This window comes from Gymnodraco acuticeps, unplaced genomic scaffold (genome assembly GCF_902827175.1).
Source record: "Gymnodraco acuticeps unplaced genomic scaffold, fGymAcu1.1, whole genome shotgun sequence".
Lineage (NCBI taxonomy): Eukaryota > Metazoa > Chordata > Actinopteri > Perciformes > Bathydraconidae > Gymnodraco > Gymnodraco acuticeps.
In genome coordinates, this window is record NW_022990872.1 from 1,372 (window position 1) to 145,550 (window position 144,179).

The following is a 144,179-nucleotide window of genomic DNA, read 5'->3' on the forward strand; positions in this document are numbered from 1 at the left end:
CTGCTCTGTGATGCTAGCTCAGATACTTGGCGTCTCACCTTGGGTGCAAGGTCATCAATGTTTGGGCTCAGGCTCTGAGCGGAGGAGACCCTCAGGATGGAGTGAAGGTGTGCGTGCAATATACCGGAGGGCCAGGTCTAATAGGAATTAGAAATTATCCTGCGGGCCGAAATTAAATCCACCAAGGGCCTGATTTGGCCCCCGGGCCTTGAGTTTGACACGTGCTATAGTGTAATATATAGGTTTTAGTGCATGTAAATGGTCTGCAGAGGCTAACATTCCTGTGTTCCCTCCGAGGTTTCTCTCCCACATGATGAAAGACGTAGAAAAGTCTAGAAAGTCAAATGGTGGAAGCAGGAAATATGAGAAAGTTAAACGCTATATTCTTCTGTTTGGTTCGACACAATGTGCCCCTTTTCTGACGCAAGCTGAAGGATGATGGCGGCGTCGGTGTAGGAGGAAGAAGAGGAAGGAAAGGGGAGGAAGGGGGGGAGGAGGTTGAGGGTTTTGGGACTCGGTGAAGTGTCATCATTACAGAGAGACGAGACCCAGAACAGCCTTGAAAGTCAAACGGTGGAGGTGGAAAAATAGAAAAAAGACACAGAAAAAGACAAACGAGGAGAATGAAAGGAGCTGAGGCTCGGCGGCGTCTCTTCCCTAACCGTCGCCCGTCTCACAGAAGCCTGTCTCGCCTTTCACTAAAAGCGTTCAGACCAAAGCTCGATGAATCAACACGATGTGTGTGTAACAGTGCGGGTTGATGTGGAGCGCACACACACACACACACACACACACACACAGCAGAGAAAGAAAAGTTTGTGCCGCTGTTGCTAAAAATACTCTGCCCACATCTTCCGCTCCACTGCCGCTCTCAAGGTGGAGTGTGTGGTTCTTCCTCGAGTGAGTGTGTGTGCGCGTGTGTGTGTGTGTGTGTGTGTGTGTGTGTGTGTGTGTGTGTGTGTGTGTGTGTGTGTGTGTGTGTTTCCATTTGATCTCCTATCAGCAAAGTTTTCACCTCATGGGAATGGGTGCAAATTGTGAGGTGTTCAATAAATGACCTACTTTCTGCTGGATAACGATGTGGTGCAAGAGGGAAGACTGTATTTACTGTATGTTTGAAATCATTTGAACACTTTATTATAAAAGGTCATATCTCTTCTTTTAATCCATGTTCCTGTACCACTTGTGGTCCAAATCTCTCACCTCTAAACAACTGAACCAGAGGTGTCCAAACTGTTTGCACTGAGGGCCACATGCAGACAAATATAGACCTCACTAGAGGTACAGTGCCTTATAGGTTAAGTTAGAAGTTAGCCAAATCAAATGTAGGTAAATGATTCTTTAAGGAACAAACAACCTTCATCCCAGCTCTCCAGAGGGTTTCATTTATTTAGTTGGCAGCTCATTCCTTAAAACAGAAGCCTCAGATTGCTTATCATAAGGCGACATATGAACGGTATATTTCAAGCTTGTTATGTAAATAAAAGTAATTTTTTAAAACTCAGATTTGTTAGAAAATGTTTTTAACTTCAAGTGACGGAACTTATTTGAAAATGAACTGATTAATCAGTCATATAAATGTACTTTATGTACTGTGTGTGTGTGTGTGTGTGTGTGTGTGTGTGTGTGTGTGTGTGTGTGTGTGTGTGTGTGTGTGTGTGTGTGTGTTTGTGTGTGTGTGTTTGCAGCAGGGACTGTGAAGACGGGGTGTAATGTGTAACGTTTTGTTTCTACCACGCTGCACTGTGTGTCTCCGGCACAGCGGGAATCTGTCGTTCGCCTTTATCACAACATGGCGGGGGGGTCAGCGGGCATTGTTTAAGCTTCTGCTAAGACATGAATGCTGGCAATTATCGTTTCTGCAGAATGACAGGAGTTGATATTGAAAAATACTTATGCACGGCTGCATATATTATAATAAACATATTTTACACATATTTACTTTGATTCTGATGTGAAAATAAATCATTTTTTGTTCATTACATGTTTTCTCTTATTGCCCTTTTTTTATATTAATATAATTTGTTATTTTACTCTAAATTGAGGGAACAATTAACAAACCCCTTTCCCCCCCGGGAATAAATAAAGAAATATTCAAATGTTTTATTCCGATAGTGCCAAGTAAACAATTCACACCACTAACTGTGTCCCATTGGGAACCCTGGGCCGACTTCAACACATGGATTTGGGGTTTTGTGTGTGTGTGTGTGTGTGTGTGTGTGTGTGTGTGTGTGTGTGTGTGTGTGTGTGTGTGTGTGTGTGTGTGTGTGTGTGTGTGTGTGTGTGTGTGTGAGGGGGTTCCCTTAGAGGTCCCATGGCTTTTACAGTGTCTCAATAAACCATCTGCACTCAGTGCTTTAGAAATGAGGAGCTCTTTGCTGCCTATAAAAGACGACCATGCCATTAAAAACAGTGCTGCGCTAAGTAGGGACTGCTGGTGTGTGTGTGTGTGTGTGTGTGTGTGTGTGTGTGTGTGTGTGTGTGTGTGTGTGTGTGTGTGTGTGTGTGTGTGTGTGTGTGTGTATGTGTGTGTTCAGACCTCTAATGTTACCGAGGTGTTGGCTGACAGCATGACGATGTGCAGGCACCTCTTTGGTGAAGTTTCTCAGAGCAGTTTTTAATCCAGAAATCACAGAAACGGGGTGTTTCACACCCTTAAAACTATTATGTTTACAGCAGGATGTGTGAAAGCAAGTTGTCCATTAATTTAAAGTAATACTTGAGTACATTCACTTTCCACCACTGCCTACAATCAGCAGGAAACCAAACAGGCGTAGCTCGACAGTGATCGTAGTGTGGTTTTAGGGTTTTGGGTGCGTTTGATTTCCTCACCTGAATGAGACAGCAAATGCATCCGGAGACGGAGGCTGTCCAGGAAACTCTTTCCACACAACTCACAGCCGTAGGTCTTCATTCCACTGTGCATCTTCCTGTAGACAGAGAGCAGGGAAACATGTTACCGTCTGTTTTCAGCAGGTACAATAGTGTGCATAACCTTATTATATGAATGACCTCGTTTCTATCAGACACTCAGATAACAGTGGTGTAAGATAAAGCAAGATCCTCCTGGAAGACGTTTTAAATCATTTTCACACTTCATTAAATAAGTAATCGTGATCTATCTCTTCTTTAAATCCCAAAACACTCATGTACCCTTCAAGCTTCACTTTCTCTTTTACCTTAATGGGAAACCAAACCATAAGCATTACCTTGACATAACCCTTGACAAAACAAACAACAATATGAAAGAGGTTTTTTTCCTTCAATGTCGCAGAAAAGCTTTTAGTCCATGACCTTTTTTAAATAAACATGTTACTTTCTTGACTGAAATAATGCATGATGCTTGTGTTCCTAACAAATTGACTTTCTTTGAGGTTAATATGAGTTCTTCATAAAGACACAAAGCAATTTTAATAAAACGGGCCATATTCTGTTGATGTTCAGGTGTATATCAGTATGTAGTGTCTCTACTTTAAAGAGTCCTCTCCTGCTGTTGTTCAGGTGTATATCAGTATGTAGTGTCTCTACTTTAAAGAGTCCTCTCCTGCAGATGTTCAGGTGTATATCAGTATGTAGTGTCTCTACTTTAAAGAGTCCTCTCCTGCTGTTGTTCAGGTGTATATCAGTATGTAGTGTCTCTACTTTAAAGAGTCCTCTCCTGCAGATGTTCAGGTGTATATCAGTATGTAGTGTCTCTACTTTAAAGAGTCCTCTCCTGCTGATGTTCAGGTGTATATCAGTATGTAGTGTCTCTACTTTAAATAGTCCTCTCCTGCAGATGTTCAGGTGTATATCAGTATGTAGTGTCTCTACTTTAAAGAGTCCTCTCCTGCAGATGTTCAGGTGGATATCAGTATGTATTGTCTCTACTTTAAAGAGTCCTCTCCTGCTGATGTTCAGGTGTATATCAGTATGTAGTGTCTCTACTTTAAAGAGTCCTCTCCTGCTGATGTTCAGGTGTATATCAGTATGTAGTGTCTCTACTTTAAAGAGTCCTCTCCTGCAGATGTTCAGGTGTACATCAGTATGTAGTGTCTCTACTTTAAAGAGTCCTCTCCTGCAGATGTTCAGGTGTATATCAGTATGTAGTGTCTCTACTTTAAAGAGTCCTCTCCTGCTGATGTTCAGGTGTATATCAGTATGTAGTGTCTCTACTTTAAAGAGTCCTCTCCTGCAGATGTTCAGGTGTATATCAGTATGTAGTGTCTCTACTTTAAAGAGTCCTCTCCTGCTGATGTTCAGGTGTATATCAGTATGTAGTGTCTCTACTTTAAAGAGTCCTCTCCTGCTGATGTTCAGGTGTATATCAGTATGTAGTGTCTCTACTTTAAAGAGTCCTCTCCTGCTGATGTTCAGGTGTATATCAGTATGTAGTGTCTCTACTTTAAAGAGTCCTCTCCTGCAGATGTTCAGGTGTATATCAGTATGTAGTGTCTCTACTTTAAAGAGTCCTCTCCTGCTGATGTTCAGGTGTATATCAGTATGCAGTGTCTCTACTTTAAAGAGTCCTCTCCTGCTGATGTTCAGGTGTATATCAGTATGTAGTGTCTCTACTTTAAAGAGTCCTCTCCTGCTGATGTTCAGGTGTATATCAGTATGTAGTGTCTCTACTTTAAAGAGTCCTCTCCTGCTGATGTTCAGGTGTATATCAGTATGTAGTGTCTCTACTTTAAAGAGTCCTCTCCTGCTGATGTTCAGGTGTATATCAGTATGTAGTGTCTCTACTTTAAAGAGTCCTCTCCTGCTGATGTTCAGGTGTATATCAGTAGGTAGTGTCTCTACTTTAGAGAGTCCTTCCTGCTGAGTGTTCAGGTTCATATCAGTATGTAGTGTCCTCTACTTTAAAGAGTCCTCTCCTGCTAGTGTTCAGGTGTATATCAGTATGTAGTGTCTCTACTTTAAAGAGTCCTCTCCTGCTGATGTTCAGGTGTATATCAGTATGTAGTGTCTCTACTTTAAAGAGTCCTCTCCTGCTGATGTTCAGGTGTATATCAGTATGTAGTGTCTCTACTTTAAAGAGTCCTCTCCTGCTGATGTTCAGGGTATATCAGTATGTAGTGTCTCTACTTTAAAGAGTCCTCTCCTGCTGATGTTCAGGTGTATATCAGTATGTAGTGTCTCTACTTTAAAGAGTCCTCTCCTGCTGATGTTCAGGTGTATATCAGTATATAGTGTCTCTACTTTAAAGAGTCCTCTCCTGCTGATGTTCAGGTGTATATCAGTATGTAGTGTCTCTACTTTAAAGAGTCCTCTCCTGCTGATGTTCAGGTGTATATCAGTATGTAGTGTCTCTACTTTAAAGAGTCCTCTCCTGCTGTTGTTCAGGTGTATATCAGTATGTAGTGTCTCTACTTTAAAGAGTCCTCTCCTGCTGATGTTCAGGTGTATATCAGTATGTAGTGTCTCTACTTTAAAGAGTCCTCTCCTGCTGATGTTCAGGTGTATATCAGTATGTAGTGTCTCTACTTTAAAGAGTCCTCTCCTGCTGATGTTCAGGTGTATATCAGTATGTAGTGTCTCTACTTTAAAGAGTCCTCTCCTGCTGATGTTCAGGTGTATATCAGTATGTAGTGTCTCTACTTTAAAGAGTCCTCTCCTGCTGATGTTCAGGTGTATATCAGTATGTAGTGTCTCTACTTTAAAGAGTCCTCTCCTGCTGATGTTCAGGTGTATATCAGTATGTAGTGTCTCTACTTTAAAGAGTCCTCTCCTGCTGATGTTCAGGTGTATATCAGTATATAGTGTCTCTACTTTAAAGAGTCCTCTCCTGCTGATGTTCAGGTGTATATCAGTATGTAGTGTCTCTACTTTAAAGAGTCCTCTCCTGCTGATGTTCAGGTGTATATCAGTATGTAGTGTCTCTACTTTAAAGAGTCCTCTCCTGCTGTTGTTCAGGTGTATATCAGTATGTAGTGTCTCTACTTTAAAGAGTCCTCTCCTGCTGATGTTCAGGTGTATATCAGTATGTAGTGTCTCTACTTTAAAGAGTCCTCTCCTGCTGATGTTCAGGTGTATATCAGTATGTAGTGTCTCTACTTTAAAGAGTCCTCTCCTGCTGATGTTCAGGTGTATATCAGTATGTAGTGTCTCTACTTTAAAGAGTCCTCTCCTGCTGATGTTCAGGTGTATATCAGTATGTAGTGTCTCTACTTTAAAGAGTCCTCTCCTGCTGATGTTCAGGTGTATATCAGTATGTAGTGTCTCTACTTTAAAGAGTCCTCTCCTGCTGATGTTCAGGTGTATATCAGTATGTAGTGTCTCTACTTTAAAGAGTCCTCTCCTGCTGATGTTCAGGTGTATATCAGTATGTAGTGTATCTCCTTTAAAGAGTCCTCTCCTGCTGATGTTCAGGTGTATATCAGTATGTAGTGTCTCTACTTTAAAGAGTCCTCTCCTGCTGATGTTCAGGTGTATATCAGTATGTAGTGTCTCTACTTTAAAGAGTCCTCTCCTGCTGTTGTGCAGGTGTATATCAGTATGTAGTGTCTCTACTTTAAAGAGTCCTCTCCTGCTGATGTTCAGGTGTATATCAGTATGTAGTGTCTCTACTTTAAAGAGTCCTCTCCTGCTGATGTTCAGGTGTATATCAGTATGTAGTGTCTCTACTTTAAAGAGTCCTCTCCTGCTGTTGTTCAGGTGTATATCAGTATGTAGTGTCTCTACTTTAAAGAGTCCTCTCCTGCTGATGTTCAGGTGTATATCAGTATGTAGTGTCTCTACTTTAAAGAGTCCTCTCCTGCTGATGTTCAGGTGTATATCAGTATGTAGTGTCTCTACTTTAAAGAGTCCTCTCCTGCTGATGTTCAGGTGTATATCAGTATGTAGTGTCTCTATTTTAAAGAGTCCTCTCCTGCTGATGTTCAGGTGTATATCAGTATGTAGTGTCTCTACTTTAAAGAGTCCTCTCCTGCTGATGTTCAGGTGTATATCAGTATGTAGTGTCTCTACTTTAAAGAGTCCTCTCCTGCTGGTGTTCAGGTGTATATCAGTATGTGGTGTCTCTACTTTAAAGAGTCCTCTCCTGCTGATGTTCAGGTGTATATCAGTATGTAGTGTCTCTACTTTAAAGAGTCCTCTCCTGCTAGTGTTCAGGTGTATATCAGTATGTGGTGTCTCTACTTTAAAGAGTCCTCTCCTGCTGATGTTCAGGTGTATATCAGTATGTAGTGTCTCTACTTTAAAGAGTCCTCTCCTGCTAGTGTTCAGGTGTATATCAGTATGTAGTGTCTCTACTTTAAAGAGTCCTCTCCTGCTGATGTTCAGGTGTATATCAGTATGTAGTGTCTCTACTTTAAAGAGTCCTCTCCTGCTGTTGTTCAGGTGTATATCAGTATGTAGTGTCTCTACTTTAAAGAGTCCTCTCCTGCTGATGTTCAGGTGTATATCAGTATGTAGTGTCTCTACTTTAAAGAGTCCTCTCCTGCTAGTGTTCAGGTGTATATCAGTATGTAGTGTCTCTACAGTGACATGTCTCCATGCTTTAATGTTCAAAAAGCTTTACATGCACACAAACTGATATAAACCCCCACCAACAATAATAGGGCCTCTTTAAGGTGGTGTGTGGCTTGAAGCTAAATCTGACCTGCAATGAATTGTCTTTTCCTCAAACAGACAGTCATTAGGCCGTAACGTGGTTTCAGAGCACAAGGTCAGACGGGACTAAAGGTTCAATATTTGATTATGTGGGAAAGGCCTCGCAGGTTAGTAACTAAATAACGTCTGACAACAGAAGACTCTCTCTGTGTTACCAAATCCTCAAAGACCCCTCGGCTCGGAGCAAAGCATATTATTCTTGAGAGATATCTGAAAGTGCTCCGAAGCAATTAAGGTGACACGATTTGACAAACAACTGCCACAGAGCCTCTGGAGAAACTTCATATACTTCGCCTCGAGAGAGGTTCACACAGCCTCCATTGCAACGTGTGTCCAGCTGGGGCTGTTTTTCCACATTTTTATCGTCACACAATTGTTGCTCTCTCTCACAGTGAAGCAAAATAACCAATCAGTAATACAAATGAAAAGAAGACCTTCTACGTAATGCCGGCAGAATACAATATATTTAAGACATTTGGACATTTTTACTTTACAAAACTTATATTTGAATATCTTATTCCATTATATTTTTTATAAATTGTATAATATATTAAATGTTATTGTTATATTTGTATTTATTTATAGAAGGACCATGCATACAAAAACATTAATCTCAGCAAAGACAAGAGATGCAATATGCCAGATTATAGCTAATAGCTAATTTCCATCTGTGGAATTAAATGTATATTTTATTTATTTAAAATGTACGACATTTCTTATGTTTAATTTACTTTATTTTTTCTTCATAAAACATATTTTATCAATTTTCCCTGAGATCAATGAACTATTCAGATTGTAAGGATCTCTTCAAACTGTAATGTCTTCACTTTATGTTCACCTTAATGCAAAGCTGCAAAACGTGCCTTAAATGTTCCCAGGACACGTGCACAGATCTATACTCAGTTGGTAACGCATGGTAACGGCAAACAGAGGGATTTTTAAAGTCTCCCTCGACGAATCAGCCGAGTGTGTTCTTGGGGAAACAATGCCCTTGATAAGAGATCTGCACGACTTGGGCGAGATGACAGCCATCCATCTTAGCGTCTCTCAACAGAGCCTCAGAGGAGGAGGTGCTGCCACTCTCTCAAAACATGACTGATTGATGTCAGATGTCGAATGCAAATTGATTTACGGCTCTCTCGAGAGAGGGGCAGCGAGAGCGAGTATTGGAGGCAGACAGAGAGAGATTATAGCGGGGTCTTGTGGCGATGTTAATGAAGTCTGGTTTGACTAATAATTGCTTGCAAAACATCCTTGAAAAACCTGTCAGGGAGAGTTGTAGAGATGAAGAAGTCATGAAAGGCGTTGCGATGGGTCGAATTTGTGGAGAGACGCCGGGAAGTGAAAAGGCAGAATGACATCCCTTTGGCAAGCAGTGAGTGATTAAAAGGCCCTATAAATGCCAAATGCCCAGAAGGAAGAGGACGGGAGGCGAAAAGACAACAAAAAGTAACGAAGGAGACACAAAGAGACAGAAATGAGAAAAGTGAGACAGGAAACAATACTGTCACACTATCTGGAATGCTAGATTCAGTCCAGGAGTTCTATAAGGATGTACTTTAAAAGAGAGATTTACACTCCCTACTACAGTGTTTCACAAGAACAACTTTCCTTCACCAGAACAGAAATCAGGTTCAACACATATAGAAAATCAATCATCTCAAGATTATTGTCCAAATACCTCTATATGTTGACGATATTGCAGGGTTGACTGATTATGCTTTTACAAAATATTGAGAAATTGGATATATAATCATCGGTAATATGGATTTACTGACTTACATACATTACATTAATGCACACAAGGCCATACTCCTTTCTGCACATATTCTGATTTCACAATATGCAAAAATACATTCATAGCATTCTATTTCCATGTAAATTACTGCTTTATTTAATTTTATTGTATTGCTATTTAACTGTATTTTATTACGGTGTAAAAGATTTTGTGTTTTATATTAGATTTCTTGTTTTTTATATTTTATGTATGCACCATGACATCAAGTCAAATTCCTAGTATGTGCGAACCTACCTGGTAATAAACCTGTTTCTGATTCAGATTCTGATTAGAGGGTACACTCAAAGATTACTACCATTCAGATCCGTAAAAACCAGCAAAGACGATATTCAAGATGAAAACGATGCCTTATTTCACAACGCCAAATGTTGCTTTTGGGTATCAAGCGAACCAGGAAGGGGTTTCCTTAATGGCCCACGATACCTTTGTTCTTAAGACGAGTCCGGTTGTTTTGGCTTCAAGCACCACTAAGCATCCTTCATACGAACGAATGGGGTTTCCCAACACTATAACCAGTTCTCTTTATACATCCATGTTGGTTATACTCAATATATCATATTAATACAAGAGCTTTGCATTCTGGTGCTCCATTACTTGTATATTTGACCATTTATTCCCATGAATGACAGGAATTCCCACAACAAACAACAGATTGGACAAAGGAATGGAGCCAGGTTTTTCCTTTAAGGTTCACAGGTGATGTACACACACTTTTCCAATCCGATGAGGGGAAAACACACACACACACGAGCGGTAAACCACGACACACACAGAGCACAAAGCCCTTCAAAGGCCTTTTGTGTCCCTCCTCAATCTGACCATTGTGGCCCCCAGACAGAGCGCTGATAAGGTATGGATGGACTTATTAAGGCCAATACAAGTGGAAGCACCGCCATGTATTCTCACCGTAAATGTAGTGTTGATGAGCAAAGTGCGGTGTGTTTGTGTGTGTGTTTGTGTGTGTTTGTGTGTCCCTTGCTGACAGTGTGTTGATTCTAAGGGCAATAGCTAGCACTAGTGAAACAGCGCATTACTTGATGTTCAACAGAATGGTTACAGCACCTGTTCCAGCAATTCAGTCTGTTAGAGGGAGGCTTTAGGACTGAGCTTCTCCTATTGAAACGCTAATGACGCCTTTCTTTTTGGCATTCAACTGTATTTAGGCAAGAGTGTGTGGAGCTTCTTTTCTAAAGTAGGTTTCAAGTACAGTTTCTTTATGAAAAACATGTCTAAATTGTATTGCAGTGGTACAAAGCCCTTCTAAGACGGTTCTGAGTGGCTTATATTTGGCATACTTGGCTTCCAGATTCATGCCAAACTTGTGATGAATAAAGCAGCAAAATGGTCCAATTCCTTCTGGTGACAATGGCTAAAAGCAGCAACAAAGACAAAGCAGATTCTGAGCTGCAATCAGCCAAGGTCAACGCCCCAAAAAAGCTATCCAAATTCACTTATTTGGGTTGATGGCAATCGATAAAAGCACCATAAACAGACGAATCTCCGCCTACAATAACCTGAAGGCCCAACTCAAATTCAAAATGTATGCAATTGTAGAAAGTACAAAAAAGTGAGGGATATTCTGTACACCTAAGAATGATTTGTGTGCCTTTAGCAGTGCTAATAATAATATTAATATATCTACTGTTATCAGATCCAATAAAATGTAATGATATGCCAAAGGATACCTAAACATATTATCCTACCTCTCCTCACACACACACAAATCATAACTGTCTGCTTTCATGCTATGCTTCTGAAATAAATGATGAGATGTGTGTGTGTGTGTGTGTGTGTGTGTGTGTGTGTGTGTGTGTGTGTGTGTGTGTGTGTGTGTGTATGTGTGTGTGGGAGGGTGATTTGAAACAGACTGACTGCAGCCATTAAGGAAGTTCACATAAAACTCTCTCAGGCCATTTACTCAGTTAATAATCGACTTTGTCCAACAGTCACTTTTGACAACTGCAATAAATGTTAAATTTATGTCAACAAAACATATGCTGATCACCTCGTGCGGTGTGTTTCCTCGTTAAAGCCCAACCGAGGGGTGTGTGTGTGCCCGTGTGTGTTTGAAATGTGAGCCGATTACATTGAGCCATAACAGCTTGCCTCGTGCAGTTCTGAACTTTTTTTTTTATTACAATTTGCCGCTGGACCTTTGTGGCCGTATATCATAACTAGCGCTGCATTCGGAGAAATAAAGTCCCAGGCTTCTCACCTGCTCTACTACTCAGGTAAAAAAGTCAAAAGAAAGTGATATAGTGATACGGAAAGCTACAATAGAAGAATAACTCAAGGTCTGTGTGGTGCTTTTATGGCTTTGACTCATACAGATTCCTACTACTCATCAAATGACTCCTTTAGCTCACACATCTCCGTTTCATACTTGACAAACAAGCAAACAGCCGTGCAGAGCCATGCTTTGATGACTTGCACTTAATTCTCATTGCCTGCCTACATTCTATTTATCCCTCAGCAGCCTTGAGTGCCCTGCTCTCTCCTCGTCTATCCTCTCATCTTTTTCATTTTCCCCTTCTCCATGCTCTCTGTTTGTGAGGGGAGCCATAAAACAACCCGAAACGATGTTCGTAAATAAAAGCTTTGCAGAGAGAGAGAGGTTAAGATGGAGAGAAGAAAACACTAACAGATAAAGGGAGACAATTGATAAGAGGTGGTAAATTGAAGTTAAGATGTCTGTGATTGTGTGTGTGTGTGTGTGTGTGTGTGTGTGTGTGTGTGTGTGTCTGTGTCTGTATGTGTGTGTGTGTGTGTGTGTGTGTGTGTGTGTGTGTGTGTGTGTGTGTGTGTCTGTGTCTGTATGTGTGTGTGTGTCTGTATATGTGTGTGTCTGTATGTGTGTGTGTCTGTGTCTGTATGTGTGTGTGTGTGTCTGTATGTGTGTGTGTCTGTATGTGTGTGTGTCTGTATGTGTGTGTGTGTGTGTGTGTGTGTGTGTGTATGTATGTGTGTGTGTCTGTATGTGTGTGTGTCTGTATGTGTGTGTGTGTGTGTGTGTGTGTATGTGTGTGTGTGTGTGTCTGTATGTGTGTGTGTCTGTATGTGTGTGTGTGTGTGTGTGTGTGTCTCTGTCTGTATGTGTGTGTGTGTGTGTCTGTGTGTGTGTGTCTCTGTGTGTGTGTATGTGTGTATTTGTGCGTGTGTGTGTGTGTGTCTGTGTGTGTGTGTGTGTGTGTCTGTGTGTGTGTGTCTGTTTGTGCGTGTGTGTGTCTGTGTGTGTGTGTCTATGTGTGTGTCAGTGTGTATTTGTGCGTGTGTGTGTGTCTGTGTGTGTTTGTGTGTGTGTGTGTCTGTGTGTCTGTTTGTGCGTGTGTGTGTCTGTGTGTGTGTGTGTGTCTGTGTGTCTGTCTGTGTGTGTGTGTCTCTGTGTGTGTGTGTGTCTGTGTGTCTGTTTGTGCGTGTGTATCTGTGTGTCTGTGTGTGTGTATCTGTGTATCTGTGTGTGCGTGTGTGTGTGTATCTGTGTGTGTGTGTGTGTCTGTCTGTGTGTGTGTGTGTGTCTGTTTGTGCGTGTGTGTGTCTGTGTGTGTGTGTGTGTCTGTGTGTGTGTGTGCGTGTGTATGTGTGTGTGTGTGTGTGTGTATGTGTGTGTGTCTGTTTGTGCGTGTGTGTGTATGTGTGTGTCTGTTTGTGCGTGTGTGTGTGTGTGCGTGTGTATCTGTGTATCTGTGTGTGTGTGTGTGTGTGTGTGTGTGTCTGTTTGTGCGTGTGTGTGTGTGTGTGTGTGCGTGTGTATGTGTGTGTGTGTGCGTGTGTATGTGTGTGTGTGTGTGTGTGTCTGTTTGTGCGTGTGTGTGTCTGTGTATCTGTGTGTGTGTGTGTGTGTCTGTTTGTGCGTGTGTGTGTCTGTGTGTGTGTGTGTGCGTGTGCATGTGTGTGTCTGTGTGTGTGTGTGTGTGTGTGTGTGTGTCTGTTTGTGCGTGTGTCTGTGTGTGTGTGTGTATCTGTGTGTGTGTGTGTGTGTGTGTGTGTGGTGTGTGTGTGTGTGTGTGTGTGTGTGTGTGTGTGTGTGTGTCTGTGTGTGTGTCTGTCTGTCTGTGTGTTTGTGTCTGTTTGTGTGTGTGTGTGTGTGTGTTCATTAGTTCTGTTGGTCAGAAGAAACAGAGCTGATAATTGGGGATTGCTGAATAGAGATTGGACCTAAGTAGCGGAGGGATTGGAAGCATCTAAGAGATTTGGTGAGGATCAAAAGACATGTTAAAGCAATCCTGTTTATATCTGTCCTGCGCTATAAGCTTAGCATAATAGACCAACACATGTGAAGCTATTCTGACCCTAACTGCAATTTATGTTAGATTTCTTTAAATAGCCCCAAGTTGAAGCTCGGTGGACTTTAGGAGGACATATGTTACATTTCAGTTTAATACGTGTATTTTGTGCGTCCACTGTGACATGTTTCCTTGCTCTAATGTTCAAAAATATGATATTATTTTACTCATCGTCAGATTGTGGGTCTTATTTGGCCAAAATACTAACGCAGTTATAAATTATGAGGTCACCGACACACAAAACACAGACCTGATCATTAACAAACCGTCCTTTTTAATTTGTGTTTAGTTAAGTATGCATACTCCTTCCAATACACATGCAGGGTACAGATGGGAAACAATGTGAATAAGACAGGAGCTGGCAACAATCAGCCGGCATTTAATTGCACAGAGGCAGTAATAGAGCATGTAACGTGATAGCGAACAGATCAATATGCATTGCACTGAAAACACAAGTCAATAAAAAAAAGAGTTTTAAAAATGGGATAATGCACGCTAGAGGTAAGAGCCCAACTGATGGTGCATCCATTTAGGGATAAAAGCACCTGTGGGGGGTAAAAAATGACACAAAACTCCATGTGATGGTGAATAAAAGCAAAATGATGCTGGAGGTGATTCAGTGACACTTTCGGTGTAATTAAATATACCCGGAAATGACATTTAAGCACTTCCTGTTCCCTGAACTGAAAGTCAATCGTTTTCGAATGTGTTTTTGGATAAAAGCCTGAATTAAGGTCTTCACAAGCTGAAGATATTTTAACGTTTTGTTCTACGACATGAAACACGTCAGTAAATACCATTCCGGTGAATACAAAAATGGCGGTTTCTAACAAGTGTCTAAATGACACCCAACATTAGCCACCTTTAGCTTAGCGGTGGTGACGTGAAGTCATGTGACTGAGCTGTAGTTCCTTTATAGCCCAACATTAGCCACCTTTAGCTTAGCGGTGGAGACGTGAAGTCATGTGACCGAGCTGTAGTTCCTTTATAGCCCAACATTAGCCACCTTTAGCTTAGCGGTGGAGACGTGAAGTCATGTGACCGTGCTGTAGTTCCTTTATAGCCCAACATTAGCCACCTTTAGCTTAGCGATGGAGACGTGAAGTCATGTGACCGTGCTGTAGTTCCTTTATAGCCCAACATTAGCCACCTTTAGCTTAGCGGTGGAGACGTGAAGTCATGTGACCGAGCTGTAGTTCCTTTATAGCCCAACATTAGCCGCCTTTAGCTTAGCGGTGGTGACGTGAAGTCATGTGACCGAGCTGTAGTTCCTTTATAGCCCAACATTAGCCACCTTTAGCTCAGCGGTGGTGACGTGAAGTCATGTGACCGAGCTGTAGTTCCTTTATAGATTAGAGATTATCCTCCTGAATAAATCGTAAACGTTTGTTTGCAAAAAGATCCTAACCATATTGTCCATACACTACAAAAATACATCCTCCCTGTGCCACTCTACACCAGCCCATGTCAAGAGGTACAAAACCCCCACAATAAATGTCAGAAATCCTGGCACCTCATTTGTTTGTTTTAGCTCAGTGACACACACACACATACTGTATTATCCGTGTGTGGTTCTCACCGTTTACATGGGTCCATTTTGTGGCAGCCCAGAGAGAAAAAATGCTCCCTTTCTGTCATTTTATCCCTGCTTTTAAGCCTCCCCCCAATTCCATTTCGCCCTCCCTCGCCCCTCTGCCTTTGCTCAATCAAAATGTATCAGGCAGGCTGGCGAAACACCGGTCTGCGTGGGCTGTTTATCCCAAGTCCTCCTGCACATATCAATGACTCGGTCCCCGCTGGCCCCCGGCAGGGAGACGTTCATATAAATTCAAGCCACACACACGAACGCCGAGGCACTCGTGTTGAGCATAGATGAGTAGCAGGGCGAGAGGGAAAGAGACAGAAGGATGGAGAGAGAGAGAGAGAGAGAGAGAGACAGACTGCCTTTCATTCTCACTGTGTTATTTATTATATCACCGACACCGCCACCCTGAAATTTGCCCTGAGGGTGTCTCGACAGACAGAATAAAAAAAAGAAGAAGCTATATTACATTGAATAATAACAGTAAACATGTTTTACTTGCTTGCCAATCAGGAGCATAGACACGAGCGAAATGCTATTGAGTGGAGCCGGGCCGGGGAGGACGGATTTTTGAAGGCTAACCCAGAAGATAGCATCGCAAGGGCTGTATAGACTAAAAGCCAATGGGATTTTTTTCATTTGATTTCCGAACAATGCAGAAAATAATCTTTGTGGCAAACACACCTTCCTGATACTCGAATGTTCTGTTAAGCAGGTTAATCTCCACATTATTAACACCACTGAGGCTATAAAGGAACTACAGCACGGTCACATGACTTCACGTCACCACCGCTAAGCTAAAGGTGGCTAATGTTGGGCTATAAAGGAACTATAGCACGGTCACATGACTTCACGTCACCACCGCTAAGCTAAAGGTGGCTAATGTTGGGCTATAAAGGAACTACAGCACGGTCACATGACTTCACATCACCACTGCTAAGCTAACGGCGGCTAATGTTGGGCTATAAAGGAACTACAGCACGGTCACATGACTTCACGTCACCACCGCTAAGCTAAAGGTGGCTAATGTTGGGCTATAAAGGAACTACAGCACGGTCACATGACTTCACGTCACCACCGCTAAGCTAAAGATGGCTAATGTTGGGCTATAAAGGAACTACAGCACGGTCACATGACTTCACGTCAGCACCGCTAAGCTAAAGGCGGCTAATGTTGGGGTGATGACGTTTAGTTGTCTCATTTAGACACTTGTTTTTACAAAAATATGTTAAACTTTATTTCAAGCATATAACCCAAAACATATTCGGAAAACCGTTGACTTCCAGACGAGGGAACAGGAGGGGCTAGGACTCATTTCTGGACCATTCTTTTGTTAAATCTAGAGTATTTTTCTCTTTGTATATCATCTTTTAACTGTGCCCTCTTTGTACACTGTTAAATGTGTTATTTTAGGTTTGATGGACTTACTTCAGGTGAGCCACACTCATTTACAGTTGCTGCAAGCTATTATTAAGCTGTGCTAATGAGCAGATATACAGTATGTCACCTGTAATTGATGCCAACCTTTCGTAGTAGTGAGATACATCATTTCTCTCTCATAAATCTGATCAGTGCAAACATGATAATGAGCCGTTCTGACAGCAGGCAGGTGGTTAGATTAATGATATCTGCAACTTTCATTAAAATCCAATCAGTCATGTCTCAGTTAGCCCAAGAGAAGTGTCCTAACCTACAGAGCTAATTAATGTATTGCAAGGGAAGCTAATGGCGTTACGTGTAGCTTACAGGTGCTTCAAATAGTATTGTGTGTCTCGAAAGAGAACATTTATAATACATCCTGATACAATGCAGTTCTAATGCCATACTGTGTGCTGAATAAAGTTAACGTTTAAATGTAATTAGGTGGTGATAATATCCTCTTTCCATGTTTTAATTAACTAGTCTGCTCTGATTGGTTAGCTGGCCAGCTCTGTTGTGATTGGTCAACTGCTTAGAGATGTCCCGCCCCTTAGCCAATCACGTACAATGTGTTGGAGCACTAGCCAATCGGAGCACAAGTGGTATGTAATGATGTCACTATGTTGGTGAATTTTTGGATTTGATCCTTTGCAGATCATTTACAAGCACCAAAAAATTACCCCAAAAAAGCATAAGAGGGCCTCTTTAAAAATACATATTCATTCTCAGAACCAAACAGCTGTTGGATCTATTTCCTTTGAGATCAAACACTTTTTTCTCAGCTTTGCTTATGTGCTGCTTAATTTAGTCTTCATATGAATCAAAGATTTACATTCGCACCAATTATCACCCCCGAAGCGTGATGCCATACCTACGGTTAGAAGATCCTCAGGTAATAGGAGGGGGGAATAATCTGAGGAACTTCTTAATTGTGCTTCCTGGGCAGTAAAACACTACTTCAAGATAATCCCAGTTAGAAACCCGGATTCCCCCGAAGCTTAGAAGGTAGGATTCACTCTGTAATACCCTCAGCGTTACTCAGGAAGCCATTTCAACCTCTCTGCTCCAGCTCCACACACTCTGAAGTGCTCTCCCCCCTTTCACAAATTCCTTTTTATTCAGTAAGAGGTGACAATGAAGGGAGAATATGACCCGGAGCTCACGGTTCAAAATCTGGCAGCAGAAAAACTGTAGTGGAGGAGAAACATCAAAGAAACCCGCAGTGGCAAAACACTGAGATTTCTTCTTCTGCATTTAAACTTTTCATCTAAAGGGAGAAGGTACTGCAAGATAAATAAATACCAAGATCGAACAAACAGCACAAACACAGTGGCTGAAAGTTAGTTATAAGACACTTAACGTGTAGAACGTGTGGCTTTAAACACAGTTAACTGAGATTTGTTCTCAGCTCAACAACGACAACGAAGCCCATTAAAAACCCAAGCTGTACCTGCTTTGGAAACGTAATTGCAAACAGATGGATATACCATAGATGTATATATTTATTATATTCATAAATCATATCTCACTAAAAGTCTAAGAAAAGTCCAAAAACCTTCATCACATGATGTCATTGTTATCGTGTAGTTGAATACTGGATTCTGATTGGTGAATTTGGACTTTCCAAAAGGTGTTGATTTCCAGACCATTGCTAAGGAGCATCAGGGGAATATGTGCAATCAGTTGACAATGGCAGTGATTAAAGACTGAAGTACTTAACCAGTACTTTATTACTTAAACTACATTTTCCTGAACATACTTCAACTTGCAGGACTCTTACCTGTCATGGAGTCTTTTTGCATTGCTTTGACTTTTCTTCCAGCACTTTCTGCACATAAAGTGACATCCCCAGCCCCCCTCTACCCCCCTCCCTCTTGTGTGATAACTTCTTTTGTCTCATTTTAACTTCGACCTAAAGACACTTTGAGTGAAGTGTTGCAGCGGTGGGATCAAAGACGGAGGGGAGCTTGTAAGATCACACGTACAAAGTATTTCTGCTAAAGCCCATCTCTGAGACGAACCCCCCCCCCCTCGCCTCTGTTTGCATCAAAAGACCCTGCCATCTGAAAATAGCACGTCAACATTTCTTGTTGTTTCTTTCTATTTTTTATTCTCGACAATGTTGCCGCTTTGCCAGACTCCTGTTTTTCCTCTGCTCCCGCTTTCTTGATCCGTGAGAGGTTACATCGAGTGAGACGTGTGTGTGTGTGTGTGTGTGTGTATGTGTGTGTGTGTGTGAGTGTGAAGCTTTGGTGAGCTATAAAAAGCCGCCAGACGAAGTCTTTCCCCTCTCTCCTCATGCATTATGCATCGGCATCACCTTCCATCAAGTGACAGAAGAACCTCAAAGATGTCTAACTTTAGCTTCCACTCTGAAAGCCAAACAGACGAGGAGATGTTATTTTGACTGCCAGTGTCGAGCTAAGCACCTGTTACATCAATAAAAGCTGCATTTCACCGCGAGAAGCAGGGGGAAAACAACCTGTGTGATGGAACAGCACTCAGAGAATAAAGCGGCTAAATGCAGATAGCAGCAGCGAGCGAGGAAGAGTTCACATGAGATTAGACGACACGGGATCTCGCTTTGACCTTGAGGAGAAGTTTTGTCTTTGTGGTGCAACGAGAGAATCCAAAATGGCTTCAAGAGTCACACATATTTCAACCGAAGGAGTGCACATTGGGATTTAGCAATACTGTATAATGGAGCCATACAACTGACTTAAATATGTTGATTTATTTGATTCAGAACTGTGCTTTTCCCCGAATTCCACAATAAAACAAATGCAGATTATGGCTTTTTTAGTCAACGACATTTCCACAAGAGAGGAAACATCTAGATCTAGCGATGCTGAAAAAAGCAGACGTTTTTAGAAGACAAAGAAATGTCTTATACTAAATAAAGGTGCATTTACCGGCACAAAGTGAGGTTAATGTTGATTTAACCCTCTCGTGTTGTTCAGTGTTAGCCGGGTCAGCTCGCTAAATCTCTGCAGGTCAGTGTGACAGGTCAGAAAACATGTTTATTTATTGTCTTTTGGAATTTTAGAGAATGATTACGAGTTATTTGGAGTGCCGTAAAAACAAAGCTGTCTGTGCCGTTCAAATAGACACGATTTTCCTATTTCTGGAGTACTTATACAGTTTTTGACGAACATAAATATTGTTTTCTGGCCTGACTTTAACATTTAATGGGTACAATCTGCTTTGTGGTGTGAGGGCGCAGCGCCTCTGTTACCCGATTAAGACAAAACCCTCATACAGTATTTCTACACTTTGGTTTTAGTTTTACGTTGAATTCTGACTTAAAATAAAAATATTGGACGACTTATACTTATATATACTGCAAATTGTCTATTTTGGCTTTACACAGATGATGAATAATCCTGATAATAATGAGGGTATGAAGTGCGTACGTGCTATTGCTCCATAACTAAAATGCCTGCTGACCAGATTTCATTTAATTTCAAACCTTTATTTAATCAGATTGGTCCCATTGAGATCATAGATCTCTTTTTCAAGGGAGACCTGCAGCATATAGGTTCCACATGAAACAATAAAGGACATCATACATTATATTTACAGGATACATTTACATAGTTATAGACATTTACAAGTGGCCATAGTATCAACGAGCATTTCATTTAGCCTAGCTTTAAAAACATGTTGACAGATGCTGCTTATCTCAGGAAACTGGCTGCCTGTCAACATTTCGTTCATGATTCTGCTCAGTGCAAACACTCCAGGTTAATGTGCGTGTGTGAGAGGGAGGGACCTTGTGATTTTTATTGTTTGTATCCAGAAAGCAGACCAGTTGATTATTTTGGTATTTGGACACAGAACGCAAATTGTTATGCAACACCTGTGGGATTGATTACTGTAAAAGCAGACAGTCCCATTTTGAGAAAGAGATAGTGGCAGGACAGTGTGTGTGTGTGTGTGTGTGTGTGTGTGTGTGTGTGTGTGTGTGTGTGTGTGTGTGTGTGTGTGTGTGTGTGTGTGTGTGTGTGTGTGTGTGTGTGTGTGTGTGTGTGTTTTATCTGTCTCCATGCAAAAAAACACTAAGCAATTCCTGATAGTTAGCAGGAAGGACTATATCAGAACAAGGGTACTTCATTTATCCTCGGGCAAAATAGGATTTTGTAACAGTTGCTCCATTTAAGAATAACAAAATAAAATAAGAATTAGGAAATAAAATATTAAAGTAAAAAGAATTTCCAATATTAACATAAAATAAAAATAGAAACAGACGTCAAAGTAAAAATGGCACATAGTACTACATTATATATAATAAATATATTATGGTGTATTATATTGTACACGTATTTACAGTCTATCCCTACTAGCGGAGTGTTTATAAGAAACAATTGCAGAGACTTTTTCGGACACCTGAGATCGCCACAGGCAGGTTGTTTTGACGTGCCTGACCTCGGGAACTGTGTGTGTGTGTGTGTGTGTGTGTGTGTGTGTGTGTGTGTGTGTGTGTGTGTGTGTGTGTGTGTGTGTGTGTGTGTGTGTGTGTGTGTGTGTGTGTGTGTGTGTGTCTGTGTGTGTGTGTGGTGGGGGGGTTCAGGTGGCGCTGGGCCATCTGCACCGTCATTCAGCGCACGTCCGCCTTCTAAGAGCTGAATAACCCACGGGCATCTAAACAGGCCCAGCCGGAGCTCTGCGGGGGGGCAGTAAACAAGAGGGTGTGTGTGTGTGTGTGTGTGTGTGTGTGTGTGTGTGTGTGTGTGTGTGTGTGTGTGTGTGTGTGTGTGTGTGTGTGTGTGTGTGTAAACTGATACTCTGTACAGATAAGACATAAAAACACACCAAAGTTGGCATGTTATGTACATACTATTTACAGTATATTGCTTTACTGTATATTATTACACAGTTTTACTTAATTTCTTATGTTTTTATATTGTATGTGATTGTTTTCGTTGTTACAGCACATTACTTCTTATTTTCTTTAAATATTTGTTTTCTATTTTAAATCATTTTTTCGTTTTTAAGTTACTTTAAAATGACTGCCACAAATATTAGTTCATGATAGATTTTGAGAGTATTTTTACATATTATACTCTCTATACAAAATACCAATTATTTATAGTTTAATTTATAGATTATACACAATGGGATATGAACTGATGGATCACTTAAAATGTTTTGGTAAAACTACTCCTAATAATACTCAATGATGTACAAAAGCTCATTCTGGGGTCCTTCCCCTTTCATAGGATGAAGTCTAATGGTTAAAGAAGTGTATTAAATATGACTTGGTGCAGGCTAGGCCAAGTCAAAGATAATGAAGCATGACAATTGCTCCTATTCCCGCTCCCCTCATAATATTCCCCTGAGCTTCCTGAACCTGATTTGGGAATCATCGGCGTGTGTGTTATGTAACCGCAGCGTGCTCCGTTACATTCTTTACCTGATGTTTCTTCATGCATCCTCATATCTGAGGTAAAATGAGTTGTTAGTGTGGGAAACATGTCGCCTCGGCTCTTATTTCTGCACCGTTTTTATTAAGAGGGGAAAACTATAGCAGTGAGTCTGACAGCTGGACTGCAGCCAGTGAGGGGGGGTGCCAAGAAATTCTGTCACCTTGAATCAGCGCAGAGAGGAGGGTCGTGTGTGTGTGTGTGTGTGTGTGTGTGTGTGTGTATGTATGTGTGTGTGTGTGTGTGTGTGTGTGTGTGTGTGTGTGTGTGTGTGTGTGTGTGTGTGTGTGTGTGTGTGAGAGAAATATAACTGGGGATTGGTGCTAGTGCTTGCGTATAACCTATGCCAAGATGGAAGAAGTACTCAGACTTCTACTTAATAATACATCGAAAAATATTACAAGAGAAAGTCATCCTTACAAAAGTACTTGTTATGCAGGCTTTGAAATAAACGTAGAGGAGTAAAAGGTACAATATGGGTCTCCAAATTGGAGTGGAGAATAAGGACAAAGTTGCATAAGATACTTAAGTAAAGTATTTAGAAATGTATCCATCACTGCTAATATATCAGGTTAACCGTGCGTCTCTGAAAAGGTTTTAATACTCTGAGGCACTTTATCAGAAGGAGCATCAGCAGAAGACAGATGGACAGATGTTGACTTTAAAAGTGTGTAAAGCTGAAGAAGTCATAATACAAATAGTATTTCAAAAGTCTGCAAAGCTACTCTTTGACACACTGACTCTTGTTCATGCACATGACATGAAAAAATGAGTATCAAGTGCTGCCATATGCAGAACACTCTCAAGTACAACAAACTCAGCAAATAATATTGTTATTGCATCGTTTTAAGACGCTGTGAGCAGCAATCAGCACTTTGCATTGTGTCAGTGTCACAGCTATGAACATGAGAGTGAGAGTTGACCATGAGACAGGAGCTCTAACAAGAAGCGAGGGAGCGAGGGAGGAAATATATACTGTGTGAGCGAGAGGATAAAATATGTGCTGACAGATTTTTGGCCGCGGGGCTCCAACACTGAAATAGTAGCGTCTGGGTGTCAGGCCGGGGTCGCTGCCTGCACTTTAGAGCAGACTTTCCCCGACCCTGGATAGAAAACCATCACAAAGCACTACAGTCAGCTGATAATGGAGGATCTGACGGAGAGGGAAGGATCTGACAGATAGTGTAGTATTTGAAATATAATGCATAACTGAAGGATAACTCATTCAATGCAACACCTTGGAATGGGTTGAAGGATCTCTTCCAGTGAAATCAAATACTTTCCTCTGTAGGACGAATAAAGGGTTAAAAGGATTCTTGACATGGACCTGAAATTCAGCATCTCTTTGGTTCCCTGGACAAAAACTCACTGGGATATTTCCATTGGATTTTGGATTATTGCAGAAAATATTCTCTGTAGCAAGCACACATTTATGATACTTTCATGTTTTGTTCAGCAGGATAATCTCCATATATCAACACCACTTTATGATTCTGGAAGTAAAACGCCAACGTTAGGCTATAAAGGAACTACAGCACGGTCACATGACTTCACAAGGCCACCGCTAAGCTAAAGGTGGCTAATGTTGGGCTATAAAGGAACTACAGCACGGTCACATGACTTCACAAGGCCACCGCTAAGCTAAAGGTGGCTAATGTTGGGCTATAAAGGAACTACAGCACGGTCACATGACTTCACGTCACCACCGCTAAGCTAAAGGCGGCTAATGTTGGGCTATAAAGGAACTACAGCACGGTCACATGACTTCCCAAGACCACCGCTAAGCTAAAGGTGGCTAATGTTGGGCTATAAAGTTACTACAGCACGGTCACATGACTTCACGTCACCACCGCTAAGCTAAAGGCGGCTAATGTTGGGCTATAAAGGAACTACAGCACGGTCACATGACTTCACGTCACCACCGCTAAGTTAAAGGCGGCTAATGTTGGGCTATAAAGGAACTACAGCACGGTCACATGACTTCACGTCACCACCGCTAAGCTAAAGGCGGCTAATGTTGGGCTATAAAGGAACTACAGCACGGTCACATGACTTCACAAGACCACCGCTAAGCTAAAGGTGGCTAATGTTGGGCTATAAAGGAACTACAGCACGGTCACATGACTTCACAAGACCACCGCTAAGCTAAAGGAGGCTAATGTTGGGCTATAAAGGAACTACAGCACGGTCACATGACTTCACGTCACCACCGCTAAACTAAAGTTGGCTAATGTTGGGCGTGATGAAGTTTAGGACGTTTTAGGACTCATTCCTGCAGCTGACATAATAATAATACTAAATTAAAGTATGACAAGTGCACTGTGTAGCTCTTACATAATGCAAATGTTCACACTACTTTGGAGGTAATGATTCTGGATTATGTAATAATGTGTTATTATTCAGTGGACTGCTGCAATGACTTTGGTTTGGTGCTAAGAGGGGGGGGGGGGGGTCACCTTTTCTTTACAACTGGTTAGAAAAAGCATAAAGGAAGAAATCGATATGACTGCTAATGCTGTGACTCACCAGACAATTGTGTGTGTGTGTGTGTGTGTGTGTGTGTGTGTGTGTGTGTGTGTGTGTGTGTGTGTGTGTGTGTGTGTGTGTGTGTGTGTGTGTGTGTGTGTGTGTGTGTGTGTGTGTGTGTGTGTGTGTGAGGGGGGGTCAGACAAGGAGGAGGAAAGGCGAGCTAAACAACAAACAAGACCTTTAACTGTTCTTTATTGCACAACTGGTGTGTGTGTTTGAGTGTATCCCTAACTGATAGCGGCAAAGGAAAGAGATAAAAATGTCCAACAGTGTAAACAATCCAATTTTATCATGAATTAGTCCTGCACATTTTTGGTAATAGTGTCCACAATGGCCTAAAGTGCTCTTTAAATCCAAAATACTGAGGAAAAAGGATAGTGACCTTTGAGTTGCAATGAAGAAACATGTGGAAGAAAAACAAAAAAACTATTGCTCTTTAGAACCACGTCAAACTGCCTTCAGGACGGATAAAAGTGTGTGCAATTGTACCAGTGGACTTCTGTTATATACGTCTAAAAATAGGTCAAATGCCACAATTTGTTAGAAACTTGGTAAAACTTAAATGCCAACTTTTGTTGTGATGATGTTATATATATATTGGTAAAAATTAGTCCGTAGTGAAACGGGAAACAGCATGTTTTAAGACATACTTGTATTTCTGTTTGAAAAAAAAACGTATATTTCGTGTTTTTCCACCACTTTAAAGTCAAACCTGCTTTACCAAAATAAATTCTGCTCAAAGATTTTAGGAGAAACTATGAATTAAAGAGGCCCTATCATGCTTTTTGGGATTTTTCCTTTGCCGTAAAGCAGGGGTGTCAAACTCAATTTCATCGCGGGCCACATTCGCATAAAGGTTACACTCAAAGGGCCGGTTGTAACTATATAATATATATATATATAATAATATATATAAAATAATGTATTATATTACATTATTGCCTCTGTATTGGATTATTATCGGATAATAACTTAGTAATTAACTACGTCTGAAAGCAGAAGTCCAGGGCAAATAATTGCAAGTCTCTTCAGTGCGCATGTCACAACACGAGATGCATTGTGGGACATGTAGTTTATGGGCAACCTGCTTCTGTAAAGTGGCATGTAACCGTATAATAAACGTATTATATTTGTTGCAAGCTCTTGCGGGGCCACATCAAATTAAGTCGCGGGCCTTGAGTTTGAGACCCCTGCCGTAATGTGTCATACAGGTTTTGTGTATAAAAATGCTAATATCTCAAAGTTCCCTCCAAAGGGAGTTTCTCTCCCACACGTTTATATCACAAATGTTACGATTCAATAGAAACGTTCATAATCAGTTGGAGAAATTGGTGGCCTGCCATCAATTAAGAAACACATTTATGATTTCCTTATGTGCTCCCTGTGGCTTTAAGAGGTACAAGAAGACTTCTTTAAGAAAACAAAACATCCCTTTCTCCTCCAAAAAACATCCAAATCAAACAGCTGCTCCGAAAATGTTCCAGCCTCCTTGAACAGAGCGGGCAATATCTTACCCGCCTCATGGTTGGTTAAATATTTGCCAGCTGGGGTGCTTTGCTCTATAAAAGCATGTGTGTGTGTGTGTGTGTGTGTGTGTGTGTGTGTGTGTGTGTGTGTGTGTGTGTGTGTGTGTGTGTGTGTGTGTTTGTCTGGCCTGCTTGTCATGAAAAGCACAGTTCAGGTGCTGAATCAATCATACATGTAGATAGAATCCAATAAGCAGCGAGCGAGACTGCAGCTGGGGTCTGCAGAGACAAAAAAAAGAGAGAGAGAGATGTGCCCGTGTTGGCAGAGCTCGCTCTCTCACCCCTCTCAGCAGATGCCATGTTACAGAGCGGGTAATTAATAGCGCAGTGGGGCCTGGGTGAGAATCGCCAAGGCGCACACACACACACACACACACAAATAAAAACGTCTCCATTTGCCCCCCGGAGCAGCTTTGCGCCAACTAGCCTTCACCTCATTATGCCAATCAAATCGGCCAAGGGGTGAGGAGGGGGAGGAGAGGGGAGGGAACAAGCTGTCTTTTCTCATTCGGCCTCCCTCACTTCCACTGTCCATGTGTTCATTATAGAGCGAGATTTGATCTTAATAAGAACACTGAGCTGAGAGGAAATGGCCAAATCCCTGTGCTTCTTATTTCCCTGTGATTGTACATTGGTTTGGTAATAAGCCACTCACCACTCCTCCTCCTCCTCCTCCTCCTCTTCTTCCAAGGAGCTAAAAATGTTGGATTTACCAGCTGCGACACTGAGCTGCAGCTGCGTTTTCATACTTCACTTTGACTTTTCCCTATAAACTGCGAAAGGGTAAACTATTTACAATGTGGGAGCCAGCAAACTACTTTAAAATAATAACGGGGATTAAAGTGGAAACAATTTATCCACTGAGATTTTGTCATTTTCTCTTAGTGCAAAAGTCCAGAGTTTTTACATTTGTTTTCTTAAGAGAATTACGTCTGCAACTCTTGAGTGTTTCGTTTATAGTGGGACAACAAATAGAGTCTTTCGTTCCCTGTAAAGTCATCGGATAACAGCCAAACAAAACATATTGTAATCAGGTTCAACATTAGACTCATGACATTCCTGAAAAGGTTTGTCGAATTAAGATCAAGAATACTTTGCAAAGGCTTTCCCCCGAAAAACTCTGGCTTATTTTAAATCCTGTAGCACCATCATTCAGAGAGGGAACCCCATTTTAAATCCTGTAGCACCATCATTCAGAGAGGGAACCCCATTTTAAATCCTGGAGCACCATCATTCAGAGAGGGAACCCCATTTTAAATCTTGTAGCACCATCATTCAGAGAGGGAACCCCATTTAAAATCCTGTAGCACCATCATTCAGAGAGGGAACCCCATTTTAAATCCTGTAGCACCATCATTCAGAGAGGGAACCCCATTTTAAATCCTGTAGCACCATCATTCAGAGAGGGAACCCCATTTTAAATCCTGTAGCAAGCACCATCATTCAGAGAGGGAACCCCATTTTAAATCCTGTAGCAAGCACCATCATTCAGAGAGGGAACCCCATTTAAAATCCTGTAGCACCATCATTCAGAGAGGGAACCCCATTTTAAATCCTGGAGCACCATCATTCAGAGAGGGAACCCCATTTTAAATCCTGTAGCACCATCATTCAGAGAGGGAACCCCATTTTAAATCCTGTAGCACCATCATTCAGAGAGGGAACCCCATTTTAAATCCTGGAACACCATCATTCAGAGAGGGAACCCCATTTTAAATCTTGTAGCACCATCATTCAGAGAGAGAACCCCATTTTAAATCTTGTAGCACCATCATTCAGAGAGGGAACCCCATTTTAAATCCTGTAGCACCATCATTCAGAGAGGGAACCCCATTTTAAATCCTGTAGCACCATCATTCAGAGAGGGAACCCCATTTTAAATCCTGTAGCACCATCATTCAGAGAGGGAACCCCATTTTAAATCCTGGAGCACCATCATTCAGAGAGGGATCCCCATTTTAAATCTTGTAGCACCATCATTCAGAGAGGGAACCCCATTTTAAATCCTGTAGCAAGCACCATCATTCAGAGAGGGAACCCCATTTTAAATCCTGTAGCACCATCATTCAGAGAGGGAACCCCATTTTAAATCCTGTAGCAAGCACCATCATTCAGAGAGGGAACCCCATTTTAAATCCTGTAGCACCATCATTCAGAGAGGGAACCCCATTTTAAATCCTGGAGCACCATCATTCAGAGAGGGAACCCCATTTTAAATCCTGTAGCACCATCATTCAGAGAGGGAACCCCATTTTAAATCTGCATTGAGAATTTTAAACCAATTTTAGGGGTGGAGACCAAAAACTGCTTTACAGACAGACATTACTGTTATAACATAATAATGATTAGCTTTTGGAGTATATTGACAAGGTGTAGATGTTTCCTGCTTTAACCCTCCTATTCGTTTCCCCCCCCCCCTTACTTTGGTGTTCGCAGTCAAATTTGACTGGTCCCGTTTTAACTGCTATTACATTAACACAAAAAGCATTAATCATCACCAAATGTAATTTAACACCCTTTCAAACTGTACATATTGTATCAGACTACTGGTATACATGAACAACTGCAGTACATACAAAGAACAGACACTGAACATGTATTGCAAGTGCCAGGTGTGATCCATGTGGGGGGATGGGCACATAAGAGCGGGAAATGTATCAAATTGTTCTCTCTGTGTGTGTGTGTGTGTGTGTGTGTGTGTGTGTGTGTGTGTGTGTGTGTGTGTGTGTGTGTGTGTGTGTGTGTGTGTGTGTGTGTGTGTGTGTGTGTGTGTGTGTGTGTGTGTGTGTGTGTGTGTGTTCTGATCCAGATGGTTACCAATTATTTTTCTTTATGGCGGTCATGTTTGACCGGGAACACCATGGTGTTACAAAGTTGACTAAATCATCCAGAATTCAATGAAAGTGGTGATCAGCCATTGTATATGTTCAAATGTCTCCTGTGAAGAATATCATGAAGCCTGAATGCAATCGAAAGTAAAACTAAAAAGTTATGATTGATGAAAGTAGTAAATCGGTCAGATTTGACCCGAAGACAGCAGGAGAGTTTAAGCACTGCTTCAAATAAGACATATTGTTGAGTTTTTATGTCTTTCCTGGCATTTGTTATTTTTTTAAGCATCAAATGAACCGCAATGCCTCAGAGCAAGCAAAGATGTAATTAGGGCTGAAGTGAAGCAATGTACAAGACTCAGGTCTAAATCAATGTGTAGGATGGAAGAAGATTCAAAAAGACACTTTTATCAATATTTAGTCACATAGATAAAAACAATAGAACTAATGGAAGCCTAAAGTGTAGGAAAAAGGGATTTCGATGTTGATATATTCAGTAAATGGGCTGAAACAAGCAGTATAATAATTTATTTACACGTTTCATCAAATAAAGCAGCCTTCTAATGTTGTCTATCTGTTCAAATACCCTTGTGATCAATTAATGTATTTCTTTCTTTCTTTTCTTTAAACACTCATTATATTGTTGTGTTTTTCTGACGTACATCATTTTTTAAATCATCAAATGCCCGTAATGCCTCCAAGCAAGCAAAGACGTAAGTAGGTCTGTAGTGAAGCAATTGACAAGACTCAGGTCTAAATCAATGTGATGAAAGAAGATGGGGAAAATAGGCTTCAGGTTAAAGATGGCTGCACGCCAGACAGACTCCCGTTTCCATCCCCACCTCCTCTTTCCTTTCCTTCCTCCTCTGCCTGTATGGAAGCCCTCTCCCTCGCACATCTGTCGGCATGTATCCGCCGCTCAATCGCTCTCGCCGGGCCGCGGCAGGTTCCCTAACAGCTCAGTATGGCTCTTCCATTAATCAAAGACACTTCCAGTGTCCCATTACAGAAACACTGCTACTCGGCCTGTCTGCGGCTGACAGCTCGCCAATTCATCTTCTCGCAGGAGGGAGAAAAGCCATTGTGGCACGCCAGTCGCCTTTACCTGTTCAAACGGAGGCTGTTAAGAGCACAGGAAGACCCCTCTGAAATTGTTTTCTCTAGGTCAGGCAAACAACAAAAAAGGTAAATTGCTTGTCTCAGGTAACACACAGGGGGAGCTTGGTGGTGCGATGGGAGGAGGAGGAGTGGGTCAGCGGCGGAATAAGAGGATGGAGATGTGTTTGTTAAGAAGCTGATTTCAATGAGGCTGCAGGGGATGGAAAGGGCTGTTTACTGAAACGGTTTAAACACCGTCCTGACACTGACTGAGAGCACCCTCTGAGGGGCCGGGCGCTAAATACATCTCCTTTACCTTTACCTACATACATCTCCTTTACCTTTACCTACATACATCTCCCTACATACATCTCCTTTACCTTTACCTAAACACATCTCCTTTACCTTTACCTAAACACATCTCCTTTACCTTTACCTAAATACATCTCCTTTACCTTTACCTACATACATCTCCTTTACCTTTACCTACATACATCTCCTTTACCTACATACATCTCCTTTACCTTTACCTACATACATCTCCTTTACCTTTACCTAAACACATCTCCTTTACCTTTACCTAAACACATCTCCTTTACCTTTACCTAAACACATCTCCTTTACCTTTACCTAAATACATCTCCTTATTCATTTACCTACATACATCTCCTTTACCTACATACATCTCCTTTACCTTTACCTACATACATCTCCTTTACCTTTACCTAAACACATCTCCTTTACCTTTACCTACATACATCTCCTTATTCCTTTACCTAAACACATCTCCTTTACCTTTACCTAAACACATCTCCTTTACCTACATACATCTCCTTTACCTTTACCTACATACATCTCCTTTACCTTTACCTAAACACATCTCCTTATTCCTTTACCTAAATACATCTCCTTATTCCTTTACCTAAACACATCTCCTTATTCCTTTACCTAAACACATCTCCGTAGACCTTTACCTAAATACATCTCCTTATTCCTTTACCTAAATACATCTCCTTATTCCTTTACCTAAACACATCTCCTTATTCCTTTACCTAAACACATCTCCTTATACCTTTACCTAAATACATCTCCTTATTCCTTTACCTAAATACATCTCCTTATTCCTTTACCTAAATACATCTCCTTATTCATTTACCTAAACACATCTCCTTATTCATTTATCTAAATACATCTCCTTATTCCTTTACCTAAACACATCTCCTTATTCCTTTACCTAAACACATCTCCTTATTCCTTTACCTAAACACATCTCCTTATTCCTTTATCTAAATACATCTCCTTATTCCTTTATCTAAACACATCTCCTTATTCCTTTACCTAAATACATCTCCTTATTCCTTTACCTAAACACATCTCCTTATTCCTTTACCTAAACACATCTCCTTATTCCTTTACCTAAACACATCTCCTTATACCTTTACCTAAATACATCTCCTTATTCCTTTACCTAAATACATCTCATACCTTTACCTAAACACATCTCCTTATTCATTTATCTAAATACATCTCCTTATTCCTTTACCTAAATACATCTCCTTATTCCTTTACCTAAATACATCTCCTCATACCTTTACCTAAACACATCTCCTCATACCTTTACCTAAACACATCTCCTTATTCCTTTACCTAAACACATCTCCTTATTCCTTTACCTAAACACATCTCCTTATTCCTTTACCTAAACACATCTCCTTATTCCTTTATCTAAATACATCTCCTTATTCCTTTATCTAAACACATCTCCTTATTCCTTTATCTAAACACATCTCCTTATTCCTTTATCTAAATACATCTCCTTATTCCTTTACCTAAACACATCTCCTTATACCTTTACCTAAACACATCTCCTTATTCCTTTACCTAAATACATCTCCTTATTCCTTTACCTAAACACATCTCCTTATTCCTTTACCTAAACACATCTCCTTATTCCTTTACCTAAACACATCTCCTTATTCCTTTACCTACAGTAAATACATCTCCTCATACCTTTACCTCCCCTCTGCCTGCAGACGGCGGGTCAGTTTGGTGGTGGCCGTAATGGCAACACACACCGAGGGGAAATGAGAAACACAAGGAGGCAACATATAAGAACAGAGGTTTTTACTCTCCGTCATCAAAGAGGGTCATGGAGAACGAGTTCAGACAATGCTTTCATCCTTTCTGGCAGCGAGAGCCCCAGTGAGGGGACATCAGCAGAAACCCTTTTAATTCAGCTTCACATGTCACGACTCGGTGCTGTTTCTGTCTCTATTCTGGTTCGGAGAAATCTCAGCCAAGAGCGAAATGTTTCCCTCTCTTCTCAATATACACTCTGCTCAGTCCCTCATTTGTCATCTTTTGGCTGTAAACTCAAAAAAAGGAGACGATGTAGAAAACACAAAGAAATATCATGTTACTCCCCAGTTATTAACCTGAGCCCCATCAGAGCAGGAGGAGGGAAAGTTGTACTGTAAACAAACTCTCTAATTCCTGCCTGTACAAACACGTCAGAATAAACACTTATCTTTGATTACAGTTGAGTATGTGGATTTTTTTTCCCCTGGCAAAAGATAGCAGAACATAAATACCCACATTTTAAATGTTCACAAAATCATCCGTCCATGACGACCGCTGTTTACAAGACAGCTGGAAACAGAGAGTTCAGGCTGTGCTCGGCAGGCTTGTTGTTTGGAATAATGCTTGTTTATTGGAGTTGTGGCATTGCTGTGTTTTAAATGGGAGGAACGTCATTTTACAAGGTAATTAGTCTATAATCATACACACACACACACACACACACACACACACACACACACACACACACACACACACACACACACACACACACACACACACACACACACACACACACACACACACACACACACACACACACACACACACACACACACACACACACACACACACACACACACACACACACACAACACACACACCACACACACACACACACACACACACACACACACACACACACACACACACACATACACACACACACACACACACACACACACACACACACACACACACACACACACACACACACACACACACACACACACACACACACACACACACACACACACACACTAATAATATCATGTGACAAACCGTTGTTGTCTCTCCTAATTTTGCACGATATCTGTCACGCACAATCCTTCAGGAGGAGAGAGATGCTTCTGGAAAGTACTGCACAATAATCACGATGTTATCCAAATTGCAATAAGGACAAATGCCGTATCCAAATTGCAGAAAGTGGAATATTTAGTAAAGGTCTAATAGGTGAACATATCTGAATGAAGTGTTGTGGAGCTGCGGAGAATTCACGGTATTCTACAGAACGAATAAAAGACCCTTGTTCGAATCATCTTTTAAAAAAACCATATTATCATTTTAATATATTTTCAATGATAACCTGAATACTGTTTCATTCCCTAATATATTATTTCAATTGCAATATTATTCAAAAATAATTGCAATTAGTTATTTTTTCAAATACGTGAATAATCCAGATAAATACATGATTCTGTAAACATGAGTAATGTGATTTTGACTGGAAAAGAAAGGTAATATTCTCCAAAAGGACATCAATTCAGGCAAAGTACTTTAAATGATGTTCCTTTTTTAATGTTCAGACAAGTTTAGAACATGAGTAATGACAGCCATATTCGGTAAAGCTATGAATACAGCAGTATCTTTGGACTTTAGTAGGCTAAAGATTACAAATTGTTTTTAAAAGTCTTCATTAAAATCCTCCTTCTGCATCGTAATTCTCAATATCATGAAAAATATATTAACTTGATTAAAGTGGGATTTTTAAGTACAAACGTATGCTTTACTAAGTCTGCAGAAAACAATTTGTAGGCTGTAAATGTATTTTAACACATATTTAACCTTAATCAAAATGTCTCTTCTTGCAATTTGGATATTGCATTCGTGCATATTTCACTTTTCGATAAATTAGTGCAGTCCTTAACCTGCATTTTTAACACCCATGACACATTGTAAGTCTTCTTCCTGCTGCAGCCTCATTATCAGCTCTCACAGGGATTGGAGGGGGGGGGGGGGGGCTTGGAGGTTTTGGGGATGGGTGTTTATGTTTGGCCTTGTTTCCAGGGTCAGGGAAGCGTCCCGAGGGAAGCATTCCTCACGGAGCAGGACTAAAGGTATGTGAACCATCTGGACAAAGCCGAGAGCCACAATGGCCCCAAAGAAGCCGTCCATGTGGTCCGAGGGCCGGTCGGAGATCGCGCTCACGCCTTTTTTCTTCCCCCCCCCCCCCTGGCGCTAGAGCTAGATATCCATCGGCTCCACTAAGGGCCAGACATCACTTCCACTGATAATCATTCCTGTTTGCCATCTTGTAATTTATATTAATAGTTATCACCGCAATAAACCGTATTTAATGTTGTGTTAATGTACATTATTTAATTTCATATTCTGTTCTTGTACATGTCATATTCTCTTTACATGTATATAGACTTTTTGCACTATTTTGTATTTGATCATATATGTTGCATTGTTGGAGGAGCTCAGGTCAGAATAATTGCATTGCCATTTCTACACTGTAGCTTATATGACAATAAAACCTTTGAATTTGAATTGGTGTGTGTGTGTGTGTGTGTGTGTGTGTGTGTGTGTGTGTGTGTGTGTGTGTGTGTGTGTGTGTGTGTGTGTGTGTGTGTGTGTGTGTGTGTGTGTGTGTGTGTGTGTGTGTGTGTGTGTGTGTTCCTTCCTTCCTCCTGGCTCATTCAGGGTGAACAGGGTCACGTTTGAGCCCCACTGTGATGTCCGTACGGCCGTGTGGACGTAAAGAATGCGGCCTGAGGTCAACATATCGTTAGCTGAAGGGTCAATGAGACGATTGTTTCCTGATTCGCTTGTTTTATCAACATTTCCAATCATCATATGACTCCGGCGCGCTGAAATGGCGTGCATACCAGCCATGAATGCACAAGAGAAATGCAAGCTCAACGTTTCGTTATTTTGCAAAATGCTGATTTTTGGCGAGTGCTTGGCAATGAGAATCACACATGAGTTTCTCAAAAGCTCAGAATACTCAAATTATAAAAACACATCCTGTTTCACTTCCCTTTGATTATCCAGAGAGCTTTGGCTCACTTTGGCCTGTTCTGGAGATATTTGTTTACAAGGGCGTGGGCGGGAATCTCAGAGACAAATATCCAAAAACGCACAGCTCGTATCAGCTACAGTCAGAAGATACAACTGCCTCAGAAGCAGCGCTGAAACAAAACCACATTATCAAAGCCAGGGGGGAAAGGAGAGCCATGAAGCAAATAGGTTCATAGCTAATTTAATGATGTCAACTGATCAAAAAAGGAGTTTGAATAGACACTTATTTATATTCTCTTCATCTCGTTATAGTAGACAACAAATGTATACATTAATACACTTTGATTGTTTTTCATTCTAAGAAAGGGAAATATACTGATATTTTATCGTGGGTTTGTGTCAGCGCTTTGTTTGAACACTGTCACAAAGATCACGTACAATGTGTTGGAGCGCTAGCCAATAGAAGCGTGAGTGTTACATAGTGATGTCAATATGTTCCAGAAGAAAACTAAGGAGTGAATATTCACACACTGCACACACGCTGTGCAGCAGTGTTTCTCAAACTTTTTCATACCAAGGACTTAACCAATAAAAAAACACTCGCGGACCACCTAACTTCACAAATATCCAAAAACATTGTTTTTTACAAATCGCCTGAAAATGGTACAAACAAGCGGCCACATGTGTGATGAAGGTGTTTATCTGGGCTTATATCATGCAATCAAAAGTTAAACTTAAACTCGCTCCATTGCGGAGATATTCCCGCGAGAGTGCGGAAAACTTAAATGTATTTATTTATTTCAAATGTGAAATTTTACCAATATACTCACGGACCACTAGGGGGCGCTCACGGACCACCAGTGGTCCGCGGACCACACTTTGAGAAGCACTGCAGCATGGCAGTGTGTGTATTTGTATTCTATTGTATCTGCATGTTTACCCTGTGTGAATCCTGTCTTTCACTCTGACCCTGTTGCTGCTATTAACGCCTGAATTTCCCCCGGGGGATAAATTAAGTTAATCTTATTTTATTTTATGTGGAGAGTGTCCTCATTGAGACGGTCTCCTCAGACCCTGATCAGGACTTGGATTAGGACATGTTTAGGACTTGGATTAGGACATGTTTAGGACTTGAATTAGGACATGTTTAGGACTTCGATTAGGACATGTTTAGGACTTCGATTAGGACATGTTTAGGACTTGGTTTAAGACATGTTTAGGACTTGGTTTAAGACATGTTTAGGACTTCGATTAGGACATGTTTAGGACTTGGATTAGGACATGTTTTGGACTTGGTTTAAGACATGTTTAGGACTTGAATTAGGACATGTTTAGGACTTCGATTAGGACATGTTTAGGACTTGGATTAGGACATGTTTTGGACTTGGATTAGGACATGTTTAGGACTTGGGTTAGGACATGTTTAGGACTTGGGTTAGGACATGTTTAGGACTTGGTTTAGGACATGTTTAGGACTTGGATTAGGACATGTTTAGGACTTGGTTTAAAACGTGTTTAGGACTTGGTTTAAAACATGTTTAGGACTTGGATTAGGACATGTTTAGGACATCTTTAGGACATGTTTAGGACATGTTTAGGACATGTTTAGGACTTGGTTTAGGACTTGGTTTAGGACATGTTTAGGACTTGGTTTACGACATGTTTAGGACTTGGTTTAGGACATGTTTAGGACTTGGTTTAGGACATGTTTAGGACTTGGATTAGGACATGTTTAGGACTTGGATAAGGACATGTTTAGGACTTGGTTTAGGACATGTTTAGGACTTGGATTAGGACATGTTTAGGACTTGGTTTAAGACATGTTTAGGACTTGGTTTAGGACATGTTTAGGACTTGGATTAGGACATGTTTAGGACATGTTTAGGACATTTTTAGGACTTGGTTTAGGACTTGGTTTAGGACATGTTTAGGACTTGGTTTACGACATGTTTAGGACTTGGATTAGGACATGTTTAGGACATGTTTAGGACATTTTTAGGACTTGGATTAGGACTTGGTTTAGGACATGTTTAGGACTTGGATTAGGATTTGGTTTAGGACATGTTTAGGACATGTTTAGGACATGTTTAGGATATGTTCTAGGACCTGTCCTCCTGGTTCTGGTCTGTCTGCTCCACACTCTGCTGTCCTGCAGAGAAGCAGCTCTGCCTCTAATAAAGAAACTGAATGTGATAATCAGCAGAGACAGTCAATTTGCTAATAAGGGATTCTAATGAATCAATCAATGTGCATTTGGTGGGAGCAGTGCGGTTGTCAAGAGCGGTCAAGAGCAGTTTGCTGTGCCTCTCTTTCTCCTCACCGCTCACTGACTAACACAGAAGTTGATTTCAATTTCATTCAGCACATTTTCTCACTGCCGAGCGAGAGGGGAGGACAATTAGGAGTGAAGGAGTCAGGGAGTGAGGGAGTGAGAGATTGAAGGAGTGAGGGAGTGAGGGGGTGTTTCTCAATGTCGAGTAAAGCTGCTCCAGAGCCACTATTACAAGCATACTACGTCATCGAGTGCCGCCGAAGGACTGTTCCAATGTCCAGCATACTTGGAATTCTACCGAGCCCGGCGTACTTCGTTTGGAGAAATTTCGAGGCTGCACATGTGTAGACTCCGCGGTCTTAAAATCCCACAATGCTTTGCGCACGGACCAATTTCCCCAAATCTGTGGCGGAAAATGTAAGGCGGGGCCTCTCATATGACGCACACCTGCACACTTGCTCGCCTGTTCCACTCTTCGTTTTCCGAATGCCAGGAAGGATTCTTGCCTCTGAAGCAAGTGACTCGGAAGACATGTAAGGTGAGGATTGCACTCTTACTGATGTCATTCAATTACTGCAAAATCTTCCACTGAGCTACAGGTACATTAGAACAATCAGAAGTCAGGCAATCGGTGCTGCACAACTAATGAAATATTAAAAGTGCAATATTCAAATGGCAGTAAGTGCATTATTTAGTAAAGGCAAAACATGTATAAATATCTGAATGAAGCTGCACAGATGTCCCTATGATGGTATTGTACAGATTTAAAAAAGAAATATTCACACTGTTATCATTTAAATGTGTTAAAAAAATAAGCTTTTTGTTGCTTTCAATATTGCAAATGATATTGTAATTTAAATTTCAGTCAATATAGTTGTAATAATGTAGTTGTGTTTCGCAAATGTGTTCCATATTGTTCCACAGCAGAAACCGACTGGGTATACAAATAATCCCAAAAACAAAATATAGGGCTGAAGAGTAAAACAAATATATATAAACAGATAAAAGGTTAAGTCATGCAGTAAAGCGAGTAGAGGCAGTAACTACATTGTTAAGTTCAAGTTAAGTTAAAGCCTTTTATTGTCATTATACACAGAGTATAACGAGATTCAGAGAGCAACTCTGTCCCGGTGTGCACAAAATACAAACACATACATAACACTACAAAACACGGCAATAGGATAGACAACATAAACAACCATACGGGCGAATAAATAGTTAAAATATTGATATAAAAATAGTATATAAAGTGCATTAAAGGTGTGTGTGTGTGAGAATGGTTAGGTATTGCATTATGTGTGGTGGTTGAGCAGCCTGACGGCCCAGGGGTCTGTGACTTGAAGCTCCTGTATCTTCTTCTCTATTGTGCAACAGTTGTGGATGTTCCAGTTGATCTGAATGCACCCTGCTCTGGTTTCACAGATCTCAAAGTTGCATCTTGAAGTAATAATGATCAACACGAGCAGCTCCAGCAGAATTAACAAAGCATGTGCTTGAAGTGGCAAATGTGCTCCAACCAGCCAAAAACAGAATTAAAAATACGACCAGAGTATTTCCCTCTCTCTGCAGTATTGCAAGTTTGCCCATCACACTTTCACTCTTTAAATTGTCCTGTTGGCGTATCAAGCTGGTGTTCTGCTTACGTTTCAACACGAGTCCATTGGCTCCGACGGTGCTGACTTTAACACCGTCTGACTCCATTCAACACTGCTGTACAGTCCAGCAACTCTCTGTGTGTGTGTGTGTGTGTGTGTGTGTGTGTGTGTGTGTGTGTGTGTGTGTGTGTGTGTGTGTGTGTGTGTGTGTGTGTGTGTGTGTGTGTGTGTGTGTGTGTGTGTGTGTGTGTGTGTGTGTGTGTGGTCTAGCATTACTATACTTGTGGGGACCTAAATCTGTTTACATAGTCACGTGTGGGGACTGGCTTCCCTTATGGGGACAAATTGGAGGTCCCCATGAGGGGCATCATTAATTTTAGGGTGAAGACTTGGTTAGGTTTAGGGTAAGGGTAAGGGTAAGGTTAAGGGTAAGGGTTAGGGTTAGGCATGTGTTGGTTATGGTTAAGGTTAGGATAAGTCTCCAGGAAATGCATGTAAGTCAATGTAATGTCCCCTGAAGTGATGTATACATGGTATGTGTGTGTGTGTGTGTGTGTGTGTGTGTGTGTGTGTGTGTGTATGTGTGGTGTGTGTGTGTGTGTGTGTGTGTGTGTGTGTGTGTGTGTGTGTGTGTGTGTGTGTTCAGAAGTTCCTTTATGTTGAGGCAGTAGTGCCCTCTAGGCGGAAACCCAGACCTCCCCCCACTCTGCAGGGCAAATGGTTTTAACGTGGAGAAAGAGAGAGGGGGGGGATATGAACAGTAAAGACCCTCTCTTGTTTTTTTCAGGCCCGTGCATGACCTGAAAAGACCCTCACATATGTTCCTCATGCAGGGAAACAGGAATGTGTGCATGTAGCGGAGGGCGACCCCTTTACATGTCGCTAAAACAAATAAAAAGTACACAAAGAAAAGGTTTTGCTGATGTTATTTAACTTTACTGGCTACTTGTAAATGGTTTTATGTCCCAATAAAAAGTGATTTCAACCTATTGTAACAAAGTTAAGATGGATGGTTCAATGCATCCACTGTTATTGAATTATGCAGGGATGGAAAGTACATCTTTCATGCCCTTTTCTTAATGTCTTCCATTTTTTGTAAAGCACTTTGAATTGCCTTGTGTTGAAAAGTGCTATATAAATAAACTTGCCTTGCCTTACATACTTGTACTGTACTTGAGTATTTCCATGTAATGCTACGTTATACTTGTACTCCACTTGAGGCACATATTATTTGAACACATTTGCTTTTATTTAAACACTCAGTTAATGTGAGCGTATAGTAACACATGATGCTGATATGGTATAATGCAGTACTTTAAACTGCACAGTGTTTCTAAATGTACTCCACTTTGAAAATTACTTTTAAAACTTTAAGTAAATTCAGCTGATAATACTCATTCACTTTCAATTATTCTGAAATAGGTCATTGTGCAGATTGAGTACTTTAAGTATATTTTTTATGCAAATACTTTTCTACTTTACTTTGATATCAGGACTTTAACTTGTAATGGAGTATTTTAAGACCGAAGAATGTGCACTTTTACTTAAGTAAAGGGTACTTGTTTCTAACCTGGTATTATGTGAGTGTATTTAAATGCTTAGCATGTGTCAACAGTTAAACATGATGGTTTCAGATCTTTGACATGAACCAGTCCGTGATGATCCATCAGCATGAGCTCCTTAGATCTTAACTCGTCACAATCATTCCTTTTTTCTTCCTTTCACCTTAAGATTGTATTTTTAGATATAATCTAAGTTTATTGACCACAAATTCCCTTAAAAAACAAGTCGAATCCGTATAAAAGCTGTACAGTTGACCAGATGCATCTCGAGCACAAAGGAAGGTAGGTATGTTTCTTATTTGGACAACAGAGCGGGAAGGGGAAGAAGGAATTTACAGACGGGGCGGGGGTTATCTTCCTGGTCAGACTGGTTTTGGTGGGAGGGAAGGAGTCTGGTGGCACAAGGGGTCAGAGGTCAGCTGCTAGCACTCAACAGCTGTCCTAAAAGCAGCTTAGATAAGGACTGAAAGCATCCTGTGTGTGTGTGTGTGTGTGTGTGTGTGTGTGTGTGTGTGTGTGTGTGTGTGTGTGTGTGTGTGTGTGTGTGTGTGTGTGTGTGTGTGTGTGAGACTAATACCAGCCACTGGGCAAATAGATACAGTAAAGCTTGACCGACGTGAATCTGACGGCTCCGCTTTCCTCTCGCAAAAGGCAAAGTTGGTCTTGAGAAAAGGAGTAGATTACCCCACCAAAGAAAGGGAGGAGGGGGGAGTAAAGGAGGGAGGGACGGAGGTCAAGGCTTGACCGGTAGGCCGGGTCATTCATCAACCGCTAATAGGCAGAGCTTTATGCCGTCGTGATGAATGACCTTTGTCCAAGAAGGCAAAGACGCAACGCGAGACAATGGCTTCGGCAAAGCCATCAATTCTAAACATGTCAATCTGGTTCTGAAGGAAGCGTCACCGCGTCTGTGTGTGTGTATGTGTGTGTGTGTGTGTGTGCACTTGTTAAAGTTTGTGTATCAGCTTAGGGCGATTGCTTATCTGCCGCTCTGAGAGGAGGTGAGGTGCAGGACAGTTTCAGGTGGTGACAGGGTCTCCTTTAGGCCTGTTTTGTCTAGTTGGGTATTCATTCTAAATCCCCCCATTCCAAACCTCCTTCTCCACCACTCTCCTGTCCACTGTTGTCACTATGTTGGACGCCATTGAGGGTCAGAGTCTAAGTCAAATCCTAATGTCTTTAGGTGAGTTTTGAAGAGTAACGACCGGATCAGAAATCTGTAATTCGTCCCAAAATGTTAAGCAAAGAGGCAACCACCTGTTTCTAAATAAACGTCTAATGTTTGACTTACTTTACCACATTTACCAGCAGTGGAGCCATTTTCTGCAAATATCCAGCTTCATATTAGTGTCTCTACTGTGACATGTCTCCATGCTTGAATGTTCAAAAAGATGTTGATGTCACTGGCCATTTCTCAATGTCGAGTAGAGCTGCTGCAGAGCCACTATTTCAAGTATTGTAAGTAGTGAAGGACTGTTTAAATGCATGTTAAATGCCCAGCATTCAGCGCCACTCCATGACGTAGTATACTTGAAATAGTGGAATAGCGGCTCTGCAGCAGGTTTACTCGACATTGAGAAACGGCCACTATGTTCCAGAAATGCTAGCCCTTGCACACTATTTTCATGCAAAAAAAAAAACACACTTCAGGAAAGGGAAAACCCCAAAAAGAAGAATAGGCCCTCCTTCAGTTTCTTTGAGTAGTTTTTATTAAATATAAAACACACACACACGTATACTTCCTCTATGAGCGGCCCAGTGCACTGCAGTTAACTCCGTGATGCTCAGAGGGATAAGAATAACAGCGGCTCATGTGAGGGATTTGGAAGAAGCTCTTCCTCATGTCACTATCACTTCCTCTTTCTGAGGTCTGCGCTCATTTCATCACATGCTGAATAAGTTTGAATACCGCACGCCTGAGTTGTTGTCGCAGGAAACACACACACACCACACACACACACACACACACACACACACACACACACACACACACACACACACACACACACACACACACACACACACACACACACACACACACACACACACCGTCAGCTCTATTATTGGCAAGGAATTGATTACAAAAGAGAATTCATCCTGCAAAAATAGGCTGTAGAAAAGACAACCTTATAATTTTATTAAAATAACGCCTGAATGATTTTCTCCCACAGCGCGGGGGGGGGGCTATTTGGCGGAGAGTCCCCCTCTCTGATGTGTTTTAATAAACACGACCCCTGACGATTGTTCCCTGGCAGTTATTTTGAAGCGTGGAAATTAGCCCTCTCCTCTTTTCAACCGTCTCTGGACTCATTCCTGTTGGCAGAACATGTCCATCCTCCAAAACAAAGTCTGTGCTGTCACTGGCACCGAGGACTCAGACCAAACACCACGTTTCTAATTAGCTTTGTTCAAAAGATGGAGAAGGCTGAATAGGAGGAACATGTCTGAGCACCTTAATTGGTTAATTACGAGTCTGTGCAAATAACCCGACCTAGCTGATCTGGGAAAAGCTGTTTTTCTTTTTAGCAAAAGGTCAAATATATCATAGCTGTTTTCATATTTCTTAACGAGTGTTTCTCAGAAGACTTTCAACACATTTCAGGTTTGACTGATGTGTTTGCATCACCTACTGCGTCTCGGCACATCTTGGGACTTAAATGCATTTTGTTGTCTGAATGCATCTGCAGTCTTTCTGATAGGTTAGGAAGACATTTCATGGAACATAATCAATAGATCCATGACAACCCTCCTTTTTCTCCTGCCTTTTGTTACATCAAATAATGAATATAAGGAAAATAAAGGATTTGTTTTTTTGGGGTAAATGATGAGAAACCCTGATATACTGTTTATTAAATGTCAACATATTTGATAGACAAACTGCTTTGGGTTCATAGACACCAAATGCTTGAATGCGCTTTATTTCTTACTTTGGCTTGTTTTATTTTAAGTATTTTTAATATCTTTAAATGTCATTTTATAAATAAATTGTTTATGCTTTTAGTGTTTATTTTGAGATACTTTATTCATCTCAAATTGGGAGACAGTTAACAGGTGAGTAAATGATTACAAATGAACAGTAAATATATACAGTACATATCAACAGGTATCTATATTAAAGGTGGGGTAGGTAATTCATTTCATAATCACTTGTTATATTCCATGGAATGCTCTTAACATCCCGATAGCAATGAATATATTAAATCCGGCGCAAACTGAAAACTCATCTCTTTCGACTCCACTTCGAGCGATAGAACTATTAACGAAGCACTTTTATACTAATAAAGGACTGGCTTACCTAAAGCCAGTTGAGTAGCACTTGAAATGTTTGGCTCTATGAAACCTGATGTACTTATATGATTCTGTTTTCTTCAAGGTTGTGTCTTCCTGGTCGAATGTACTTATTGTAAGTCGCTTTGGATAAAAGCGTCAGCTAAATGCAATGTAATGTAATGTAATGTTTTGACAATAAATATAAAAACACGTCATCTGTGGAAGCCGTGGCTCTGTAAAAAGCACGACCAATCATCTGAGCCGGCTAAAGTAACTGGATGGCCTACCTGCCTGTCAGCCCTTCCATCTGGGCACAAACTTATGTCGTGCCCTCATTGGTCATGTGCGCGTTCGTGTGTGTTGGAGGAGGGGCTCTGTAAGGAAGTGGCAGATTTCTCCCGGTTGTGTATTTTCAAATTCTAGCGCACTCGAGCTGCTTTCTCCAAAATTACATACACGATAAAAAAAAACCTTGTTTAAACTAGTATACTCTATTATAGACTACTGCATTTACATACATATACATATTTAAAATAAATTAAAATGAAAGTATCCAAAAAGAAAACTCAAATAAATAAATATATTTATTTAAAAAATGGCATTGTTGTAGCATCACAATCCTGCAAGTTATCCCCTTTTTTAATAATGTAATAGTAATCTGATTACATTTCTATTTTGTTGTTACATTTAATCCGTAGCATGAGGTATATGTGCAACATGTTCAGGGTTATCCAACGTTTTTGCAAAGAATCTTAAGTGCATTGTTGTTGAAATGCACCGTATAAATAAACCTGCTTTTCCATGACTAACTTTGAACGTTAAAGCAGACGAGACCCCGCGCTTTGAATCTGAACGCAGCCTAAAGCTCCTCTCTTGTAGGCGGATGCAGGACTCTGCTCCTGAGATGAAAACGGAGACAGGTGCTTTTTGCTCTGTGATATTTCCTCCGTCTCCCCTCTGAAAGGTTGCTGTCTCTTCCCTTCTGCAGGGACCCGGGGCGAACCAATCAGATTAGACGGTGACAGTGACACGGCCAAATGATCTCCAGAACCGCAGGCGGGGGCAGAAAAGGGATGTTCTCCGCCTGAGAGTGAGTCACCGAGGCCCCGTTTGCTCTCCTCAGAGGGTTTTAAGGTGGATTCTGTGTTTTAAGCGAGATCAGGGAGTAATGGATTACATGTAACAGGAATCAGGATAAGATGAAGTAACTGTAATCCCTTACAGTTACTTAAAAAACATCAGGGTACATGTCTGAAAACTAGGGGCAGGATTACAACGTGATAACAAAGGCCATTATATTATAGGTAGGCGTACTGCTTGAATTTTCTTCAGGCTTCTTTCAATTTCTTAATGTTAGATATCTTTTTGTTTTTATGCAGCAGTGTTTTAAACGGGCTCGGGGAGTAATGGATTACATGTAACAGGAATCAGGATAAGAAGAAGTAACTGTATTCCCTTCCAGTTACTTAAAAATATCAGATTACTGTTAGATTTAAAAAAATTAGGAGCAGGATTACAATGTGACAACATTTTAAAATAAGGATCGTTATAATATAGGTAGGTGTACTGTTTGAATTACATTTTTGGTATTAGTTTAGGCTTCTTTCGTTTATCGTTATGTTAGATATGTTGGTTTTTAAATGCAGTAGATGGACATTTATTGAACAGAAACTCTATTTTGCTTTTAATTCATGTAAAAAACTGCATTTGTAAACTCTATTTTCTAGCGCTCCAACACATTGTACGTGATAGGCTAAGGGGCGGGACATTTCTAAGCAGAGCCGGCCAGCTAACCAATCAGAGCAGACTGGGCTCTGGTTTCAGACAGAGGGTGAAAAGAGGTGCTGCAGCACAGGCAGTATGAGAAAAATAAAGAGCTTTCTGAACATTAGAGACACTAAATACTCAATAGGCCACTTTAATCAAGCTTTAGGAGTAACGCAATACATGTAACTCGATTATTAAAAAAGACTTGAACAGATAATCGAGTACTGGCAATTTATTTAACCAACAAATAAAATGTATAGGTAGATATACAGCGCAGCAACAGGTGCTGTAACGATGGACAAATGTATCTTTAAAATGTCACACAACATGTAAGACATCATCTTCAGAATATCAATATTTCTGATTATGTATTTGCAAAAATATCTCTCAGAAGAGTCGGGCAAACCGATCCTGAGAATTAGCACTTAAGCTTTAAGGAAAAATTCAGTTTTCTATCGTAGCACAGCAAATCTTCTTAAGGAGTTCCCGTGTCAAGAACATACTCTGCGTATTCAACATATTTTCACTCTGATGTTTAATATGAAGTGCTCCTCTTCGACGGAGTGACTTTCTGCAAGGTCATAAGCTCACTCACTCGAGAGTCCTTTTCACAGCGTTTAAAAACGGCTCCTGACACTTTCATTTGGATAATAACGGATACAAGATATTTTTTCATTTTTCTGAAGAACTCCATGTTACACTCTTTCAACAATTGGATAAGCATTAAATTAAACATGAAATCCTGAGTGGCTCTACTCGATGGACGTGAGTACAGTGCGATGCATTCAAGGCCATCTCAAAACCGTGTCCTTTTTTAATTTTTTAAAAGAGACACGAGATCAAGCTGTAGCTGACATTAAAAAGGGAGACAAAACAAATATGTCTGCCTGTAATGCATCCAATAACATTTTAATAACCTCAGTGTTAATCAAAGAGCCGCCGCTAATGACACCATTGAGAAGAGATGAGAAGATTATTCACATAGTGTGGATACTACTGCAAAAAACATCTATAATAGCCCAACATTAGCCGCCTTTAGCTTAGCGGTGGTGACGTGAAGTCATGTGACCGTGCTGTAGTTCCTTTATAGCCCAACATTAGCCGCCTTTAGCTTAGCGGTGGTGACGTGAAGTCATGTGACCGTGCTGTAGTTCCTTTATAGCCCAACATTAGCCGCCTTTAGCTTAGCAGTGGTGACGTGAAGTCATGTGACCGTGCTATAGTTCCTTTATAGCCCAACATTAGCCGCCCTTTAGCTTAGCGGTGGTGCCGTGAAGTCATGTGACCGTGCTGTAGTTCCTTTATAGCCCAACATTAGCCTCCTTTAGCTTAGCGGTGGTGACGTGAAGTCATGTGACCGTGCTGTAGTTCCTTTATAGCCCAACATTAGCCTCCTTTAGCTTAGCGGTGGTGACGTGAAGTCATGTGACCGTGCTGTAGTTCCTTTATAGCCCAACATTAGCCACCTTTAGCTTAGCGGTGGTGCCGTGAAGTCATGTGACCGTGCTGTAGTTCCTTTATAGCCCAACATTAGCCGCCCTTTAGCTTAGCGGTGGTGACGTGAAGTCATGTGACCGTGCTGTATTTCCTGAACTCAACATATAAGTATCATAAATGTTTGCCAGCCTTGATCTCATTTTCTGCACATTTCTGAATTCCAATCTAAAAATCCCATGTATTTTTCATGAAGGGAACCAAGAAGAAGCTACCTTCAAGGTTACATACAGAAATATGTCTACCCTGCATTTCTCTCTTCAGGAGAATCTTTGGACGGCAGCAGGAACAGAAGCTGTTCACGTCAGATGAGATTTGGAGTCCTGGGATTACAGCTGGCACATCATGTCCAGGATATGTCTTTATTATGAGCAGAGCTCCATCACTGTACTGTTGCTACAAGAGGATAAAGTTCACTCTTTCTTATCAGGACTGTAATTCTTGATAGCCATGCACACATCTGTCAACATTTCCATGGAGGATTATGTGTCCGGCCTGCAGACTGTACTGTAGTGAAGTCTATTTAAAGAGAGACGTGTCTTATGATGGATTATTTCTCAGCATGTAAACATGGAAAGTATGAAACGCCATTTCCTTTGAGGAGAGAAGGTTGAGTCTACTTGTACTTGTACTAAATATATAACGGTACAACTTTTCTAGGACAGCACCGATGCTGTCCTAGAAAAGTTGTACCGTTATATATTTAGTACAATCACTTAGTTTTTTATTTTTCATCGCTTATTTATACTTTACATCTGAATATTTTTTACACTTTTTATGACTTTATTTGATTTAATTTATTCCACATTTTAAATTTATTTTCCTATGTTTATATATAATATTATTTAACGTTTTCAAATGCAATTTTTTTTACTTTACATCTTATATTTAAATAAATGTTTGTATTCTATTATTTTACTTTAACTTCTTGAATTTATATTAAAAATATCTATATTGATATTGTATTTTTTTTTCTAAAATACAGCCCGAGTCAAGAAACCCTATTTCAATAAAATGAAAATATTATTTGGTTTCCCTTAAAATAAATATTTACAATGAGGCAAGTGAGAATTTTTAATTTCCCAAAAATTACATTTGGATATTCTCAATGGACTCCCTGAACTGATTACACGTAATAAGAACACTTACATTGAAAAATGACAATAAATACATCTTTAATTTATAGCAAAAAAAAGCCAAAAAACAGTTTGAACTCCTAAAAACACACGATAATCAGTTAGACATGAAAATAAATCAATCTCGGGAGGCTGTGGCGCAGTGGACTAGTGGATAAAAGCGTCCAACAAGTGACATGTAATGACATGTAATGTAATGCCAGGAGGGCTACTTCAACTTGCATGCTGAAACCTGAAGGATGAACATATTGAACCTGAGCAGAAGCCACAGTGAAAAGAACCAGGTCAAGGTGAGAAGACGAGCAAACAACCCCGCAAACACTCCGAGGTGAACAGTGAAGAGAAGCCTGTTTCCAGCTGTACTGTAAATGCTTTTATTCCTGCTTACTTTCACTCTTTAAGAGCTCATTGCATTAATTACAAGACAGTAAACAAGGTATTTCTGGACCAGAACCCCCTCTAGCTATAAACACATTACGCGGGTTTTCCACCACTTTTATGCAGACTGCGTGTGTAATTAAACCTTACGTTCTAAGATACACACAACATTAAGAAGAAGGCTTTGTTTAGATTGAGGGAAAGTGAATATGGGATTCATCTGTAGAGTCAAAGTTAAATTGTTCCCCTTGAGGCTTAAACACTGCTTCATACAGAGGAGCATCCCAATGGGGGGGTTGTAAATCTACATCGTGGAACTCAGTATTTTGTCAAACAATTCATAAGCTACTTTTTCTGCAACACATACAAATAAAAAGACCTGATTGTTGTGTTATTTCTCCCAAATGAAAAAACAATAACCCTTATATCAAATCCGGAGAAGTTTGATGTTAAAAAAATTGCATTAATTAGACATAATGGTGATTTTCGTTCTTCCAGTATCAAGTTATGGAGTGAGGTAAAGCACTGGGAAATGTTATCCAGGAGTATTTTATCATATGCACAATATTTCTTAATCTTACGTTTCAACCTCCTCCAATAATTCAACATACTTAAAAAATACATAAAATCGTGCAATAGACGTTAGACAATCAGTCAGAAGGAGAACATGTTCATGCTCTTGGTTTAATTCCAACATGATCCTTAAACTGAGAGGTTCAATGTATTTTTGTTGCTGCTGTATTCCTTAATCATTGCACTTGTCGCGGTAGCCTTGATGTCTGCGTTAGATATGAATGCATCTTCTACATGCCTTTGCTCTTGGATACCGTCTAGCACAGAGCACTGAGCTTTATTACAGATATTAAAACCCTTGAACGCACCATTGCTCCTTGTTAGGATCTGCCCTGACCACCTGTAGACTAAACCATTGGCAAATCCATGTTTATACGACTGTTCATGGTATCTACGGATTTATATCTTAGAGGAAAGTATGAGAACTCGTCGACTTCCATCAGAGGACTTGCTTTTACTTACTGTCCCTGAAATGAACCCTGATAGATGCTTTGCATGATGACGTGTCTATGATTTGTTGTCTCTTGTAAAAGATCTCAATGAGACTTCTTCTGGTTAAATACAGAAACCAACAAAAGAGCACTGTAACTGAACGCGACGTGAATACATTACACAAGCGTCCACACACACACAAAGCAGACGGTCTGTGCCTCATAATGTCGCTGCAGATAACGGTCCAACACCTTCCAAACAATGCTTCCTCTGGTCCAATAAAATCATAAAACGCCTTCCCCGTTCTGCAGCGTCTCTTTGAACTGGGTGAGGATGAGGAGCCGGCAGACGAGACCGTGTGAACAGCAACAGTCTGGTGCTAGACACCACTTTACACCGCTCTGAAATCACAGTTCAAAGTGCAAGCCTGGGAGAAAATATGTTTAGGGAACGATGGAGAAGGAAAAGGATTACCGGATATGTGGCGCTTTATCGACAAAATGGCGGCGGATGGCATGGTGTCTGGCCAAGACGCGGGGTGAGTAAAAAAAGCGAAGCCAACGCCGAAGAAAAATCGAAGGAAAGAGAAAGGGGGCGATGTTTTGAAAACAAGCTTTGAATCGCTGCACGTTTACAGTAACACAAAGACGTAAATGAAGCCTCTTTGAAGACGTTTTTAACCAAAAGCACCGGGCACACAAACCGGCAATTTTCTCGATTCTTCTTTTGAAGGATTTCTTGTGTTCGGGGTGGAGTGTTTGGGGGTTTGTGGCTGAGGCAATCTGGGTCTCAAGCACATCTAAGGTTGGGCAATTAGTTCCAGTGCCACTATTAATGTGCTGAAGGGGCGCGCTCAGCGGGGGGTCGAGGGCTCAAAGGGCTTCGGTCCTTTGCAGGGAGGAGGGTTTTTTTTTTGGGGGGGGGGGGGGGGGGGGGGGGAGTGGTATGGCCAACAAAGGTGGGGGTCAGGACCTCAGGGCCATGTGAAAGCTGTCCCATGTCCACTGACCCCCGAGAGCCTGTACAGCCATACTGAAACACGGACAGACGCCATTACAGTCTGCAAACAGTGTCCTTCTGCATGTACTCCAAGAGTTGAAGTTAAAATGTCACATGGTGTGTATCCATCCAGTGATATGGTGTTAACGTTTCGAAAAAATTATTGATGATGCACCGCTATTACAGACGCGTCTTTCTGCATGTACTCCAAAAGAAAAATGTATTTTAAATTGTACATGTTGTGTATCCATCCAGTGATTTGGTATCATAACATTTTGGAAAAATAATGTATGTGTTTTTTGTGATGATGCTGAATGTTGTCCAATGCATGCAGAAGATTTACACGACTGGATTTACCCAAAAAATGATTGGAAAATACATCATTTATGGACTCAAATGTTATCACGTTCTTATTTTATGTAAATTGTAAACATACACATTTAAATGGATGAAAGTGAACCCTACATGTTGTGTGTTCTTTTTCAAAAGCCCTTTCATTAACGGGAAATAAAACAAGCAAATAAATAGTTTAGCACAATTGAAGAAATTAATTGTATTCCATCTCATTTAGTTTGTATGTATTTTTAATGTTATTTGAATATGTTTATTCCTGTATTGTGTTTCCTTTTCTTTATTTTTGAAGCCTGGTTGTTTGTACAAAACATTTTTGAATAAAGATTAAGAAGACAAAAACTTTACGTCTGCACATAGGTCCACTTGCAACATGCACTATTTTATTTATCTTTCTTTCTATTATTATTATTATAATATTGTAATGGACATTAGATGTTCCTAGTTAAATCTATACTGTAGCTATCCTGCGTATGACAACAAATATTTAAATCTCTGAATCAAGAGTACCGTTTGTAGAGGCTTGGGTTCATTCAGCGCAGCTAATATGGGCCTTTGCAAACATTGTTCTTAATCATTCGCTTTATAAATTGCATTAATCAACCTTCCTTCAGAGACAAATTGACATCTTCAAATGTCTTGTCCGAAGAAACGTAAAAAAATATTACATTTCTCAACAATATGAAACAAAGAAAATAGGTGCGCACTTGCAACTCGATAGAACCAGGGAATATTAAACAATATTCATTCGAAAAAAAGCATGCGAAATGACATTATCCTCTACTTTTCGGTGTCCTTTTCATGCTGGAAAATACATTTTACTCGCACGTATATACATGGAGTACAGCATGGAGCACGGGGACAGATGAACGCCGCGCTGCACAGACTCTTTGTACGGCCTTTAGCCCACATCTCTCTCCTGGGCTTTGCATCTCCTCGCTGATATGTCAAGGGTATTTAGAAGACAGAAAGCAAGACATATGCAGAGAAAGCGTGATGGCAGCCGTTCTGTTCCTGCTTCTATTAGCATGTTATTGTGTATATGTTAGTGTCAGCGAGACTTTGGCCGCCGACTCGTCTCTAAGGCGAGGCGGAGGGACGAGGACGGGAAACGGTAGCTTTTATTGTGTCAATCGGGCTTTAAACGAACAGTCTTTTATACGATTGAGAACAACAAATTATTCTATGATCCAGAAAGAAAGACGATGAATGGACGGGATGTTAAATGGATCAAATACGATAAGAAAATGTCTTTATTCATAACATTCGACCTTCTATCCAACCCTGTAAATATTTACTGTGTGCTTCCTCGAAGCCTTGTATTGTATTTTCTATTTTATTAACGTATATTTATATGTATATATATATAAAATGCAGGTTAAAGTGACGTTTATTTGAGGTATCTAACAGGTTTGATCATTTTCTCAATAGCAATGCATGTATTTATTAAACATAGGAATCTGCCATAGATGTACAGATCATAAATATGTCGTGGAATAGAAGTACATTTCCAACAAAGCCTTAAAAAATGAATCTTGATATTGTACGTGTGCACAATATGTGCCGTTTCTCTTAGTCTCCTTTTTGATTTTGTCAAGGACATCTTGAGGAAAAACATGAACCTGATAAAGATGTCAACAATAAGTATAGAAGTCAAAAGTTCATTTACACGATAGTCGTAAATAAAGAATGTCAACATTGAGCAAATATTAATCTGCGGACTACTTCTCTGACGAAAAGACCAGGGGCCTCATTTATAAAGCCCTGCGTAGGATTCACGTGGGAAGGTTGCTTACGTAGGACAAAGCAAATAAATACGCACACACATATTCCGATTCATAAAACACTGCGTACCGGCGTAGGACTTGCGTGTGGCGTCCTACGCCGGTTTCCCTTTATAAATCACAATCAACTCGAAATGCGGGCTTCACGTAACGCCCATATTTGCCTATAAATAGTCAAAGAAACGCCCCGTATTATTATTCATTCAGACTGACTGCATGAAGGAGATCGCAGGAAATGACGACAGAACAGCTACAAAAAGACATCTCACACCGTGTCAGATTTTGGGAAGGTGGAGACAAATCACATTGTTTGGTGGATGCAGTTTGAACCAGAGTAGCAGCATGGAGGTCGTATCGTCACCAAAATAAATAAATAAGTGGTCCGAACAAAAAGTTAATGACAAAATACACATAACCTTCCTCAGGCAGTGTGTCAGTGTGTTTGTGCCGGGGACAGGAGACCCCCCCCCATGATGAGAAACTGTAAGAAGGTATCGGGGGATCCCTGCGGAGTGGAGTCAATTAATTTATATTTTTTCATTTGGTGGTTTGTGTTCCAGCTGTGCGTCTATATCCACCAGTTAAAGGAACTAAAACGAATGTGTTGAGTTATATCAGCTGCCAAATCTACCAAATATCTGGTGTTCTTAGTTTCCATACCTCCTGTGTTTTATGAACGACTTATCAAGTCTTAGCAAACGGCATAAAACACGATTGATATACTTTATTAATCCCCGTGGGGAAATGGTTTCTCTGCATTTGACCCATCCTGTGTTAGGAGCAGTGTGCTGCCATTTTGAACGGCGCCCGGGAGCAGTGTAGGGAACGGTGCCTTGCTCAGGGACACCTCGGTAGCACTTGGTCTTGCCGGGACTTGAACTGGTGACCTTCCAGTTGCCAAGCCAAGTCCCTATCGACTTCACCACCACCGCCCTGATTAAACATGATAGTATATAAAACCATGATCGTATCTACAACCTATAGAAATGCAAAATGGCGTCAGTTTAGACGTAATGCTGTCCTCCTGCTTACCGCATCATTTATGAGAAAACATTTCATAACATTAACACAACACATTCGAGGTGGTTTTAAATAACATATCCGCATTAATTTGCGTCTCCAAGTTATGTTTTTGTGTGCACTGAGGAGTCGCAAACAGGCGTTTGTTAAATCATTTTAAGATTGGCTTTAATCAATGTTTGAAAATGAATTCTTCATATATGATAAATGAGAGGTAACGTTTTATTGATGGTATTATTTCCACATATTTCTCTCCATTCTTCCTTCTGCCAACGGTGTCGCAGATTCTCGTCTCTCCCGTTGTTGTGCGTACCGCATACGGATGGGTCAGAGTTTGCGTGGAGGACCGCACGTTTTCCCGTCAAGTTTGTTTTTTATAAATGGCAAACATTGCTTAGAAACTGGCGTACGCCATCTTTTGAGCGTAGGCACCGTTTCTAAATGAGGCCCCAGGAAGAGACATTTGTAAGATAGTCTTAAGTAAAGTTAGTTTAGTTCGACCCCAGAAAAAACACCAGAGGAACAAAGGGTCTTCTGCTCTTTCTACATGTTGGGAAAAGATGTTGGAGAAGCCTTTGTCTACTTGGTCATTTCATCGATGAAAACCTAATGAAAAATACGATTCTGCCAACTAATCATGTCATCAATAAGAAACCAGAAAGAGAACAAATACAATCTTTTGTAACGTTTTGGGAAAAGCAGTTTGAGAAAACGAACCGTTGTCTTTGTCTCCTTTGTCATTTTCTCTTGTATTCCTTTACCTTTGAAAAAGGAATACAAGTACAGTTCGATATTGAGCTCGCCAAAATGTGCATCGTTATGTATCACATTAGAAAAAAGTCCATGCTCCAAGTCTCCTGCTCAAACTGTCCTTCTTTCCCCTTTGTCTCCTGATCGGACATTCAGCCGGATTCAAACCGTTCGGCGGCTTCCAGTTTGTCCGGACGCTGACCACTAAACTCTGACACAGTCCTTTGTGTTCTCTAAGGACAATAGGGGTGAGAGGTTGGGGGGTCAAACCAAACTTCTGCACACCCCCCACCACATCCCGCCTGATCTGTAAAGTCCTAGCCTGCTGACCTTTAACCCCTCTGGTCATTGTCCGAGTAAAAATAATAAAATCCGTTCGCTGGGATTGAACGCCTCTGTCCTTATTGTACTGGATGTCCCCCCCCAAAACCGTCCTTCCTTGAGTCATAATATCGAAGGTTGACACTAAGATTACGGAAAGCTTAATAAATGTACTTCACAGCGACTACTTAGAGGTGAAAGACCTGCTCTGAGACCATTTGGGTTTTGGTCAGAACATTATTGCAGAGTATTGAATGTCACGTGAGAATAAAGATGACCTAACTAACGGATCAAGTTACGGCGAGTTACTGTTAACACTTCCTTCTCACGGTGTGTATGTTCTTTATGTGCTTTTGTAGGTTGCAGAGTCACATCAGGACAATTGAAGTGAGCATGCAAGTCCTTTGTGACGGTGTTGTATTTACACCTTCCAGAACAACACCCTGACAAAGATAAAGAGTTCTTAGACTCCTCACATTGTGTTGCAGCAGGACTTCAAACACTGCAGTTGCAAGAGCTGCACATGTAAGTGAAACTTAGTGGAAAGTTAGCAAGCGTTATTGAAGAATGTCCCGCGCAAATTCAAATGCCGATGATTGTAGCATATGTGGATTTTGGTACTAATGCTAAATGGTATCTCAATCAGGATTATTGTCAAGTAGGTTTGCACATACAAGGATATTGTGTAGTGTATAGTGGTGCATGCTTAAACTCAGTAAGAGGCATTTCATCAATAGAACTACTTTCAAAAAATTCAAGTAAATTCTTACCAAAACATTTAAATATATACAAACGGTACAATACAAATATGACAAATAACAATAACAACATTAATAATACTATTGTGTGTGTGTGTGTTCATTTGACCTGTGTTCAGGAAAAATGTCCCATGCTTGTGGGATAGCGGGATAGATTTCTGAATGCTTTTAGAAACAATATTTAAAACTGAACTTCTGAAAGTAAAATTGAGACCGAATGTTTTGCACGTATCCTGGCGTATGACTTTATGTTCAAATACTAATAATAGAGACTTGAAGGACTTCCTAATTGTATAACTGCAACTTCAAGTAAGAAAACAACTTTGTGTACATTTGGACATAGTTAATAAGAAATGTCTTATAATAGGATGGCTTGTACCAAAGCTCAACGGCATGCTAAAAACTGTCCTTCAACCCTCAGTGAACAATCCGAACTCTGACAGGAAATCTCTCTGAAGCCAAACTCCCCCACACCCCTTTACCTTTTCTTTATCCCTATGAATCCCCCCACCACCAACACACACACACACCAACACACACACTCACAAGTCAGGTCTGTAACCCCCCTGACCTTTGACCTGTAGTGGAGGCCTGGCTGAGCACAAACAGTGAACCCCCCTTCCACCTCCACCTCCAAACAGGGGCTCCTGTTTCACTCAGGCAATGAAAGGGCCTACTGTAAATAACGGGGGCCTGTTTGACCCTGGCGTTTATCTGGGCCTGAAACCCCTGCATCCATCCTACTGTAACAGAGCTCACAAAAGACCCTCTCATGGGTGTTAGACTACGGGCGCTCTCCCCCATGTGCGCACTCAGAATGGGGATTAAACCCCCGTCAGGTCCTCCGAAGGGGGCCGACCCCCCCCAAAAAACCAGCATCACAACCCCATCCCACGGACACTTTAGCCTTTGTCCCCGCGTGAGACTCCAGGGAAAGGATGGAGGGAAACAGAGGGGGGGGGGGGGAGGATGCAGCCAATCACATCTGACGGATCAAACTCCGAAACAGCATTAAAGCTATAGCAACCGAGAAACTTAAGGCTCTCCGTATTGATCTGGATACACTCAAGTATTTGGAATATGTATTTATTTAGAATATTAAGGAGCTACATCATTCCTCTGTATAATCAAAAAGGTGAAAATACAATTTAATTGATTGCCCGAAAAACGACAATTTTGATCATCATTCAAGTCATTGTTTCATCAGAACTGTTGGAGGACCTCTTGATTTTATATTTAGGATGTTATGGGGGGATGCAGCCAATCACGTCTGACGGATCAAACTCCAAACGGCATCAAAGCTGAAGCCAACAATTTTGATAATCATTAATAATCATCATTAATCATTTAAGTCGTTGTTTCTTCACTTGATTTTATATTTAGGATGTTATGGGACTTTGATATCAAACGTCTGACATTATACATTAATTCAACAATCCAGACCCTTCAACTCTGAGGCTTTGATCTGGATTAGGGCTTTTACTTTTTTCTCTTGTGTGTCAGTCATCCACACCAATCAGAAGTGCTGTGCTCCACATGTACCAGCCATTGTTAACCAATCAGAAGTGGCCCATGATAGAAGGTGATAGACAGATTGATCCAATCACCTGCCAAGTGCTTCTGAAAGTGCCTGCCCTTTCCAAATGGCTTCCAATGGAGCTTTAGATGCTTTGGTGAAACCATCTGAGTCAGGTTAGTAATGCTCCATCACATGTTTCTATTACAGGGAGAATCTTAAACTGAAGCTTGACTTTAAAGCAACCCAACGGAAGTTTCATGTAAGTGTAGTTCTTTCACTCGTAGCTCGGGCTGCGGGGTGCTAGAGACGGGAGCACGTTGATGCGACCTTCCTAGCCGGAGTTATGGCCGCATTTTACATTAAACTTCCGTTGGGTCTCTTCAAAAATAAATCACAATATCTGTCATAAAAATCGCAATTACATTATTTCCCCAAATCGTGCAGCCCTAATCTGGATACACTCAAGTATTTGGAATATTTATTTATTTACAATATTATGGAACTACACCATTCCTTTGTATAATCAAAAAGATGGTAGGTAATTTTGGAGAAAGCAGCTCGAGTGCGCTAGAATGTGAAAATACACAACCGGAAAAAATCTGCCACTTCCTCACAGAGCCCCTCCTCCAACACACAGGAACGCGCACATGACCAATGAGGGCACGAGGTAAGTTTGTGCCCAGATGGAAGGCTGACAGGCAGGTAGGCCATCCAGTTACTTTAGCCGGCTCAGATGATTGGAGGTGCTTTTTACAGCGCTACGGCTTCCACTGATGAAATATTCATTGCTATCGGGATGTTAAGAGCATTCCATGGAATATAACAAAAAGTGTTTCTGAAATAAATCACATACCCCACCTTTAATTGATTGCAAAATAATGGACAAAACAACATTTTTGATAATAATTGAAGTCATTGTTTCTTCATAACCGTTTGATGACCACTTGATTTTATATTGAGGCTGTTACGGGACTTCATGATACTTACATCAAACATCTGAACTTATACCTTAATTCAGCAAAATATGAATGAATTGATAATCAATTAAGTTGCCTTTTCTTTTGACATCAATCTAAATCCCTTGATTCCCTAAAGTATTAGGATTATTTGAATATTTATATATATTCTTTGCATAATATTGGGCTAAAATAGTCATTTATTGGGAAAATAAATCAATGTTTATAATAATGTAAGACTTTCTGAATCAATCTGTTGATTTACTCAAATATTTTGCATTTGTTCACTTTCAACATACTGTGAGCCGTTCATTTATAGGGCTTACATTTTAAATGATTAATAATATATATATAACCTTGATTACCATGTATGATTCATAAGGATTCACATACTTTGACATATGGACAAAAGTCACAGCGTTGGCCATGGAAATCTTCTCCAACAATACAACATACATAACATAGTGCCATAAAATAAATGAAATGGTTCAAGTAAATTGCAGGAATTAGAAAGATATATACATACAGTACATAAAATATTAGTGGAACACAGTAGAATAAATACTGTAAAGATAATTAAATATGTGGATATGAGGAAGAAAATATGTTCAATGAACCGTGTTTTATGAACAAGAATCAAGGGAATCAATGTGACCTGGACCTTTTTTAAATAAAATGATAATTAGTTTTAGCCCTCTCTTCAATAATCTTCCATTTGAGCATCCCTTGATGGCTACGAGTGATTTAAAAAAGCCGAGGAGAAGAAATAAAGTCAGATCACGTGACGGCGATGAAACGTCTTCTGGTGGGGAGGAAGAGAGAAGCGGAAGGATTGGGGTCAGAGGCTAAGTGAAATATATCCCCTCTCTGAGGCCTGCAGGAGAGAGGAGGCAGGAAGCTGAGGGCCAGAGATAAGAAGAGGGCGATAAGCACCCAAAACACCTGTTAGGAAGCTCCTGCCTCACACCAACTCTCACAGGAGGCAATGAAACACCAGCAGGGAAGGAAGGGGGCGAATAGACAGAATACGGAGAGAAAACTGCGGCGGAAATTGTATAATTAGTTGTCTTTATATTTTGGTTAAATAATTCTGTGAGGTTTTTGCTATCTTGTCAATGATATTGTGGACATGAAGGAGTCTCGTGATTGATTTAGAATGTTAATAGACAAGGGTATGTACAAGAGGCTTTTTGTTGTTGACTCACTCGAGTAAAGTGAAGCCTAACTTTGACTTGTTATAATTAACATTTGGAAAACATTTGCCTCTTGCATCAGAGAAGCTTTGTTTGCAACAAAAACAAGGACTAACATTCAAGATAAGGAACAAGGAAACAAACCAGCCTATTGGCCAGATTCTAGAGTCCTAATGTGAACCTGGAAATGTTGAGTACCCCACATTGTATGTTAGAAATGTAAAGTTTGGATCCCCAGCTATTAGAAACTGCAGGATGCTGACTTGCATATGCTGCGTTAATCAACGTTTAATAGCATCATAGCCTGTATGGACAACATTGGAGTGGTTTTGGGGCGTTATTTAATTAAAACGTGTGTAAAATAATAACAATAATGGAAATAATGTCAGATTATGACACTTTCAGTATAATTATTGCACGTCATAATCTCCACATGTTCCCCGATGATCTTTTTGACAGCAACCATCATTTGACCATCATGGGACGCTCGTCCTGCCATAATCCGCCCATGAATTCCTCTACTGACACATCATGAATCTCTCCGTCTTGTTTACCGTCCGCCTGTCAGCCGTCTCCAAGGTCTCTGTTGACCGCTCCCAGATTGTTTTGTGTTTGTCTGTTTGTCCCAGGGCCTCGAAAGGCGAGAGTGGGATAGTATAAGCAGGAAAAAAAAGCCATTCCATTTCCTGGACTGATCGCTGAGGCGGGTGGCGCTGACATGTCATGACTCAAACAGCATCATTTCTGCCAGCGCTGTCTGGGGCTGACCTTACAAATGATGCTGTAACACACACACACACACACACACACACACACACACACACACACACACACACACACACACACACACACACACACACACACACACACACACACACACACACACACACACACACACACACACACACACACACACACACACACACACACACACACACACACACACACACACACACACACACACACACACACACACACACACACACACACACACACACACACACACACACACACACACACACACACACACACACACACACACACACACACACGTAACTTGGATAACGGTTCACTTAGTTATTTATTCGTTTATAATTATTATGTATTCATAACACTCAGGAGGAAATTGGGTTTCAAGACAGTTCCTCCATTTTACAATAATTACAAAAAACTTTATTAAAAAAAACAATTATACAAATATTTTAGGGTTTTCATTTATTATAATTATTCGCATTATAAATTGTTGTGTTTTATACATTATTATAACTTATTTTTGTATTATCTTTTTGCTTGTCGAATTGATTGGCTACATTAAAAAAACATTAAATTGAATAATGCAACATATTTAATTCCTTCAAACCACCATGTTATATATTGGAATACATCCCTAAAACAATTAAAGAATCAGCTTCTATTTGATAACCCTAACAACTCCAAATTGTTGGGAAACCATTTAAAAAAACACAGACTGGTGTTTTTTCTCATGATATATTCATTTCTCCTGCAAATGTTTTTTCTCGCTCTTCAAGCAGACAAATCTTCCTTCAATTGAATCCGACCCCCACCTCCTGTGAAGCGGGGGGGGCGGGCGATCCATCATCAGCTCTCTTCCTCTGCTAATCTCTCTGGGCGTCTTCGGTCAGCAAATACATAAATCAATTATGGTTTTAAGCTTTATGCCATGATTTACCCAACTGATCCCTGCTGGATTACAGCGAAGCTTAAAAAACGTGTTAAAGCTGCGAGTCGCGTTGACATTCATTCGCGACGCTCGCCACGACACACGGAAAGATTGGACAGAATGTTTAAAAAAAGAAAGAAAGAAAGTATGACAGGTAGCTGCAATGATGTCCTTTTGTAATCTTAACGCAGGTTACAAAACGTCAGGAAATGGGACCAAATTAGCTCTAACTAACTACAAGTGTGATTATATGTTTTGTTTTAATATGCGTTTCATCATATTCTGTATCATATTCTGTTTTGTATCTCGTTATCTATTTAATATTATTATTTCTTTACTTTTTGAGAGCTGGTATTGTCATCTCCTTATACCATCCTGTCTTTGGCTTGTATTGTAACATTTGAAGTGACTTATTTTCAATAAATCTGGTACTTAGGGTGACGAATATTGAAAATGATTTCCATATTGCGATAACATTTACCATTAATTGTGTAGCCCTAATAGCTAGCATTAGCCTAGCATACACCTGATGATATCTCCGCATCGCTGAATAATTCAAATTGGTATTTTAACAGATTTAACTATTGTGCGTCCTGCAATTTCAACATTGCAAACAAATGTAGGGGAGAAGGGGGTACGTTGAACCACCCCCTGTAACCAGGCAACGCCTTATAGTTGTAATCAAGTGACCAGAAATTATGCAAGCTCCACCCATTTCTCATTGCCCGTGAAAGAGAGATACTCATTGTGGTCTGGTAACGTTTTTACAAAAAATTGTCAAAGTACATTTTCTAGATGTTAGCTATATCGGCTGTCATGTATTGTATATGTTGATGTGTTGGCAGCGTATTAAACCATGTGAATCATTAAGCTAAAGATGACTCTGAATTGTAATGCTAGACTATTTTTTCTAAAATGGTGGCTATGGGGTAAAGTGAACCATGGGCCTTGGGGTAAGTTGAGCCAGTTTTTCAATGGAGAAATGAATGAAAGTAGGCCAAGTTGATAATAAGAGCTCATTGTAGGCTACATTTCAAGTTGAATTTACCCTGTGTTTGATTGGTAAGATGTATGAAATTGTATCACCATTTGTATGATTACTTTTCCTTTTAACAATCAATCCAATCGAAATTTATATAAAAAATATTTGAAAAACTAAGCTTGTATTTGGTTTGTTATTTATTGTTTATAGTTACCTTTAAGATTTGTTATAGGTATGCCCAGGTTTGAACAGTGGTTCAACTTACCCCCTGACCTAGATCAACTTACCCCTAACCCTGGCGCAAGTTGAGCCACAAGACTTCTTTTTTTTTTTAAAGAAGTAATATTTTAACTGCCCTTAATCAAATATTAATTATTATCATTGCCATTGATAGGAGACATCCTGAATTATAGGTGTGTTTTCATTTTTACTGTGTCATTTCTCCTTGCATAACTCAAAAATGGCTCAACTTACCCCACTCTCCTACTACTAATTGTGCAGCCTTAATATCTAGCATTAGCCTAGCATTCACTTGTTGATAAAAGCACCAACTGCAGCTCCATAATACTTCATTTAAAATTGTGTTGAAACACGTAAATACCAAATATCGAGCGTTCTGCGATTGCAATATTGCACCATTCCATTTTGCTATGAGATGTACAGTAACTGTGCAGCCCTATTAGCTAGCATTAGCCTAGCATTCACTTGTTGATTAAAGCTCCATAATACTCCAACATATAATACTCCCATACTCCATAATATTAAAAAAAACAATTGTATTTCAACACGTAAATAACAAGTATCAAGCGTTCTACGATGTCAATATTGTACCATATTGATATGAAATGTTTAGTAATTGTGGAGACCCTCTTAGCTAGCATTAGCATAGCATTCACCTGTTGTGCCACATGTTTCTCTGAAGAGATGGATTCAAACTGTTCACACTAGCCTCAGTTTCCTACCTGAGAGCTCCTTTGTGACAGGTGGTGGTGAAGAGAATGGGGTGTTTTTTTTGGGGGGGAGGGGCACATTTTTTCTGACCAGCTTCTTAGCGTGCTGGTATCACTCCATTGGGGCCCCTCGCCAATCTCTGGCTAACCATTCAAGTAGCAACAAAGAGGCTAATTAGAAGCTCTCTCGCTGGAAGAGCTCCGGTTTGATACTTCCCAGGGAGGCTCAGGGGCCTCCGAGGTGGCAGGGGCAGGTTTTTTTCACACACACACACACACACACACTCGCAGCACACTTGGGTTGGCCCTTTTGGCTGGAGCACATTTGCTCATTGTGGCCGTCCTCCTTACGGTCTGCCAGAGCAATAGAATCAGAGAGGGGGAACCGACACATCTTCTTTCATGTGGCGGGCACGCAGAGAGGGGATGCTAATGGGATATCGATGGGATTAGAACCCAGAGCGTTCGGGTCCAGGAGAACAGAGGGAAGGGCTCCGTGAACTAGAACTAAAACCCACTCAGCTTCAAGGCCAGATCATCCCAAATCTATTGACTTTCTTTTTTTATCGGGAAAGCTGACAATGATGCATGCACCTTAATACAGTCAGAGGAGAGAAGATGAGGAGCTGCAGGATTTAAAGATATAACATTGTTGGTGTTATTTGGTGGTACTTCTTCTCCATGTGTCTGTGTGACAAAAATTGGATAAAATAACTTAATGCGATTATTTTTGACAGATATTGTAATTGGGATATGATTTCCAATATCTAAAAAGGTGAATGAAACATTCGTATTATCATTGGAAAAAATGAATAAAGATGTAGTTTTATATAAGAATATCCGTTCATTGACATTTGGATATTGCCATAGTCCATTTGAAATGTTGTATCATATCTAGACCCCTATCTAAAAAAAATAATGCTTTTAAATAACCAATTTTAAAGAGGCCCTATTCTGCTTGTTGGGGTTTCCCTTCCCTTTAGTGTGCATGTAAATGGTCTGCAGAGGCTAAAATCCCAAAGTTCCGGAACACGGTGACATCCCTATGTAACACTCCTATTGGCTAGCGCTCCAACACATTGTACGTGATAGGCTAAGGGGGCGGGACATCTCTAAGCAGGTTGACCAATCACAACAGAGCCGGCCAACTTACCAATCAGAGCAGACTGGGCTCTGGTTTCAGACAGAGGGTGAAAAGCGGTGCTGCAGCCAATGCGCAGAATAAGGTTACAAGCTTACACACCTTCCGGGGGAGACTGAAAACTCGTCTCTTTCGACTCCACTTCGAGCGATAGAACTATTAACAAAGCACTTCTATACTAATAAAGGGCTGGCTTATCTAAAGCCAGTTGAGTAGCACTTGAAATGTTTTTGCTCTATGAAACCTGATGTACTTATATGATTCTGTTTTCTTCAAGGTTGTATCTTGTTGGTCGAACGCACTTATTGTAAGTAGCTTTGGATAAAAGCGTCAGCTAAATGCAATGTAATGTAAGGCCCCTTTAATGCCTTTACAGAGAAACACCTGAACTTTTGAAAGAACATCCATAACATTCATCTGTTTGCAACTTATATCAATATTCCAATGACTTGTATTTAGACTATTCTGCACTATTTCTACTATATTATTGTATTTACTTGCACTATTTTATCTGTGTTATTGTGTTGCACTGTTGGAGGGGCCTGTGCCCTAAGATTGTCATTGTCATATCTACACTGTAGCTAATGTGCAAATGATAATAAAAGCCTTGAATCCTTGAAACAGTTGCTCCATCTCTCCCTGCCAACACTTCTGGGAGCAGAGATACACATCAGGAAGTCAAAAGGCCGATAACACATTTGCATGTCACCTGATAACTGGCTGTAATTAGTACTCCCCATGAGCCTCCCTACTACCATTTCCCCCATTACAAAACCAACATGGACACACACACAAGCCCAACTTCCAGTACAGTATGTTATCCTTATCCCTCCCTGCAGACCAAGCCCCCCACAGGGACAAAGAGAGGGGCCTCCGTGTGTTTGTTTCACCGCGGCCCTGCCACAGCGCATCAGCACAGTCTGAGAGGCAGCTGCTAACTTTGACTCCCTCCACCCTTATCTGAGGGGGGTGGTGATCTAATCTGTGGCTGATTAGATCACCACCCTCCACTGCCATCGCCACTGTCTATACAACACTGCCTCCCCCCCCTCCTCCTCCTCTTCCTCTTCCTCCTTTCCCTGGTTGTGCCCTTCCGTTTTCCGCAGAAAATAAACAATAAAAAGGTAATTTAAGGTACGTTTATTTATATAGCACATTTTCAGACGCTGAGACAATTCAAAGTGCTAACACTGAATAAAAACATGTCTATTTCCTCTTGAAGAAGCAGCCGGATCGACTTGCCATCTGAAGATATTACTGTGAAGTCTCTGTTTATACGGGATAACGAGGGGAGGTGTTTTAACAGCAGATTAATATATTTGAAAACATGCCGATTGATTAATTGTGTTCTAGAGAACTTGTCAATGTTGCATATTGTGTTGGAATACAATTTAAATATCATCTACTGACTTTTTACCAAATCAAGATACTGTCCATCAGGAAACATTGGGCGAATACATTGTGAAACATCCACATTGATTATTTACTTTACAACTTGGCAATACTACACTGGCTATAGAAACCCCTTCAATGGAATTGGCTGTGATGCAACATTGGATTCAAATTTAAATACAGCTGATAAATTGGTTCTGAATAAGCATATTCACCAGATGTAATGAGAGGACTTGTCTCCTGACGATAGTGCACAAGGAAAGAAAGCTCAATCTGTTCTAAAAGTGTGTGTGTGTTTATGTCATGTGCTAATAAGGTGCTAATGGCCAATAGCCTAACATGCTATTTGAATGAAAAAGCCTCTCAAATTATTTCGCTCAAATTCTGTTGTGACTTCTATTTTTCCTCCAATTCTCTCCAAGAAACAATCCCATTCCTTCTAAAAAAGCAGCTTTACCAGATTTACGAAGATGACTCGCCACCTGCACGACAATAAAAAGCTTGATCTGCACTGATGGTGTGTGTGTGTGTGTGTGTGTGTGTGTGTGTGTGTGTGTGTGTGTGTGTGTGTGTGTGTGTGTGTGTGTGTGTGTGTGTGTGTGTGTGTGTGTGTGTGTAGTCCATTCCCCATGATGTAGCCCCCCGTGTTAAGTCTTTAATCGATACATCTCCCTATCCTGACAGTGAGGACAGAGCCCAGATCTGAGATCAGAGCGATGGCGGTGTAAATCTTTACGGTTCAACCAGAGCCTTTTAAAGCCTGTCTATAATTGGGCCTCGGCCAGCAGCTGCCTCGGCGCCGGCCGGTCAAAGCACCGCTTCCTCAGGGGCATAAACAAACACCACAACTCCAATAAGGGCAAAAAGCACCTGTGAGAGGATGAAAAGAGAGAGGATGTGGCAGCCAGACTGGAATAAGCCCTCTGCCGACGTCGGGTTGAGTTTCTTCTCTCCTGGAGAGGTGTTTCTGAGGCTTTTTGTGCTATTGGATTATTACACCAACACGTACTGTACCTCTGAGTGCGAGCCGCGGAGACTTAGCTCACTGAGTGATTTCAAATAGAGGGTAATCCACTGCCTTGTAATGGATGCTTTGTTGACGGGCTTCTTTTCAAGGAAGTGGGGGAAAAGAGAAGCTTGCACAGTTTTACAGGATCAGAAGCTTGAACAACTGAGAGGTGATATACGGAGACAATGAAGCGAAGCACACACAATTATCTTTCATTTTCCAAAAAACTTCAAAGAACCAAGATCCCAAATGGAGCAGCGGGAACAACCACTCCTTGTTTTTGGATCCCATCCTAATTTTGGGTCAACATGCAGAACATGTATTCCTATTCCTGCATTTTACTTGCACCATTTGCACTATTTCACTTCCTTATTTCTGATTTGTCTTAGGCATATTGTATGTTGCTCTATGTAGACAACTTTAGCCAATGTGCATTTGACAATAAAACCTTTGAATCTTTTAGAAATCTCGGACAAAATTAAAGCGATACAGGACCAAACAGACCCATGAAAGATCTCTAATGCACGGCTACCAATCCTTTCCTTGCTCTAGACAGGAGTCACATATGACAGCCTCTTAATAGAGAAATAATAGAGACGGATAAGTTGCCAAAGGTTGATCAGAAGAGTTGCTTGATTTGCAACTGTTCAAATGTCCTTTTTCAGCCTGACAATGTTCAGTCTTTCCTACAGTTCCTAAAATAACCCACATATGGGTAAAAAAGAGGGTAGGTGGAACTGAGGAAGAGGAAACCAGCACTGCTGATTGTGAAAGACACGTGTCAATCACACAAAACAGACACTAGGCATTACGCTTCAGTATCTCCTGAGTGGAGACACTAATACTTCCTGTTTCACTCGGGTGAAATTGAACGGTTTCTAAATGTTTTTATGTCGGGTTAAGTTCTATAAAAAGGGTGTAACACAGATTGTGGTGATTTATACTATGGATGCTATCAACACAAAAGTTGCACAGTTAACCGGAACACAAATGGTTTGTCTTTCAAAGAGACAAATTGGTTTTATTTTTAAAAAGGAAAATGTAGAAAACCCGTTTGCTAATGTCCAGTTAGACATTGGCATTGGTTAATGGTTAATAGTGGTCAGTGTGTGTTAGGGAAACAGTTTGTATACCTTCCTCTGGCCTCTGTGTGTGTGTGTGTGTGTGTGTGTGTGTGTGTGTGTGTGTGTGTGTGTGTGTGTGTGTGTGTGTGTGTGTGTGTGTGTGTGTGTGTGTGTGTGTGTGTGTGTGTGTGTGTGTGTGTGTGTGTGTGTGTGTGTGTGTGTGTGTGTGTGTGTGTGTGTGTGTGTGTGTGTGTGTGTGTGTGTGTGTATGTGGTGTGTGTGTGTGTGTGTGTGTGTGTGCATACATGGTTATCACCTGCAACCACCGCTATGGCCCCGCTATCTGGGTGAATCTGCTCTTGGTTTACTGAGAGGGAGTGCCAGGGGTTATCTGTCCCTCTCTGATATGCACAGATAAGAGCCTTGGGCCCACTGTTTAAACACCTGGGCCCCGAGGTATTAGACCCCTCCGAAACCCCTCTACCACAAAAGGAGAGGAAATGGAAGAGCGAGCGGCGCTGGCTGCTGCTGTGTGTAAAAAAAAAAACAGAGTGTGTGTGCGTGTGCCGAGGTTAATGCAGGGGTGATTATTTCCACCACTCCCACCTTGTACCCCAATACATCCATCACTACTAAAAATAGCAAAAACGGAGATTAGAGGCAGGCATTTATTGGCATCATGTTCCCCCTCCTCTCCCTTCAGGCTGCATTACCAAAAAGACAGCTTTGATGTTATCACTAATGTTTAACGGCTATATGCTGGAAAAGCTCTCTTTTAAAATAGCCTCTTTTTCACTTATGTGATGTACATTACAGCGAGGGTCAGTCATTTGCATGAGAATGGACGATTAAGTGAAAGAGATAAACCCAAGGCTAGTTCCCGTGAATTGGATGTTGTGTTTGGAATACCAAGCAGAGGAGCCTTTTTTCTTTTTCTTTCCCCCTCCCCATGGCAGAATTAGCCCCGTGCATCATGCATGTATTTCCCCAATAATCACTCAGGCCCTTTCCTGAGGTTGATTATTTTCTCAGAGCAAGGGTTACTAAAATATTGCTGTAATCCTGTCTCCCTCAGTAACAGCAGTCACCCTGCCTTCCTTTAAGGAATACATCCCCGGCTTGTCAAGGGGGGGAGGAGGTTGGTTGGACTGCTGGAGGAAAGATGGGGGGGGGGAGTTGTTGTGGTCAGACGGGATTGCTTAGATTCCTTAGAAGCAGTCCACATGTATGGTAGCTGTGATGCATGGCCTATCATTAAGCTGCAATACATACTAGGTCCAAAAGGTGCATCACTGATACCAGAAAAACACGTATTTGATACCAAACAGAAGCCAAAGTTCTACAATATGAACACAAGCAGCCATGAATGTACCTACATATACACATATTTGATGTCATTGTGGAGCTTTATGATCAAAGAAAAAAATTGCATTTTGAAAAGACGTTCAAGGACTGAAGGCTTTTTATCCGTACGGAAAGTGTGAAGGTTAAGATACTCAGTCCTACTTCAAGATACTGTTCACTCACATTGCTAAGATTCCTTAAAAATCACTCTTGTATAGCTACTGTATAATACATGGCCTTTCAAAAGGCAACAGGACAAATACTAGGTCCAATACGTTACCTTTGTTTCTTTAATTATACATCTTCTGCGTGTATATTTCTCTGTCTTCTATTTTCCATCCCTCACATGCCACATTGCCTAGTTTCCTTATAATTAGTAAGCATTCATCGTAGCTGTATACAAATAAAATACCTGGGTTTCACAACTGATTCCAGAAAAGAAGAGTCATCGATAGCTTTAAAAAGGTCACTTTCTCCAAGCACACAGTGACTTTACGTAAATAAACATAAATGTGTATATTTTTTATTTCCTTTTCGACCATTTTAATGAAAGAGAAAGCTAAAAATTATGAATCTGACAAGACGTTTAATGACTGAGTGTTAAGGTCACAATACCCAGTCCTACCCCCCTGAATATATGTCTGCACCCCGTCCCACACACACCACTTGTGGAGCCTTTGTACAATGCATTCAGTCTGGGTGTTTCTTTATGATACGATCCAGGGCACGGAGGAATGAAAGGCAGCAGAGACTTCAATTCAGACAGGAAGTGGGTACTTTCTGGTACGTTCATTTGAACATAGACACCTCACACCAATGACCCCATGCCACATCTGGAAACAATTACACTCATGTTTGACTTGACCTGCCTGCACCAAGTGAACTCTGCCAACTTTTTTTATGTGTGTGTTGCCGAGGCAGCGGTGACCCTGACACAGTGGCTGTTGGGGGAGTGATGTGTAATTAGTCCGAGTTACCACGACTGATGAAAACATCAAAATAACCAGGTGACCGGTTTGGAAACACAAGCAAAAGACTAGTTGATGTGCTATCAAATGACCCACATTGGAATCTGTGAGGACACAAGGATCGTCTGAATTATCAAGCTTCTCACAGCGGACCTTTCATGTGCATGATGCAATGTTTGATTTGTACACTTCAGGAGGCTGTCAGGACAGCGCGTACAATATTAAACAGTGTCGTGTCGGTGTATCAACCAGCCTAAATTAACCCATTAGCATGCTAGGGGAGAAGCGGGAAGATCAATGCATGAAACGGTCTGGAAATCTCCTTTGATACAAGATTTCCCAGCTTGAGCGAATTGATGAAATTCCTCTTGAAACACAGGCAACCATTTCACACGCCAGACTTTTTCTCAAGAAAGACTATTGTAAGCCGGTCCTTTAAAAACACAGGGAGACTACATGACAGAGGAAGCTTTAGTGCATGTTAAAGTTGCTGTTCGGTTTTTTCAAAAGGCACATAGTGTCAAACCATGAACAAATTCCTCTTTTATTCCCAGAATAATAAGCACTCATCAAGGCCACACAGATTTGTACCAAAACTACAAAGTCTCTGATTCCACCGCTTGTATAAAATTCAGTACGAACAGAAACACTGCACACTAATCGCTGTAAAGTCACAGCTCCTTAGAGTGCAAACGCTATTCTGTAATATTCATTATACAGACAACACTGAGACAGATTCAAAGGACCAGGCATACCAAGACGCTGGCTCAAGTATGAGAGCATAGCTATTCAAATCCTCAAGTGAACTTTAAACACTGTGCATTCCTATTGATTCAAGCAAACATTACAGGGTGAAAAGGTGGCCTTCCAGTGAGTAAAAAGGCCTGCGCTCACAGAAACACTGACTGTGCAATATCCACAAAGAAGTGACGCAAGTAAATTCCTCAAGGTGCTTGTTAACAAATGCATTTCTTAAGAATATCTGAGTATTCTGTTTCCAGGGCGTTACTTTATTCAGATACATTGATCTGCACTGATTTACTGCGCCTCTTCTGTCCTGGAACCACCTCGGAGTCTCAGAGCCCGGGTTCAGCTCTCATCTCCTGGGCTGACCGTCTGCTCTAATGATCGAGCTAATAAAGGCGCCCCTCTTGCGTGAGTTATGGGAAAAGGGGAGGGGATTCGGTGCCAGTATGAGGGGGAACCACTTTGGTAAGTGTGTGTGATAGCTGCCGCCCACCTCTTGTAAGGCGTGACTAATGGGCTTTGACAATGTTACGACAACAGTCACCTGAGCCGGCTGTTTGGTTTGGAGGCAGCTCCGAGTCTGAGCCACAGAAATAAGGCGTGTGTCCATCAACAGAGGACACTTAGTTATACCTTGCATGTGTGTGGTCGGGTGATTTTACTTGTCATAGTCACTGACTAGGAGCATCAGCTTAAGAAACGCAGAAAAACAAACGTACTCTATTTGACACTAACTGATTCCCAATGGAAAACAAGTGACTTACAACGTTGAAAGCGTTGTAATTGAGTCCCTTTCGTCCTAAGCAATCATGTTAATGAGCAATCAATTCAAAAGGTGTTCTGAGGACAAAAGACTCTCCTTTCTGGTGGACATGATGAAAACTTGTTAATACAATACAAATTTGATTAACTCGTCATAATCACTGAGAAAGGCAGAAAATGGACCAACTAAATGACTGTTTTCTACACTCAGCATGCACCAAAAATATGTACTTTTTCATTCCTAATGAATGAAGTGTTCAAATGGAGTCCATGTTCACCCAAAGCAATCATGTTAATAATGATAATTAAAAAGGTGTTAGCAAATGTTAAGGCCAAAAGACTTACATTTCATACACCAATAAACATTTGATTTACTCGTCATAATCACTGACGTGCAAAATTGGTGAAAGGCAAAAAACAACATATTTTCTCCACTAACCATGCCTTTAAAAGCTGTGCTTGTGCATTCCTAAGTACAAAGCAGGTGTCTTCCCATGAGGGAAACCTTATAATTGAGTTCCTTTCACTCAAAGCAATCATGTAAATAAGTATTATTAAAAAAGGTGTCTGAATTTGTGAGGCCAAACGACTTAAGACTTTCACTCTCTGCTAGACAAACTGCTGAGGTAATCTTGCAAACGCCATTAAAAATGTGATTCATTAGAGAAAAAACAAACGGCCGCACCAAGGTCGAAATAATAAGCCAGCAGCAGCAACTCAAAATAAAGAAACGTGTCCTACCTGTGCTGCAAATAAGTCATAGTCACTTACCAGGGACATTAGCTTAAGAAACGCAGAAAATAAAGAACAAACTTACTCTATTTGACACCAACTGAGCCTTAAAATATATATTTGTTTTAATTCCTAATGAAAAACAAGTGACTTACGGCCCGTCCACACTACAGCGTCAAAAAAAGCTTGGAGCTCGGCGTGTCTGAAGCTCGACCAACAACCAATCACATGAATCTCCCGCCCCTGACACACAAGCAGCGGTTTGATTGGCTAGAGCTTGTACTGGCATATGATTTGATTGGCTGACGCTTCCACCGAAAGCTTCAGAAGATTCAAAAGTTGAACATTGCTCAACTTTTGAAGCCTGAGATACCTGGAAATCTCCGCTTTGCTTCCCACAATGCAGTTCGGCGAAAAGTGACGTCACCCCATTCAAAGTGAATGGGGTGACGCGTTGGAAACCGTTTTTGAAGCTGTTGAAGTGGACGGGCCGTTACACCTGTGGAAGTTTTCAAATGGAGTCCCTTTTTACCCATAGCAATCATGGTGATGAGCATTATTCATTAAAATGAGGCCAAAAGACTGGCTTTCCTGCTGGACACGATGCACACTTGTTAACACCAATACAAATGTGATGTACTCGTCATAATCACTGATAAAGGCAGAAAATGCAACAACTAAATTCCTGTTTTCTCCACTGAGCATGCACCAACAATATGTACTTTTTGATTCCTAATGAAAAACAAGTGACTTACACCTGTGGAAGTGTTAACATGGAGTCCCTTTCACCCATAGCAATCATGTTAATAATGAAATAATAAGCCAGCAGCTGCAACTCAACAACAAAACAATCAAACTCGTCTTACTTGTGTTGCTCCACAGCCTCGTTATCTGGAAGTTCTACGCCGCACACGTTGCATCGCTCGTGCTGGTTCCTGCCGTCCGGTTTCATGCCGACCGCCAGTTCTCCCAGCTTGCTGAAGAACTCTCTCTGGATGAAGCTCTGCGGCAGGAGAGCCCCGTAGGCGCTGAAGTCCATCGACATGGCCAGGGCCGGGGACATGGGCAGTTGAGAGGCCATGGACGCTGCCATGGCCGCCGGCATGGACATGAGGCCGTCCGATTTGTGATTGACGGGAAGGGAATAGAGCGAGGCGAGATGTTTCTCCGTCATCCCCGCCATTGCTTCCAGCCCCATTTGGCTCATGTCAACTTGCTGGTCGTCGCGGACGTAGTGCAGCTCGCGGGCGCTGGTGATCACGCTGCTCCTGGTCGGGGTTCCCGGTCCGTCTCGGTTCCTGTCCTCGCCCATTCGCTCTCCGTTGCTAGAGGCGCTGGACTCCATGTTGGGCGGGCTGTCGTGGCCGTTGCCTCCCATGTCTACTTGCATCATCTCGGTCTTGATCTCGGTCATCAGCTGGTTGGAGTTGGCGTGGTGGAGCAGATGTTCCCCGCCGAAGCCCTGCTGGAGCAGAGACTGTCCGATGCTCATCAGACTGTCCACGGCAGCTTTAGTGGGACTCAGGTTGGACATGCCGAAAGAAGTGGAAACAGACGGGCTTTGATCCACCATTCCCGTCATGATGGCCATCTGCTGGGCTCCGGTCAGATAAGACCCCTCCATGGAATGCTTTTTGGAGTTTTTGGCTCCTTTGCGGTCGTCTTCTTCCTCCGCGCTGCCTCCGACCTCCACGTCGTTCTCATCCGAGGACTGAATGGTCTCCAGGATCTTGAGGCATTGCTCTTCCAGGTACTCGATCTCCAGGATCTCCGCGGCGTAGAGAAGGTCGTCCAGGTCCTCCACCTTGGCCTGCAGCGTGGCAGTGTAAGCGTACTCCAGAATCTGCTGGAAAGTCTTTGGTGAGAGAAAGTCCAGGGTGTAGTGCTGGCTGCTGCGGTGGAAGAGGATCTCGAACATTTTGCTGGTGCAGGCGAGGACAGTTCGGTGAGCGTGGAACTCCTGGTTGTCCACCATGATGACCACGTCGCACAAAGTCCCCGCCAGACGCATCTGGTTGGCCTTCAGCAGGAGGCCGGTGGGATGGTTGGGGTTCTGGAGCTGGATCATACCCATTTTAGATAAATCCATTGTGTCGATGCAAGCCACGAGGCCAACTCATGAGGCTCGCCTTCCCCGCTCTGCCGTGATTTTAGCTATCTTTGTAAACAAGATAAAACCTGGAAGGAGAGCGGAAAGAAAAGTCAGTTCTGCTGATGCAATTTTATGTTTCAAATCCAGCAATTGCAAATCAATCTTTTCCCCAAAAAATTAATATAGGAAATTCAATCCGAGTCCCCAAACAATCATCTGCTTTACTCTTATTACCCTCCTGTGTTTCACCTACGTGGATAAATTAAGTGTGCAAGGCAGATTCTTTAATTGCATTTTGCTCCTAAAACATGTTGTGAATTTGCCAATGCATGTATTGAAAGTCCACCATTGTTTGTGTCTTAAATGGTATGTGTGAGGTCAGTGGAGTTTCAAATTGCAAACATCCTGCAGGGATGGTAAACACACTCTGCAGTCGCATTGTTCTCAACATCAGCGGAGAGTATTGACTGTAGATTTCTGAAGAGAGACAATTTGCACGCCGTCCAACAGGCTCCCCCTGCATACCAATCACCCCGACATGTGTTATGTTCAAAAAGAGGTCTTCATTTGGTTATCTGATGGGGACGCACACACAGTTAAACAAGTGTGAACTGTGTTTTTTCTCCACTGCTGCTGCTTGGTTCACAAAGGCCGTCCGCAGCCTTTCTGAAATTAAATAGCATCTTACTCAGTATTCTCATCACAGAGCAGAGAGCGGCGGCCAGAAAGGGATGGCAGCAGAACACAAAGCTGCAGAAACAAACGCCCTGCTCTCATTTGCTAAATATCCAAATAAATGTGTGTGTGTGTGTGTGTGTGTGTTAACTCCTTTTAGAACACAGCAACATGTTGCTTCACTTGATATCTGCAGCACACTCTGACCAACGCAGTTTAAATGTGTTTTACATGAAGGACTGTCTCCTGTTCATTCAGCCGTCAGTATGACCTACACTGAGACAATGCTCTCTTCATTGCTACAATTTAAAGAAGCAGTCTTCATATACTCTAAATGAATGGGTGAATGAATGAATGGCTAAGTGCCTCCATTGACCCACATTGTGGATGAGCTTCATTGATGTCCAATTCTTTAATCAACTTAGTCAACATGTGACACATTTTCTATTTGGAAAATAATTCTTATTTTCATTTCAATTTCATCCAAGCAGTTTTTTTTGTTGCTTTACCCAACAAATAGAGAAGTTTGTGAGCACTTCTCTATTTCCTTCCGCCCCGTTTGAGAACAATACACACTGAAAACATATCGAGACTTTTACTTAAAAAACAAATAATATCACTCCCAGACAGAAGCCTAAATCTAAGCGGTTGTAAATGATGCAAACATGTGCAAAATGATGGGGATTCAAAATACTCTTTGTGGCTTTTTTGGGGACAGTTGATAAACATCGATAAAATCAGGTAATGGTGAAACCACAGAGTACACAGAGGTCATGCCTAAAACCAGACATTATCATTATTACAGGTATGCCAATAGCTGCGATTTATGGCCCCGTAAATTATCTATACTTGTTGCGCTCCAACAAGCTGTGGCTGCACAATGTAAAGTTCCTGTTTTTTTTGGGGGGGGGGGGGGGGGGGGGGGGGGGGAAGACTTCACCAGCTCTCTATTAATAAAAAAGCACGGCGCGTCTAGACAGCGTTAATATTGCCCAGACAAATTATACAGCGCGTTATGCATTATGCAAAACATCGCACAGTACATTAAGTGCATTAAGCAGGAGAGGTTTCCCCCGCTGGAGGACAATGTAGCCCGCTGACAATAAGCACACAGAAAGCAGCATAATCAATCTGATCACGAGCTGTCTGCCTCGCGCGCCTTGGCGACCCAGCCACAACACGAATAAACAGCGTTCAATATTCCAGACACACAGCGATGTGCAGAACGCCAAATGCTACAGGGAGACAATCAGAGAGCTATTCCAAAAAAAAAAAGTAGACAGACAGCTGCCAGAATCTCCCGCACAGGTGGACTTTGTTTGAGGCGGAATTAAATGTGTTTAACATTTATGAGAAGGAGGAATTATCCGGAGGAAGGATAAAGAGAGTGAAAGGGGGAAGAGAGGGATCAGACAGTCTCGATAACAAATCAATTTGCCATTGCATCTGTTACCAGTTTCCCACCTCACAGCGCGCGGCTACTGCACATCGATTACCAGTAACCAATCAAAGCCTGTCAATCAATGCACACCGTACAGTACGGAGGGAGTATTTGGGCTTGTGTTCGGCTAAAAGACCAGAGTCCTCATCATGATGTCATCAAGGCTAAATGAGCCACACTGGTGCGTCTGGAGACACAAGGACGAGGCAACAGTGTCGCTGTCTAAAAAGGGCACAATTTCGCATGAAAACGCGTGTAAATGTGTCCGGTAAAGTGACATGGAGCGTCATATGTTGTCTGTCTGCTGGGGAAAGAGCCAGACCTCACGTCCTCGCGCTGCGATCTCTAGCATACTAAACCACACGGACACACAGAGCGAGAGGTTGGGGAGGGAGGGGGGGTTACGTCAACCTTAACATCTCTACAATACACGTTAATGCAAACTTCAACACCTTGCAGCGCAATCAGGAAAAACACTTGTTTCCAGCCGCTCCGGCGCGCGGATAAACTCTCAGTGCCAAAGTCGCGTTTCAACTTCAGCGTGAGGTTGCACGGGGACAAACGTAACACAAATCCCCTCAAACGCATCAAAATACGCACATGGTGAATTAAAGTACACAGAGAAGACAGAGGTGTGCGCGTGCAGAGACGCGGACCTGGCACTTGTCACCGGGGAAACAGCAGCTGTTAACCCGGGTTAGTACTCACCTAAGTTGCACGTTTTTTGATCCGGGATAGTGCAAGGGGAGCGGGGCTACAGCATAGTAAGGCAGTTCGCATAAACCCGCTCTCTCAACACGCACTAACTCCTTTCTTCTCTCGCCTTAGCAAATCAACACGGCGCTGACGTCACAGAGCCAGACGAGCAGCCGGCTCGCGCTGCAGACACACACACATATATAAACACACACACTGAGAAAGTGAGACACCTAGGGGGCTGTCTCGTGTCAAACGGCTGTGTTACTGTACGGCAGTGAAAGGTGAGCGACACTGCCCCCCCCCCACCCCTCCAGCTGTTTGAATGCACAGTAATCAGACTGCACGAGGCGCATTGTGGTCATATAGGAAATATAGGCTACACATGGTGGGATTTAATAATGGACATGTATTCAAGTAGGCTACTGTACTTATAATACATGTAGTGGAGTAACTCGTACAATGATGTGTTTAAATACTTAATGTACTGCTGGATATCTTTATCTATAGCCTAATTATATTTATTTGTAAGTTTGTTCATGCCTTTTATTATAATCTAAAAGTAACTAGTAAATAAATACAGTGGAAAAAATGAACGAAGTGGAGTAAAAAGTACAATGCTGTGTTTAAATACTTAATGTACTGCTGCTGGATATCTTAACATATCATTATTTGTATGTTTATATCTTGTATTCGCTAATAATCTAAAAGTAAAGACAGTGGAAACAATGAATGCAGTGGAGTAAAAAGTGCAATATTGATTGTGGAGCTACTTTTAATTTATTTATATACTGAGGCTGCTGGATATCTTAACCTCCAATTATATGTATGGTCATTTGTAAGTGTGTTAATATCTTGTATTTGCTAATAAACTGCAAGTATATAAAGTGGGGGAAATGAATTCAGGAGGAAAAAGTACAATATTATCTTCTGAAAAAATGTAGTGTAGTAGAATATATATACAATATAAAGTATAATAAAATGGGAATGCTTGAGTGAATTACCTCAAATTGTACTTAACTATCAGAAAATAGGATTTCAAACATTCTGATTCTGATTAGTCAATATATTATTCTGAATATTTAAAATGGCTTTATTGCAAGAGATAGATAGATATATATAGATAATAGTTATCCATATCAACAGGTCTCAGTGGATTACATATATATATATAATTATAACAATAATATTGGAATAAACACAAGAAGTTAAAGTAAAAATATCCAAAAAAAACATCAAATACATATATTTATAGAAACATACATTAAAGTAACATTCTCAATAAAACAAAAACAAGTACAATTTAGATAAATGTGCACATTGTTCAGCAAATACCAAATATTACAATATATACATTTGTGTATTTGTAATAGTCAATGATAGAGACGGCTATCATTAACTTCACAATGATCTGTTCAGGAAATGTAAAACCATGCAAGAAAGGACGAGAACTTAATCAGTGGAAATGAATCCATAATGTTCAATTATACCGAAGTTAAGCACATTAATAAATCCTGAAATTAGATTTTTTTTGTAAGACGGGAGAAAGTACCACCCATTAGATTTAAAGAAACTAATGCCATTTTATTTTTTCTTCAGAGGAAGTCTGGTTTTAAGAGTGACACTAATTTAAAGTAAATAAAAGCATTTCTGGGAACGAGTGGCTCTTCTTTTGTTGTCTAATAAAATCCTCCCTGATGGATCTGGTGACGGACGCTCCGCAGTGCATTAACAGAGATTGTTTCTCCGCACGGATTTCATTTTCCTCTTCTCTGTTGACCAACACCTCATTATTGTTTGGAGTCTTTCGTAGTAAAAGCATACTTTAAAAGCTTCTCTAAGAATAAACTTTATTGATACGTTTTCCTTAACGACGGTCACTGAGTGGAGGCAATTCCTTACTTCTTATTCCTATTGTTTTTTCCCTTTAAGTGCTCTTGAAAGTCACAAATACAGATTGTCTAATGTTAAAGTGCTTTATTTTTCCTTTTAGTTTGATTTTAAATGATGGTTGCATTAGTTGAAGGAAGAGGAGAATATGTACGTGTATTTCTTTGTCTGCTTTTGACTTTGTTTATTCCCAAACTTTTATGTAATGTAATTCATAGTTTTAGAAAAAAAGTTATTCCACTGACTTAAAGAAGACATATTATTCTAATGATCAGGTGTATATCAGTATGTAGTGTCTCTACTTTAAAGAGTCCTCTCCTGCTGATGTTCAGGTGTATATCAGTATGTAGTGTCTCTACTTTAAAGAGTACTCTGTTGCTGATGTTCAGGTGTATATCAGTATGTAGTGTCTCTACTTTAAAGAGTCCTTTCCTGCTGATGTTCAGGTGTATTTCAGTATGTAGTGCCTCTACTTTAAAGAGTACCTCTCCTTGCTGATGTTCAGGTGTATATCAGTATGTAGTGCCTCTACTTTAAAGAGTCCTCTCCTGCTGATGTTCAGGTGTATATCAGTATGTAGTGTCTCTACTTTAAAGAGTCCTCTCCTGCTGATGTTCAGGTGTATATCAGTATGTAGTGTCTCTACTTTAAAGAGTCCTCTCCTGCTGATGTTCAGGTGTATATCAGTATGTAGTGTCTCTACTTTAAAGAGTCCTCTCCTGCTGATGTTCAGGTGTATATCAGTATGTAGTGCCTCTACTTTAAAGAGTCCTCTGTTGCTGATGTTCAGGTGTATATCAGTATGTAGTGCCTCTACTTTAAAGAGTCCTCTCCTGCTGATGTTCAGGTGTATATCAGTATGTAGTGTCTCTACTTTAAAGAGTCCTCTCCTGCTGATGTTCAGGTGTATATCATTATGTTAGTGTCTCTACTTTAAAGGAGTCCTCTCCTGCTGATGTTCAGGTGTGTATCAGTATGTAGTGTCTCTACTTTAAAGAGTCCTCTCCTGCTGATGTTCAGGTGTATATCAGTATGTAGTGTCTCTACTTTAAAGAGTCCTCTCCTGCTGATGTTCAGGTGTATATCAGTATGTAGTGTCTCTACTTTAAAGAGTCCTCTCCTGCTGATGTTCAGGTGTATATCAGTATGTAGTGTCTCTACTTTAAAGAGTCCTCTCCTGCTGATGTTCAGGTGTATATCAGTATGTAGTGTCTCTACTTTAAAGAGTCCTCTCCTGCTGATGTTCAGGTGTATATCAGTATGTAGTGTCTCTACTTTAAAGAGTCCTCTCCTGCTGATGTTCAGGTGATATCAGTATGTAGTGTCTCTACTTTAAAGAGTCCATCTCCTGCTGATGTTCAGGTGTATCAGTATGTAGTGTCTCTACTTTAAAGAGTCCTCTCCTGCTGATGTTCAGGTGTATATCAGTATGTAGTGTCTCTACTTTAAAGAGTCCTCTCCTGCTGATGTTCAGGTGTATATCAGTATGTAGTGCCTCTACTTTAAAGAGTACTCTGTTGCTGATGTTCAGGTGTATATCAGTATGTAGTGTCTCTACTTTAAAGAGTCCTCTCCTGCTGATGTTCAGGTGTATATCAGTATGTAGTGTCTCTACTTTAAAGAGTCCTCTCCTGCTGATGTTCAGGTGTATATCAGTATGTAGTGTCTCTACTTTAAAGAGTCCTCTCCTGCTGATGTTCAGGTGTATATCAGTATGTAGTGTCTCTACTTTAAAGAGTCCTCTCCTTGCTGATGTTCAGGTGTATATCAGTATGTAGTGTCTCTACTTTAAAGAGTCCTCTCCTGCTGATGTTCAGGTGTATATCAGTATGTAGTGTCTCTACTTTAAAGAGTCCTCTCCTGCTGATGTTCAGGTGTATATCAGTATGTAGTGTCTCTACTTTAAAGAGTCCTCTCCTGCTGATGTTCAGGTAAAGAGTCCTCTCCTGCTGATGTTCAGGTGTATATCAGTATGTAGTGTCTCTACTTTAAAGAGTCCTCTACTGCTGATGTTCAGGTGTATATCAGTATGTAGTGTCTCTACTTTAAAGAGTCCTCTCCTGCTGATGTTCAGGTGTATATCAGTATGTAGTGTCTCTACTTTAAAGAGTCCTCTCCTGCTGATGTTCAGGTGTATATCAGTATGTAGTGTATCTACTTTAAAGAGTCCTCTCCTGCTGATGTTCAGGTGTATATCAGTATGTAGTGTCTCTACTTTAAAGAGTCCTCTCCTGCTGATGTTCAGGTGTATATCAGTATGTAGTGTCTCTACTTTAAAGAGTCCTCTCCTGCTGATGTTCAGGTGTATATCAGTATGTAGTGTCTCTACTTTAAAGAGTCCTCTACTGCTGATGTTCAGGTGTATATCAGTATGTAGTGTCTCTACTTTAAAGAGTCCTCTCCTGCTGATGTTCAGGTGTATTTCAGTTACGTAGTGTCTCTACTTTAAAGAGTCCTCTCCTGCTGATGTTCAGGTGTATATCAGTATGTAGTGTCTCTACTTTAAAGAGTCCTCTCCTGCTGATGTTCAGGTGTATATCAGTATGTAGTGTCTCTACTTTAAAGAGTCCTCTCCTGCTGATGTCAGGTGTATATCAGTATGTAGTGTCTCTACTTTAAAGAGTCCTCTCCTGCTGATGTTCAGGTGTATATCAGTATGTAGTGTCTCTACTTTAAAGAGTCCTCTCCTGCTGATGTTCAGGTGTATATCAGTATGTAGTGTCTCTACTTTAAAGAGTCCTCTCCTGCTGATGTTCAGGTGTATATCAGTATGTAGTGTCTCTACTTTAAAGAGTCCTCTCCTGCTGATGTTCAGGTGTATATCAGTATGTAGTGTCTCTACTTTAAAGAGTCCTCTCCTGCTGATGTTCAGGTGTATATCAGTATGTAGTGTCTCTACTTTAAAGAGTCCTCTCCTGCTGATGTTCAGGTGTATATCAGTATGTAGTGTCTCTACTTTAAAGAGTCCTCTCCTGCCTTATGTTCAGGTGTGTATCAGTATGTAGTGTCTCTACTTTAAAGAGTCCTCTCCTGCTGATGTTCAGGTGTATATCAGTATGTAGTGTCTCTACTTTAAAGAGTCCTCTCTGCTGATGTTTCAGGTGTATATCAGTATGTAGTGTCTCTACTTTAAAGAGTCCTCTCCTGCTGATGTTCAGGTGTATATCAGTATGTAGTGTCTCTACTTTAAAGAGTCCTCTCCTGCTGATGTTCAGGTGTATATCAGTATGTAGTGTCTCTACTTTAAAGAGTCCTCTCCTGCTGATGTTCAGGTGTATACAGTATGTAGTGTCTCTACTTTAAAGAGTCCTCTCCTGCTGATGTTCAGGTGTATATCAGTATGTAGTGTCTCTACTTTAAAGAGTCCTCTCCTGCTGATGTTCAGGTGTGTATCAGTATGTAGTGTCTCTACTTTAAGAGTCCTCTCCTCCTGATGTTCAGGTGTGTATCAGTATGTAGTGTCTCGTACTTTAAAGAGTCCTCTCCTGCTGATGTTCAGGTGTATATCAGTATGTAGTGTCTCTACTTTAAAGAGTCCTCTCCTGCTGATGTTCAGGTGTATATCAGTATGTAGTGTCTCTACTTTAAAGAGTCCTCTCCTGCTGATGTTCAGGTGTATATCAGTATGTAGTGTCTCTACTTTAAAGAGTCCTCTCCTGCTGATGTTCAGGTGTATATCAGTATGTAGTGTCTCTACTTTAAAGAGTCCTCTCCTGCTGATGTTCAGGTGTATATCAGTATGTAGTGTCTCTACTTTAAAGAGTCCTCTCCTGCTGATGTTCAGGTGTATATCAGTATGTAGTGTCTCTACTTTAAAGAGTACTCTCCTTGCTGATGTTCAGGTGTATATCAGTATGTAGTGTCTCTACTTTAAAGAGTCCTCTCCTGCTGATGTTCAGGTGTATATCAGTATGTAGTGTCTCTACTTTAAAGAGTCCTCTCCTGCTGATGTTCAGGTGTATATCAGTATGTAGTGTCTCTACTTTAAAGAGTCCTCTACTGCTGATGTTCAGGTGTATATCAGTATGTAGTGTCTCTACTTTAAAGAGTCCTCTCCTGCTGATGTTCAGGTGTATATCAGTATGTAGTGTCTCTACTTTAAAGAGTCCTCTCCTGCTGATGTTCAGGTGTATATCAGTATGTAGTGTCTCTACTTTAAAGAGTCCTCTCCTGCTGATGTTCAGGTGTATATCAGTATGTAGTGTCTCTACTTTAAAGAGTCCTCTCCTGCTGATGTTCAGGTGTATATCAGTATGTAGTGTCTCTACTTTAAAGAGTCCTCTCCTGCTGATGTTCAGGTGTATATCAGTATGTAGTGTCTCTACTTTAAAGAGTCCTCTCCTGCTGATGTTCAGGTGTATATCAGTATGTAGTGTCTCTACTTAAAGAGTCCTCTCCTGCTGATGTTCAGGTGTATATCAGTATGTAGTGTCTCTACTTTAAAGAGTCCTCTCCTGCTGATGTTCAGGTGTATATCAGTATGTAGTGTCTCTACTTTAAAGAGTCCTCTCCTGCTGATGTTCAGGTGTATATCAGTATGTAGTGTCTCTACTTTAAAGAGTCCTCTCCTGCTGATGTTCAGGTTGTATATCAGTATGTAGTGTCTCTACTTTAAAGAGTCCTTCTCCTGCTGATGTTCAGGTGTATATCAGTATTTAGTGTCTCTACTTTAAAGAGTCCTCTCCTGCCGATGTTCAGGTGTATATCAGTATGTAGTGTCTCTACTTTAAAGAGTCCTCTCCTGCTGATGTTCAGGTGTATATCAGTATGTAGTGTCTCTACTTTAAAGAGTCCTCTCCTGCTGATGTTCAGGTGTATATCAGTATTTAGTGTCTCTACTTTAAAGAGTCCTCTCCTGCCGATGTTCAGGTGTATATCAGTATGTAGTGTCTCTACTTTAAAGAGTCCTCTCCTGCTGATGTTCAGGTGTATATCAGTATGTAGTGTCTCTACTTTAAAGAGTCCTCTCCTGCTGATGTTCAGGTGTATATCAGTATTTAGTGTCTCTACTTTAAAGAGTCCTCTCCTGCCGATGTTCAGGTGTATATCAGTATGTAGTGTCTCTACTTTAAAGAGTCCTCTCCTGCTGATGTTCAGGTGTATATCAGTATGTAGTGTCTCTACTTTAAAGAGTCCTCTCCTGCTGATGTTCAGGTGTATCAGTATGTAGTGTCTCTACTTTAAAGAGTCCTCTCCTGCTGATGTTCAGGTGTATATCAGTATGTAGTGTCTCTACTTTAAAGAGTTCTCTCCTGCTGATGTTCAGGTGTATATCAGTATGTAGTGTCTCTACTTTAAATAGTCCTCTCCTGCTGATGTTCAGGTGTATATCAGTATGTAGTGTCTCTACTTTAAAGAGTCCTCTCCTACTGATGTTCAGGTGTATATCAGTATGTAGTGTCTCTACTTTAAAGAGTCCTCTCCTACTGATGTTCAGGTGTACAGTGGGGCAAAAAAGTATTTAGTCAGCCACCAATTGTGCAAGTTCTCCCACTTAAAAAGATGAGAGAGGCCTGTAATTTTCATCCTAGGTACACTTCAACTATGAGAGACAGAATGGGGGGAAAGAATCCAGGAAATCACATTGTAGGATTTTTAATGAATTAATTGGTAAATTCCTCGGTAAAATACGTATTTGGTCACCTACAAACAAACAAGATTTCTGGCTCTCACAGACCTGTAACTTCTTCTTTAAGAGCCTCCTCTTTCCTCCACTTGTTAACTGTATTAATGTCACTTGTTTGATCTCGTTATCAGTATAAAAGACACCTGTCCACAACCTCAAACAGTCACACTCCAAACTCCACTATGGCCAAGACCAAAGAGCTGTCAAAGGACACCAGAAACAAAATGGTAGACCTGCACCAGGCTGGGAAGACTGAATCTGCAATAGGTAAGCAGCTTGGTGTGAAGAAATCAACTGTGGGAGCAATTATTAGAAAATGGAAGACATACAAGACCACTGATAATCTCCCTCGATCTGGGGCTCCACGCAAGATCTCACCCCGTGGGGTCAAAATGATCACAAGAACGGTGAGCAAACATCCCAGAACCACACGGGGGGACCTAGTCAATGACCTGCAGAGAGCTGGGACCAAAGTAACAAAGGCTACCATCAGTAACACACTACGCCGCCAGGGACTCAAATCCTGCAGTGCCAGACGTGTCCCCCTGCTTAAGCCAGTACATGTCCAGGCCCGTCTGAAGTTTGCTAGAGAGCATTTAGATGATCCAGAAGAGGATTGGGAGAATGTCATATGGTCAGATAAAACCAAAATATAACTTTTTTGTAAAAACTCAACTAGACGTGTTTGGAGGAGAAAGAATGCTGAGTTGCATCCAAAGAACACCTACTGTGAAACATGGGGGTGGAAACATCATGCTTTGGGGCTGTTTTTCTGCAAAGGGACCAGGACGACTGATCCGTGTAAAGGAAAGAATGAATGGGACCATGTATCGTGAGATTTTGAGTGACAACCTCCTTCCATCAGCAAGGGCATTGAAGATGAAACGTGGCTGGGTCTTTCAGCATGACAATGATCCCAAACACACCGCCCGGGCAACGAAGGAGTGGCTTCGTAAGAAGCATTTCAAGGTCCTGGAGTGGCCTAGCCAGTCTCCAGATCTCAACCCCATAGAAAATCTTTGGAGGGAGTTGAAAGTCAGTGTTGCCCAGCGACAGCCCCAAAACATCACTGCTCTAGAGGAGATCTGCATGGAGGAATGGGCCAGAATACCAGCAACAGTGTGTGAACAGCTTGTGAAGACTTACAGAAAACGTTTGACCTCTGTCATTGCCAACAAAGGGTATATAACAAAGTATTGAGATGAACTTTTGTTATTGACCAAATACTTATTTTCCACCATCATTTGCAAATAAATTCTTTAAAAATCAGACTTTTTTTTTCTCATTCTGTCTCTCATAGTTGAGGTATACAGGATGAAAGTTACAGGCCTCTCATCTTTTTAAGTGGGAGAACTTGCACAATTGGTGGCTGACTAAACTACTTTGTTGCCCCACTGTATATCAGTATGTAGTGTCTCTACTTTAAAGAGTCCTCTCCTGCTGATGTTCAGGTGTATATCAGTATGTAGTGTCTCTACTTTAAAGAGGCCTCTCCTGCTGATGTTCAGGTGTATATCAGTATGTAGTGTCTCTACTTTAAAGAGTCCTCTCCTGCTGATGTTCAGGTGTATATCAGTATGTAGTGTCTCTACTTTAAAGAGTCCTCTCCTGCTGATGTTCAGGTGTATATCAGTATGTAGTGTCTCTACTTTAAAGAGTCCTCTCCTGCTGATGTTCAGGTGTATATCAGTATGTAGTGTCTCTACTTTAAAGAGTCCTCTCCTGCTGATGTTCAGGTGTATATCAGTATGTAGTGTCTCTACTTTAAAGAGTCCTCTCCTGCTGATGTTCAGGTGTATATCAGTATGTAGTGTCTCTACTTTAAAGAGTCCTCTCCTGCTGATGTTCAGGTGTATATCAGTATGTAGTGTCTCTACTTTAAAGAGTCCTCTCCTGCTGATGTTCAGGTGTATATCAGTATGTAGTGTCTCTACTTTAAAGAGTCCTCTCCTGCTGATGTTCAGGTGTATATCAGTATGTAGTGTCTCTACTTTAAAGAGTCCTCTCCTGCTGATGTTCAGGTGTATATCAGTATGTAGTGTCTCTACTTTAAAGAGTCCTCTCCTGCTGATGTTCAGGTGTATATCAGTATGTAGTGTCTCTACTTTAAAGAGTCCTCTCCTGCTGATGTTCAGGTGTATATCAGTATGTAGTGTCTCTACTTTAAAGAGTCCTCTCCTGCTGATGTTCAGGTGTATATCAGTATGTAGTGTCTCTACTTTAAAGAGTCCTCTCCTGCTGATGTTCATTTTAAGTAAACATTTTTAGGCTCTTTACCTGAATATTTCCATTTTAAGCTTCTTTATACTTTACTTGAAAGTCAGTATCAGACTTTTTACTTCACTACAATTATCTGACATCTTTAGTTTATTAAAAAAGCCCCACCTTTACCAGCTGTGATGAACTCATTGCCACTAATTATGTACTTTTAATGAAGATATATTTTGAATGCAGGACTTTTTCTTGTAACAGAGATTTGTAAAATGAAGTATGGCTCCTTTTACCTTAATAATAAAGTGCTTCCTCCGGGGAATGAAGTTGGTGAACGTGGTTCTGTGTTTAAGGTCAGCCTGTTTGACCTCTGAAGATCAGATCAGATCAATGATGACAGACATTACACAGCTGTCCTCTTCTGCTGGAAACACTTCAGCTTCTTCCTGTAGTACTCAGTATAAGTCTTCAACGTGTGCAGCGAGAAGTCTTGGATACTTCAACAATCTGTGGGAACTGTGCAATCATTTTGTGTCTGTTATTTTGTGTGTCTTTGAAATCATTTTGTGTCCATAGTTAGTAACTTCAAGTATTTTTGTTTTCATTTTAGGTCTCTTTGTAATTAATTTTTACTATTTTTGTGATCAATGTGAGTAACTTTGTTTCCATTTTGTCGCTTTGCTGTTATTTTAAATTATTTTTGGTCATTTTGTGGGTTTTTGAAGTTATTTTGAGCCGACATTCAATATTTTAATATTCAGAATATGCAATAAAATCCTTTAAGATCGTATAAAAATCCTATTTTACAGTGGGACCATCTATCAAATCTAGTCCAGTCACCGCCACAATAAAGTGTATGATGGTAACTTTGATAAAACCTTAAAGAATAAGTAGAACAATGCAATCTGTGAAGGTAAAGAAACAAGTTTATTTTAGTCTAGATTTTGTGTCTCAGCTCAAATGTGTCGTTTGAACTTTCACTTAAAAAGTACAGCAAACCTCACACTTGAGTGTAATTCATTTGTGATGTGATTATTGTGACTCAATTTGTTTTCATGTTGTCTCTTTGCTGTTATTTTAATGTCTTTTTTGGTCATTTTGTGTTTCTTTAAAGTTATGTTGTGTTTTGTTTTTATACTTTATTTATTTAAAAGCACATTTCAGGAGCAAACCTCACACTTTAGTCTAATTTCAAGCTGCAATAGGTCTGCGTTCCTGCTCACAGTTTATGGTGGTTTGAAAATGGAAAGCATAGGTTTTGAGGGGGGGGGGGGGGGGGGGGGGCTTTGAGGGAAATCTAATTTCCTTTAAAATACAGTGGAGCTCTGGGAATTTTTAGATTCATCCGGGCGCGGATCACAGAGGGCTTCATTACCTTTGAGCTGCGTGCTGTGCAGGCTTACCCGGGGATAAAGAAAAAGGCACTCCCTTAATCTGGAAATAATCCACCATTTTACTGAGGGAGAGGAAGATGAGGGCCAAATTATAAAAAACAGATCATCGCTGCACTTTAAAATAATACAGAGAGTTAGAGGAAGACAGGAAAAGGAAGTGTTGGTTTGGAGTTAGAGATGTGAAGAGTCAGAGGGTTTTCTGTGGAGAAAGAGGAGAAGCAACTACAGTATTATATAGAAACCAGTCAAATTAACTCTTGTAGACCAGTAAAGACCAGTAAAGACCAGTAAAGACCAGTAACGGCCAGTAAGACCGTTAAAGAACCTTAAAGACCAGTAAAGACTAGTAAAGACCGTTACAGACCAGTAAAGACCATTAAAGACCAGTAAAGACCATTAAAGAACATTACAGACCAGTAAAGACCAGTAAAGACTAGTAAAGACCGTTACAGACCAGTAAAGACCATTAAAGACCAGTACAGACCAGTAAAGACCAGTAAAGACCGTTAAAGAACGTTACAGACCAGTAAAGACGAGTAAAGACCAGTAAAGACCGTTACAGACCATTAAAGACCATTAAAGAACGTTACAGACCAGTAAAGACAAGTAAAGACGAGTAAAGCCCAGTAAAGACCAGTTAAAGAACGTTACAGACCAGTAAAGACCATTAAAGACCATTAAAGACCGTTAAAGACCAGTACAGACCAGTAAAGACCGTTAAAGACCAGTAAAGACCAGTAAAGACCAGTAAAGACCAGTTAAAGAACGTTACAGACCAGTAAAGACCATTAAAGACCAGTAAAGACCGTTAAAGAATGTTACAGACCAGTAAAGACAAGTAAAGACAAGTAAAGACAAGTAAAGCCCAGTAAAGACCAGTTAAAGAACGTTACAGACCAGTAAAGACCATTAAAGACCGTTAAAGACTGTTAAAGACCAGTACAGACCAGTAAAGACCAGTAAAGACCGTTACAGACCAGTAAAGACCAGTAAAGACTAGTAAAGACCGTTACAGACCAGTAAAGACCAGTAAAGACCATTAAAGACCAGTAAAGACCGTTAAAGAACGTTACAGACCAGTAAAGACTAGTAAAGACCGTTAAAGAACGTTACAGACCAGTAAAGACCATTAAAGACCAGTAAAGACCGTTACAGACCAGTAAAGACGAGTAAAGACCAGTAAAGACCAGTAAAGACCGTTAAAGAACGTTACAGACCAGTAAAGACCAGTAAAGACCAGTAAAGACCAGTTAAAGAACGTTACAGACCAGTAAAGACCATTAAAGACCAGTAAAGACCGTTAAAGAACGTTACGTTACAGACCAGTAAAGACGAGTAAAGACCAGTAAAGACCGTTACAGACCATTAAAGACCATTAAAGACCAGTAAAGACCGTTAAAGAACGTTACAGACCAGTAAAGACAAGTAAAGACGAGTAAAGCCCAGTAAAGACCAGTTAAAGAACGTTACAGACCAGTAAAGACCATTAAAGACCATTAAAGACTGTTAAAGACCAGTAAAGACCGTTAAAGACCAGTAAAGACCAGTAAATAACGTTACAGACCAGTAAAGACCAGTAAAGACAAGTAAAGACCAATTAAAGAACGTTACAGACCAGTAAAGACCAGTAAAGACCAGTAAAGACCAGTTAAAGAACGTTACAGACCAGTAAAGACCATTAAAGACCAGTAAAGACCGTTAAAGAACGTTACAGACCAGTAAAGACAAGTAAAGAGGAGTAAAGCCCAGTAAAGACCAGTTAAAGAACGTTACAGACCAGTAAAGACCATTAAAGACCGTTAAAGACTGTTAAAGACCAGTACAGACCAGTAAAGACCAGTAAAGACCGTTACAGACCAGTAAAGACTAGTAAAGACCGTTACAGACCAGTAAAGACCAGTAAAGACCAGTAAAGACCAGAACGTTACAGACCAGTAAAGACCAGTAAAGACTAGTAAAGACCGTTAAAGAACGTTACAGACCAGTAAAGACCATTAAAGACCAGTAAAGACCGTTACAGACCAGTAAAGACGAGTAAAGACCAGTAAAGACCGTTAAAGAACGTTACAGACCAGTAAAGACCAGTAAAGACCAGTAAAGACCAGTTAAAGAACGTTACAGACCAGTAAAGACCATTAAAGACCAGTAAAGACCGTTAAAGAACGTTACAGACCAGTAAAGACGAGTAAAGACGAGTAAAGCCCAGTAAAGACCAGTAAAGACCATTAAAGACCAGTAAAGACCAGTTAAAGAACGTTACAGACCAGTAAAGACCATTAAAGACCGTTAAAGACTGTTAAAGACCAGTACAGACCAGTAAAGACCAGTAAAGACCGTTACAGACCAGTAAAGACTAGTAAAGACCGTTACAGACCAGTAAAGACCAGTAAAGACCATTAAAGACCAGTAAAGACCGTTAAAGAACGTTACAGACCAGTAAAGACCATTAAAGACCAGTAAAGACCGTTACAGACCAGTAAAGACGAGTAAAGACCAGTAAAGACCAGTAAAGACCGTTAAAGAACGTTACAGACCAGTAAAGACCAGTAAAGACCAGTTAAAGAACGTTACAGACCAGTAAAGACCATTAAAGACCAGTAAAGACCGTTAAAGAACGTTACAGACCAGTAAAGACGAGTAAAGACGAGTAAAGACCAGTAAAGACCGTTACAGACCATTAAAGACCATTAAAGACCAGTAAAGACCGTTAAAGAACGTTACAGACCAGTAAAGACAAGTAAAGACGAGTAAAGCCCAGTAAAGACCAGTTAAAGAACGTTACAGACCAGTAAAGACCATTAAAGACCATTAAAGACTGTTAAAGACCAGTAAAGACCGTTAAAGACCAGTAAAGACCAGTAAAGAACGTTACAGACCAGTAAAGACCAGTAAAGACCAGTAAAGACCAATTAAAGAACGTTACAGACCAGTAAAGACCAGTAAAGACCAGTAAAGACCAGTTAAAGAACGTTACAGACCAGTAAAGACCATTAAAGACCAGTAAAGACCGTTAAAGAACGTTACAGACCAGTAAAGACAAGTAAAGAGGAGTAAAGCCCAGTAAAGACCAGTTAAAGAACGTTACAGACCAGTAAAGACCATTAAAGACCGTTAAAGACTGTTAAAGACCAGTACAGACCAGTAAAGACCAGTAAAGACCGTTACAGACCAGTAAAGACTAGTAAAGACCGTTACAGACCAGTAAAGACCAGTAAAGACCATTAAAGACCAGTAAAGACCAGAACGTTACAGACCAGTAAAGACCAGTAAAGACTAGTAAAGACCGTTAAAGAACGTTACAGACCAGTAAAGACCATTAAAGACCAGTAAAGACCGTTACAGACCAGTAAAGACGAGTAAAGACCAGTAAAGAACGTTACAGACCAGTAAAGACCAGTAAAGACCAGTAAAGACCAGTTAAAGAACGTTACAGACCAGTAAAGACCATTAAAGACCAGTAAAGACCGTTAAAGAACGTTACAGACCAGTAAAGACGAGTAAAGACGAGTAAAGCCCAGTAAAGACCAGTTAAAGAACGTTACAGACCAGTAAAGACCATTAAAGACCGTTAAAGAACGTTAAAGACCAGTACAGACCAGTAAAGACCAGTAAAGACCGTTAAAGACCAGTAAAGACCAGTAAAGAACGTTACAGACGAGTAAAGACCAGTAAAGACCAGTTAAAGAACGTTACAGACCAGTAAAGACCATTAAAGACCAGTAAAGACCAGTAAAGACCGTTAAAGAACGTTACAGACCATTAAAGACCAGTAAAGACCAGTAAAGACGAGTAAAGACCAGTAAAGTCTGTTAAAGACCAGTAAAGACCGTTAAAGAACCTTACAGACCAGTAAAGACCAGTAAAGACCAGTTAAAGAACGTTACAGACCATTAAAGACCAGTAAAGACGAGTAAAGACCAGTAAAGACCGTTAAAGACCAGTAAAGACCAGTAAAGAACGTTACAGACCAGTAAAGACCAGGTAAAGAACGTTACAGACCAGTAAAGACCATTAAAGACCGTTAAAGAACGTTACATACCATTAAAGACCAGTAAAGACCAGTAAAGACTGTTAAAGACCAGTAAAGACCGTTAAAGAACCTTACAGACCAGTAAAGACCAGTTAAAGAACGTTACAGACCATTAAAGACCAGTAAAGACCAGTAAAGACCAGTAAAGACTGTTAAAGACCAGTAAAGACCAGTAAAGAACGTTACAGACCAGTAAAGACCAATAAAGACCAATTAAAGAACGTTACAGAAGAGTAAAGACCAGTAAAGACCAGTTAAAGAACGTTACAGACCAGTAAAGACCATTAAAGACCAGTAAAGACCGTTAAAGAACGTTACAGACCAGTAAAGTAAAGTAAAGACGAGTAAAGCCCAGTAAAGACCAGTTAAAGAACGTTACAGACCAGTAAAGACCATTAAAGACCGTTAAAGACCGTTAAAGACCAGTACAGACCAGTAAAGACCGTTACAGACCAGTAAAGACCAGTAAAGACTAGTAAAGACCGTTACAGACCAGTAAAGACCAGTAAAGACCATTAAAGACCAGTAAAGACCAGAACGTTACAGACCAGTAAAGACCAGTAAAGACTAGTAAAGACCGTTAAAGAACGTTACAGACCAGTAAAGACCATTAAAGACCAGTAAAGACCGTTACAGACCAGTAAAGACGAGTAAAGACCAGTAAAGACCGTTAAAGACCAGTAAAGACCAGTAAAGACCAGTAAAGACCAGTAAAGACCAGTTAAAGAACGTTACAGACCAGTAAAGACGAGTAAAGACGAGTAAAGCCCAGTAAAGACCAGTTAAAGAACGTTACAGACCAGTAAAGACCATTAAAGACCGTTAAAGAACGTTAAAGACCATTAAAGACCAGTAAAGACCAGTAAAGAACGTTACAGACGAGTAAAGACCAGTAAAGACCAGTTAAAGAACGTTACAGACCAGTAAAGACCATTAAAGACCAGTAAAGACCAGTAAAGACCGTTAAAGAACGTTACAGACCATTAAAGACCAGTAAAGACCAGTAAAGACGAGTAAAGACCAGTAAAGTCTGTTAAAGACCATTAAAGACCGTTAAAGAACCTTACAGACCAGTAAAGACCAGTAAAGACCAGTTAAAGAACGTTACAGACCATTAAAGACCAGTAAAGACGAGTAAAGACCAGTAAAGACCATTAAAGACCAGGTAAAGAACGTTACAGACCAGTAAAGACCATTAAAGACCGTTAAAGAATGTTACAGACCATTAAAGACCAGTAAAGACCAGTAAAGACTGTTAAAGACCAGTAAAGACCGTTAAAGAACCTTACAGACCAGTAAAGACCAGTAAAGACCAGTTAAAGAACGTTACAGACCATTAAAGACCAGTAAAGACCAGTAAAGACTGTTAAAGACCAGTAAAGAACGTTACAGATCAGTAAAGACCAGTAAAGACCGTTACAGACCAGTAAAGACGAGTAAAGACCAGTAAAGACCGTTACAGACCAGTAAAGACGAGTAAAGACCGTTGGATACGTGTTTTTCTTTCTTAATGAATAGTTGCAGTGGTGAGATGTGACGTTTACTTTAGTATAAGTACTATTTTAACTTCTATACTTGTGTATATCATTTTATGTTACATATACTTCCACACGTCGTTGGCGTTTTCACAAGATTGGTTTTTAATCGTAAAACATATATAAGCATAATCTTTATCATTTTGAGATGTTCGCAGATTGTTTTGCACATTTTTGTGTGCTCTTTTTAAATGTTATTTTAGTTACTTTCAGCTATTTTAATGCATTATTTGTTATAAATGTTCTGTTTGTCAGCCAGGACTAACTACCCATTGACCCAATTCTCACAAACATTTTCATTTAAGCTCAACAAATTAAGAGATTGGTGGAGCTCTGCGCTTTGAGTTATAATAATAATAATTCCTTACATTTATTATAGCACTTTTCCAGATGCTCAAAGCGCTTTACAAATACACATTATACATATTTTTTATACATGCAATGGTCACTGAGTTAACATACTTTCATTTCTTACTATTTGAAAACGTACTGTATATTTAAATAATGGTATATTTTGACAAATGTACTTACCTACTTATTTATATTTTAAGTTACATATTATTCTACTTTACACATTCGTGGTTTTGGAGTTTTCACAAGATTGTTTTTATTCGAAAAAGATATTCAAGAATTATCTTTAACATTTTCTGAGGTTCACAGATTTTTGGTCAAATATTTGGGTCCTCTAAGCAATTTATTTTATGCATTATTTAAATTATATTTGTTTATTTTGTGTTTGTCAACTGGATTACGGAAAAACCAACGGCCACATTTTCACTCACAAATATTCATTTACACACTTTTCTTTTTGTATTTAAATAACCAGAGCTATGGAGGTCTACACTGTCTGCTTCTTGTTACCATACTTCTTACTCTTTAATAAAGGATATGTAACATTTAAAAACATACTCAAAACATTGCATACGGTTGAAAGTATTTTTGAATCATTTGCAGGTGATTGCAGACTTATTAAACCATGCAAACATACAGTGTGTGACGTTTCTGTCCTGATAGAGAAACGTTTTCAGGTTAGTATGTGCGTGTCTCTGCTGACCAGACTCACCATTGTCTGTGGAGGCATGGCGCTTGGAGGAGGTGTGTGTGTGTGTGTGTGTGTGTGTGTGTGTGTGTGTGTGTGTGTGTGTGTGTGTGTGTGTGTGTGTGTCTGTGGGGGGGGGGTGTACAGGCCCCACACAGTGGACCTTTGTGAAACTCTGCCCATGCAGCCAGTGTGAATGGACTCTTTTTACACTTGTGTAAACCTGGGGGGCGTCTCCGGCTCCGAGGCCACGCCCCCCCCGACCTCTGACCCTGACCTCTGACCTGCTGCTGGATTTGGTGGGGAAGTGCTTTCCTGTTCTCCATGTGCTCAAAGCCAAACAAAATCACAGTTCGGATCTGAGTTCAACCCCCCAGAGCCAAAGTGTACATCACAGTCCGACAGAGGAAGATTTCATAAGTATCTGATACATCGTTAGGAGGTTGAGGTTAGAGGAGAGAAAGTGCAGGAATGGAGAAGTTAAGAGGCGTTTGGTAAAGGCAAAGTTTACTAGTTAATTGTTAATAGTTTTGCTCCTTCAAAGTCCAACATGTATTTCTCAGTGATTAAACCAAAATAATATAAAATACTAGGAAAAGAGACATTATTGGATTGTTGATTTCTAGTCTTTTAATTTCTCTAATGTACAATGCCTTGTCTTTGTATGCTGCTGCAACGCAAACATTTCCCAAATTGAGATCAATAAAGTACTTCTTATCTTATCCTGCACACCGAGTTACTTGTTATACTTGAAGTACATTTAGCTGATAATACTACCCTACTTCTAGTTACACTAGAAGTTACATTACAATTCAGGATTTAGTCTGTTTCATAACTGCAAGTGTTTTGTCAGTATAATTGAAATGAGTTTTGATACAGCTGACCATACGTTTATTTTTCTTCTTAAGTTACTTTTCCGTTGTATTGGAGTATTTTCAAACCACAGTATTTATACTTTTACTTAAGTAAAGGATCTTAGTACTTCTTCCTCTGGCTGGATTAGTACTTTAACTTTACTAAATACTTCTTACAACACTGACACTAGTCCATATTGTGTAACAAATTAATTGTGCAAACCTTTCTCACCTCTGAATGACCAGGTTCCTTTATTTACAGAGGACACACACACACACACACACACACACACACACACACACACACACACACACACACACACACACACACACACAACACACACACACACACACACACACACACACACACACACACACACACACACACACACACACACACACACACACACACACACACACACACACACACACACACACACACACACACACACACACACACACACACACACACACACCACACACACACACACACACACACACACACCACACACACACACACACACCACACACACACACACACACACACACACACACACACACACACACACACACACACACACACACACACACACACACACACACACACACACACACACACACACACACACACACACTGCAGGTTAATGGGTAAAATGGCTGTGTTGACCTAGGTGTTTTATTTACTGAGAGCCTGTTTACTTCTCCATTCCTCGCGTCAGAGAATCCTCCGGATCAATACCGCTCTCTGTTGTACTCTGAGAGAGAATGGCAGCCGACAAACAGGTGTGTGTGGAGGTGTGTGTGGTCAGTCTCAGGTGACGAGGTCCTCCACCTGAGATCCTGCAATCATCTCTGAACAGACATGGGGAATATTGGCAGAGGTGGAAGAAGTATTTAGATCCTTTACTTAAGTAGAAGTTCTGATAAATGGCTGAGTGTGTGTGAGAGAAATCCCCTCTGGAGGGAACACAGGGATTTTAGTCGTTGCAGACCATTTACATGCACTAAAACCTATATATAAGCACACTACAGGAAAGGGAAAAACACCATAATAGGGCCTCTTTAAGTAGTACTTCAGTAAATGTACTTCTCTACATTCTCCTACTGGTTACAAGCAGTGTAACTGAGTCTTTTTACAGTGTGATATTGCTTATAAAGGTTCATCTAAGTAAACAATGTGTGTACTTCTTCCACTTCAAAGTATAGTTGTAACAAAGTTTGATAGTGAAAGCAAAATAAATGATTGCCAGAAGATAACAATTCTACATATTGATGTTAGTTCAAAACATTTGTTAAATCACATTGACGCTCTTCATAGGTCAGCGAAATATCACACCTGATATAAAGAAAATGTATCCCTTGTTGACATATCTCAAAGGGAACAATGTGAAGTATTGTCAATTGCTCCAATCATTTACGAAAGATTCTTTATTTACAGTCCTTCATGAGTTTGAGATTGCCTCTAAACCTGGAAATATCCGCTCAGCCTTAAGGAGCACTTCACGTTCCGCAGATCTCTCTCTGGAGTGTTTTAAACCTCACAAGACGAGGTTCAGGGAGAAACACTGAGTACCTGCACAAAATCTAATCAACTGCCTCTGTGGAACAATATTGTGGCTCTTATCTGCAGTTAAATTATTAAAATGAGACACAAGTGTGGGTACTCTGATCGTTAAGTGAAGTAAAAGCAGTTCCTGCACAGTGTTAAAGTAACAAGTAAAGCATTCAAATCTAAATATTACGGTGGTCGACCAACGCGCTACAGCGGCCCAAAGCATTTATACTAGGAGAAACAAGTTGTAGCTTCAGAAACGATGCAAATAAAAAAACTCAAATGTTCCTGTACTCATGAAGAAACATCTTCAGCACCTTGACAACACAGCAGCATTTAGAAAACATTCAGCAACTTGAGGAGACATGCGCAACCAGGGGACACTAAAGAATGACGCACACAGCTGGGAGACCAGGGGACACTAAAGAGTGACGCACACAGCTGGGAGACCAGGGGACACTAAAGAGTGACACACACAGCTGGGAGACCAGGGGACACTAAAGAGTGACGCACACAGCTGGGAGACCAGGGGACACTAAAGAGTGACACACACAGCTGGGAGACCAGGGGACACTAAAGAGTGACGCACACAGCTGGGAGACCAGGGGACACTAAAGAGTGACGCACACAGCTGGGAGACCAGGGGACACTAAAGAGTGACGCACACAGCTGGGAGACCAGGGGACACTAAAGGGACCAGGGGACACTAAAGAGTGACGCACACAGCTGGGAGACCAGGGGACACTAAAGAGTGACGCACACAGCTGGGAGACCAGGGGACACTAAAGAGTGACGCACACAGCTGGGAGACCAGGGGACACTAAAGAGTGACGCACACAGCTGGGAGACCAGGGGACACAAAAGAGACCAGGGGACACTAAAGAGTGACGCACACAGCTGGGAGACCAGGGGACACTAAAGAGTGACACACACAGCTGGGAGACCAGGGGACACTAAAGAGTGACGCACACAGCTGGGAGACCAGGGGACACTAAAGAGTGACGCACACAGCTGGGAGACCAGGGGACACTAAAGAGTGACGCACACAGCTGGGAGACCAGGGGACACTAAAGAGTGACGCACACAGCTGGGAGACCAGGGGACACTAAAGAGACCAGGGGACACTAAAGAGTGACGCACACAGCTGGGAGACCAGGGGACACTAAAGAGTGACGCACACAGCTGGGAGACACTAAAGAGACCAGGGGACACTAAAGAGTGACGCACACAGCTGGGAGACCAGGGGACACTAAAGAGTGACACACACAGCTGGGAGACCAGGGGACACTAAAGAGTGACGCACACAGCTGGGAGACCAGGGGACACTAAAGAGTGACGCACACAGCTGGGAGACCAGGGGACACTAAAGAGTGACGCACACAGCTGGGAGACCAGGGGACACTAAAGAGTGACGCACACAGCTGGGAGACCAGGGGACACTAAAGAGACCAGGGGACACTAAAGAGTGACGCACACAGCTGGGAGACCAGGGGACACTAAAGAGTGACGCACACAGCTGGGAGACCAGGGGACACTAAAGAGTGACACACACAGCTGGGAGACCAGGGGACACTAAAGAGACCAGGGGACACTAAAGAGTGACGCACACAGCTGGGAGACCAGGGGACACTAAAGAGTGACGCACACAGCTGGGAGACCAGGGGACACTAAAGAGTGACACACACAGCTGGGAGACCAGGGGACACTAACGAGTGACGCACACAGCTGGGAGACCAGGGGACACTAAAGAGTGACGAACACAGCTGGGAGACCAGGGGACACTAAAAAAGTGACGCACACAGCTGGGAGACCAGGGGACACTAAAGAGTGACGCACACAGCTGGGAGACCAGGGGACACTAAAGAGTGACACACACAGCTGGGAGACCAGGGGACACTAAAAAGTGACGCACACATCTAGGAGACCAGGGGACACTAAAAATTGACGCACACAGCTGGGAGACCAGGGGACACTAACGAGTGACGCACACATCTAGGAGACCAGGGGACACTAACGAGTGACGCACACATCTAGGAGACCAGGGGACACTAAAAAGTGACGCACACATCTGGGAGACCAGGGGACACTAAAAAGTGACGCACACAGCTGGAAGACCAGGGGACACTAAAAAGTGACGCACACAGCTGGGAGACCAGGGGACACTAACGAGTGACGCACACAGCTGGGAGACCAGGGGACACTAAAGAGTGACGCACACAGCTGGGAGACCAGGGCTGCTTCTCAGGTCGACTATTTTCATTTCCTCGCTCCTCGGTCCTCGGTCTCACCGGAAGTTGATTTGCCTGCGCCATCTTGAGTACCGTCCCATGGCTCTTATTTCGGCCGGAGGACCGAGGATCGAGGAGCGAGGAGCGATCATGGAGGAGCGATAACCGAGGAACCACCAGATCATCCTCCGATGAAATCCTCAGATACTCACCCCGCCCCCTTACTGTGTATCGCTCACTGATTGGACGAGGCAGTGCATGCACTGATCTGATGCTTCTTGACATGAGAGCAATACCCCAGCGGAGTGAAGAAAATACATGAACCTCACGGGACTCACTCCTCAGTTTATACTGTGTTTTGTTTCAATTCATGTATCATTTAGTTACAAATATGTGATATATCTAAACAACAAAGTGGTCAAACATTTTTTTATTCATTTATTGGAAACATTTTCATGATCGCTTTTTTCGTTTATACATTTTAAGAAGGGCGTTTATCTTTTTTGAGAATGACTTCTTATTTTATTTCATGTATTTGGATCTACAACAGATGATACTAATGTTTATGTCAGTAAATGTGTACTAACAGAGGCGGGGGTGTTTGTGGAAATAACGGGTACAGAGCTGGCTGCTGCCAGACGAACAGCTGTGCAGCGTCATCACAAACGGACGTCGCTTCACGTGACGCTCCGGAGGAAAGGACGTCCCATTGCTCTTAAAACTCATTTCCCTGCTTCTCGTGGTTTCCTTGCGTCCCTCCATGCTTCCCTGGTGGGAGGGACTAAACGCAGGGAAACGACGCAAGTGAGGGAAGCAAGGATTTCATTTAATCGACCTGAGAAGCAGACCAGGGGACACTAAAGAGTGACGCACACATCTAGGAGACCAGGGGACACTAAAGAGTGACGCACACAGCTGGGAGACCAGGGGACACTAAAGAGTGACGCACACAGCTGGGAGACCAGGGGACACTAAAAAAGTGACGCACACAGCTGGGAGACCAGGGGACACTAACAAGTGACGCACACAGCTGAGAGACCAGAGCGCTTGGTGACGTTCAGGAAAAAGTTTACTAAAGAAGAGCAAAAAATATATATATAACGACTCAAAGAAAAATACTTAAAAGGTTATTTAAAGTCGTGTGCAGTGCAGGAGAACTAGCTCAGACTGGAGTGTGTTTGCAATCAAGAACAAGTCTAAGGATGTAAACACATTATTTGTGCATACAGCAGTCGCATAGAGAAGGAATGTGAAAACAATAAAGCCAAATAAACCAGTGCAAAACTATTAAAGGTAATACAAAATGAGTGTGCTTTGCTGTTTTTGTAGAACTAGATCTCACTTGGTGGTTGCTGTGTGTTTGGGTTATGCAACATTATACAAAACATTGCTAACTACTCAAACACAAGAAAACAAAGCATTTCCTGACCCAAACAGTTCATAAACACAGACTCTGGACTCACTCAGGGCAAAAGCCGGATGAATGTGAATTATTCGAGCAGTATCACCATGGATGTAGTCATTGGTTTCATTGAAAACACTCCCAGACAAATACAAATGAACTCCTATTTGAGGCATCTTTTCTAAAAGCTACAATGCCAAGCTGTGTTTGGAAATAACTACATGTATATTTGTGAGTAAGAACGACACAGGCTTATAGTTTTTACATGATGGATGTAGGCTTTTGTTTCTTGGTAAACATCCAAAGGCCATATCAAGTGAATAAACCTGATTGTGGTGACAGCATTTAAATGATAACAAATTACATTTAACATGTTTTAATTAAGACTAAAATGCCTTTACAGTTGGAGAGTTCAACCCATACTATAAATTACCACCCACACATTTTGGTGAATGCATTAAAAAGTGTGATCCCCGTTGAAATCACTCACCATAAACAGGCCACATGGCAGCATCGATCCCCCTGAGGACTTCCTGGAAGAAGATCTGCTTCTGGAAGCTGCGCTGCCCCCTGGGGCTTTCTGGGAATCCTGCATACTTCACATCCAAAAGAGTGCTCCAAATAACTCCACCAACTTTGATTTGCACTCAAGTACAAACGTAGTTTCCAACAGGATCATCTCAAACTTTGCAAACCATATTAAAGAGTTAAAACACACAAGTTATCAGCAGCTGAAAAGCTTGTTTTCTTCAAATGTAGAAGAACGACATTTGAACATATGAAATTGCTGATCACCACTTTCATTGAATTTTGGATGATTTAGTCAACTTTGTAACACCCATGGTGTTCCCACAAACACCCACCCACACACACACACACACACACACACACACACACACACACACACACACACACACACACACACACACACACACACACACATATACATACACACACACACATACATATACACACACACACAAACACACACACACACACCATGTATACATCACTTCAGGGGACCTTACATTGACTTACATGCATTTCCTGGAGACTTATCCTAACCTTAACCTTAACCAACACATGCCTAACCCTAACCCTTAACCTAACCAAGTCTTCACCCTAAAATTAATGATTCCCCTTATGGGGACCTCCAATTTGTCCCCATAAGGGCGGCGAGTCCCCACACGTGACTGTGTAAACAGATTTAGGTCCCCACAAGTATAGTAATGCTAGGCCACACACACACACCCACACACACCCACACCCACACCCACACACACACACCACACACACACACACACACACACACACACACACACACACACACACACACTCTAGATGTGTTCCCCTCCCTTATGTGCCCATCCCCCCACATGGATCACACCTGGCACACGCAATACATGTTCAGTGTCTGTTCTTTGTATATGTACTGCAGTTGTTCATGTATACCAGTAGTCTGATACAATATGTACAGTTTGAAAGGGTGTTAAATTAAATGTGGTGGTGATTAATGTTTTTTGTGTTAATGTAATAGCAGTTAAAACAGGGCCGGTTAGATTTGACCGCAAACACCAAAGTAAGGGGGGAACGAAGACAATAGGAGGGTTAAACCCATCTCCTTATTGTGTAAGCAAAGATTGATGCATCTCTTTAGGAAGTTGCAAAATGGGACTCGAATGTTGTATTTAGTTTGCTTCTATAGATTTGTATGTTGTTGTTTTTCCCATTGAGAACCACTAGTGATTGTTTTTTGTAGCAATGCTTCAAAGGGCTATCCTCTGGTATTTATATGTCATGATATTCCTTTCTCTGTGCTTTTAAAAATGGAACTAAAGACATTTACTTAAGTACTTTTCGATGGTCTTGTACTATTCCTTTTCCTGATACTGTATACGTTATAAGTTATTTTTGTTTTAAATTCTGATTTACATTCATAATAACAAATATAACCAACACATTACTTATCATATATTATTAGGGATTGAGACGATGAACATTTGGGATTCAGAAAACTCTAAAAACAAATTGTTATTTCTCCGTTTGAGAAGATTTTGGGACGTAGCAAACACATTGAAATAATGGATGTGGCTTTTTAATATCCCATTGTCTAAGACTTATTTGACAGGATGCCACATTGAGGCTGCTATTGTTAGGAGGAAACAACATTAAGTTGATCCCAGCTTGAAGTTGGTATATTCACTTTGACTGAAGAGATCATTGAGAACAAAACAACAACAAAAACAAAGGGTAAAAAGATTGGAAGAGACAACGAAAAACATGTATTTTCTCTGGAAGTGTCCTGTGTTTCTCTGCACCTCTGCATCTGGTGAGTTCTCATCTAATTTTCACTGGATTTATATTAAATGAACACTGATAAGGCTAAGAGAAAATGAGCTCAGCGTTAATTAAGAGCGCTATTGTTTCGTGATCGTTTGAATATCATCTCACATATGAATATCTAATTAAATCTTCAGTTCATTAATGCAGCTTCAAGGCCTGAATCTATTCTGGTTAAAGGAAGAGACACAAGGCAAACACTAAACCCCACATGGACTTTGGTGGGGTAATTTTCTCATTAATAATTAACACATTTGAACCCATTTATACCCTTCACCAGTGTGAGACCATCACAACTGATCTGAGAGGAGACAGTGACAGTCTGACAGGAGATCAATCCTCTCCCATGCCTCGTAGTCTGTATATATGCATTGTACAGTGAGAGTGGATAAAGCGCATTGACCAAATAAATCGGGGGGATTTCACTGTACGTCCAACAGCTTTTCCTCAGGGGATCCCGCTCAACATTTGTTCAGCCTGTGGGAAGTACGTGGGCTCTTTATAGATGTGCTCTCAAAGGAAAAAGGGTTACAGATGCAAGACTCAATGTTCTGAATCAGTGCTTAATAAGAAGGTGAGAGTAATCAGTTATTTAGAAATATATTTTGTTCTCATTATCTTTCTTTGGGGCTGTGGAAAAGCTAATTTGTTTGGCCATTTAGGGGCAAATAACCCTTGAGATAAAGTCTAGGATCTGTTGTTTCTGCTAATAAGTATTTTACATTCAAATAAATATGTATCAATCACTAGATGTGATAAACATACATTGAAATGTATTCAAGTCACATTATATGGACTCAAATCAGACTCAAGTCACTAATCTTCAGACCTAATTGGACAAACAATGCTTGAAACTGAACATTGACTTTAACACCAATGACTCAGTGACTTTGAATGACTATGTTCTGTCTGAGCACCAGTGGCGACTGATCATTAGGCACAGCCCCACCTAGTGTCAGCAGAAAGTATTACAAATAATGATTACAAAAAGAAAAGAAAAAAATATATAACATTTATTTTAAGATCATGTTTAATCATCTGATTCGTCTGTATATTGCTGTTTTAGTCTGTGTTCTTCTAATTAGTGTCTACAGTGTGTGCCTATTGAGCTGTTTAGAGCCATGTGGGACAAAACCCGATCATGCCCCTCCCTCTCACTGTCTAAGTCAACGGTGACTGTAAAAACTACACTGCGCATGCTCAGAGTATTTTTCAATTGAATGTGTGTGGCAAAAAAAGAATGACCATAGAGTGGCGAAGTCACGCCCATCTACTTCCGGTCCATGGGACCTTATTTCGGAAAAATAATGTATTGAATCAATGGAGAGAGAAAATGTATCTTTCGATCGCGTTTGAATTGTGCCATGAATTACACATATGATGTTTGTCAATCTTAAAAAATCATTTCCATGTCAAAAAAGTCACAGTGTGTCGTAAAACTGTTGAAATATAAGACTATGAAAAATACGCAACTAGAAAGACTACAAATCCCAGAGTCGCGTAAGTGATGTCACAATTGTTTTCCTCCACTAAGAGATAGTTAAGATCAGCGCCATACAGATATAATCTATCTATATGGCGCTGGCTAAGATAAGATAACTTTAACAAGATGCCTGTGTGCTTAGTACCAGGTTGTTATCATACCAGCAATGGGTCTTGCTCATTCTTTCGCTTCCCGTCTGATCAAAGGACCAGAAGTGGCTGGATCAAGTTAGCTACCTAGCTAGTAGCTAGCACATTAGTTAGCATTACAGCCTTGTCATTTTTATTAGCCTTAATATGAAGTAACATTAAGTAACCCAAAATGTTAAACAGTAAGAGTAGTAGTCATATTTCGTGAACCCTTTGAAGAGTACTGTCACCGGTGTGATCATTCTATAATACACAATTTAAGCCCGGGGGAGAAATGCTAACGCTAGCATCGCCGATCTTTTCGACTTCATGCTATCTGCACAAATGGTTGACATTAAACATTAAAAAGACCAGGCAGTTCAGAGAGAATCAAAGGAAGGAAGGCAGGAAGCTTTGCATGACATTCTTCTGGACGTGTTTACATTGTGGTGATAGTGAGGGTAGTCAATCGTTTTGTTGACAAGACAGTAGTGACGGCCATCTTGGTGACGTGTGTTGTTCTGCGAGACCAGAGATGTAGTTCATTGAGCGTTTCACACAAACAAATGTATTACTTCACATTATTTTTTTTTGACTTGCAAAATTATCTTTTAAATTGACAAACATCATATGTGTAATTCGTGGCACAATTCAAACGAGATCGAAAGATAATCTTTCTCTCTCCATTGACTTCAATACATAATTTTTCCGAAACAAGGTCCCATGGAGGTCCACCGGAAGGGGAGGGACTTCGCCACTCTATTGGGGCACTGAGCTGCCATCCCCACCATACGTCATCTCACATAATTCAGAGCTGATTGGCTGTAAGTACGTGTGCCGCGAAAAGTGTGGTGTGTGAAGAGGAGACGAGAGAGTTGCAGTGCTAAAACCAGGAAGTAAGCTGCGCATGGCTTCCCTCCACAAAAAAGCAATGAGATTTCTCCATAGGATTTTAGAAAATAGCTCGAAATAAGATCTGTGGGAAACAAACCTGTTAGATAAATGCACGTTTTGTTCAGCCGGATAATATCCACATGTCTACCCTACTTTTATCATTTTAAATCATAAATCTATTGATTAGATTAGATTTATGATAGACTTTTGAAACTACAAGAAGATAAGGAGGACTTTTACAAAAAAGTAATAGAGATTTTTGTCCAGAAGGATAGGCAAATGGACTTCATCTTCAAGTCAAGGTAAGACCGCAATTTTATTGAAAATGGGATCTTACTAAGAGAGAACAATTCAATATGTAAATGATAAAATTACATTTTTGGGGTATCCTTTTGTTGAACTGTCTGTTTAAAATTAATTGAAGCATCAGACAAAAAAAGCTTTTGAAAATAATATTAGATTTAGATTTAGGTCAAAATATAATATTTGTAAACCTGAAGAGTCAGAGCCTCACCAGCCATGAACCTCACTGCAGAAGCTTATATATAGACATCTAAGTTTTTTGTGCCTCACCACTTCTGTACATATAAAAACGCCACTGCTGAGCACACTGTAAATGTTATTATTAAAGTTAGACTTAGGTTTGCACTTTAGATTACCCATAAGGTATTAAAGGTCACCTATCATGCTACTTTTAGGCAATAGCATAGGTCTCAGATATATAAACATATATAAAAAACTTGCCTATGAAGTGTTTTGCTCCAAATACCAAACAGATCATTCTAGCCATGCCTCATATCCCTCTATTTCACTTCCTGTTTCTAAAGTGCAGATTTGGGTATAAAGCTTTACAAAAAAAGGAGGAGGGGGCTGAGCTCATGCGGGACCCGGCAGCTACTGTCTAAACTAAATGCTGCCGTGATGAAACGCCATATCATGGATCATCAATGATTCTCTCTGAAACAGTCTGGAGCTCAAAGGCTTTCTCTCTTGCCGGTTATACCACAAGGTGAGTTCCTTTTTACTTCCTGCTTCTTCACACACATGCTCTCCAGTACAGGTTAGCTCTGAGTGTTAGCGATGCTAATGTAAACACCGACCATATTACGTCCAAAACAGTCGGGCATTGTTTCTGATAGCAAGGTTTCTGATTGGGCCGTGGGTCCACATTTCAGATATTACGTCATATCGGACGCAAATCTGGATCAGCTCCGTGGTTCCCCGTTTTTAGAGATTTGGGTAAGGAGGAAAAGAGAGAGGGTTTTATTTGCTGACGCTGCGTGAGTTCCCCTGACACACCGGGGACACATGTTTATGTAGAAAAGACATACAAAAGAGCATTTTGCATGATAGGTCCCCTTTAAATAAATACAAATATATAGTTATTAATGATTAGGAGAGCCACCAATTTCTTGATAGATAGATAGATAGTTACTGTAAATAGCTTACGTTCCAGCTAGCTAGCTAACATTAGGCAAGGGTTAAGTTGATTGAGGGGTAAATACCTTCACAAACGTTTGCAAGCTAAATATTTACCTAGAAAGCTAACGTTAGCTAACTTGTTTTGTAGAAAGCTAATGTTTGCTAGCTAGCTAAATAGCCCGCTGACAGGTTAATTTAAAGTGGTCTCTATGTTAACTTGTTTGTATACATGTCAACACTGTAGACCTTTGTGTACCTTTCTTGCAGTGAGATTTATTATAAACGTATTGTAAAAAACGTGTTTTAGTTGCTTTAGAGTTTGATGAGCTTCGGTACTTTCCTAGTTTAGAAGCCATCACACCAAGAGACATGAAATAGTTACTAAAAATGTCCTCATATGAGATTTCAGGCCATTTTCACATGTCCTCCTGCCAGTCACTGACTGATGATAGATGCTGTAAAGCTGTCAGATCGTCACTGTGTAGCTGTAAATGTTCTTAAATATGTATAAATCATTGTATGCAATGCTGTTAGTACTTAACCTTTGCTTACAAACCAGACGTGGTTAAATGGATATTTGTTGTGCTGATTATATCTACAATGATTGCACTTGTAAACCTGTATCTGTAATTATAGAGTGCAGTTTTATTACTGTAATCCTGCAGTATTTTTACTCAGCCTGATTTGAAAATAGATGGTGACAACCGCTAGCTGGCATCTAGAGTATATAATAACACATATTGTTCTGCTATTTGAAACTGGGCTAAGTGTAGGAAAACAATATGCAACACCTTCATAATGTTTGCCGTACCCTCTGAAACTGCAATAAACACACACTGTTTAAAATCATTTCGTTTTTCATTACTGCACACATTTTATTCCAATTCAATTTCTACGATTTCAATCCTATTCAATGTAAATACTGCTATATTCTGCCATATTGTATTATATTTGGTAACATTCTTTTTCATGTTATTATAGTTTTCTTCAAATTGTTGTCTGTGTTTTTAATTTTGGTTTTACTTGTATGTATGCACCAAAACACCAAGTCAAATTCCTCGTCAACCCACCTGGTAATAAACCTGTTTCTGAGTCTGATTCTGATGCAGGATATTGTTGAATACTTAGAGAGAGGCATTTCTAAAGAAATACCATTGACACACCAACCCAGTCTCACAAAAAAACGTCTAATAGCTACGTTGGTCCACAGGGCAAGACGTGACATGGATACAATATTTAGTAAAAAAAAACACGGAGCTCAAATAATCTTCGTAATATCTATCAAACTATAAATCCTACACATCCACTGGACGTAGATTTTAAAAGTACGATAAACTTCTCGCTAGAAATGTAATCAAAAAGCATTATAACGGCCAACTATCCTACTGGTCATTATATATATATCCTTTATTTAACCAGGTAAAAGACTCATTGAGATTAAAATCTCTTTTCCAAGAGCGACCTGACCAAGAAGGGCAGCATGTACAAAGTTACAACAGATAAAACACAGACATGACAGGCAGACAAATACAGCTGGAAAACACAAATAAAATTAGCCAGTCAATATGCGAAGTAAAACAAACTATTAAAATCATTCAAAAACTGGCAACATTTAAAACGATTTTAAGATATACGAGTACTCACATCTACCAATGGTGTCGTGTTCTCTGTCCTTTAAGATGGACCTGAATTCCCCCATAGTGATTCAATCTGAGAGTTTCAGCTCCTTCTGTACATTGTTCCAAGCTGTGGGGGCCGCATATCCAAAAGCTGTTTTACCCAGTTGTGTTCTCACTGTAGGAACCAGCATCTGAATAAAATCTTGGGAGCGCAGGCCATATAGACTTTATTAGAAATATAGACATATTAGAAATGAATAGGACAACAATATTGTATCCATGTCACGTCTTGAGTGGGGTATTTGTGAATATACTACGTTTCGCCCTGTCGTCCAACGTAGCTATTACAATTTTTTTTGTAGGACTGGGTTTGACACACACTCACACACACCTCCATTTCTCCCCGGTGTCACTGAGTGAATTTGTTTTCTCTACCTGAGCTCCATCGCCCTCGGTTTGATTCCCTCTCTCCTCTCTTGAAGGGCCTAATGGCCTCTTTGCTTTCCGAGGAGATTGCATGGACATATTGGACGGTCCACCAAAAAGAGAGACTAGTTTAGGAGGAAGTCTGTGTACTTAAATTAATCTCACATCACTGCAGTGAGTAAGGGAAGGACTCAATGGTGGATGGAGAAATAAAGTGTGGAAAGAGAGGAAGAAATGCAGGTTGAATTATGTATTTCTGCACATTACTAAGATATTTAAAACTGCACAGCTCTTCCTCTCTTAAATCCAGGTGGATATTGTTTGATATTATTTGTCATATTATATTTCCTTTTTGGTATATCTCTTGTAAGCATTCCTTCTTTACTAAGTGTGAAGTCATTTAACAAGTTAGCAGAAAGGCATGTGATGTGATGCATGTGGTGGAGCGTGCTATGGATTTCATTGCAGACGTTGTGTAGTTTAGATATTTTGATATAGTTTTGTACTGTAAGCAATTAAAGGTGGGGTAGGTAAGTAAATATCATGTTTAACTTAGACTTTCAGTGTATTTTTAAAATGTGTGAAGCGGCAGGCGCGTACACGAGGCCTGACGGTGATTCTTTTTGTGCCGAGAGCAGGCGGTGAAGCTCTTGGTGTCTATAGTGCTGGAGCAGTGGAGCGATGGCAAACCACACAGTAATCACCTTACAGTGTTCCCGGGGCTTCTGGGGGAAAGAAGGCCTGCACACCACAGGGAAGGTCCTCACATCTAATCCTTTAGCACATCTCTCTTTCTCCCTCGTTCTCTTCTTCCTTTCCAACATGTGTGCAGATTCATTTAGGCTAACCTCTAAATACAGACCAAAAAGAGTCGCTGATAAATGATGCTAAATGGCGTGCTACCTAGATACGTTTTTAACCGGGTAAAAACGTGTTCAAACATCCTAACAGTTGGACAAACCCTGTGATTGACTGTAAGTTAGAGATATCGCAAGTATGAGGCACTTGTAGAAAGATCCCTACTCGTACATGTTGACTCACATGGTATGCATCACAATGCTAATATTGCCGATACTAGGTATTGATAACTGTAATGTCGTTTTCTAGGACTTTTATTTAGAAAAAAACAAGCTTTTTTGTAAGAATAGAGTCATGGTGCTATTATTTTGAAAAAGATGCCCCTTCCTGAGTTTCATGTAGGGATAAAGAGCAACTTGCAAGTTCTGCAAAATGGCAAGCAACATACTTGAGTCTCTTGTTAGGATACAGCTAATCTCTGGAGCAATTATTTTTGAAAAACATGCCTTTTCCTGAGCTTCCTGTAAAGACACAGGGGCCGTTTCTCAAATTCGAGGATGCTGGCTTGGTAGTCGCGTACTTCCAAGTCACTTCCTTCAGAAACGAAGCCAGTATGCTTCCAAGCCACGGCTTCGGAAAACGAAGATTAATGGAACAGGCTAACAAGTGTGCCACTCTCTCTAACGGTTTCAACATAAACTGTACCGAAAATAAATACCTCACGATGTCTATCTAATTATGAACTTGCTTTACTTTCACGGAACACATGTTTGGTGATAACAAACACATGTTCTACACCACTACACACTTACATTTAAATGTGTGCTGCGTCGGTTCAGCCATTCTCCGCAAGGGTTTTTGAAATTGGTCCGTGCGCAAAGCATTGTGGGGATTTTAAGGACGCGAAGTCTACCCATGTGCAGCCTCGAAATTTCCCCCAAACCAAGGACGCGGCCTCGGTGGAATTCCAAATATGCTGGACATTGGAACAGTCCTTCAGCGGCACTCGATGACGTAGCATCCTTGAAATATTGGCTTGGAAGCCAGAATCCTCGAGATTGAGAAACGGCCAGGGTGCGTTTCACTTCTCTTATTTTTCATTTCCTCGCTCCTCGGGCTCGGTCTCACCGGAAGTTGATTTGTCTGCGCCGTCTTGAGTAGCGTCCCAGTGGCCTTATTTGTGTCCGAGGACCGAGGAGCGATAACGGAGGAGCGATAATCGAGGAACTACCAGACCATCCTCCGGTGAAATCCTCAGACACTCGCCCCGCCCCCTACTGTGTACCGCTCACTGATTGGACGATGCAGCGCGTGCACTGACCTGGCTGCTGTCAGACGATCAGCTGTGCGGCGTCATCACAAACGGACGTCGCTTCACGTGACGCTCCGGAGCAAAGGACGTCCCATTGCTCTTAAAACTCATTTCCCTGCTTCTCGTGGTTTCCTTGCGTCTCTCCATGCTTCCCTGGAGGGAGGGACTAGTCGCAGGGAAACGACGCAAGTGAGGGACGCAAGGAATCCATTTAACCGAAGTGAAACGCACCCACAGACATTCTATGGGGCTTTTATTCTGAAAACCATCACTACCCTGGGCTCCCTGTAAAGACACAGTTATCATCTATCTTCTTCGTCTTCATGTTAGAAGACATCTAAGGGGACTTTGTTTGGAACATGTGCCTCCTTCCCAGCTTGTATTCTGAAAACACGTCTCCCTGACCTTCCTATGAAGTTATTTTAGGAGGTTTATCAGTGAGCTCTTTTTTTGAGAGTGTTTCCAGTTGTTTTGTGATGTTTTTATTTGGCGTTGAGGAGCTGCATCTCAAGGCGGAAGAGAGGAGAGAACTCATCTCAGACCTGAAGGGAGAAGCACTTGACCCAACACTCAAACACTCTGAATGCTTGTCTGAAGGGGAAGACAGTGAAGATGGAGGTCTGAACAAATGTTGCACAATTACTAAAGTATAGAAATGTTAAGAAGAAAAAATGAAAGTATTTATATAGAAATAGGAAATTAGTTCCGGTTAAAAAGACAACAACTAAATAACATGATAATATCTATGTGTCAATATGTCAGGTACGAGGAACAGTCCAAACATAAAAAAGAAAATCAGAGCTGCAGAAGAGAGACGAATACAACCTTCAACATGCCGCATATTTATTTGTTTTTTTCATCGAATAAGATTTGTATATATCGAGGAATGCTTTCGTGTTGACATGTGTACATTTGAGGCTGAATTTCTTTATTTTAACATAACATTTCATTTAGTGCAATCAACCTTGAAGATACAAACTCAGAACAACAAGAATCCTGCAACAATAACAGCTTCAAATAACAACAAACCATTTTAAGAGCACAAAGTAACTTCACTCCCAACTCACTCAGTAATTAGTAAGTATACTAATTGACATTTTCTTTTTTTTATGCACGAACAATAACAACAATCAAGGCCCTGTGTATCTGCAGTTATTGTTTCTGAAGTCTGTCTTTGTTTCCTTTTGTCCCCATTGATGATCAATATCCTGCAGAGCCTTTAAAAGAGAATCAAACGACAAAGTTATCTGAGGAAAGCTGGAATCAAAATCCACCGACACCTTGTCAGGTCAGACGGGGTGTGTGAGAGGTGGTAGGGGGGGTAATAATGGCGGTGTTTGATGTGTGTGTACCTGTTGTGTCCGGCCTCCACCCCTTCATCCTCAGAGAGTGTGTTCTGGCTCAACAATGCGCACAGCTGCGGCCTCCAGCTGTGCGCAGAAGCCTTTCACTTAGAGGACGTTTTTTGTTCCGCCTAAAGAAGAAGTGAAGTGGGAAGTTATTTCTTTGAAGAAGTGCCCTTCTGAAGATCTGCTGATCAAAAACACAACTCCTGTCTCCTTTCCTTCTGAGAGGTGCAGAGCAAAACGTGTCGGAAAGGATAGAGAACGGACAGAGGACATTAGATATTCACATATTAGCATCATTACTGGTTAAACCATTCATACATATCCAATGTTGTCACTTGTTATATCGATGATCACATCTTGTAGCTATTAAAATATCTCAAATCTAAAGATAAAACATGATTTTTAGAATAGGGAACATGTTCAGGTCAATTGGAGTCAAACTACTAGCTTATTGTTATGAACAACACTTCACTTTAAAAAGGGAACATATTCTTAGATAGAAATACCTCATTTTGAGTTATTTAGACACAATTAACACTTATAGTTTCATGTCTTGTTACATAAGAATAGATTATATTTGTTAAGTGTTATTATGGGAGAATAACTATTCTTGTGGTACGACTGCCTTATTAGGCCCATATTGAGCATATTAAGACCAAAACTCATGTACAACAACTTCCGGTACCACTTTACAATAAGACTACTCTTATAAAGGGTTAACGAATAGTTTGTAATTCAGTTATTAATTAAGTTGTGAACACTTTATGAATCCTTAATAAACTTTTATAAGACATGAGATAAACAGGGAGACTGTGACCGGTTGCTTGCCAAATAGTGAGCCCACGTTTATCTGTACTGCTAAGCCTTATATTGGCTACCTAGCTTACTTCGTCTCCTTCATCAGCCAGCATCCTTGGTATCTGTTGTTCACTGAGTTGATTCTCGCTAAGTAGCCAATATAAGGCTTAGTCATCTTGCCGAATAGTGAGCCTGTGTTGATGTATGAAAACTATGTTAGAACTGGTTTATAAATGGTTCTTAATGATTAATAAAGTGCTTATAACCTAATTCATAACCTAATTATGAATCCTTTATGAGGGTAGTCTTATTGTAAAGTGGTACCTATGGGACTTCCTGGTTTTATTCCTGGTATTATTAGTATTATAATTATTATTATAGCATATTTTACACGTTAAGACGGTATGCGGTAACACAAAACATTAATTTAATTTAAATACAATTTTAATATATAATTCTAAAAGTCAATAAATAAATACATGAATAAATAATAATAATAATAATAGTAATACAAATCTTAAGGGACTTCCTGGTTAAATAAAGGTTGGTTAAATGTTTTAATCATGCCTTAAATATTTAATTTAAAATAAAACTGCATTATAATCTATCTTAGAGTCATTTTTAAATAAATCTGCCTGTAAATGAACACAATGATACCGTGGTTGCATCACGAAGTGCTGCATGTTGGGGTGCGTGCAGACGGTTCAGAACAGATTCTTCTTCTGCAGTTTAGCAGCAGATACAGATATGATGATGACGGCGATTCTCTGCAACAACAACAAGAAGAAAGTTTGCACAAAAGAGAGAGAAAATGTTTTTGGCATGAGCACCTCAGCAGGAAGTGTGTGTGTGTGTGTGTGTGTGTGTGTGTGTGTGTGTGTGTGTGTGTGTGTGTGTGTGTGTGTGTGTGTGTGTGTGTGTGTGTGTGTGTGTGTGTGTGTGTGTGTGTGTGTGTGTGTGTGTGAGTGTGTGTGAGACACTGATGTGATTTAAAGGTTGGAGGAAGAAACAGAGCGTTCTGCAGAGGAATGCTCGGCTGGCTGAGTCTTCACTGAAACGTGGCTCTGCATGAAAACACAAATATTCCTCACACACGCGCACACACACACACACACACACACACACACACACACATACACACACACACACACACACACACAGTAATGTATGCTTTCTGTGTTTACTGCCGCTTACAGGTTGTCATCGTAGTGCAAAGTATTACCAACACTCAGGGGGAGAAGTACTCAGATCTAATACTGAAGTACAAATACTACACTGAGTAGTAACTTAACAACTGATTAAATAAGTTAGTGTGATGAGCAAAAAATGAAGGTTATGTAATAAAGTACCTGATGTAGTTATAGTGCATTTAACTTTAATTATGTTCACTTGATTCCCGAAGTCTAAAATGATGTTGTGCGTAGATTGTTCCCTAGTTTAGATGGTTCCTGTTTTATTTTGATAGTCTTGTCTACCCTCATGTGTCTAAAGTACGTTTCCTGCCTGGTCTGTTTTCCCACGGTTGTGATTGTCTAATTGTCTTCACCTGGTGTTGTCTGTCTAGTATATATAGTTCTCGTCTTCCCCTGTCTCGTTGCCAGATTGTCTTGTGTGTTCCAAGCCTTCCAGCGTAAGATCCTTTTGTCATTGTCCGTAGAGTTATCGTATATATATATATATAATATATGATGAATTGGAAATGGGGGACCCTGATGTAAACAAGACGAAAGTCTTTCTCTGGTCTGCATCCCCTTAACAATTGTATGTTTTGAGCTGTACTGTTCTGTACCCAATATACAAGCTGTTAATACACTTTTCAATCAATCGTCCATAGAGTTAGATTAGTGTATTAGTAGTTTTTGTTTTGTTGCTTTATGTATTCAGTGTGTTATGACCTGTCTCTGCATCGTGCATTTGATTCCACGCCCTTGTACAGCCCTAACAAATGAAAAATTCTTAACATCATTTAACTTTTTGATTCTAACATTTTTCATCTTTTTATTGTAACTATTACAAAATCTTTAAATTTTGAAATGTTATATCAAAATGTTTAATTTCTTACATTTTTTGTATTTCTTAATTCCTGAAGTGAGTGGGAGCTACATGGATCTGTAGAGAAAATAACATGTGTTTCTTTAAAGGAGAAACTCCACAACACATGGCAGATAAACACATAGTATAATGTACTAATATCTGCATGACTGTCACTCCCTAATCTCTTTAAGGTCTCAGGAAGCGTCTTAAATGAAGTCGGGGAGGAAATGTTGAAACAAATGTCGAAACGAGGAACTGACTCTCACGAGACTCAAGAAGGCCACGGTTCTTACAACACACTTTAAGTTAAAGTACCAAAACCAATCCTGCTCATGCGAAACTGAATGTGAAGGGAAGGGAAGGGTGCACACTAATTTTATGATGTGTTAAATATTGTGTACATTTGTTCTTTAATTTTATTTATTGCATGTTTCTACGTTATCTTCCTATGTACAGTATTATCATTCTATATAATTTAATCATTTTGTAGCACATTTTAACGTCTTATATTTTAAAGTTGTATTGCACATATCTTATTTCTTATTTTAATATAATTTCACTGCACGTTTTAACTTAATTTTTTTTACTAAATATTTAGATGTTTTCATTTCATTTTTTTTGCACATCATAATTTATTTTGTTCATATCCTTATTTTTCCTTAATTAAAAAATACATTGTTGTTGCACAGTTTTATTTTATCTTCCTACGTTTACGTAAATATGATTATTTTATGGTTTTATTGCACTTTAGTAATTTAAATTCCTTTGTTTATATGATTATTCTTTTTGTATTTTATTGATCTCATTCTGTAATGGTGAAAATAATGTAGGTGAGATTAAGGCCACGTTTACACGGAGACGAAACTGGTTGTATCCGCTACAGTTCTCTATGGTATGGACGGTTCGTTCACACGAGGCCGTAACAGAACCGCGGAAACGGAGCCCTCAAACGGTAACGGGTCCCAAGGTGGGTAGATCTGTGGATGAAACGCTCTGGGGGGCCAAACGGCTCCGTGTGTACGTCCTATACGATCATTTCCTGATAACGACAACACCATAGCCCCGCCTCTCCTGCTCACAGCTGTAGCATGGTCAGTAGCTACTGTCAGTAGCTACTGACCATGCTACAGCTGTTAGTGCACAATTTACAGCTCCTCTTCCACAACCATCAGCAACAAGTGGACATGGAGAACTACATGAACTACATGTTGCTAAATCCACCGCGGAGAATAGACAGAAGGGCAACCATGGCAACCATGCTCGGGGGTCTTCTTCGCTGCTTTTGGTGTACAAGTCTCTACAAGTCTAAACATTTATCTGTCTTTGTGTTTTTCGAGTACTTTTCCTTTATTCTTCCTCTACTGAAGTACTAATACTTAACTGTGAAAATACTCAAAAGTCCTGCATTGGAAATGTAACTTTAAATGTGAAGGAATAGTAACATGTCTGTAGATCAGGAAGTAGCCAACCACGAGAATCAATGACTCAATTAAAGGAAAATCAATCGGCATCCATAAACCATTTTCTAATATGTATTTAGTTGATGTATTTGTTCTGCATTGGGTACCTTAACGCTTGTACCTACATTTAGCGTATTTACCTTAAACAGAGTGAGTCTGCCACCTGTTGGAGGAACCACAGATTTGTTTACTGATCAGTGATGTTGTTGTTAATGTTACAGCAAAACACTCCATGTGTTTGTTGTTGTTTTTAACTGTATATACAATGACAGCAATGTATGTGATGATGCTTTAGCAGTGGTGGAGTATTGTACAAAAGTGTACATTGAGATATTTGCCTGAAAACAACTGAATTGTTAATTAATTAGCTAATTTAGAGAATGTTAACTTGCATGAATACACATTTAAGTAATTATTTGTTACATGTTATACTCTAAGTAAATGTTTATATTTACATACTTTTACTTCATACTACAGAGTATTTGTACAGCGTGGCATTGGTACTTATACCTCGTCCAACGCAGCGCTAAGTACTTCCTCTAATTTGGATCAGTTCTAGTTACTTAAATCAAATACTAATTAAATTGAAGGAAGTATAATTGATAGAAAGATGTATCATGTAAAGTATTTTGCACATACAAATATGCCAGTCCTTTTACCATTACTTTCAACATACCATAATACTTCCGTGGGAACACACTGCCACCTGGTGGTCGACACACAGAACTGCATGAGCCCTGAATAAACATAATCTTTGTTTGTGGAAGTAATCACATCCTGGAGGAGAAATGAGACTCCAAATAAGAAAACCGGTATTTATTTGTTTCGCAGTTTTTTCACAACAAATAGGGAAAATAATAAATAATACCAAATAAATCAGATTCTCAGGAAGTGTAGTTGAAAGTCTCACTTTAACAGATGAAATGAAACAACACTATATATATAATTTTTCATATTTATCGTTGTTTTATATTGTAGTACAGTGTGTGCATTTTTATGTTAATATTAATATATATTTGTTTATTATTACATATTTTACATTAGTACCATAATTATAACAATATTTGTATCCTATTTATTAGATTTATTTTGTATCTCCTTATTCTAATATAACTTATTTTTCATATTTTTTTGCACATTATTTTTTATTTGTAATGTGTAATTTTTGTATTCGACCATTTCTTTTTTAATTGTATCTTTTTACTTCTTATATTTATGTAAATATTCATCTTTTATAGGACATTTTTAAAACCACTTCTACGTTTTATATAAATTTAAGCATTTATTTATTTGTATTCTAAATAGGAGAAACTGTTCCAAACCCAATCTACCCCGGGATAAATGGAATATTCTGAATACAAATACCTTTTAATCTTATTCAACATATTAATATATTTATATTTGAGCTGTAATTAAGTAAATACTACTTTATTAACCTCAAAGCTTCACAATCTTTACCTTTATTTTAAACTCTGGCTTAATGCCCACTGTTCCTCTCTCTGTCTTCAGTATCGACTCTCAAGATGAACCCGTCTGTGATTTTTACTGAGACAGAAAACCTTGAGGATGATTTTCTCTCTTCCAAAACTTGACGAATTCACGTTGCTTTGTCTCCTAAAAACACGTCTTTACATCAAGTGGTGTACTCGAAAAATCCTGCATTTCTGAACCCCTACAAAATCCATTTAACCCTCCTATTGTCTTCGTTCCCCACTTACTTTGGTGTTCGCGGTCAAATCTGACCGGTCCTGTTTTAACTGCTATTACATTAACACAAAAACCATTAATCACCACCAAATGTAATTTAACACCCTTTCAAACTGTACATATTGACTACTGGTACACATGAAAAACTGCAGTAAATGTACAAAGAATAGACACTGAACATGTATTGCGTGTGCCAGGTGTGATCCATGTGGGGGAGGGGCACATAAGAGCGGGAAATGTGTCAAATTGTTCTGTGTGTGTGTGCCAGGTGTGATTCACATGGGGGGATGGGCACACAAGGGGGGGGGGGGGGGGGGGGGGACGCATCTAGAGTATGTGTGTGTGTGTGTGTGTAATCTGATCCGGATGGTTACTAATTCCTTTTCTTTATGGCGGTCATGTTTGACCGGGAACATCATGGCGTTACAAAGTTCACTAAATCATCCAGAATTCAATGAAAGTGGTGATCAGCCATTTGATATGTTCAAAGTCTCCTGTGAAGGATATCATAAAGCCTGAATGCAATCGAATGTAAAACTAAAAAGTCATGATTAACGAAGTAGTAAATCGGTCAGATTTGACCCGAACACAACAGGAGAGTTTTAATGTGAAGGTGCAGAAAAACGTTATGCAATTTGCAGACAAACAAAAAAACCCTCACACGACTCGTTTTGTATATTTTCACACTGTATTTCAGAAGAAACAGTAACATCTGCTCATGACAACTCTTCCTTTTTAATTACATTTCAGAGCTCTGTGAAGCAAACAAAACAAGTTTGAGAAACCGGTTACACAACACTTGAAAGAAGATCAATAACACATGAAGCCTTCATTATTTCTTCCATTTCCAAAACTGTGATTTCCAATATATTTTGCATGCTGACAAATCCAACAATTTCAGATCATTGACTGACGACGGGACCTGAGCAACGTGTCATTGTGTTTGATAGTTTTGTAATGTAATGATTTTAAGCATAATTCTGCTTTAATAGTTTTCTTTGTGATGTTTCTACATTTCTTTCTCAGTGAAACGCCCCAAAATAAAACCGTAATAACCCAGAATCATTCTGTGACAAAGCACATGTGAAAATGTAGTAAATGAAAAACCTGCAGAAAGATGGAGATGTGATTTCTAATGTTCAGACACAGAGGAATGTAATGCATGCCACCACTTTCTGTCATTCAAAGGCACTGTCTCTCCAGTTTGCTGCTGTTGGAAACATCCTACCGGCTATTCACGATCAAACTACTACTCGCTATGACAAAAGACACAATGCACTCACACATTCACAGTGTACTAGCTTGCAGTCTAAAGAAGAGGAACACTGTACACAAAAAAACTTCCCAAACAGACTTTCAAACGCTAAAATCCTTCATAATTGAAAGGAGCAAATGTCTTCTTCATTCAGTTTTTTTTTTTAAAGGACGGGAACTGAAAGGCTTGTGTGTGCACATTCATTTAAAGACACACTCACAGGCTCAGGATCTCCATTAACCCTAATATCAGAGCACCTGGTGGCTTTATTTTAATGAGTTTCAAAGGACTAGCTTTTGGTCGTGTTACGAAATATTTAATGGACTGGTGTCAAAGTCTAGGTGTTTCTGTGAAGTGTGCATGCTAAAAAGTTAGCATCGGCATTATTTAACACCTCAATCTGCTTTATTTTTAACATCCAAGGGTACAAAAAAGGTCAAAACGTATGCATTCAGTGAGTTTTGGGAATACGTTGTTTTCTATCCAGCTCAACCTGAAGCTTTCTTTTGTTTGAGTTACATTTTTATGTATTTTTACAATCCTTATACAAATCCAATTTGTCCGCATCAAACTGACGTGGAGTTTCCTTCATGGTTGTAGCCGATTGGGTTTTCTTTTGGCAATAGTGTGCATGCTAAAATGTTAGCATTGGTGTTATCTAAAACCGCAATTAGTACAAAAACGATGCATTTAGTTTTGACTGTTTAACCAGCTTCACTTGACTGTATTTTGAGTAGTATCAATTTAAGTTACATTTTTATTCTACTTTCTTTTCAAAAACCCCAATAAATCAAAAATACTCACACCAAATGTATCATACCATGCAGTTTGGGTTTTCTTTTAGCAGTAAAGAAATAATATTTATTTTCATTAAATTAAACCATCTGCTGTTTATTATAATGCTATCTGTGAGTATTGATGTATCAGAAACACAGATCATTTATTCTCACATTTTGGGTAAACTACCAAAGTCCTTTAAAACTCGTCCGAACACACCACTTCCTTCAATGCGTGTGTTCTCTTAACAAATCTCAATTTCTTACATTTTTCTGGCTGGGCATATCAGAAAAAGAAAAATGTTTTATGTCAACTGTCGTCTTATTTTTTTAGTAATTTACAGACATTTTCCAGATAATTTCCGCTAAGTGGTCCTTGTGCTGGGAGTGATTAACTGATTGTGAACTGTACTAAACCTACAATACATGTCACACACTAAGTAATGCAGGACGGTGGAAGCAGAGGTGACACAAACTCACACGTTGTGGTGAAAGAGGACGGTTGAGCGGTGAATAGTGGTTAGCACAGAGAAGGCAACGATGGCTATGAACCATAGGAGAAGGTAGAGATGTTTAACCTAAAGGAAATAACGGGACGAGGCTAATTGCTGGCAGTTGAAACTGGTGTTCAACGAGTTTGAGCAACAGAAATAATTTAGACAAAACACACGTAGCCTTAAGAGTTCAATCCCACATGTTTAAAGTTATGTGTGGTTTTGTAAGATAGAAAACCATTAGAGTGGTGCAGGCATGAGTCCTAAACCCCGGAAATGAGTCAGCGTTTTAGCACTTCCTGATCCCTCATCTTGAAGTCAATGTTTTTTTGAATGGCTTGAAATACGGTGTGTGGTTGGAGCTTATTTCTGCAATCATTCACAATCCAATTGGCTTTTTGTCTAGGGAACTAGTAAGATAGTACCTTTAGGGTTTGACCACATAAATACGACATCGCTGAACCACTCTACTGCAATATTAACAATTACATAAAGCAAGCCGTGTCCCTTTAAAGGAGCCACATCCTTTCGTATAGCATGGTTTATAAACCTGGGTCGGTGAAGCATTCAGGCTTTTCTATCGTGACACAATGGATAACTGGCAATAAGTGAATAACTTATTTAACTTTCACTATTTAGATACTTCCAACGTCTGGCAAGGCTTCCATTATTTACATCCTGTAGCATTAGTTCCATTGGTTTTGCTCATATTTTAAGGGATCATGTGGATACACCCGGTATATTTGGTCACATGATCATTTTCTGACTTCATGAGCAAGTAATCAGCTGGTGAATGATGGGACACATGAGACACCATTGGTTTATATCAGCAAATAAGGCAGTGTTTTTCTTTTGTCGTGAGTCATATTTAGTCTTAAATTTTGACTCTGAGGGATATGGCCCCTCAACATAACACAGCTTGTATCCTTAATGTGATCGCCTCCTAACCCTAACCCTGTCTCCTTAAAAACAGAAAGTTTGTTTTGAAATGTCATCCAGATTTTTACAATATATCTGCAAAGTCAAATGTATCAGGCGGACCTATACACCAGCAAACATGTACATACAAACATATTTTTTTAGGAGACAGGGTTGAAACGCCCCGGTCTTTAATAGCGTGATAAATCTTTCTTCCATTTCTCATAGCTTAGGCTTTAAAACGATTTCTCCACCGGAACCATTTGGAGACAACATTTGAGCAAAATAAACGACAGCAACATGTACAGAAATACAGTAACTTTGCAAAAAACAGGCATGCTAACGCTCTAATCTCTAACCCTGGAAATAACACATTAAAAAAAGCTAAATAGGCAGTACATTATTTAAACACAACAAAATATCAACAAAGGAAGAAAGACCCATAATCCATTACCAGGTGATGACCGTACTGCATAAAGACAAGTAGTGTTGGTAATGTATCCTTACATTTGTGTATAAAGCTACAGTCCAACCAGGGTTACCACTTTAATATTACAAACGAGAGGAGGAACTATGCATTTTATTTCTGTGACGAGTAGATGTAAAAGGAACTAAGGCATGTGCATGAGGTCTTTACATTTCCCTGGTCAGAAGACACGGTAGAAAATGACTCATGATTTATTTTCCTCCTGATGCGATGGGGTGGTGCGTGACATTGCTTTTTTTGAGGTTTCAGTGACTGTGACCCCCCCTTTTTTAACCTTAAAAACCCTACACCCCATTAAACCCCCCCATAAACCACCCTCTTCTTCCTGTTTTACGCTTTACTTTCGTTGCCGTTCGTCTGCGGGGCCTCGCTGGGGACCGTCTTCACTTCGGCCGTGGCGTTCTTCACCTCCGTCTCGCCCACTTTAGTGTTTCCATCCTTCACAATCTTACCGCTGTGAGGACAAACATGGAGCGAGAGCCAGAAGGAGACAAAAAGAGAAAAAGGAGAATGTGTTAGGAGTCTCTCTCACAGCTAAACGGTCTGCTCTGAGCTGCCTTTTGTGTCATTATTCAAAGTGAAGGAGGAGGATAAAAAAAGGGGTGAAAACATGCAAGATGCTTTGAGGGAATTTGTTTTCCCTTCTGGAACTGAATGCATTTCACACATAATGGGATCAAGCTCACTATCCTAGACAGACATCGAATAAGAGTACATGGATGTCACAGCTATTTTCCATGAACAATGAATACTGATGTGGAATGAGACAGGGCCGGTACAGTAGGGACAATGCATGAGGGACTGAAAGACTGAGGAATAACCTACAACACAGAGTACAATACACAAGAGGATTACACGCCGTCTGGACTGAACCCAGACACAATGCAGAGACTTTAAAGCCATACTTCTCTTAAGTTGGACATTTCTTCTTTTTCTGTGAGCATATAAACCTTTGTTGTTGGAAAACATTTGAAGAGCTGCTGCTTGCGGCTTGCATTTTGAAAAAGCGGCGCTTCCCTGCTGTATCACATACAGTCATCTTTTCTTTGCCAGTTTTCAAAAAGCAATTTAAATCAATACAGTTCTCCTTTTTGAAAACTCAGAGACAGCAGCCTATATAAATCTATCTCCTATGGACTTAAAACTGAAAATCAGCATAAGTTTAATCACAAAAAATGTCCTCTATATTTGGCAACTTGTTCCTAAAGATATTTACGCATCTAAGCGGACAAATAAGACACGCGGAGTTCCTCAAGGCTCCATCCTGGGGCCTCTTCTCTTTTACATCAACATGCTTCCAGCTGGCTGATATCATAATATCAACAAAAATAAGTTACTGTATGCAGACGATACGTACATTTACATAACCATTACACCTAGGGAATGACCTTTCAATACAAGAACTGAGTGAGAGCATTGAGCAAATCAATGGTTGGATGTGTCAGAACTTTCTTCACTTAAACAATTAGAACACGTGGGTAATTGTTTCTGGATCCAAATGTATTTAAATGTAATTCAACAATGTTTTCATTACTTTATGTTGTGTTGAACATACTGTGTAGCATGTGGTCTGCAGAAAGGTTTTTCTACTCAAGAGAGAGAGAGAAATTAATCCTCAAGGGGAAGTGCGTCAGTCTGGAAAACCACAAGAAGCCTGACAAGACGTTTCACTGTTTTCTTTTCAGCGGGAGGAGGATCAGCACATAGATCAGAGGCAGAGCTGTGGATCAGGCCTGTCAGAGAGTTATGAGGAAAAAATCCCTTCCAATGACAAGTTTAGTTTTATCAAGGTGCTGCTGAGCTGACAAGAGCCCCGCTTCCAACTCAACTCCAAACACTTCATCACTGACATCTTCCTCTGGACATCTCAGTGAGGATGATATGAAGGAGGAGAGAGGGAGGAGTGGTTGTCAGTGAGCCTTAGAAATGCATCCTTAGCTATAGTGCCTCTTGACAGGAATCACAAGAACCCTTCGTAGCAAAGAATAAGGGCTTTCTGCAGGAATTAAGATGCTGTAGGAGGTCCCTATTGGCTATGATTACATTGACTGCTTATGTTTTATTGCCCTGTTTAATTTTTCTTCTAGCGATGTCTCTGAGTTCTCTGATTTTACCACTACACAGCTACTCAAATAAGTGACTAAATCAACTTGCACCATCCTTAAAATCTTCTCCATATATAATATATTGTTCTGCATTTTAAAACCGTGGTGCTTATTTGATTAGCGGATGATTCTTGTACGTATTCCTGGAAGACCTACGAACTAAATGTGTTACAAACAAAGCATCCTTCAGCTACCTGTAGCAACTGAATAACCCAGAGATGACCAACAAGAGGTTGTTGGTTAAAGGAAGTTTGACTTAAGTGATGATCGAACAGGTGGAGGTGGAGGTGGTGGTGGTTGTATGAAGACAGTCATGCACTGGTAGCATCCCAATGTGTTGTATTCCTGTGCCATTCATCTGCACTTGACATTTTAGAAAGGAGATTTCCACACTCTAACAATAATCATGATGTGCAAAATGCTCTGTTTGGTGAACCTAATATTGTTGAACCAAGCGATCAAATGACATTTTCACCCCAGGAACAGTCCTAAATGTTGAAAACTAAAGTTAAGTGTATGAGCAAATGTAGTATTTCTGGCTAGTAAAACCTGCAGGTCCGCTACAACTCTGACTACTTTTAAATCCAGGCTGAAGACTTTTCTTTTTGTCGCTGCTTTTAATTGAACTATTCATATCTTAGACTGCACTGTAACTTTGATCCATGTACTTTTTCTTTTAATGTTTATTTTATTAGCTTTTCTTTTTAATGACTGATTTTAAATGCCCTTTTCTTAATGTCTTTAATTTTTTGTAAAGCACTTTGAATTGCCTTGTGTTGAAAAGTGCTATATAAATAAACTTGCCTTGCCTTGCCTTGCCTTGCCTTGCCTTGCCTTGCCTTGCCTTGCCTTGCCTTGCCTTGCCTTGCCTTGCCTTGCCTTGCCTTGCCTTGCCTTGCCTTGCCTTGCTATCAGCACTGTGCTCCATCTGCAACATGATTTGCATTTCATTCAGGTATAACGTTGGTATCTCTGCCTTTTGGTCCTTCTGGTGCCATTATTAGAACATTTAGTCAAAGTCTACAACAAAGCAGCCATGAATAGAAGCACTGAGGTGTAAAGGTCGGGCACAGTTGTATGTTATTAACACTGGGGCTCCCTCACAATGTAATTTAGATGACGTTTGATCTCAGCTACAGGATTGTTTGAGGCTTTTTTTGTGTGCAGGAAAGTGTTTCAGTATTTATGCGAACTGAATAAAAGGCTAATCAATTTGCTGTTCCTGTAATTTAGCTGCACAATTAGTTTTATAACATTTCCAACATTTGACTACAGCCTCTTAATCAAACTTTGTTGTGCTTATTACTTTTTAATACAATCAATCAACAATCAAAAGCTCTCGAAATGCTCTCGGAGTCGAGATAAATCAAAATGTTTAATTTACTTTACGGAGATCTCCCTTATTGTAATACGCTTTAGATAAACAACTAGTGGGAAGATATAAATGCTAACAAATCCTAATCATACTGTATTGGCTTTTTTCTATCATTCGCCTTCAGAATTCAACCCTTACCATTTCTTTGTATTATTAATGACTTCATATACTGTGACAGAATTAATCAAACGCTTGTGAAATCCACCTTAATTCCTCTTTTGCTTGACTGAGATTAAGGCACAGTACAGGTATAATTACACATCATAACACTGAGAAAGAAAAAGCACTGCTTCTGCATCAAAGGTGGCTATCTCCTTTAAAAATGGCACACTAGTGTTGACTATTGGGATGCTATCAGAGCAGAAGTGGAGGGATGTGGGGGGGTTTGGGGTAGGGGTGATGGAAGTGTTCATACTCATTTTGGGCCGGTGTGTTGGAGTCTGTGCTCGGGGCTTTGGGTGCATCCTCGTTCGGGCCGTCTACCTGTGAGTCCGTACTCGGGGCCTCTGAGACTTTAGGGGTTTCGCTCAGGTCAACCAGGGGCCCAACATCAGGCTGGGGGTTAGCGTTAGAATCACTGGTTTTGATCGGGGGGTTGTTTTTTGGGGGGGCTTTGGTAGGGCTGATGGTTAGCGTGGTGGTGCTCTCGCTAACCGGACTGCTCTGCGCCGTGCTAAAGCTCTCAGAGTTATTGGCGGTGGAGGGGGGGGGCACGTTCACCACCGGGGAGGAAGTGGAGTCTGCAGCAGGAGGCCTGTTTTCAGTGTAGGGAGGGGGGTAAAGAAGGAGAGAGGAAAGGGAGGAGGAGTGGGGGGAGGACACATCGAGCCACCAGAAGAAAGTGAAGGGAAGAAAGAAAAAGGACATAAGGAGGTGAGGGAGAGTGAAGGTCAGGGTTTGAACAGAGTGAGACTGTGCTGCTGAGAAACATCTAGAAACGGTTAGAAACAACATTTTGTGAAGGGTAAACCAAAAGGGATACAACAATCAACAATAGAAAGAATTAGGGAATTTCAGGATCGGGTGATTTGGCTTTTCAGCCAAATGTTAGGACTGTGTTTGATGCTACTGTTGACTTCTTTATTTAGTTATACAGATGTGTAAAAACCACACGGGAACAACAACGAGGCAGCAGGAATATCCTTTTCACAACATACAGCTGTTATATTGGGATGCCAAAAACCAAAGTTAATTTGACAGAGTAAGACAAAGCAGACTATTTAAGTACAATTTCACTTAGAGGTTTTTGTTCACCAGGTGAATTACAGGTCAACATTTATCTCTACTTTGAGCTCTGCTTTGGTCTCCACCATGCTGCATCATTTGTCCGTACTACCTTATGGTCGTGTACAGAACTGTGTCTCAAATACATACATCTAGTTTGGGCCAGAGCTAAAAAACGCTACCAGAATAAAGAGTTTTGTTGAGAGTAACCCAATGATTTGATTCAGATCCCTATAGAGAGGTGAAGTCCCGCCCATCTACTTCCGCCCCATGGGAAGATTATGTATTGAAGTCAATGGAGAGCGAAAGATTATCTCTCGATCCCGTTAGAAATGTGCCACGAATTACACACATGATGTTTGTCAATCTCAACAAATAATTTCCGTGTCAAAAAAGTCACAGTTTGTCGTAAAACTGTTGAAATAAAAGACTATGAAAAATACGCAGCTAGAAAGACTACAACTCCCAGAGTCCCGGTCCCGCATGCTGGCTCTCACGAACCGACTAACTCCCCTTGTGTGTATGCACAGCTCTCAACATGCTCTCAACCTCTTTTAATACTTTCCGCCTCATTCTGAAAGAAAGAAGTGAAATGTTCCAACGGGACGGCCGTCTTGGTGTGTGGTGCGAGACGGGAATTTGACAAACATTTGACAAAAATTGACAAACATCATATGTGTAATTCGTGGCACAATTCAAACGAAAGATAATCTTTCTCTCCCCATTGACTTCAATACATAATTTTACCGAAATAAGGTCCCAAGGAGCTCCCCGGAAAGGGAGGGACTTCGCCTCTCTATAAAGATAACGATCAGATAGCACTTAATCTGGGCATGACAAATCGTGTAGGGGGATTACTTTAGTCGTTGTTATTGTTTGTCTGTGTTCTTTGTAATAGCTTTTCTCTTTGTACATACAATCAGTACAGACCATTGTCTCATTTGAATGCATATATTTTGCTTTCCACTTCTAAATGACAAACATTGCTTATGCATTGTCGAAGCGCAATGAAAAAGATTTTTGATCGGAGAGTAACCCAATTATTTGATTCACATCACTATCAAGATAACGATCAGATAGCATTTCATTTGGGGAACGTCCTGCTCCAGGGAGGGTTGTGTACTCACTCAGGATCTGTGAGGGGCGTGGTCTCGTTGGGCTCAGTGGGACCCCCCCCCCTGGTTGGGAGTGTTTTCCTCCTCTGTTCTCACCTCCACGATGGGCTCCTTGGACTCATCTTTCCTGTTGATGGATTGCAAAGGAGATTTAGCAAGCTAACACGCTAACAGGCTAACATCATTTATCAAACAGGCAGCGGATGAAGAAGTATTTAGACATTGTACTTCATTTAACGTGGGAAAAAACGACTAAGTCAGATTTCTAAGATTAAAGGTCCCCTATCATACTGTTTTCAATATATCACAGGTCTCAGATATATACAGAGCCTGTCTCTGATTGGCTGAAACACCAAACAGATCATTGCAGCGTTACCCATAATCCCCTCTGTTTCAGCCCTGTTTCCAAAGTGCTGATTCTCTGTCTGTTACTTTAGATGAAAATAAGGAGCCCCTCCCCACGCCCCTCTGAGAGAGATTTGGTTACAAAGAACTCAATGGTGCTCTAGGAGGAGATTCAGGTGATAAGGGGGGGGGGGGGGGGGGGGGGGGGGGGGGTTACCTTGGTTGCTGATTGGCTAATGGTTACACAAGACAAAACATCGTTATGACATCATAAAGTGGTCAAAATCTAATCAGCTCATTTTCAGACAGGTTTTTATAGAAATGGATCAAAAAGAGAGAGAATCTTTGTTCCTGAAACTTTCAGAATCTCTTTCCACAGAGGGGACACATGTTGATGTAGAAGAGACATGAAGAAGAGGGGACACATGTTGATGTAGAAGAGACATGAAGAAGAGGGGACACATGTTGATGTAGAAGAGACATGAAGAAGAGGGGACACATGTTGATGTAGAAGAGACGTGAAGAAGAGGGGACACATGTTGATGTAGAAGAGACGTGAAGAAGAGGGGACACATGTTGATGTAGAAGAGACATGAAGAAGAGGGGACACATGTTGATGTAGAAGAGACATGGAGAAGAGGGGACACATGTTGATGTAGAAGAGACATGAAGAAGAGGGGACACATGTTGATGTAGAAGAGACATGAAGAAGAGGGGACACATGTTGATGTAGAAGAGACATGAAGAAGAGGGGACACATGTTGATGTAGAAGAGACATGAAGAAGAGGGGACACATGTTGATGTAGAAGAGACATGAAGAAGAGGGGACACATGTTGATGTAGAAGAGACGTGAAGAAGAGGGGACACATGTTGATGTAGAAGAGACATGAAGAAGAGGGGACACATGTTGATGTAGAAGAGACATGAAGAAGAGGGGACACATGTTGATGTAGAAGAGACATGGAGAAGAGGGGACACATGTTGATGTAGAAGAGACATGAAGAAGAGGGGACACATGTTGATGTAGAAGAGACATGAAGAAGAGGGGACACATGTTGATGTAGAAGAGACATGAAGAAGAGGGGACACATGTTGATGTAGAAGAGACATGAAGAAGAGGGGACACATGTTGATGTAGAAGAGACATGAAGAAGAGGGGACACATGTTGATGTAGAAGAGACATGGAGAAGAGGGGACACATGTTGATGTAGAAGAGACATGAAGAAGAGGGGACACATGGTGATGTAGAAGAGACATGAAGAAGAGGGGACACATGTTGATGTAGAAGAAACATGAAGAAGAGGGGACACATGTTGATGTAGAAGAGACATGAAGAAGAGGGGACACATGTTGATGTAGAAGAGACATGAAGAAGAGGGGACACATGTTGATGTAGAAGAGACATGAAGAAGAGGGGACACATGTTGATGTAGAAGAGACATGAAGAAGAGGGGACACATGTTGATGTAGAAGAGACATGAAGAAGAGGGGACACATGTTGATGTAGAAGAGACATGAAGAAGAGGGGACACATGTTGATGTAGAAGAAACATGAAGAAGAGGGGACACATGTTGATGTAGAAGAGACATGAAGAAGAGGGGACACATGTTGATGTAGAGGAGACATGAAGAAGAGAGGACACATGTTGATGTAGAAGAGACATGGAGAAGAGGGGACACATGTTGATGAAGAAGAGACATGAAGAAGAGGGGACACATGTTGATGTAGAAGAGACATGAAGAAGAGGGGACACATGTTGATGAAGAAGAGACATGAAGAAGAGGGGACACATGTTGATGTAGAAGAGACATGAAGAAGAGGGGACACATGTTGATGTAGAAGAGACATGAAGAAGAGGGGACACATGTTGATGTAGAAGGGACATGAAGAAGAGGGGACACATGTTGATGTAGAAGAGACATGAAGAAGAGGGGACACATGTTGATGTAGAAGAGACATGAAGAAGAGGGGACACATGTTGATGTAGAAGAGACATGGAGAAGAGGGGACACATGTTGATGAAGAAGAGACATGAAGAAGAGGGGACACATGTTGATGTAGAAGAGACATGAAGAAGAGGGGACACATGTTGATGAAGAAGAGACATGAAGAAGAGGGGACACATGTTGATGTAGAAGAGACATGAAGAAGAGGGGACACATGTTGATGTAGAAGAGACATGAAGAAGAGGGGACACATGTTGATGTAGAAGGGACATGAAGAAGAGGGGACACATGTTGATGTAGAAGAGACATGAAGAAGAGGGGACACATGTTGATGTAGAAGAGACATGAAGAAGAGGGGACACATGTTGATGTAGAAGAGACATGAAGAAGAGGGGACACATGTTGATGTAGAAGAGACATGAAGAAGAGGGGACACATGTTGATGTAGAAGAGACATGAAGAAGAGGGGACACATGTTGATGTAGAAGAGACATGAAGAAGAGGGGACACATGTTGATGTAGAAGAGATATGAAGAAGAGGGGACACATGTTGATGAAGAAGAGACATGAAGAAGAGGGGACACATGTTGATGTAGAAGGGACATGAAGAAGAGGGGACACATGTTGATGTAGAAGAGACATGAAGAAGAGGGGACACATGTTGATGTAGAAGAGACATGAAGAAGAGGGGACACATGTTGATGTAGAAGAGACATGAAGAAGAGGGGACACATGTTGATGTAGAAGAGACATGAAGAAGAGGGGACACATGTTGATGTAGAAGAGACATGAAGAAGAGGGGACACGTGTTGATGTAGAAGAGACATGAAGAAGAGGGGACACATGTTGATGTAGAAGAGACATGAAGAAGAGGGGACACATGTTGATGTAGAAGAGACATGAAGAAGAGGGGACACATGTTGATGTAGAAGAGACATGAAGAAGTGGATTTTGCATAATAGTTGACCGTTAAAGTCAGATTTTCTTTCTTTCTGTAAAAACGATGTCCTCTTACGTGAACGCGGCCTTGCCCTCCTCGATGTCTTTGCTCTTGGCCCCCGGCCCGGCCTTCCCACAGAAGTTGACGGCGATGCACATGAGGAGGCCACATTTATTCAGGAAGTAGCAGGTGACGTCCACCCCCACCAGCAGCAGGAAGAAGACCACGATGAGGATGCCAACGATGGCGCCGGTGCCCATACCTGAACCTCCGGTCGCTGCGTCTGAAGGGGAAACAACGAGGGGGGGAAACGCAAGCAAAGCAGGGGGGAGAAGTTAGGGGAGAGGGGAGGGTTTTACATGAGGGAGAGGGGATGGAGAGAAAGTTAGAAAAGATAGAGAGAGAAAGAGGGGAGATGATGAGGAATGCAGTCAAGCTTTTAATACGCTGATTCAGATTTGTAAGACCTCAGGAGTGGAGAGTTGGACACAAATCATTCCTGAAACTAATTCAGACAAATCTCCACTTATGGACGCTCGATATTTACTGTTGAAAAACCATCATGGCAGACACTCTTGAAGGGTTTAATTTCACACACAATCACAGAACTTACCTAGAAAACAGTCCCAATATAAATCAAAGTGGGTGAGTTTACTATATACAAACACTGTGTTATGATGCTTACCTGTGCTTATCAAAGGGATTGCATGTCAGTTTTACAAGCATACAATTAAAGGGGCCCTATTGTGCTTTTTGCATTATAGGGCCGTTTTAACACTTCTATTGTAAAACGTGTCTGTTCCATATTTCATGTGTTGATGGAGGTTTTTTAACGTTTAATTGCAATAATTTGGCTAGTTCTTCCACGATAAACATAAAAAACCCTGCCTTATTGAAAAGAAGTCTAGAAAGTTTGACTTCCTCACACGAAAAAAGGCTTTTTGTGTTCGAAAGATTTCTCAACCTCTAGGTCTGTCAGGTTGAATGATAACACATCAACACAATGTATAAACACTACATATCAAAATGCATAGTTCATACATCATTCGTAACATTTCACCAAACACTCGTGGTCTGTAATACATCTCTAAGTCTTTCAAATTCTGTCCTTCACATCAAACTGTTGCAACCTCTCTGCCTTGATTTGAGGCGCTCCACTTGAATAGAAATACATTGTAATTACAAGCTATCTGCAATAGAAAAAAACGACAGAAAAACAACGAAACAGATTTTGCTTTGAAGATGAAGCAGATGTGGCTCAAGGCTCAACACCCATTCCATCTTTTGTATAGCTTTGTTCAAACTGTCTTAGGAAACGTATAAGTTTAAAGCAGGTTATCAATGCAGGTTATTGTCTCCCCCTCAGATTATTCAAATCAAAACACATGCAGTTTCCAGACAGAAAGGCTTATAAAAGCAGCTCAGGCTCAGCGTTCATCGCTCATTTTGGCATTTACAAACTAATAACTGGTACACATTTCCAGCTTTGCATGCAACAGAGAAATGCATTTCAGCTGAAAATAAATGATCTGAGGCTTATCTGAGGAAACAACTGAAAATGCATGCATCAGCAGAAGTTTGGCTGGTTATCCAATCACATAAAAAGCACGATGACATGCAGCCAGATTTAACTTCACAGGGACGAAACACAAGCTTTTAAGCACAATGCTGCAAACAGGAAGTACTATTGATAATGCTTACTTACTGACGGAGAGCAACATGGATGAGCATGGACCCCAACATGTGAGTAACCAATAGTTAGCATGCAGTGTGTTACGTCACACTGAGAGTTTAAACACAGATCTGCAGGTTTGGGGAGTAATAGATTACATTTAACAGGATTATCAGGATTATAAATATAGGTAATAATACAAATAGATGTAACTGTTACATTTCATTACTACCAGCATTACAATGTTAGTAAAAAGAGGACTCAGAGGACATGAGCAGAAAGTTGAATTTTCTTCAACTTTTTGAACGAAGCACCTTGATGTTCCGCATGAAGGTAGAACAGGCTTTACAATGACTGTCTTTCCACTGAAATAAAAGCGACTCTAAGTGAGGCTTTTCTTAAGGTAGTCAATACATATTTGTGAGACTCAAGAGCTTTGAGGTCTATCTGTATATCTCTGTAACCTCATTATAACCACATTAGTCTGTAGCATTGGTCCTAGAGATTGAACTCATGTACACTGGCCTCACCATAGCACATTGGAGAAGCTTTGCAAAACTCAATGAAAACATGATAAGTGTTTGAGTTGCTGTCACATTTTATAACCAACTGACTTTGATCCAAATGGTCCATCAGGATTTATTTTGGTCCAAATGTATGTGCAAATGTGTCTTGAGCAGCTCTTTGAAATGACTGATTGACCACATGAAGACAAAGAAGAGAAAGAGAATAGTGATGTGTCGGTCGCGAACGAGCCGATTCTATTGAACGGCCCTTTGGTTCGAACGAGGGGAACCGAGTCGTACTTGGTGAGAGCCGTTCTTGTTATCGTTAATCGTGGGTCCGCACTCACTGCCTGCCAAAATCCACTCGCCTTTTAAAGAGCTTGATTTTGTTCCCCAAACGTATTCTGTGAAGACCCGCCCCTACTCTGATTGGTAGGTTTCAGCACGAGGAGTGAGATGGGGTGGGTCTTAACGGAATACGCGAGAGGGAGAAGTCATAACAAGTGGTACAGGACAGGTAGACGACGTGTTTTCGCGAAAACGCAGCAGCATTTGGATGCACTTCAACCAAAACCCAGGCAGTGATAAAGCGCACCATTTGTAAAGGCAACATATCCTTTAAAGCAGGGTCAACAAATAATCTCCATCGCCACTTAAAAACACAGTATCTAATATTAAGAGTTGCGTGAATTTCATTCAAGGCAAGGCAACTTTATTTACTGAACACATACCAGAGGGTAAATTCAAAGTACATTCACTGACATGAAGGACATGGATATGGCGCCACCTTGTGTTATGTTTACAATGCAGATTATTGACATTAAATACAGTCAATCATTATCCTGGTGATTATTTCGCAGATAAACCTAGTAACCCCGCCCCCTTTAAACAAACGGCTCTTTTGAACGGCTCTTTGAAAGGAACGGAGCCATAAGATCCGGCTTCCTTCAAAGAGCCATAATTCCCATCACTAAAAGAGAAACCGGGGTTGCGTTCCAATAGTCCATTTAGCTTAGGAACCTTCTTAACCAAGTGAAATAACCCGGAAGTACGTCAGTGGCAGCCATGATAAGTGCCGTTCCAATTCTCTAAATGAAAGGAAAGGAGGTTTCAAACTTCCTTTATAATCTCCTTTAGTTTAGGAACCACTGGACCTCCCTAACCGAAAGGAGAGGAGAAAATGCTGACCCACAATGCCTTGCAGCCGCAGCATTTATGACGCCCGCACGTCGGATAGTGAAAGTGCATTCCGATTATCTAAAGTACTGCAGTCTCTTCTCCTAAGTCCTTTTGAATTCTCCTATCCACTATCCCTTAACCCCGTGACGTTTCACTCAGAGGTCAAGGAATAGGAGATAGGGTTAGAATTTAGGAGCTATCGGAACGCAACCCAGTTTCTGCACCAAGAGTTGCCACCATGGACCAGAATGCAATGCAGCACGTCTTGTCATACTTAAAGATCCATTCAAGCACATTTCCCAAGTTTTAATCCCTTTGTTAATAGTTGTGCTTTCTTCTCTTTCCCTCTGCTTGGAAAGTTTGGACGTTTTTTTTAAGCCTCTTCCTTAAACCTTAAATAACCTTAAATCAACCCTCTGAAAGAATGTGATTTCATATAAAACTAAACACATCTGCAGTTTATTGAACTGTTTAGACATTGAACATCCTTAACTTGTATCTCTTTCATATTTCCTAAAGGTTCAAGCAGCCTACATTGTGAAAAACATGTCAAGGGGCCTCATTTATAAACATTGCGTATGCTCAAAAGATCCCGATTTGAAGTTTGCAATCAATTAAAAAAACTAAGTTTGCGGTAGAATGTACTCCATTGAAACTTTGACCCATGCGTACGCACATCATAATAATACCATGAATACAAATACTACCTCTCTTTCTGTATATATGAGAAGTTAAAGGTGGGGTAGGTAATTTTGGAGAAAGCAGCTCGAATGCGCTAGAATTTGAAAATACACAGCGGGAAAAAATCTGCCACTTCCTCACAGAGCCCCTCCTCCAACACACACGAACGCGCACATGACCAATGAGGGCACGAGGTAAGTTTGTGCCCAGATGGAAGGCTGACAGGCAGGTAGGCCATCCAGTTACTTTAGCCGGGCCGGCTCAGATGATTGGTCGTGCTTTTCACAGCGCCACGGCTGGATCTGGATTAATACTGAGCAGAACCCAGAGGTATCACGCTCAGTGGGGGATGGATGATCCCCGCTAAATGTCTCTTAAAATTTGCCGGAAGCACTCCAGGGTTTCTGCGATGACAGCTTCTTCTGGTAGCAAGTTCCACTCTCTGATTGTTCTCGGAAAGAAGGAGTATTTAAGAGTGTCACTAGTTCAAAGAGTTGGCTTTGCGGGTTGCACTTCTTCTAACTGGCTCTAGGTACATTGATGCATCAATGGCTGAGATGTTATGGACAATCTTGAAGAAGAGAACCAAACGAGCCAATCGCCGCCTTTCACTTAATTCCACCCAGTTCAACCGCTTGAGCATTTCTGTGACACTGCTGTCCCATTCATAATCTCCAAAAATGAATCTTGCACCTCTTCTTTGTACTGATTCCAGGGCATCACTGTCTTTATCAGTGTAGGGGTCCCAGACCGAGCTGGCATACTCTAGTTTAGAACGTACTAGGGCAACAAAAGCTGTCTCCTTCAGTTTCTGGGGACAGCGTCGCAGGTTCCGGCGTAGGAAGCAGAGCGAACGGTTTGCCTGTGTTATAATTTGGCCAATGTGTTGGCAAATTTCAGGTTGTTATGGATTTCTACCCCAAGATAAGGCTGGTGGGTCACCTCTTTTAACACCTGGCCACATAGAGTATAGTTTTTAATGTGCGGGTTTGTTGATCTGCTTGTTCGTAGGATGTAGCACTTACTAGTATTAAAGCACATTCCCCAAGTGTTATCCCATTCCTGAAGTCTAGTCAGGTCACCCTGTAGGTCTTCTTGGTCACTTCCATTTTTAATAGGCCTGTAGAGCAGGCAGTCATCCGCGAATAACCGCACTGTAGATGCTACATGTGACGGCAGGTCATTAATGTAGCATAAGAAAAGCAATGGACCCAGCACAGTGCCTTGTGGGACACCAGAGTCAACGTGAACTGTACTTGATTTCACCCCTTCTACGACTACTTGTTGGCTTCTTTGCATGAGAAAGGTTGAGGTTCAATCAAGTATTGGGCCGGTTATACCCATATGGGCCAGCTTCAGCAACAGGTGCTTATGTGGAACCGTGTCAAAAGCCTTTGAGAAATCAAGGATTGCCACATCGACTTGCAATTTCTGGTCATGATATTTTGCCAGGTCATGCATTGTGACTAGGAGTTGAGTTTCACACGAATGGTTTTGTCGAAATCCATGCTGGAACGGGGTGAGGACATTATGCCTTTCCAGGTGATTCAACAAGTGTTTGCAAATGATGTGTTCCAGGAGTTTACAACATACTACTGTCAGGGAAACTGGTCTGTAATTTGCGGCGGTGTGCCGGTCCCCTTTCTTGAATATAGGCGTAATGTTTGCCTGCAGCCGTCATTGGGTAGATTTCCTGTTTGCAGTGACTGCGTGAATACGCACTTGAGCAGTGGGCCTTATTTGGGGGGCCAGCATTTTGAGTATACGATTGGGTAGACCATCTGGGCCGCTAGCTTTGTTGATCTTAATATTTGCCAGTAGTTTGGTCACTCCTTCAGTCGTGATGATCAGGTCTTCTATCTGCGGGGCTGGATCTCCTGATATAGAGGGCTGGCTACCATCATCCTTAGTAAATACAGATTTAAATGGTTTGTTAATGAGTTCAGCCTTGTCTTTGCTGCTACTGGAGAGGTCTTCACCCTCTCTAATAGGGGAGACTCCAATGTTGTCCGCTCCACAATCTTTGACATATTTCCAGAATAGTCTGGTATTGTTTTCAGCAAGACTCTGGGTGAATGTGTTTTCGATATAGTCCCAGTGTGCACTCACTGCGAAGGTTATTTTGAACATGTTACTTTTGGTTGCGGAAGTTTTCCCAATCACGAGTTTTGCCTGATCGCTTGGCTTTGTTGTATAACTTGGCGTTTCATGCAGTGAGTGAGCCAGGGCAGGTTGTGCCGCGTGGTAGTGAACTTGGTCGGGATATGCTTATCCATCTGTGAAAACAGTTCGTCTCTGAGCATATTCCAGTTGTCATTCACAGTTCGCTGGTTTTCTGTTCTAACAAATTCTGTGCTGAACACTTCCAGCTCAGTTTGGATGGCTTCCCAGTCTGCTAATGAAAATGTGTAAATTTTTCTCTGGGCTTTCTTTGTATACAAGATGTATACTAGAGTCCATCATGACAGCACAGTGATCTGGTATTGTTTACACATTTTGCACGAGCGTTTGATTTGAAGTGAATATCAAGTCTAATGTTCTGTTTTCGAGTAGGCTCGAGTTGTACTTGTGTTAGTGAGTATTCTTTGACTATGTCTAAAACATGTTGGTTTAGAGCTATGTTGTTTGTCCCTGGTTGTTCATTTTCCCAATCTATACCAGGTGCGTTGAAGTCACCACCTAGAATTATAGTTTTTTCTGATGCGTTACCAGGCAATAGAGAAATTGATTTCCGAAGCTCATCCAGTTTGGTGTGATGATCACTTGGTGGTCTATAGAAGCTACCAATGTAGAATGTTTTGCTCGCTTGGGAAACCTTGACCGAGACCCACATGATTTCAATTTCTGTGTCTGTGGTTGCAATCCTTGTTGCTGTAAAGCCTTCCTTTATGCCGATGAAGACTCCACCTCCTTCCACAGATGACATTTTTTTAATGTATTTATCGTCAAAGCATTTAATGTATTCATTGCTATCGGGATGTTAAGAGCATTCCATGGAATATAACAACAAGTGTTTGTGAAATAAATTAAATACCCCACCTTCAATATGCAAAAACAGATGAAAGCTAATCTTACAATGAATGCCTCTCACTGAGCACACACCCAAAAAACGATGTAGAAATAAGGAAATAAACACTCATATGTTGCTGGAAACAACCCTTGAATATGTTCTCTAATTATTACAGCCAATCATGCATGCTATGAAATCTATTCTTGTAATTAAGGAGGTAAACAAAGGACAAAGTCACTTATAAATCTGAGTATCTTTTTGGGTAACCACTTCTTGTGTTTTGTCCTTAACGTGATTCTTACACACAGTTTTATAAATGAGGCCCCAGGACGCTAAGTTAAATAATTCACATCCTGCAAAGCACTTCTTCACTGGTCCAGTTGATGTGACTGTTGACATGTAAAATCTCTTTCAGACTTTACGAGTTGACATGCAGCGCCTGAACGCACCATTAAGCAAGAACATGACACAATGACGGCAGCACTTCTCATGGTCTTATTGACATATATCCAGTCAGAAAGAAAAGGAGGTCTTTATGTATGCAGAAGACTTTCTAAAACCTTGTTGACAGCCAGTGTAGCGAAGCCTTTGCAACATGACACATTTAAATAATAATTAGTATGCCTCTCAAACACGTAACATTTGCGTATGACAGAAACAATTTCCTGTCAGAGCCCTTTCTTCCCGTCCTAGCATTCAATCCTTAATTTTCTCTGATGGCAGGGATCAAAGCAGCGTGCCCAGATCTGTGTCTTGCAGGCGACTCCAGTGTTGTTTTTCCCTCTGCCGAATTGCTTCATTTGCATTTTAACAGGCACAATAAATCATGTGGCATGTATTCAGTGCCGTGGGGGTTTTCTCACCGGGAGGAAGCAGAAATCTTGTTGTCTGGGAGGACTACGCAAGCATTTCTCTTCACAGGCTCGTCAGGTACAGTACTGTCCCCCCCCCTGATAACACACTGCCACTGATAAGCCTCAATTTCACTGAAAAGCCACACATTCCTGAGGAATCAATACCTGGTGACCAGCAGAGACAATCTGTCTGACTTCTGTGCTCGTACATTGATGAGAAACCTTTGTTGGCAGGTAATTTACATATCATTACAGCTGCACAACATGCATTAAATAGCAGCGACTCATTTTCAAATCAACCTCTCAAACTCTGCCTTCGCCTGCGGGGGCTTTTCTTTACTAACGCTTTAAAACACGAGGAAATGTATCTCAATACGTCTACATTTTTTGTGGATGATAGATTGCTGAAGCCATAAACAACATGGTCAACATCTAAATGAAACTATCCACGACTACACCGTTGAAATAGAGTTACAAATGGGTTGTTTTTTTTGGACTAACTTCAACATATTATTCTTGCTGCACTTCAGCGCATTGCAGAGACCAACAACGCCTTAATGCATGGTCCAACATATTGAGGATGGACATCTTTTGGACCTTAAATCCTCTTACTTAGACAGAGAGGTCAAGAGCAAAGTGTATAATGGGCCATATTGAAGCCATTTTGATTATTCGCCTTATTTATAGTTAAAATAAGAAATTAATGAGGCCCTATTATGCTTTTTGGGGTTTTCCCTTTCCTGTAGTATAGACTTCGATTGGACTCCTTTGTTTGATTCCAGAACATAGTGACATCACTTTGTAACATTCACACTTCTATTGGCTAGCGCTCCAACACATTACGTACGTGGCTAAGGGGCGGGACATCTTTAAGCGGCTGACCAATCACAACAGAGCTGGCCAGCTAACCAATCAGAGTAGACTAAAGTAGAGACACTACATACTGATATACACCTGAACATCAGCAGGAGAGGACTCTTTAAAGTAGAGACACTACATACTGATATACACCTGAACATCAGCAGGAGAGGACTCTTTAAAGTAGAGACACTACATACTGATATACACCTGAACATCAGCAGGAGAGGACTCTTTAAAGTAGAGACACTACATACTGATATACACCTGAACATCAGCAGGAGAGGACTCTTTAAAGTAGAGACACTACATACTGATATACACCTGAACATCAGCAGGAGAGGACTCTTTAAAGTAGAGACACTACATACTGATATACACCTGAACATCAGCAGGAGAGAACTCTTTAAAGTAGAGACACTATATACTGATATACACCTGAACATCAGCAGGAGAGGACTCTTTAAAGTAGAGACACTACATACTGATATACACCTGAACATCAGCAGGAGAGGACTCTTTAAAGTAGAGACACTACATACTGATATACACCTGAACATCAGCAGGAGAGAACTCTTTAAAGTAGAGACACTATATACTGATATACACCTGAACATCAGCAGGAGAGGACTCTTTAAAGTATACTGATATACACCTGAACATCAGCAGGAGAGGACTCTTTAAAGTAGAGACACTACATACTGATATACACCTGAACATCAGCAGGAGAGGACTCTTTAAAGTAGAGACACTACATACTGATATACACCTGAACATCAGCAGGAGAGGACTCTTTAAAGTAGAGACACTACATACTGATATACACCTGAACATCAGCAGGAGAGGACTCTTTAAAGTAGAGACATTAGATACATGAACCTGAACATCAGCAGGAGAGGACTCTTTAAAGTAGAGACACTACATACTGATATACACCTGAACATCAGCAGGAGAGGACTCTTTAAAGTAGAGACATTAGATACATGAACCTGAACATCAGCAGGAGAGGACTCTTTAAAGTAGAGACATTAGATACATGAACCTGAACATCAGCACACTATGTCCTCTTTAAGAAATATTAGGCTGAACGTGTTTTGGACTATCCTGTGTTTAGTTCGCTCTGGCCATATGACCTTGAATATTAAAAGACAATGACTTACATTGGAATAAAATATAGACAGATGGAGATCGTGCAACCTGCATAGAGTTTGTATAATAAGAGTTATCACATGTAGAGATATTTAAGTAACTATTAAAAAGTAGTTTTTTTTTTGATCTGGAAGAAAACATTTACATTTTAAACTGTATAATGATCAATAAATGGTAGTAAAAATGTTGAAATGACACAGACATGACTTTCTCTCTTTCCTAGGCGATTGCATTGGCTTCATTCAGCTCAATAACTCTTGTGTTTATGTCGGTCTCTGCCACAGTGTGGCACTGCACCGCCGTTAAATAACACACCGCAGCGGTGATGCTGACAGCTGCCTGATTAAGATCTTTGGATCCCTTCATGCAGCGGGGAGTGTGTGCTGAGATTTAAATCTTTTAAATGAAGATTTAAGTTACTCGTCAGCCAACAGGCTCCACAAACTGATGTTGTACTGGCTTTCAAAATATAAACCGCTGACTCATTTTCAGACAGAAGGGGAGGAAGAGTTTAACTTCACAATATATCTGATTTAACAGCGAGGGAGGATATCGCTAAGCAAAGATCATTCAGGGTGTTTTATGTTTCTGCTGCGTACAGAACGCTTCAATCAGGATTAGATCTCCATCTGATTGCAAAACAAAAAGTGTAGTCTGGTGTAGGGCTGCAACAAACGACTAATTTGATAATCGATTAATCTATCGATTAATGAAACGATTAATCGACTATTCGGACTATTATGCCTTGCACAATTTCTCAAACGCTCTGATTGAGCCATCAACTTTTAGATGTAGCTTGAGGTTGTTTTAGGCATGTGGAAACTAACAATGAAGACAATAAAGATGAATACTTGATTCAAAAATACATATATTATTAAATTAACTAAATACATTTTGAACAAACCTAACATTGCTTTTTATTTAAATTAAATAAATAATATTTCACATCAAAAGAAACAACAATGTTTTAACAAATCGTAATAAATAATTTGATGACAGAACTGTGAACAGAATAGCTGAAACTTTAACAAAATGAATAACTCGGTTACCTCTAATCATTAACCCATGTTTGTATCATGGAGTTAACTCCGTGTGTTGCTGCTAGCATACATAACACCTGACGTGGAAACGTTACTCGTGGATGGAGCTACAGAGCTGCTAGAAAGACAGTCGAACCCGGTGCATTCCTCCGTCTGGATGTGGAGCACTTTTGCTAAATGTTTAGACACATTGCTCGTGTTACCGCCCTTACATGCTAAACTCTTATTGCACTTTTAAGGCAACGAGCATCGAGACGGGTAAAGTTGAACCACACCTTGGAGCGCGTTCTCTCCGCCATCTCCGCAGTGTGTTGCTGCCAAGCCCCCAGGAAGTGCGCCGGACTCAGATGAAAATATTCGTGCTGGCCAAACGGCGGTACTACACTTCCGTTTGGTTGCTGGGCCCGGAAACACTTTTTCCCATTGACTTACATGGGGAAAGAGTGGTCTGTAAATCGTTGGATACTTTTTTTTAAACTAAATAAACTACCCAATATGAACACTTGTATAGCCCTTATTAAAAACATTCGTTCCTCAAGTTGTAAAAATTAGCTAATAACGTTATTCTGAGAGTTATTTCCCTCGGCATTATGAACGCGCATCTAACCCACGGGACCGCGCCGCCCGGCACGTTCATGTTACGTGTCCCGACCAATCAGAGCACACTGTGCACACAGGGAGGGTGGGGGCTGGAGCTATTGGAGCTACAACGAGCCGTTAAAGGCAGAGAGTGACATTCAGTGAATACACGTAGTTTACAGAGATGCTGTTTGAGAAACCAATGTGAGTTGCGTTTATCTTTACCCATGGATGCACAATAAGAACGGATCCATATCGCCTTACTGCCATCCCACGGAGCTGTAATAATGGATATATTGCACATGTTTGCTGTAATTCATTATCATACTACATGGGCTGGATGATTAAATCTTGTACCGTAAATGTTGTATTAAATAAAGTTAATATTACTTATTATTATAAGTATATATATATATATATATACACAGTGCAATCATTCTTTCATGCTAAATGAAGCTCTGTTGGATATCACTAGATCCTGTTACAACGTAATATAAGTACATAACGATTGATGTGTACATTAGCATAATTACTAGCTAGCCGCTAGCTGCCAACTGCCGCCTCGTTAATATCAAATCCATCATAATAACAATCCATTACCATGCTGTCATGAACGCGCGGTGCTGTTACGTGTACGCAAATTGACGTGCTTGATGTGAACGAGCATTTTGGTTAAAGTTGCGCATGCTCTATGAGTGCACATACGGGTACTTCTCAGGCATGCCGGGTAATCTGTGACGTTTCACTCTCAAAAGTTGAGCCATTTTATCATCATGCGCCAATGAGCAGCTCTCATAGGAATGAATGAGGCCCCGCCTCCCACGCTGTATCCAGTTCTTATTATACATCCATGGTTGCTGCATGTAGCAGCTGCGTGTGTAAACCGCCCCGCCCCCTCGCACACAGACGGGGGAGAGATCTCTTCTGGATTGGAAAGATCGAAAATACATCATAGACGCATTTGTTTGTCTGCATTTTAGAAACGAGTTGGCGACACTAAGACTGCGATATAATCAGGGGTGCACATAACTTTTTTGCCCTGGTTCTCAAAGGAGCACCTGGAGATGTTGCTTGGTGCTCATCCTTAAAATGAAATAAATAAACCGGTCTTTATTTGCCAGACACACGGCACAGAACACACAGAGGTG

General features: G+C 40.7%; 2 protein-coding genes across 5 annotated transcripts in view; both read right to left on the reverse strand.

Moving 5' to 3' along the window:
- Positions 1–2,591: 2,591 nt before the first annotated feature.
- LOC117557501 (zinc finger and BTB domain-containing protein 16-A-like) lies at positions 2,592–101,261 on the reverse strand. 4 transcript variants are annotated; one of them, XM_034233378.1, is made up of 3 exons: positions 101,240–101,261; positions 72,951–74,262; positions 2,592–2,930 (listed from the first exon to the last, which is right to left on the reverse strand). In XM_034233378.1, the coding sequence occupies exons 2-3, from the start codon at positions 74,171–74,173 to the stop codon at positions 2,753–2,755; spliced, it is 1,401 nt and encodes a 466-aa protein (XP_034089269.1). In that variant the 5' UTR covers positions 74,174–74,262; positions 101,240–101,261; the 3' UTR covers positions 2,592–2,752. The 4 variants fall into 4 exon arrangements, with proteins under 4 accessions (XP_034089269.1, XP_034089266.1, XP_034089267.1 ...); XM_034233375.1 differs by lacking the exon at positions 101,240–101,261 and adding an exon at positions 77,001–77,145; XM_034233376.1 differs by lacking the exon at positions 101,240–101,261 and adding an exon at positions 76,316–76,624.
- A 17,927-nt stretch (positions 101,262–119,188) lies between these two features.
- Positions 119,189–144,179, reverse strand: part of ncam1a (neural cell adhesion molecule 1a) — a 296,215-nt gene continuing 271,224 nt past the window's right edge. The window contains 5 exon segments of the mRNA XM_034233380.1: positions 119,189–122,903; positions 126,345–126,683; positions 128,281–128,334; positions 128,336–128,395; positions 131,579–131,786. Coding sequence (XP_034089271.1) covers positions 122,780–122,903; positions 126,345–126,683; positions 128,281–128,334; positions 128,336–128,395; positions 131,579–131,786 — 785 coding nt within the window. The 3' untranslated portion in view covers positions 119,189–122,779.

What these genes read in the sequence shown, in the direction of transcription:
- LOC117557501 (XM_034233378.1), bottom strand. Translation starts at nt 74,173, where the DNA reads ATGGATTTATCTAAAATGGGTATGATCCAGCTCCAGAACCCCAACCAT. An exon ending in GAGGCTGTGGAGCAACACAA is followed by an intron (nt 2,931 to 72,950) that starts GTAAGACGAGTT and finishes CTCTGTCTACAG; the next exon opens with GAAGATGCACAGTGGAATGA.